The sequence below is a fragment of the Malaclemys terrapin genome, chromosome 13 (assembly GCF_027887155.1).
Source record: "Malaclemys terrapin pileata isolate rMalTer1 chromosome 13, rMalTer1.hap1, whole genome shotgun sequence".
Lineage (NCBI taxonomy): Eukaryota > Metazoa > Chordata > Testudines > Emydidae > Malaclemys > Malaclemys terrapin.
The window spans coordinates 31,172,939-31,277,718 of record NC_071517.1 but is presented as its reverse complement, the minus strand read 5'-3'; the positions used below and the strand labels follow the sequence as shown (position 1 = coordinate 31,277,718).

The window sequence follows — 104,780 nt, the reverse complement described above, 5'->3', positions numbered from 1 at the left end:
TCTCCCCAGGGACAGAGGCCAGTGGGAAAGTGAAGATCGGGACCTTGTCACCAGCATCAATAAATGTCACCTGCCCCCGCTCACAGTCCAGACAAACCTGGATCCTGCTGGGGACCCGGCTCAGGGGCAGGAGGGTCGCAGGGGAGGTGAGAGCCTGAAACTGACCCCTGCAGCACTGCACAGCCCAGATCCCCCCCCCTCAGGGTTACGGCTGATCCATCTCTTCCTCCTCACAGACTCTCTGGCTACCCCCACAACCCAGTATCCCCCAACCCCCACCTCCCAGTAATGTCTCCCCAAGGTGAATCCCTCACAGCCCAGCACACAGGGCTGTGTCAAATCTCTCAGGGGTGTCAGGCAGATCCTGCTGTGTGTGTCTGCCCATCTCACACTTTTGATCCTCAGACAGGATGAGGATGGGCTGAGCCGTGTCTGGATCCAGAATCACATTCTTGGGGAGAGAGAGAGAATCAGAGCGTTAAGGGCAGATCTCATGCCTGGGGGAGCCTGGAACCATTTATCACGCTTCCAAACACCCCTGTTCTTCTGGCTGGGATAGTCCTGGATCCCAGAGAGCTGCCTCTGTCCCGGGCACCTAAGACTCAGCAGGGATGTCACTGCAGTTCCTCCGTCTGTGTCATGGGACCCACTTCATTAGTTTCTCCTTCATTGCAGAGGCTTCCGCTCAGCTCCTCCTGTTATTGACCTCATAGTCCTCCAGCAGTTGTCCCAGAATGCCCCATTCCCTGTGACAGTGACAGATCAGGTCAGTTGTAAACTCTACTGCCCAAGGGTCACAGAGACTGGAAGCCACCACCCCTTTCAAAACCTCCCACGTGTTTTTGAAATGCCTTTTCCTGATTGCCCTCCTTGGCAAGGACAAGGAGCTTGCCATTGTGTGCAGCTGACCATGCAAACGCCATGCACTAAATGTGCTCCCACCACGAGTAGACTGGAGGTATTTGATCTCCTGGGCTTGTGGGGGAGAAGAGGCTGTGCAAGCGTAGGTATGGACCAGTTGTAGAAACATGGATAGCTATGAACAGATTGCATGAGGGATGCAGGTGAAGGGATATGACAAGGATCAGCAGGAATGCCGCATGGAATCAAAGGCACTGCATCAGCTGTACCACAAGGCAAGTGAGAGCAACAACCAATCTGGTGCTGAGCTGTTACACCAAGCTGCATGCCATCCTTGGAAAAGCCCCCACGAAACCACTGTGGATACCTCAGATGAGCCCAAGACAGAGACCCCTGCTATGAACAGTGAGGAGGAGGAAGTGCGGGGAGGGGGAGGAAACGCAGCAGGAGCCAGGACCTGTTGAAGACACCACCAGCAGTCTAGTCAGTCTGCCAGGCAAGCATGGATGGGCCCAAGGAATGGGAAGGTATCTTGAGAAAGTGTGACCATGCATTTTTCCTTACAATGTTTAAATTTAAAGATGGTGCCTGGCCCATCCCCAAGATAACAAGCCACAGGTACTGACTTTTCATTTATACAAGAAGTAGAGGTACAACAAGCAGAGGTAGAAATGACACATGCTTTTTATTCCCCTGCTAGGTTAAGCATAGGGGAAAGGGGCACTTTATGTACATAGGGATGTCCTGAGACATCTTGATTAAACTTTTATGGGGATGCTCTGAAATCCTCTCCCAAAAGCTTCTAGGGAGGGCTGCCTTATTTCTTCCTCCGTGGTAGGACACTTTGCCACGTCAGTCCATGATGAGTTCAGCTGGCACCATTGCAGTAAACAGGCTAGTGGCATACAGGCCCAGGCAGCTTCAGGACATCAGTAGGGGCTATGCTTTCTGTTCCTTTGTTACCCTCAGGAGTGAGAGATCAGCTAAAACCACCACCACCTGTGGAACGTCGTGCCAGTCTTCAGTGGCATTGCCCTGCACTTGTTCCCATGGAATGGGGACTGAAATGTTATTGCTTTATGCAACCAAAATTCCTCCTCCCCCCATCTCCTCACTCACCACTCGTGGGGCCATACGCACCGTGACTGGGGCTGGAGTGCGGTGCAGTGTGGAGGCACTCCACAGCTGTAGTGTCAATAAACTTTTCTTCTTAAAAGCGTTTCTGGGAATAAGGGATGAGAGTTTTGAGCCTTGTCTCTCCCTTTCCATTGTGACTGTAAATCCAATGACATGTCTGTGTTTAATCAGCAGTTCTGCCATTGCAGCCTTAAGGGGTGCCCTCTCTACACCCACAGAATGCCTGACCCTGATGAGGAGAAAGCAGAGGACTAGGAAGGGCATAGTCAGCAAGGTCCTGCAAGCCAGTGCTGCACGGGCCTGTGAGCAAAAGGCCCAGAGGGCCAATATGACTAAGACTAGGGAGAAGTAAAGAGAGGAGAGGAGAGAGAAGTCCTATCAGGACAAGGAGAGGGAGATGCACCAGGACATCATAGATCTTCTCAAGCAGCAAACCCAAATGCTGCAGACACCGGTTGACCTACAGGTCCAAAAATCCCAGACTCCCCACCCTTTGCAGTCCTTGGAGAACTCCCTGCTAGCAGCTCCCTACATCCCCAATGTTCCAAGTGGCATCTCAGGCCACATCCTAACCCCTACCACTCCATGCTGGGGGACAGCAAGGAAAACCACAGCTTCACATACACTGACCTGTGCAAAGCATGGGTTGCCCATGTGTAGCCACAATAGCCTGCATTTGTCTGCTGAAATGGACAGAAATATTTGCTGCCTTTCCAATTTTAAAGTTCCACTCTGTTAATTGACGTTAAAGCTTTGTTTACATTGCCTGCACTTTTCTGCACATTGTTTTTCTGCACTGCTTTTTGCCACTTAATACATTTCTATGTTTGGAGAATAAAATTATCTTTATTAGTTCACAATATATATTGCAGAATGCATAGAGGTACTAGGAATTGTGTAGCAATACCCACTTGATGTGGTCTCTCTTGTAGAAATTGTTTCCGTTTCATTAAATAACTGAATATTAACCAGACCTGATAAAGCATAAGAATAACTCTATAATCCAGTGGTTGGTGTAGTCACCGGAGAGGTGAGAGACCCCTATACGGATCCCTTCACCTCCCCAGAGGGGAGAATTGAACCAGGTTCTCTTACATGCCAGATGTGCAACCTAACCCCTGGGTGAAAGTTCTCCTCCCACTTTGTGGGGAGTTAGGCATCCTCAGAGAACACCTCCTGGATCAGGCAGCAGATGCAGAGGAGCACCCATCTTCCCTCAATTTGAGGATCGGCTTGGCGCTTCAGCACGAGATAAGCGTCTGAGCAGCTAGAGCTAGGCAGCAGGGCACCTGCTCTTAGGCATCGAAGGAACTTTTACAGCAGTAACGTAGGAGCCCAGGCAGTTTTGTGGATCGCAGAGGAATCAAAAAGTCCCCTGGTGTGGGTGGGACGAGCGAGGCCATGATCATGTTTAAGTGTCTTTAATGCCAACACAGGACACTGTGGTAGATGGGGAGGGGGAGGGTTCCCTGCTGGGCTACGAGGGTCTTCCCCTTCCTGTAGCCTTGGTGACTAGGTGGCCTGACTTCAGGGCTACATAGGCCTGTTGAAAATCCCCATTTCCTTCCCACCTCTGCCCAGCCTCATCCCGGGAATTGGTAACCCCCCTGGCCACCCTGCCCACCCCCCACTCACTCTTGCTCACCCCTCTTCTCATGTTATTTACACTCTTTACATTTCAGTGATGGCTTCACCCGACAAGGATATTTCCTGTCTCTCTGTCCCCTGTGTAATGAGTTCCAAGTTCTCCACATCAGCTGTACAAATGCTGCACTTTCCCAGAGCTGCATCTCCGACACTCTCCTCCACCTGGCTCTATCTCATGTCACTGCAGGGGGAGGGATAGCTCAGTGGTTTGATCATTGGCCTGCTAAACCCAGGGTTGTGAGTTCAATTCTTGAGGGGGGCCTCTTAGGGATCTGGGGCAAAAATCAGTACTTGGTCCTGCTAGTGAAGGCAGGGGGCTGGACTTGATGACCTTTCAAGGTCCCTTCCAATTCTATGAGATAGAAGGTGTATATGACACAGTCATCTCCTGCTCTGTTTCATTCTCCGCCTTTTGGATGGTGACTCTGATATTTGCCCATCAGTGTATGTGCCAATGATTATTTATCATTCCCATGGCTCAAAAAACACTAAAATCTCACAGCAAAGGGCTGGGGAAAGGAAAAAAATAGAAGAAATGACTATTCTCACCCATGGTCATTTGTCTCAAGAAGACCATAATAAATATCAGCTATAGCCTGTCAAACAAAACTAATATCCACTTATGTGACCAAATGGCCTTCAGGAAAGAGAGAGAAACCCATGTTACATGGGGAAGGGTATGAAGTTCATATAAAATTTAATCCCAGAGCATGTTACATCTGATGACTCTAAATCAAAATAGATTTTCACATCATGTTCTCTTCTAAGCCACCACTCAGCAATCCCTCACTATTAGGTCATGTTATTTACAAAAGTTTTAGCATCATTGTAATGAAAAAAAAATCCCACCAAAAAAATAAACAAAACCTTTCCACGGGCAAATAAGCGAGTTTGGCAAATAAAAGCCCAGAAGCCACTTGTGTTGATGGACACCGTGATTTAAACTCAGATTGGTCACACTGCATTCGGGATTAATTTAAATCCCCCCTCTGGGTTAGTGACACATTCATCTCCAGCTTTAATTCTAATTTAGAATCAGAGAAATCCAAGTGTGATTCCTAAGCATGGAAAGCTGAGGACACTGGGGAATGTGACCCTTTCGGAGGTGAAGGGGTAGCACTGAGAGAAAATAGCTTCTGTCTGAGCCATAGAGTTTAATGCTGCTGGGGAAAAAGGGGAATCACAATGCCACTGGGGGAAGAATTGAATCTCTTTGACTCACCCCATCGCCTTCAGGTATCACAGATTCTGAAACAACACATTTATGGAGCTCTGCTCCTGCTCTGTGTTATATTTAAACATCTTGGAAATAGAAGAAAGGGTACAAAAAGTAATGATCTTCAGTACAATTCAGATCAATGTGAGAATAACTGGAAATGAGTCACTCTGTCCTGAAAGAGCATACTTAATCTTAAGAGCAACTCAATCACTCTGCTAATGAGGCAACAATATACAGGAGATGCTCAGGGATGATCTAGGATAGAGAAAGTGCTGGAGATTCGGTCAGAATCAGAGGGAAACATGCCAGCTAACCCCGCACCACTTTTCTTACTCTACACAAACCTTTGGAGGCTAAAGCTGAGGTGGGCCTGGCCCATGCGTCCCTTTGGAAATCATATAAGAACGGCCATAATGGATCAGACCAAAGGTCCATCTAGCCCAGTATCCTGTTTTCCAACAGTGGCCAATGCCAGGTGCCCCAGAGGGAATGAACAGAACAGGTAAACATCAAGTGATTCATCCCCTGTTGCCCATTCCCAGCTTCTGGCAAACAGAGGCTAGGGACACCATCCCAGCGCATCCTGGCAAATAGCCATTGATGGACCTGTCCTCCATGAATTCACCTAGTTCTTTTTTGAACCCTGTTATAGTCTTGGCCTTCACAACATCCGCTGGCAAAGAGTTCCACAGGCTGACTGTGCTTTGTGTGAAAAAATACTTCCTTTTGTTTGTTTTAAACCTACTGCCTATTAATTTCATTTGGTGACCCCTAGTTCTTGTGTCCCTCTCAGTGATGCTTTCTTAATACTAAGAGAACAGAGAAAGGGGCAGAGGGGCTGAAGTATAGGAGAAGTACCTTCCTAATCTCATCCCTTTCCACCCTTGTTATTTCATGATCCCCACACTGGATACCTCAACACCCTACATCTGACTGCTTCTGGTTCCCATCTCCATCAGCCCCAAACATTAAATTCCTCCATTACCTGCCCATCATCCATCCCTCCTGGTCTGTTAACATCTGATCCCCTGAGAACCAAGCACCCTGGGGGATCTGGGGAGAGAAGGAGTTACCAGCCCTCAGGGGCACCCCACTGCAGGGAACAACTCCAGTTAAGTGCGAGAGCCCAGCCCATGGGCTGGTGGAAGAAGAGAGATGGAAACAGGTCTCTAGAATGAATATGGGGCCCAACTTTTCTTCTGCTAATCTCCATGAAAGGGCAGGGAAGGGGAGAGGGAATTTCCAGAGGAGTTCTTTTCTCTTCCTTTGCCCAACAGGTAGAAGGCGGAGAGGCACATCACCTCAGCAGCCGGGCCTGCAGCAATGAGGCAGAGTGGATCAGGTATTCTGCTCTGCCTGGGGTGTTCTAGACAGGCAGAACCAGAGTCACTCATCAGTTCAGGTTTGTCTGCTGCTGTATCCTCACCCCAGAGAGGGGCAGCCAGATATTTGGGAACCAAATGTCACTGGTGTAGGAGGGAAATCAGGAAATGGTTTATTTTTACTATGGCTACTGACTGGGGCATTTATAGGAGCCTCTGCCATATGGATTCTCTGATGTTTAATAAGGTATGAGCTCCGAGTGAAGCTTTTCCCACAGTTGGTGCATTTATAGGGTCTCTCTTCTGTGTGTGTTCTCTGATGTTTAATCAGGGATGAGCTAATATTAAAGCTTTTCCCACAGCTGGAGCACTTATAGGGTCTCTCTTCTGTATGGATTCTTTGATGTGTGATAAGGGACGAACTAATATTGAAGCTTTTCCCACAGTCGGAGCATTTATATGGTTTCTCTCCTGCGTGAATTTTCCGATGTGTACAAAGGGATGAAATCACATTGAAGCTTTTCCCACATTCAAGGCATTTATATGGTTTCTCGCCTGTGTGAATTCTCCGATGTCTAATGAGGGCTGAGCTCACACAGAAGTTTTTCCCACAATCGGGGCATTTATAGGGTCTCTCTTCTGTGTGGAGTCTCTGATGTAGAAGAAGGGCTGAGATCTGGTTGAAGCTTTTCCCACAGTCAGGGCATTTAAAGGGTCTCTCTCCTGTGTGGATTCTCTCATGGTTAATAAGGCTTGATCTCTCCTTGAAGCTTTTCCCACAGTCGGGGCATCTATAGGGTCTCTCGCCCGTATGGATTCTCTGATGTGTTTTAAGGGATGAACTCACATTGAAGCTTTTCTCACAGTCAGGGCATTTATAAGGCTTCTCTCCTGTGTGCACTCTCTGATGTCTAATGAGGGCTGAATTCACACTGAAACTTTTCCCGCAGTTGAGGCATTTATAGGGTTTCTCTCCTGTGTGGACTCTCTGATGTTCAATGAGGCGTGAGCTGCGAGTGAAGTTTTTCCCACAGTTGAGGCACTTATACGGTCTCTCTCCTGTGTGGGTTTTCAGATGTAAAGTAAGGGCTGAGCTATTGTTGAAGCTTTTCCCACAGTTGGGACAGCTATAGGGTCTCTCTCCTGTGTGGATTCTCTCATGTCTGGTTAGGTCTGAGCTCCGTTTGAAGCTTTTCCCACACTTGGTACATGTGGCTTTTCTCTCTCCCATGGAGATTCTCTGCTGGACTGTTGTTCTCTCAAGGTCCTTGCAATCTCCCCTATAATGAACAGATTTACCTACTTCTTGCACTGGGAGGTTATCCTGATGGTTCTCTGGCATGTGCTCATTCTCACAAGCTGCTTCCTGTTCAGGACTCGAGGACACGTTCCCTTGAGATCTTCCCAGTAATGTCCAGTGTTGTTCCACTTGCTCAGTACCTTCTTGCTGGGGATTCTCCTCCTCGTACTTTCTCATCATCCCATCACCTGCTGGGATAGAAAGAGAATCCAGACGCGAGTCATTCCCTGTGCCAGGAGAGTGGGGAAAGGGAGGGAGGGAGGGAAATCTCAGAAAGGGAAAGAGTAAATGGGGTGGTGGATGTGTGGGGGGAGACACAAATGAAATGAACTGTTGGGAGATCAAAAAAAAAATCAGAATCTCCATAATTTTTTCCCAGAGAATAGAGAAGATCCTATCTCGGGTGGCAAGGAGGTGCTGCCAGGTGTCAGTGATGGTGGGTGTGAAGACATGAGTGACGTCTGCAATGAGGATACAACACCTGCTGGGTACAATCCAGAAGTGGGGCAGCTAAAGCGGCGTTTTGGGGAATCCAAGCTGTTTCTGTCATTCAAGAATTGTCTCTGAGTCGGTTTAAAGGACTCCTCATCTGCACAGGTACCTCTCAAGATCTCCCTCTCCTTGGAGCCCTGGAGATCTGGGACCCACAGCATTTCCCCTTGTTCCACCTTGGAGATCATGTCAGGTTTGGGAAGAAGAAATCCTGTTCCAGGAGAAAGTAAACAAGTGAGATGAGGGTGAATTATGAATGCAAAGAATATTCCACAGGTTAAGGTTGGTTCCTTATTCCCAATTTCTTATTTAAAGGGCCAAGATTTAAAAAAAACAAACAAACAAAATCCTCATCAGTGCAAGTTTAATTTTTTAAATATTTCAACAAAATAAGTGGGATTGAATTTTCTAACAATTTATAGTAAACAAAACCCACTCTCACAAGGTGTATCTGCCTCTTAATTTGAATAAATTATTGATAGGGCCCTACCAAATTGGTAAATTTCACGTTTTCAGATGTTTAAATCTGAAATTTCATGGTGTTGTAACCGTGGGGGCCCTGACCCAAAAGGGGATTGTAGGGGGATTGCAAACTTGTTGTAGGGGGTTCACAGGATTGCCACCCTCAGCTGAACTCTGAAGGCAGAAACAGTGGAGCTTCCTGCAGCTGCAGGAGGTTCCCAGAGGTGGAGGTGGGTATGAGCTCCCTCCGAGAGCGGCTGTGCAGGGGACGAACAAGTCCTGTCCCTCCCCAGCCCAGCTGGAGCAAGGACCCCCTGGCTGGAGTGCTCCAAGCAGCAGGGAGAGATCGAATTTCACAGGGAAGGGCTTATTTCACAGTCTGTGTGACTCGTTTTTCACGGCCGTGAAATTGGTAGGGCCCTAGTTATTGATATTTGAAAATGTGTATGTAGTCACAGGTCTTGTTACTGTGACTCTTGGACGGTTCTGAAGCAGCTGGGACATGCCACTGTCCAACGCAAAAGTTTATTCCTGTGCAATGTGCTGGCACATGTCATCCCCTGTTGTGATAATTTACCCTAATTGTGAGCTTAACCGTGCAAAGTGAGTGAAAGTTCATAAAATGTCACAGTAACCTATAATAACAAACATTGATGGGAAAAGATGCAAAAGAGAGACAGGAAGACTGAATTAGTCCAAACAAAAAAGGCTACTGATATAACTCAAGGACTGTGTTGAAATCATGCCCAGCAAACAACAGCAGTGTGAGACCAGAAATCAATGAACCAAAATCAGCGCATCAGAAATTAGGTCTAATATAAATCTAGCCTTCATTTATAATGTTAATTCTAGCAATTTTTCCTGTGTGCTGCTTTGTTTGGATGGTGAGAAAGCATTCAACTGGCTGGAGGGGAATACATCAGACATATTTTGGTAAGGTTTGGTTTTGGAAAGGAGTCTTCTACGGGCATATTGGCCCTGTATACTCATCCTCGTGCATCTGCCTTGGCTAATGATCATCAATCCGCAACTTTTAATTTGTCTAGGGGTAAGGGACAGAATTGTCCCTTATTCACCCTGTTTGCTCTGGCCATGGAGCCATGTAAGAAACAGCCTCTTGGTAAAGAGCATCAAAATGTCTTCTGGATTAGAACACAAAAATAGCTTTGTATTCTGATAATATCTTGTTATATTTGCAGAATCCAGAAGCATCATTAAAAATGATAGAACAGAATTGACTTTGGAATTTGGGCAGGTATCAGGCTTCAAAATACACTATGATAAAACTGAAATTTTAGGAATTAATATTCCTGAAAGGGACAAAACAAACTGTTGTCAGTGACATAAATTTAAATGGGTAAAGACATATTTAAAATATTTAGGAATAAATATTGTATAGGAATAAATATTGTAAAATCTTTTTTTAAGGCAAACAACCCTCCACTGTAGGGAAAAAACAACAACATAAAAGAGTTGGAGAAATTGAACAAATATTAAATTTCTTGGCTAGGTGGGGTAGCCTTGTAAAAGATGAATGTCCTCTCAAAGTTGTTATTTTTGTTTCAGTACATCCCAGTTGGTATCCGTGACATGCTTTAAAAACATGGCAGGATGCACTATTAAAATTCATATGAAAACATACAAATCAAAGGGGGAGTTCTAAAGTACTGAATAAACCTACACAGTTGGGTGGACTAGCTTTCCCTAATTTGGCTTATTATTATTATGCATCAAAATTGAAAGACATGATCAATTGCATTAGCAATAGACCATTCATACGCTGGGTAAAACTCGAACAAGACAAGAGCCCAAATATAGCTATAGATAGTAACAGTTAGGTTACAAAGAAATGTAGGTCACCAAACATAAAAAATCACCCATTCATCCAGGCCAACTTAGCAGCTTTGGGCAACTTTTTAAAAATTCCTTTACCTGAGGCCCTCTCCCTTAGCTACTTTTATTACTAGTCACGAATTTATCACTAGGAAATATCAAAGTGACTACGCATTGTGGGTAACAGCTGAGATTACTTAGTTTGGACAGCTGTTCCTGGGTCCCGATTTGAAATCATACCAAGAGATAGCTAATAATAATTAAGATCCCATATTTTCAATATTTACAAATCAAACATTCTATTGTGAAATCTGGATACAAGATGTCTCTATCTAGACCTTTGACCACATTTGAGGAGTTAATCCAGGAGGAACCTGGAACAAAAGGTTTAATTTCTAAGATATATACAATTTTGATTGAAAAAGATGTTGATAGGAAAACAACCCAGATAAAAAGATGGGAGAGGGATATTAATTGAGTGGGAAAGGGAATATACATATACATCTTCAATTTGTGTAGCTCACAAAGATTTTTATAAATTACTGTATAGATGGCATTTGACTCAAGTTAAGATAAATCATATTTTTACTGCTAGGGATGCACTGTGGTGGGGAAAAGGGAACATACTTGCACATATGGTGGTTGTGTCCAGGAACTAGCCAGTTTGGGGAGGCAATTATTAAAGAGATTCATCTTATAACAAAATGACAGCTTCCCAGAGATCTCCTGACCTGCTTCCTTACAGTCCAGTAAAGGATGTACATTTTAAAAAGAATGACAAATGAATTTCTTTTTTTTAAGGTTAGCAGCAAGGCTAAGTGTTGCTTATTATTGGAAAAATGTGACTTCTCGTCCTATGGAATTGTGGTATTGTAAAATATGGACTCTTCTTGTAATGGAACAGCTTTCACACCAAGTACGTACACAAGAGAAGTGCCAAAAAGAGGATAGGTGTTTAGAAATGGGTCATCCTTTGTAGCGTACTCAGAGGAGGAAGGCTTGCCAGTGGACGAGTCAGAATCTTTAGCCAGGTTCTTTGAATATGAACATGATGCTGAATAAGTCATGTATGATATAGGAAGTTAATATTTTATTGTATCTTTGCCTTCATAAAAAGTTTCGGAAAAGAAATACTGTGTATTATCATTACAGTGGCACAGTCTCACCTGTACGGATTGGCTCAGCGGCTCCTATCCATTCTCTCCTCCCATTTCACTGAGCAGGGAAATCTCCAGGCACAGTTCAGAGATCCTCTCATCCCCTCTCTTGACAATTGCTCTGTCTAGCTCTTCCAGCTAGGACAGCAGTAAGCTGCTCCTGCAGAAACCCACATAGCTTCTTCCACTCCCGGATAATTTTCTGCCTCTTGGCTTCTGTCTGTTTCTGCAATTACAGGGAGAGGGTGGCAAGGTAACCAGGGGAATATCCTACATGTGCCTCCCAGCAGATCGGGGAGATATTGGCTAGAACCCAGGGTCCCTAGTGGTGCATGATGGGAAGTTCACTTAGAACAGGAAGGATGGAGGGCCCAGAACAGGGACAAAGGGCAACAGCACAAAAACCTCAACAACTTGCACTGAGCCAAAAATCTCCATCCATTCAGCCCACATTTTCTCTCCTCTCTCCACATCTTCCCTAGGCACTCCAGAGAAATCCCAGCCACTATAATATCTGAGCAGCCTCTGGGCAGGGTCTCTCTGGGCCAGTTCACAGACAAGTCCCATACACTGGCAAATGTTCCCCAAGAGCATCATGGTACCCTCCACGTGCTTGACCCCACCCTCCTCCCTGGATTCCAGTGGGGATGGTTTCCTGGCTGAGGCCGGCAGGAGAGTCCTTGTGGTTGCCACATCACTCCAGGCACTCTAATCCCAGGCAAACCTCGGTGCCGGGATGGGGAGAATGACTCTGAGCACCCACCAGCCATTCCGCTCTTTGCCTCTCCTTGTCATCTTTGGCTTCTCTTTGCTCGTTTCTCGCACAGCACAGATGCTCTTGCAGCCCCTCCTGGAAGAATCAGGGAGGGGGGAGATTTTATATATATATTTACAAATGACTACAAACACTCTCACAGCTGGCAGATTCCCTGTGTTGCAGCTGCCCGTGCAGCGTCCCTGGGATTCACACCCAGAGCAGGATGTGGCCCTTAGACTTTGTCTCCACTGCAGTCCAACCTCAGCAAGGCAGGTGTGAAAAGGGAAACGAATAAAAACAGAACCCACCTTGTTGTCAGAGGCCCAACCCCCAGCTGCAAATATCCCCCACACTATAGGGCAGTGGTTCTCAACCAGGGGTACACATACCCCTGGGGGTATGCAGAGGACTTCCAGGGGGTACATCAACTTATCTAGATATTTGCCTACCGGTAGTTTCACAACAGACTATATAATAAGCCCTAGTAAAGTCAGTACAAATTAAAATGTCATACAGACAGTGACTTGTTTATACTGCTCTATGTACTATACATGGAAAAGTAAATACAATATTTATATTCCAAATTGATTTATTTTATAATTATATGGTAAAAATGAGAAAGGAAGCAACTTTTCAGTAACTGTGTGCTGTGTGACACTTCCATATTTTTACATCTGATTTTGTAAGCAAGTCGTTTTTAAGTGAGGTGAAACTTGGGGATACACAAATCAGACTCCTGAAAGGGGTACAGTAGCCTGGAAAGGTTGAGAACCATTTCTATAGATGTACACAAAATATTAAAATTCAGACATTGCCCCCAGCTTCCCCAGCTCCAGTGACTCAACATACCCAGAGTGCCAGCTCTGAACCTCCCCTCCCCCACAAAACCCCGCCATTAGTTTTAGTCATTGCTCCCAATGCTGAGAACACCCCCCAGAGGCTAACTGCATGGACTAACTACATGAGGAGGGCATTGTTATAGCAGATTGACCCTAGGGATTGTTAATTTATATTCATTCCACTTTAAAAAAAAATCCTTCCCTTCCATCGGAATCCCAGCCGTGAGATTAAGCATAGCGCATGTTGGGTACCGTAACCCTTACAATGCCATGTCTGTGTCATAGCTAGAGAAACTGGTCCCCCCAACCCTCCCAAAGACTAGAGGCAGAAAGTTTGGATCCAAATAAGGTGTCCAGATGTCTTGATTTTATAGGGACGGTCCCGATACTTGGAGCTTTGTCTTATATAGGTGACTACTGAACCCCCCCACCCCCAGCCCACCTCCTCCGCCATCCCAATTTTCCTCCTCCGCCATCCCAATTTTTCACACTTGCTATCTGGTCACACTAGATCCAAATGGCATTTGTTACCAATACCAAGAGCAGAAACCAATCCAGCTATGGGAAAGGAAACACTCCCAGGAATGGGACAATAGGTCTCCCAGCCAGAAGGGGAGAGTAGAGGGGAAAGGAGGAGGACAGAGAGACTGGAAGTGGCAGCAGACGCAATCGGGAAGGGGGGAAGGGGGGGGGAAACGGGACGTTCCCGACTCACAGCCCTGCCCAGCTCTATTCCCTGCAGCACCCCGGGACAGATTGACTTTCCTGGGGAGAAGGTGAGGAGCAGGGAGAGGAAAAGCCAGTTCCTGCCTCTGCCTGGTCCCCGCGCTGCTGGGGGGACACGCTACCCTTCCTCCTTTGGCTCCTGCTATCACAGACTGCCCCCTTGCCCCACATGTGTTCTCCTGGTGCGTCCCCCCCAGATGCTCTCCCTCTGGGCAGAATGTGTGTGTGGGCGGGCGAATGTTCTGGGTCGTGCTGCTGGTTGCCTCTCTTGTGGTGCTGGGGTGATTTCAGCCAGTCCTCCCTAGAGACCCCCCACTAGTCACCCTGAGGCCCCTAATCCTGCATAGAAGCCTGCAGCCCTGTGCAATGGGGCAAGCCCTTCTGCTGCTTCCTTACAGCAGCTAAGCCAGGGCAGACACATGGGGAGCAGAGACGGGCCAAGGTGCAGAGCCACTTTCCTGCCTGGCCCCAGCCTTTTCCCCCGGGTCTCTCCCCTCTCCTCCAGGCTCTGGCTCAGGGGCCGGTGTTCCAGCCACCGCAGAAAGTCCCCCCGGCTAGGCACAAAGGGGGGGTTAATGCAGGTCTCTCCCTGCACAGATCCCGCTGGGGAGCAGTAGTGGCTCAGGCCGGGCTCCTGGATGACCAGGAATGGAGCAGGAGCCAGCAGCAGCATCTCAGTATCTGACCCAGGAAATAAAGACCCCAAGAAACCTGCGTCTCTCCCCCCTGTATAATAACCAGAGCCTCCAGTGGCAAAAGCAAATGAAATAGCCTCCTTCCTCTTCCCCACCTCAGGACAGACACAGATCTCATCTCCTCCAGATCTGGAGTCAGCCTCTGTCCTTCCTTGCCATGAATCTGGACTGACACCAGAATTTAACTGAGACCAGAATGTGACCTGGACGTGTGGCCCAGGAGGAATGAGGCCAAGACCCTTTTTAATGTTGCCCACCCCGGATATTCAGCATTCAGGAGTCAGTCCTCAAAATCACGAATTTGGCTTAAACCATAATCATTTGGAGGAGAGGCCGGGGGAGGAAGTGGCAATTTGCCTTCTAGTTTTTGAGACTTTGGAGGGAAGCTGTCCACCCGCAAAGCATGTTTGAGCATGTCAGGTTCTAAATTTCCCAATGGTTGTTTGCAGGGGACATCCCTTAGCTCACAGGTCCCCAAACTGTGGGGTGCGCCCCATGAGGGGAGCATGGAGGAATATTCAGGGGGATGCAGCAGGGCCTGAGCCAGCCTACACAGGGGGTGGGGCAGGAGCGCCACCCAGCCCCACTCCACCACCAGCTCTGCTCCGGTGGCCCAGCTAAGGTTTCCGCTCCTCCTGGCCCCAATCCCACCCCCAGCCTCGGCTCTGCTCCCAGCCCCGGCCCCAGTCCCACCCCCAGCATTGGCCCCCAGCCACGGCTCTGCTCCCAGCTCCGGCCCCAGTTCCACCCCCAGCCTCGGCCCCTGGTCCTGGTTCTGTTCCCAGCCCCAGACCTGCTCACAGCTGTGGCCTCAGCCTCTGTGTTCTTACCCCTGTCTGTGCACCCCACCCCCAGACATGTCCCAGCTCCCCCCCGGGGGGGGGTTGCAGACGGGGTAAGGGGAGGTGCAATTGTGAAAAGTGTGGGGACCACCGCCTTAGCTTCTATCCCCTGGGGTGGGGAAGCTGCCATCGTATCCCTCCCCACTTTCTTCACTTATCACTACCCTATCTCTCTACCTTCCCCATCTGGTCTCCTTCCACACTCAGTCTCCTCTCCCCTCATTTCCCTTCACAGTATCCTACCCTTCATTTTCCCTTTCTGCCAACCTGATTTCTGTGGCCACCTCATCGTCCCCCGCACATTCATGTTTCCCTGCCTTATCCTCCTGCACAATGATTCCCTTTATTCTGTCAGTGTCCCTTCCGTATCCCCTACTTCCCCAGGCCTCTCTCAGCCTCTTCCTGCCTGACATCTTTATATGCCCCCTCAGCATCCTGCAGCTCTTCAATTTTCTTTCTGCTGCCCATCCTTACGCATAGAAATGCCACCACCTCTCCTTGGGGTAAGCTTGGCTTCAGCTTTCATAACAGGAATGGGAACTGAGGGTCATGTTGAATAGGGGGAAATTTACAAGTTAGTTTCCAGGCAATGTGAGATCCTGGGGTGCTCACAGCCGCCAGAAATAAGAACATAAGAACGGCCATACTGGGTCAGACCAACAATCCATCTAGCCCAATATCCTGTCTTCCAACAGTGGCCAATGCCAGGTGCCCCAGAGGGAATGAACACAACAGGTAATCGTCAAGTGATCCATCCCCTGTCGCCCATTCCCAGCTTCTGGCAAACAGAGATTAGGGACACCATCCCTGCCCATCCTGGCTGATAAGCCATTGATGGACCTATCCTCCATGAATTTATCTAGTTCTTTTTTGAACCCTGTTATAGTCCTGGCCTTCATAATATCCGCTGGCAAAGAGTTCCACAGTCTGACTTTTGTCTGTTTTAACCCTGCTGCCTATTCATTTCATTCTGTAATTTTCACTCCACGCATCTGAAGAAGTGAGGTTTTTTACCCACAAAAACTTATGCCCAAATAAATCTGTTAGTCTTTAAGATGCCACCGAACTCCTTGTAGTTTTCAAATGGTTATTTATTGGAGTCTGTGGCCTTTTGTACTTATCTGGGGTCTAGAGTGGAGGCCGAGTTGCACTTCACAATCTTTAATGTAGTTATCCTCACAATTCTTTCTTTCCTAAAAAACACAAATTCTGCTTGCTTTCTCCATCAAATACGTATGGTTTCCCTGGAACCCTTCTGCCATCTCCTCTCCGGTTTAGTTCCTGGAGCAGACAACACTGCCAACCTCAAACTTTGAAAAATCACTAGTTGGGACAAAAATAATAATAAAATAAATAATAACAAATAATGAGATAGGCTTATAAACATGGGGGGAGGGGTGTTTAATAATAAATGTGTTTTGCTTTCTGGCTTCTGACCCCTAAGGTTACACTCAGGTCATGTTTTCAAACCTGAGGGCTAGAAACTTTTTTGGGGGTGAAAGCTGAGATGCTCACCAAATCAATGGCTTTAAGAAAAAGCACCAATTACCTAAAGACTCTCAATAAAATCACAAGAGCTGGCAGCAACAAGAAGCAGATTCTGAGAGGAGCGGAGGAAATTGGCTCCCTTGCTGTTAAGGCAGATCATATTCCTCCCCCGGGTGCATTCACAACCAGGGAGCAAGTTCCCAGGGGCTGCAAGGTCTGAGGTTCCCCGGGATCCTTTGTACAGAGAATCACTTCCCAACCCATCCCCAGCCCTGTCCCCATCACCTGCAGTCTCCAGCTCAGGATGTCGGCAGAGCCCGGGGCTGCCCGCAGAGGGACTAGTTCCAGCCACTGGAGAAAGTCCCCATCTCTGCTGGGCACAGAGGGGGCTGTAATGCAGGTCTCTCCCGGGCCCAGACCCCGTGTGGGAGCAGTAGCTGCTCAGTCCCGGCTTCCAAGAGCCCTGATTGCTGACCACTCAAATCCAGGGACAGCAGCTGCCGCACAAGATCTCTGACTCCGCTTTTCCCATCTCCCACTTCCTTCCTCCCAGCACCACCTGTCAGCTGATACAGCCCCTTCCCGTGTCCCTCAACACCAGCCCCGCCTGCAACACCACTCTCTGTGGGACCCGGGACTTTCCCAAGCTGGAGCTCGCCTTTGGCTAGAAGAACCCAGGCGTCCTGACTCCCAGCTCCTCCCCCAACACCTCCGGCGCCCCACTCCCACCCCGACCCTGCTGGGTGTACCCCTCTCACAGCCAGGGATCTGCATTTCTTTTCTTCCATCCAAGCCGAGGAGGGCTTTTTTTCCTCCCCATCCAGAGTCGCATTCACCGAGTGTCACAAACACCCTAGGAGGGGCCCTGGCACAACCATGGAGAAGCTCCTCCGTGTTCCCCCCACTCATCCTGGTTGCAGAGGAGCCATGGGGTAACTTACAAACTGCCCCCTTCTGACCCAGTGTGTTACTTCTAGCAGTTACTGACAACTAGCTATTTTCTTTTGCTGCGCCCTTGCTGCCACTGTCTTCTGTCCCATCGTGTAGTGCAGGGGAAGCAAATTGAGACGGATATTCCTGTCGAAATTTGCTACTCCACCATCCCATCTCCTAGCCCAGGAGTAGCAAATTGTGACTAATGGGGAGAGTTATACATGCCATAATTTGCTACCTCTGCCGTTCCCCACCTTCTGGTCCATGGGTATCAAATTGTGAAGGGCGGCCCCCTCTTGTCACATTTTGCTACCAATGTGAACTCTCTATTTTTAATTTGGACACAAATAAAGGTTGGGGGGGGGGGGTTGGAAAAGCATTCTAGAGCATGAAACCTCAGGGCTGTTGTATGTAAACCCCTGAGGGAAGACATAGTTATTTCTTGATTAGTCTCTTTCGATTGTAGATTTGGCCATACAGTTTCTATAGCAAACAAACATGTAATGCACACAAAACTCCAAAAATGGTGCAAAGCATTGTAAACAGTATTTGAAATATGAACACCTTCGAAAGACAAGCTGTCCAGGCAGAAAATCGACCATTGTTCCTTGTGCAGACTTCCCCACATTGTCTCTGTTACATATAGTGAACAAGTTTTCAACACAGAATTTGTAGTTCTATACAAAATAAAACAAAACAAAACAATTACCTTTCTTAGCAGTGAGGAAAAGACCTAAGGGCTAGATTCACCAAGGGACTTAGAAATTGTGATGCTGAGTGTTGCAATACCAAATTTTTTGATGCCTAGAAAGTCACAGAACAGTGGTGAGACCCACAAAGCCTGACTCAAGTGCCTAGGACCTAGTCTATACAATGAATGAGGAGAGAGAGGAGCCTTAGAATTCAGTCCTCAAAAGCCAGTGAGCTAAGTGGGGAGAAGCCTAAGTTTGCCAATGGGAAATCCTGATGAGAAGGGTCTGTCCTAAGCACATGGGCGGCCTGTCATCCTGCCATTGGGGGAGGCTAGTCCCTGGCCCCGCCCCCGCCCCTCCTGCCCAAGGCCCCTCCCCTCCCTATCTGCCCCCTCTCCCCCGCAGGAGCTGATAGTACATCCCCACTGCGGACCCCGGCCCCAGCCCCAGTGCTCTAGGCAAAGCAGCCAGCCCCGGTGCGCCGGGCGGCGCAGCCCCAGCCCCAGCCATCCTGACTCCCTGCCGGAGGTAGGCCAGCCAAGGCTGAGCGCTGGACCGCAGCGGAACCTGGCCTGGGCGCAGGGCCGGCTCCAGGTTTTTTGCTGCCCCAAGCAAAAAAAAAAAAAAAAAAAGCCAGAGTGCCACCAGGGCCCGCTCCAGGCACCAGTGCAGCAACAAGCAAGTGCTTGGGGCGGCCAATGGAGAGGGGCAGCATGTCTGGCTCTTCGGCGGCAGGTCCCTCACTCCCTCTCGGAGGGAAGGACCGGCCACCAAATTGCCGCTGAAGAATGAAGCGGTGGCGGTAGAGCTGCCGCCAAAGTGCCGCCGATCGCAATCGTGGCTTTTTTTTTTTTGCTGCTCGGGGCGGCAAAAACGCTGGAGCCAGCCCTGAGTGCCGCCGCCGAAGGAAAAAAAAAAAAAAGCCGGAGTGCCGCCGCTGAAGCAAAAGCCTGAATGCCGCCCCTTGAGAAGTGCCGCCCCAAGCACATACTTGGAATGCTGGTGCCTAGAGCCGGCCCTGCCTGGGGCAGAGCGTGGGCGGGGGCATGCTAGGCTGTTTGGGAAGGCACAGCCTACTGCCTATGATACCTGCCATCCATGCCTAAGCCCCATAGATAACTCATGCCTCCTGATACTGAGGGGGCACAATGTAAAGGGGAGAGACGTGACCACCCCATGCATCGCCTCCAGGAGGAACTTCCAGCCCCACCTCCAGCCACAAGATCAGGGAGCACGTGACTCTGGGCCCAGCTGGGGCCAGCCCTGGCTCAGGGAGACTGACAGCACCAGTGTTTCCCTGCAGCTCCCGGACACCTCAACAAGGGAGGGGCAGGGCACAGGCAATGCCCCTACCTTCGGCTGAGCAGAGACCAGGGAACCAGCTCCCGGCACCTTCCCCAGTGATGCCCTGCCCTGCACCCAGCCTGGGGACTGCCATGCTCTCCCCACCCCATCAGAGTAACCTGTGGGGGAGAGGGACTCTGTCCTTCTCCTGCTGTGCTTGCCCCCAGCACATTTCCAGCTCGCTTGGCTGTTCTCCCTGGCAGCTGGCCCCGGGCCCAGGCGGGCTGAGGGTGGCTGCTCCAGGAGCCCAGCTGGGGAGGCAGCAGCGGCCCACCCCCTCTGCTCCCCACCTGGGCCCGGCTACCTGGGACAGGGGCCGAGCGAGCCGGAAACATGCTGAGGGGATGGGAAGCTTAGGCTTGCTTGGTCCCTGTCCCTGGCTGCTGGGCCTGGGGGGGGAGCAGAGGGGGCAGGCCCCCAGCCTCCTCAGCTGGGTTCTCACAGGCAGCCTTCACACTACACAGAGCAGTGACCCAGAGCAGCCTCCCATCCTTAGCCTGCATGAGAAGTGGCTCCATCCCACCCCTTCTGCTCTCTGCCCGGGCCCGTCTGCCAGGGAGAGGGGCCGAACATGCCAGGAGGCAGGCACAGCAGGAGAAGGACAGAGCCCCTCTCTCCCCACCCCACCCCTGGCAGGCCGAGCAGAAACCTGGGGGGGCACTTGGCCCTGCATTGCCCCCCCCCAACATGTCGCCTACGCTAAGCCCCACCTGCCTGATACAGTTCAGCACCTAAGGCCATGTCTACTCTCCAAGTTTTGCTGATGCAATTTACACCAGCATAAAGCTGCTGCAGTTAGTACAGGAACTCCTCACTTAACGTTGTAGTTCTGTTCCTGAAAAATGCAACTTTAAGTGAAATGATGTTAAATGAATCCAATTTCCCCATAAGATTTAATGTAAATGCGGGGGGTTAGGTTCCAAGGAAAGTTTTGGGGGGCAGACAAAAGGCATTATATACTGTACAGTACTGTACTGTACTGTGGTGGGAAGGTGCCACTGGCTTACCCCTGGGGCTCAGGGCTGGGGGTGCAGGGTCTGGGAAGGAGTTAGGCTGTGGGAGGGCGCTCAGGGTGAGGGTGCAGGAAGAGGCTCAGGGCTGGGGCAGGCAGAAGGTGCAGAGCACTTACCGGGGCAGCTCCTGTTTGGTGCAGGGGGTGTGCAGGTGGCTCTGCGCAGCGCGGCACTGCCCCCATGGCCGCAATTCTGGGAGCCGCGATTCTCGGAGCTGCCTCCCCCCGCAGGCAGGGCCACCCGAAACACAGGGGATTTTGGGGCTGCAGGGCCCTGGGCTAAGGGGGCCCCGGGGCCATGGCCTGCAGCTCTAAAGGCCCTTTCGGAATGCAGCCCTGCGAGCATGGGCCGGAGGACTCAGGAAGAGCAGGGGCAGCTGCGCAGCCAGCGGCTGGAGAGAAGCGGCGCTTTCCCCTTCAAAGTGGTGCTTTTTCCCTGCCGGGGGAGGGGGCAGCTTCCCCGCTCGCTCCCTCCCTCCCAGAAAGGCCTAAGCACTGCCAAACAGCTATTTGGTGGCAGGGGAAGCGCTGGGAGGGAGGGAGGAAGGGAGGGGGAGGAGGCGGAGAAGAGGAATGTTACCTTGTAAAGTCAGCCAAACAACATTATAAGGGAGCATTGCACAACTTTAAATGAGTATGTTCCCTAATGGAGCAGCGACGTAACTTCGAAACAATGTTAAGCGGGAGGACGGTAAGTGAGGAGTTCCTGTATGCCGCTCATGCATGTGCATACTTGGCTGCTTGGGTCAGCACTGCACATGCTCAGCAGGAGTGCTTGTCTTGGTGCACATGGCCAGGTCTGGCTCCAGGCACCAGCGCAGCAAACAGGTGCTTGGAGTGGCCAATGGAAAGGGGCAGCACGTCCAGCTCTTCGGCGGGAATTTGGTGGCGGGACCCTCAGTCCCTCTGGGAGGGAAGGACCACCCGCGGAATTGCTGCCGAAGAATGAAGCGGCGGCGGTAGAGCTGCGGCTGAAGTGCCACCGATCTTGGCTTTTTTTTTTTTCTGCCACTTGGGGCGGCAAAAACGTTGGAGCCAGCCCTGCACATGGCGTATCAGGGATAAGTATCCCGGTGTGCTGTCTGGCACATTGTCTACTGGGAAATTATGGCAAAGCCTGATGGGACAGAATTGAGTCATGCAAGGGTAACAGGCAGTAAGGGGTCAAATTCCCATCATATAGCTTTCTCCATTCCATAAATGTCACCCATATCCCATAATTTTCACGCCTTTTATAAAAATCCCACGAACCTGCGAGGGACTTCACACTATCCATCATCTTTGACAGAAGCATGGAGCCCGCACAGCTCTGCACTATTGTTCAGGGCATGGCAAACGCAGGCTGAACCTTCCTCTGGTATTTGCAAAACCACAGAAAGAACCACTGCAATACTGCCTTCCGTTACCTCTCCCTAAGCCCCAGAGACCACTGTCATGAAAGTTTTTTTCTGATTTTTTTTATCTAAGTTTTTTTGTGTCTACGTACAAAATTATTTTTTTCCAAATATGTGGCATTTCATTCCACATTAAGCATAAGAACAGCCATACTGGGTCAGACCAATAGTCCATCTAGCCCAGTATCCAGTCTTCCAACAGTGGCCAATGCCAGGTGCCCCAGAGGGAATGAACAGAACAGGTAATCATCAAATGATCCATCCCGTTGCCCATTCCCAGCTTCTGGCAAACAGAGGCTAGGGACACCATCCCTGCCCATCCTGGCTAATAGCCATTGATGACCTATCCTCCATGAACTTATCTAGTTCTTTTTTGAACCCTGTTATAGTCTTGGCCTTCACAACACCCTTTGGCAAAGAGTTCCACAGGTTGACTGTGCATTGTGTGAAGAAATACTTCCTTTTGTTTGTTTTAAACCTGCTGCCTAGTAATTTCATTTGGTGACTCCTAGTTCTTGTGTTATGAGTAAATAACACTTCCTTATTTACTTTCTCCACACCAGTCATGATTTTATAGACCTCTATCATTTCCCCCCTTAGTCGTCTCTTTTCCAAGCTGAAAAGTCCCAGTCTTATTAATCTCTCCTCATACGGCAGCCGTTCCATACCCCTCATCATTTTTGTTGCCCTTTTCCAAATCCAATATATCTTTTTTGAGATGGGGCGACCACATCTCCATGCAGTAGTTAAGATGTGGGCAAACCATGGATTTATATAGAGACTTTGGAAGCAGACTAACTGTATTGTGGAATGAATTATCCTGGAATAAGGTTTGTGTGGACACATCTCCATTTCAAATGAACTACAGTGAAACCCCGCTATAACGTGATGATTGGGGTCCAAAAAATTCGATCGCGATAAAATGCGGGGTCGCGGTATAGCAGGGTTATGAAAATGTTACCATTTAAAGCCGGTCAGTTTCAAGCCAGTCAATTTCTCTTGGGCAGAGAGCAGGAGAGAGGTGCAAGGGGCAGAGGAAGAGTGAGGAGCAGCTGGGGAGGAGAATGGCTCTTCCCACCAAAAGGAGAAGCAGGGGTAGGGAGGAAGAGGCAGTGGGGAAGGCACGTTCCTTTTTTTGTTTTTTTGTTTTTCTTTGGTGGCGCTGCGGCAGGTTTTTGTTTGTTTGTTTATTTTGTGCTTTGGCGGCGCTCCGGCCGCTTTTTTTGGTTTTGTACTTCAGTGGCGCTCTGGCTGCTTTTTGTGTGTGTGTGTGTGTGTGTGTGTGCTTTGGCGGTGCTCTGGCCGCTTTTTTGTGTGTGTTTGTTTTGTGCTTCGGCGGTGCTCCGGCCACTTTTTTTGTTTGTTTGTTTGTTTTGTGCATCAGTGGTGCTCCGGCTGCTTTTTTTTTTTTGCGCGCTTGGGGCGGTGGGAGCCACCTTATGATCGCGTTATATTGGAATTCGTGTTATCGCAGGGCGCGTTATAGCGGGGTTTCCCTGTATTCTGCTTCTAGCAGGCCTGCCACTGCTATTTCACAGTGCATTGCTGTACACTTGGATCAGTCTGTCTGTTTATGTACTGCTCTTGGTTCATCTTGACTGGATGTCATTTAAATGCTGGTGTGCAGCCACGTCTGCCCCTCTGCAATTGCTACTCAGGAGAGTTCGCACACCTGGAATCACCAACTAGTTATAGCAACCATTCCCTGTGCCTCTGGGATGGGGGGTGGCAAACTTTTTGGCCCAAGGGCCACACCTGGGTATGGAAATTGTATGGCAGGCCATGAATGCTCATTAAATTGGGGGTTGGGGTGTGGGAGGGGGTGAGGGCTCTGGGGTGGGGCCAGAAATTAGGAGTTCAGAGTGTGGGAAGGGGCTCTGGACTGGGGAAGGGGGTTGGGGTGTGTTACTATTCTGCCAAGGTCAGGTCTACTCTGGTTCACAGCCTTTCGTTCACACTGCTAGTTATGCCTCGGGCTCTGGCAAGGCCTACACCACACTACTCAAAACTGCATCCTCACCAGAAAATTTAAGCACCAAAGCATTTATTGCTCTGAAATATCAAATTCCACTATCATCAGTTAAATGTGCCATCCGTCCACCCCTCTTCCCAGGCTGCTTAATGTTCCTTCTCCCTCTTGGAGCCCGCCCTGTACTCAAGATGTTTTAACCTGTGGTTAAAAACAAAACAAAACAAAACAAAAATCTCATTGCATGGCAGGCATGTTTATTGTAGTGGCAGATATAGAACGAGAAAAGGCAACAGAAAAAAGTACTTTAGCTCCCAGTTGGACCAATGCCTTGAGCTTCTCGCTACCGTTACATAGTATTAGGTAAATTGCCCAAATTAGGCTACAGAGTGATTTAAAAATGCATAGAGATTTTAAGGCATTTGTGGCTATTTCGACTCATACCCTCAGCATGGTTAACCCCTTGGGGCACAGAGCAATTACTGCAAAAAGTGTATTTTGCAGCACACTTTGTGCTGATCTGCAATTGCTATACAAGAGATTTTAAGGCAAAGAGAGGATTCTATTTTTGCATGCACGTTGTGAAGCAATGCAGCTTTCTCAGGGCTACCCATATAAGTGGTGGTTCCTTTCCACTTCTGCTCCAGGTGTGGGGGCACCATCCTGGCAAACTGCAGGGCAGCAGAACTTCACAGTTTATCCATTGCCTTTTTGAACAACAACCTCCTCTGCCTCTAGGGGGGACACACCTTAGGGGATCGTCCTCCAACGTAAGGATCTCCTACAGAGTTGCACATGCAATTACAAACCCACCCTCTGCCATCTCCCCCCCCCAAACACCCACCCAGCCAGCTCCCCTCCCCAGCCCACAACCAGGATTGATATAGGGGTCCTATAGAGCAGCAGTTCTCAACCAGGGGTCCAAGGGTCCCTAGGGGGCCGCAATCAGGTTTCAGAGGGTCCGCCAAGCAGGGCCACTGTTAGACTCACTGAGGCCTAGGGCAGAAAGCTGAAGCGCTGCCGCCTCAAGCCCCGTCATCCGGGGCTGAAGGTGAAGCCTAAGCAGCTTAGCTTTGCGGGGCCCCCTGTAGCATGGAGCCACGTGGAACTTCCCTGCTTGCTACCCCCTAACACTGGCCCTGGCTTTTATATGCAGAAAAACAGTTGTTGTGGCACAGGGGGGCCATGCAGTTTTGAAGCATGTTCAGGGGGCCTCAGAAAGAAAAAGGTTGAGAACCCCTGCTATAGAAGGTGGAAAACGTCTCACCATCCCTATGGTCACCCCCGACTGTGAGGAGCCCACGGAAATGGAATTCCGAAATGGAGTAAAAAGCAACATCTGATCTTTGTTGCCATGGAAACTATAACTGGGTAGGGCCGCCCGGCGGGGGTGGGGGGGCGGAGGGGGCAAGTGGGGCAATTTGCCCCAGGCCCTGCAGGTCCCTTCCCTGGCTACTCACCCGGCGGCGGTCCGGGTCTTCGGCGGCACTTCGGTGGCAGGGCCTTCAGTCGCTCCAGGTCTTCAGTGGCATTTCGGTGGTGGGTCCTTCAGTGCTGCCGAAGACGCAGAGCGACTGAAGGAACCGACGACGACGACGACTCGGAGCGCCGCCTGGTGAGTACAAGCGCCGTAGTGGGTGGCGCCTTGTTTTATGTCTGCTCCCCCGCTTTGTCCCAGGCCCCCTGAATCCTCTGGGCGGCCCTGTAACTGGGACAATACTTGTGCAGTTGATCAGCCTCCTCTCCCCCCCACACCCCGCCTTACACCTTGACACACCACAGATGCCACGGACAAGAGCGTGGTCAGTTGCTGAAGTTCTGGGAAATCTCTGAGCAAAGGGGAAGAGACAGAGGACAAGCTCAGTGACTTTGTGGCTACATCCCAGCACAGGCAGCAGACTGAAAAGCGGAGGGATAGTTGCCTTCACAATGGTATCGAGGACTGGAAGAGGTAGAGGGACCTGCTGAGAGAACACACTGACAAAGACAACCCACCCATGCTGTGTCCCCTCGAGAACTCAGCAGTGGGAACACTCCTTTGCTTCCCCAACTACACAGGACAGGACTTTCCTTTGCCATCTCACATCACGAGACATGTAGAGCGGTCCCCCCCTCCAAACATATTTATGACTCCATTGGCACAAAGTTGTGCACTCAGCACTTTCAGCATGTCTGCCACAGTTTTATTGTTTCAAAGTTTGTGCCGGGCTGTTTGAAACAAAGGTTTTTATTTACAGCTATTTGTTATTTATTTACAACTGAAAAGTTTCATAAAATCCTTGCAGAAAGTACAATAAAATCCCACACAAAGCACAATAAAATCCTACATAAAGTAAAGTTAAAATCCTACCACAAAGTTACATACATTTTCCCCCACTACCCCTTCGCTTCAAAGGAGAACAACACATCCCTGACCATGTGTGTCCCTGACCAGTTGTGGCATTTAGCAGAGGCAGCCTCTCTGGCTGTTCTTAACATTCACAGAGTTTCTTCACTTCCACCTCTCGCCAACATCAGATGTTGTGGGAAATGCAGCAAGCACCTGTCACAAGAGGCAGATATTGCTCAGCAGCCTTGTCAACCTTCGCTTCAGTCTTCCAGATGCCCACTCCCCTGTCATTCTGCGGCTACTCAGGGTGTAAGTTAAAGAGCTCCTTTCTCCTCTCCAAGTGGTCAGGAAAAGGATTAATCAGCCAGGGAAGCAGAGGACAAGCTGGGTCTCCCAGAGTGACAGGAGGAATCACAAGATGAATGTCCGTAGCAACACATGGCACCAGTTCTGGCTTCGTCGCTGAAAAGGCCTGAGTGTCGAACAACGCTGGCATCGTGGAACTTTCCAGACCACCCCACATTAATACTGGTCGAACTTTCCCACAGTGATCAACCAGGCCTTGCACCACCGTGCCCAAATATCCTTTCCTGTTGACAAACTCTGAGATCTGGTACAGGGAGGCAAACAATAGGCATATGGGTACCATTAGTGGCCCCAATACAATTCAGGAGCCCCAGCCTTTCAAATTATTCAATAACTTCCTGTGTACTGCCAAACCTTAGGACCTGGCCTAGCAGCACTCTCTGAATAGTAGCACATGGCAATGCCGTCACTGGAGGTTTTTAAGAGCAGGTTGGACAAACACCAACAAACAGGAATGGGCTAGATAATACTTAGTCCTGCCGTGAGTGCAGCAGACTGGACTAGACGACCTCTTGAGGTCCCTTCCAGTCCTACAATTCTGATTCTATGACAGCCCCAACAGTTGATTTACCAACACCAAACTGGTTAGCTGTTGCCCAGAAGCCATTGGGAGAGTAGCAAGCTTCCAGATAGTGAAGACCACAATACTTTATGCTGAAGGGAACTCTCCAGTTGGTGCGCTGCCACTTCCGCTCATGGGCCAGCTCTGCACAGTTTTCGAGGTACGTGGGCTTTGTCATTCTGAAGTTCTGCCACCATTGCTAGTCATCCATGACTATCCTGTCCCACAAGTCACTGCTCGCTGGTCAAGCCCAGAAGAGAAAGTCCACTGAGGAAATGCTCCAGAAAATGGTCTTGCAGAAGTAACTGCTTGCTTTTGTCCTCCTCCTCTTCTATTTGCATCACCCATATTGGCGCAGCATCACCATGGCTGTCTCTCAAGGCATCCAAAGCCACCCAGCTGCTTGACTGCCAATACCTGTGCATCGGCCTGTTCATGTTAATGATTGTCAGTGTCACATGTTCCCTTCATGCTGTCTGCCAGAGGCTTGAAAATGGTGCTGGCTCACAAAAGCCAAAGGAACGATGGGACGACAAGAGAGTAATCCTGAAATGTGTTAGTTTGACCCCAAGTCCCAGAATTCCAGTGGCTTTGGGTTGCTATCCCACAATGCACCAGGAGAAAATCACAGAATACACAGAGCTAAGCGGCAGAACATAGTAGCATGGTACATCTGCCCAGAATGCAGCGCTGTGTGGATTCAATTATTCAAAAGGGGAGGATCTTAAACCGGCATAACAAAGCAATGTGGTAGTACTGCTTTCAGAATAGTTATTTCGGATTAAAGTGGACAAACATAATCCAAAATATATTTCAGGTGTCGACAGGTTCTTAGCTAGCCTTAGTCAGGGCAATTATTCAGTTCTCCTCCTAATGCATAATAAGGGGTGAGCTTTCTGTGCAGCTTTTCCCACACTCAGGGTTTTTACAAGGCATTTCTCTCTTGTGGATTCTCTGATGAGAATTAAGATGTGAACGGCTGCTGAAGGTCTTCCCACAGTTGGGGCACTTATAGGGTCTCTCTCCTGTGTGGATTCTCTGGTGTATAATAAGGGCTGATTTTACACGACACCTTTGCCTACAGTAAGGACATTTATATGGTTTTTCTCCCGTATGGGTTCTCTGATGCGTTATCAGGTGTGAAGAGCAAGTGAAGCCTTTTCCACAGACAGGGCATCGATAGGGTCTCTCTCCTGTGTGGATTCTCTGATGTACAATAAGGGCTGAGCTGTCACTGGATCTTTTCCCACAGTCGGGGCAGCTAAAGGGCTTCTCCCCCGTATGGAGTCTCTGATGTCTAATAAGGTCTGAGCTCTGATTGAAGCTTCTCCCGCAGTCGGGGCATTTATAGGGTTTTTCTCCTGTGTGGATTCTCTGGTGTTTAATAAAGGTGGAGTTTGCAGTGAAGCTTTTCCCACATTCCTGGCATTTATAGGGTCGCTCTCCAGTGTGGATTCTTAGATGTGTAACAAGGTTTGGGCTCTGGTTGAAGCTCTTCCCGCACTGGGGGCATTTATAGGGCTTTTCTCCTGTGTGGATTCTTTGATGTATAAGAAGGTGTGAATGACTACTGAAGCTTTTCCCACACTCACTGCATGTGCTTGGTCTCTCTCCCATGTGGATCCTCTGGACTCTGGTTTTCTTGAGGTGCTTCAAACCTCTCCCACAATTAGTGGATTTATCCACTTTCTTCACCGGCTGGTTTCCCAGCGGCCTTTCTGTGCTACACTGACTCTCACAGGTTTTTCCTTGCCCAACTCTCCAACAGATGTTTTCTTTGAATCTTTCTAATAGTGTCCCATGCTGTTCCACTTGCTCAGGACCTCCCAGCTGAGGATTCACCTCTTCATGCTCATTCTTGATCCCATCAGCTGTTGGGATAAAGAGAAAATCCAGAGATGAATCATTCTCTGTGCTGAGAAGTAAGGAAAACTCAGAATGGAGAAATGCAAAGGTGGGGGTGGGAATAAACCAAATTAATTGTTGGGCAAATGAAAAAATTCAGGAGTTGAATTCCCCCAAATCCTTTCCCAGAGTTGAGAGAAAGGAGGAAACCAATTGAGCCACCACATCCCACCTGAACATGCAAAGGAAAGGGTGGTCAGCAGGGAGGAAGTTAATGTCAGGTGTGAGTCAGGGTGCATGGGAAGTCATGAATAACATATTTTGTGGATATGACACCTACTGGAGACAATCCAGAATTAGAAGCATACATGAGGACTTTGTGAGAATCCCAGCTGTTCCTTCATTCAGCAATGTTAACTGACACCTTTACCTGCATGGCTATATCTCAGGATTCCCCTTTCCTCTGAGCCCTGGAGATCCGTGAGCCACGGCTCTTCTCCCCGTTCCAGCTGGGAGATCACTTCAGGTTTGGGAATCGGAAATCCTGCTCAAGGGGAAAGTAAACAGGTGAGAAGTCCTATGGCTTGTGTTATACTGGAGGTCAGATTATACAATTACAGTATCCCTTCCAGTCTTATCCTCTACGATTCTATGAGATCAAGGTGAATAACGTGTGTGGAGAATGGTTCCACATAAAAAGTTTAATAATTTTGACCCAGTCACTGTTTGTGCTGGTGGAACACACATGGGAACATGGTCACAGAGATCCTTTGGGAGTCACATGTATGTGTGTGGGGGTGAGAGGGGTGTTGCACCTTTAGGACTTCCAGACACTGGGGAATTGGATTGCTAAGACATAGCCTTTGCTTGCTTCTAAATCTCCAAAGACCTCTCTCTGGATAGAGCCAGTGCCAAGAAGGGAGGGGAAACAGAGCGTTTGTATACACATGGGGGTGTGACTACGTGTAACCCACACACCTTCTGGGTGTGGTGTTCTGTCCCCTCTAGTGGCACCGTGACCACGTAGAGAGATTAATGAGTTTGTTATAGCCTTAGCTGAGAGCTTTTAGCTCATGCAGTAGAGGCTTATGCATTTAGATTCAGAGGTCCCAGGTTCGATCCCGCCCGCTGACAACTGGGATCTGTCGGTGTTATATACGGACTGGCAAATTCTGCCTTTCTGACCTTTGAAAGCTCTGGGGTTGGAGGAATTAGCATCTCCTATATGTATCTTGCTCCCCTAACCCTGGAGAGTAGGTGCGGAGGAAGCCAGTCTCTCTCATTGAATTCTGGGCACCCGGAGAATGTGCCATCCCCTCAGCCCAAAGGGAAAACAGACCAGTACCAGCCACGTGAGAGAGATTCAGCCAGCAGCGGAGAGTTGCAAAACAGGCTAAGGCTTGGTTGTTTCTGGTAAATTTAAAAGGGTCAGCCTCAGGAAAGCATGCTGGGAAAAAATAAAAGTTTCTCACATGAGGGTGTAACCCTGTACTGGGGCAAGTTAGCAGGAAGCAGACAGTCACCAAAGAAGTTGCCCTGGTAAGAGTTCCTCTGTGCTGTGCCTGGCACTGCTATCACATAGGCAGGCTGGGTGGGGGTGTAGCCTGATCCCCTTTAAATCTAAGGGACCAGGAAAGAACCTTGACCAGAAGCCAACCAGGGACTTCAGAGACAGCCTCCAGCTTCTACTTCCCAAGGGGACAGGGATCCTTACCCAGCGAGGTCACATTCTCATAATTCTCCTGCATGACATCCCGGTACAGGGCTCTCTGACCCGGGTCCAGCAGAGCCCACTCCTCCTCGGTGAAATACACAGCCACCTCTTCGAAGGTCACCGGTTCCTGAAAATGACAATTGTCCTCCATTCGGTAAGTGCTGCCCCAGCCCCAATCCCACTATTGATGGGGAAAGATGGCCAAAAAAAAGTAAAAGCTCTGGGAGGAGCACAGTAAAACAATCCCATCGCATGCAGAACAACCCAGAAGTTTCCGGGTGTGAGGAGAAAGAGAGTCCTTTTCACTCCTAGCACAGGGGGAGAGGGTCATTCGCATTTATCACACACCTACTGATAAAGATGGAGACCCACAGCAGGGTCCAGGGATAGAGCCCTAGTAGGAACCCAAACACCTCCCCCATTCCCAGCAGCTGGATGTGAGGAGACGGGGGGAGGATTAGGAACAAAGGATGCAGGCCATACTTACAGGATGGGGGACTCTGCCCCGGGAAACAGTGATTCTGAAAAAGATTTCGGGGTCATGATGGATAATCAGCTGAACACAAGCTCCATATGCGACACTGTGGCCAAAAGAGCTAATGTGATCCTTGGATGCATAAACAGGGGGATCTCGAGTAGGATCAGAGAGGTTATCTTACCTCTGTATTTGACACTAGTGCACCACTACTAGAATCCTGTGTCCAGTTCTGATGTCCACAATTCAAGAAAGCTGATAAATTGGAGGGGGTTCAGAGAAGAGCCATAAGAATGATTGAAGGATTAGAAAACCTGCCTTATAGTGAAAGACTCAAGGAGCTCAATCTATTTATCTTGACAAAGAGAAGGTTAAGAGGTGACTTGATTACGGTCTGTACATACCTACATGGGGAATAGAAATGTGATAATCAGCTCTTCATTCTGGCAGACAAAGGTATAACATGATCCAATGGCTGGAAGTTGGAACTAAACAAATTTAGACTGGAAATATGGCATACATTTTTAACAGTCAGAGTAAATAACCATTGGAATTATTTACGGAGGGTCATGGTGGATTCTCCATCACTGGCAATTTTAAAATCAAGATTGGATGTTTTTTCCAAAAGATCATCTCTAGGAATTATTTTGGGGAAATTTGGCCTGAGTTATACAGGAGGTCAGAGTGGATGATCACAATAGTCTCTTCTGACCCTGGAATCTATGAATTTTGACTAACAGGGGGAAATTGGTTGCAAATCTGAAGTTTTGAAGGCAATTTGTGGGAAAGTGATCATGAAATGGTAGATTTCATGATTCTAAGGACAATGGACTTCAAACGAGCTGACTTTTACAATCTCAGAGAACAGGTAGATAAGGTCCCCTGGAAAAAAATATGAAGGAAAAAAGAGTTCAGGAGAGCTGGCAGACTCGCAAAGAGACAATATCTAAGGTACAACAGCAAACTTATTCCTATGTGAAGGAAAGATAGGAAGAACAGTAAGAGGCCAATATAGTTCCACTAGGAACTCTTTAATGATCTGAAAATCAAAAAGGAATCTGACAAAAAGTGGAACCATGGACAAATCGCTAAGGATGAGTACAAAAGAATAGCACAACCATGAAGGGACAACGATCAGAAAGACTAAGGCACAAAATGAATGACACTAAGCAAGGGGCATGAAAAACAATAAGAAAAAGTTCTATAAATACATCAGGAGCAAGAGAAAAATAAAGGAAAGTGTAGGTCCTCTGCTTAGCTGGGAAGGAGTGCTAATAACAGATGACACCAAGAAGGCTGATGCATTTAAGGCATATTTTGTTTCAGTCTTCACTAAAAAGGTTAATTGTGACCAGATACTAACACAATTAATATTAACAACAAGGGGGAAGGAATGTTAGCCAAAATAGGGGAAGAACAGGTTAAAAAATATTTAGATAAATTAGATGTGTTCAAATTGGTAAGGCCTGATAAAATTAATTGTAGTGTACTTAAGGAACTAGCTGAAGCAATTCCTGAACCATTAGTGATTATCTTCAAGCACTCATGGAGGACAGATGAGGTCCCAGAGGACTGGAGAAAGGTAACCATTGTATCTATCTTTAAAAAGGGGGAAAAGCTGGGCCTGGAAAATTATTGACCAGTCATCCTAACTTCAATGCCTGGAAAGATACTGGAACAAATAATTAAACAATTATTTTGTAAGCACCAAGAAGATAATAGGGTTATAAGCCAACATGGATTCTTCAAGAACAAATTATGCCAAACCAACCTAAATTTCTTCTTTGACAGGGACATTGGCCTAGTGGATATGGGGAAAGCTGTAAACATGATATATCTAGACTTTAATAAGGCTTTTGACACAGTCCCACATGACATTGTCATAAGCAGATTAGGGAAATGTGGTCTAGTTGAAATTACTATAAGGTGAGTGCAAAATTGGTGAAAGACCATACTCAAAGAGTAGTTCTCAATGGCTCACTGTCAAACTGGGAGGGGGGAGAGGGATGACACATGTATCTACTGCGGTTCCATAGAGGTCCATCCTTATTCAGTGTTTTCATTAATGACTAGGATAATAGAGTAGATAGTATGCTTATAAAATCTGCAGATGACACCAAGATGGGAGGAGTTGTTATCACTTTGGAAAACAGGATTAGAATTCAAAATGACCTTGACAAATTAGACTGAAATCAACAAGATGAGATTCAATAAAGACAAGTGCAAAGTACTACACTCAGGAAGGAAAAATCAAATGCACAGCTACAAAATGGGGAATAACTGGGCATGCATTGTACTGCTGAAAAGGATGTGGGGGTTACAGAGGATCATAAACTGAATATGAATCAGCAATGTGATGCAGTTGCAAAAATGGCTAATATCATTCTGGGGTATATTAACAGGAGTGTTCTGTGTAAGACAGGTGAGGTAACTGTCCCACTCTACTTGGTACTGATGAGCCCTCAGGTGGAGTGCTATGTCCAGTTTTGGGTGCTGCGCTTTTGGAAAAACGGGGACAAACTGGAGAGAGTCCAGAGGAAAGCAACAAAAATGATGAAAGCTTTAGAAAACCGGATCTCTACAGAAAAGTTAATAAAAACTGGGTATGTTTAGTCCAGAGAAAAGAAGACTAAAGGGGGACCTGATAACAGTCTTCAGATATGTGAAGGACTGTTTATAAAGAGGATGGAGATCAATTGTTCTCCATGGCCACTGAAGGTAGGACAAGAAGTAATGGGCTAATCTGCAGCAAGGGAGATTTAGGTCAGATATTAGGAAAAACATTCTAATAATAAGGGTAGATAAGCTCTGGAAAAGGCTTCCAAGGAAGGTTGGGGAATCCACATCACTGGAGGTTTTGAAGAACAGGTTGGACAAACACCTGCCAGGGATGGTCTAGGTTGACTCGGTCCTGCCTCAGTGCAGGAGGCTGGACTAAATGACTTGTCACAGTCCCTTCCAGCCCAACATTTCTGTGATTCTCTGATCTCTCCTGGGGCGGCAGGTGTGGGTGCCCCTTTCACATTCCTCACCCTTGTGTATTTACTGCCTTGGTCTCCTTCCCAGCACATACCCCCTCCGCTGTGCACTGAAAAACCCCTACCTGAGCCGCTGCTACTGCAGTCATTTCCCTTTCCCGTCCCCCAAGAGGATGGGACGATCTGGAGTGAAACACGGACATTATTCTGCAGCCTGTCAGGGCGAGAAGGGAGGTTTCAGAAGGGCTCTAGTCCATTTCACTCCCCTAGTCTACACAGGGTCTTTCCCTGCAGACAGACACTCTAGACTGTGATTCAGGAAAAACCCTGGGTCACTTTAGTACTGCACACACCTGGACCCTCTCACCAGGACTAAACCCACCAAGACATTTTTAAACCAACCCCCCTCCCTCCCCAGGAATAGAGTCTCTGAAGCAAATGCTAGAAAAGAGCAGAATCAAAGAGGGATCCCCCCCGACATTGTCCTTGAGGGGATTTTATATCAATATTCAATAATTTGAGAGAAAAGTGCAAAATCTGAGATTTTATATAAATATTTGGTAAATAAACAGCAAGTGCTTATTCCCAATTGACACGGGCAACAGGGAGCGCTGGCCCCCACCACTTTACTAGAGGCTGAGGGGAGAAGGGTGGAGACGGAAGGTTCGGTGATGGTTGGAGGGGGCAGCAGTGGGGCAGGGGCAGGTGACTGACTGGCAGCTCAAAGTTGGGAGGAGGTGAGTTGGGTTGGCAGGAGCTGGGAGAAAGAAAACTGGGGCTGGACAATCTCAGTTGAGGACACTTTCCCCACCCACTTGCCCTGTTTGGCTCTCCAATCTGGGTTACTGACTCAGGGCAAGTTTCCCTCAAAAACGAAGAGAAGGTGCTGAAGTTAAAAAAGCCTGGGAAAAGTACCCAATCTGAGAAGATGTTTAAATTAGTGTTCCATAAATGGAGAAAAAGAACAGCAAAATTAGAACGGATTTTATGTCAACTTCAATCATTAGAGAGAAAATGGCAAAATTTGATGAGATTTGATATTCACGTTTAACAGTTAAAGAGCAATGAGAGGTGTTAGAACGATATTCAATAATTAGATGAGAGAGTGGGGAAATTTGAGAGATTTTATATCACTATTTGATAATAGGTGATAGGTCAAAATCAGAGTGTATTTTTATCAATATTCAATAATTGGAGAGAAAGGTGCAAAATCTGAAGAGATTTAATATTAATATCAGGTAACTAGAGAGACAAAGCAAAATCAGAGGGATGTTAAATCATTATTATTAATTATTAATAGCAAACTATAAAATGGGGCATAATTTTAGAGGATAATAAGTTAATATTTGATCACTCGGGAGAAAATTGGCTAAAATCTAAATATTCAATAATATGAGAAAAAAAGCAGCAGCAATCTCCAATTGTGTGAGAGAAAAGGAGAAAATCGGAGGGGATTTTACATGAATATTCAATAAAGAGAATGGCCACCACGTTCCCACAGTCAAACACATCCCAGTGCTCTCCCAAACTCCAACCCCTTGCCACACACTGACACCCCTCATCCCACCTGGGGAATGACTCAGGGCAACAGTTTTCCTTCAAATTAAAATCAGGGGAACTTGCTGCATTTCAAAAAAGCAAAGACCCCCCCCCCCCCAAATCTGAGTGAGGGGGTTATATCAGGATTTGAGAATTAAAGGAGAAATAGCAAAATTGGAGGGGATTTGACATTAATCTTCATAATGAGAGAGGAAAAAAAGGCAAAACCTGGGAGATTTCATGTCATTTTTTTTTTTTTTTGGTAATCAGAGAAAGAAAAAGGGGAAAACTGAATCGCTTTTTTCTACCAATATCAACAATTATCTGGATAATGGCAAAATCTAAAGGCAATTTTATATCAGTATTTGATAATTAAAGATTAAAAAGCGCAAAATGAGGAGCGTTTGTGTCCATACTGAATAATTAAGAGAGGGGAAGAGGGAAATCTGTGGAGATTTCTCATCCATATTTGATAGTGAGAGAGATAGGGACAAAATCTGAGGGGATTTTATATGAGTAGTCAATAAGTAATTAGAAAGTGCTGGTTCTCTTCACTTTCTGCACCCTTCTGCCATTCACATGGACAGCCAGGAGTCCTGGATGATGATGCTTTCGCAGGAGAAGCAGGCGCAAAGGGTGGGAGAATGGAGCTGGAAGGTCCCAGGCAATTTGGAGTGGGGAAGTTAACCAGAAGGTGGCATTGCAGTGGGAGGTGGCGGTAGCAGGGTAGGGGCAGTTGGAGTGTTAATAATATTCAATAAGTTTGTGAAAATGGAGAAAAATCTGTAGAGGATTTTTATATCCGTGCAGTAGAACTTAGATTCTATCAACCCCCCGTCTTAAGAACGTCCAGTTACATGAAATCATTTTTCTGATAGAAAATAAATTTATATAATGAAAGTGATATTCATGAAGAACACGTTGACATCTCTTCCCATTCTGATGCCTTGGAAATTGCCTTGCAGAAAGACAAGAACAAAGCAATGTAATATTAAGACATTCGCTTCTATGAACTCCTCAATAAAAATTACTTCATAGCCAGGCTACTCAAACTTAACACCCAGCACCAGAACTGCTCCACCTCCCCCTGGCGGGGGGGCAAAGGGGACCAGAGCTGATGAGCAAAAGAGGTTAATATCAAATTTTAAAGCCAACAGCTTCTTTTAGGTGCCGCTTGTGAGCCCCAGAGTTATTTGGAATGTTTACAATGGTTGCTACAAAAAAGGTAGTTACAAAATGTGTACATCTCACACGTTCTCCAGACAGTATTGCATTGTTTGTATTTCCCTTAATGATGCTGTTTAACACACGGCTGTTACTCTGAAACCTTTCATGAAACAGGAGTTCTATTGTATTTAATATAATTAGTTGGAAGTTTAACCCCAGTCAGCCGGGATCCAGCCAACTGCCCCGTAAGCAGCTGGGTGGTGCCACTCCCCCATGTTCTGTCCTCTTCTATTCAGTCCTTACAGTGCCCTCATCCCCACAGGGTCCCAGCACTGTCTATCCAGGCCCCAGCCTCACAACTTGCATTTGTTAGGAGTGATTCTCTCTTTCTCCCCAATGAGATGAGTGTGAGTGGGGGGGAGGAGGTTAAATTTAATGTTTTATTTATTTATTTGGGCCCGGATCCACCCAAGTCTCAATTTTAGGTACCATTGCAATCCACAAAACCTCTGCTCAGCTGCTGCCACACCCTGTAGGTGCCTAAACTCACTCTCAACCTAAGATTTTGCAGTAAAAAGTCCCCTAGGCACCTACCGTATGTTTCTGTCTCTGAGCGTGCGCACTGCTGCCTCACTCTAGGTGTCTAGACCCTTATCTCCCACCCTGAGTGATCCATGAATTGGGGGAAAAGAGACTTTTGGCTGCCTAAGTCATAAGCAGGTCCTGTATGCAGAGGTCGCCTATATCTACACAAAAGAGCTTGGTAGGGACAAGGGAGGACACTCTCACTTATAATATTTAGCCTACTGGTGAGCGTACTCATCTGGGATGTAGGAGACCAGCAGTTCAAGCCTACTGTCTACCTGATGAGAAGGAGGTTGAACAAGGGTCTTCTGTGTCTTAGGAGAGTATGCTAACTTCTGATTCTCACTCTCTCTCTCTGGGCCAATTAATATTAATTATTTAATTAAAGTGGAACAACTTCATTAGGAGAGCTGGAGGGAGGGCCCACATCAGAATGTCCCCTAGCCCAGTCATTACAGCACTCTCCGTAGGGGTAGTAGACTCAAACCTGGGACTCCCAAGTACCCTAACCAGAGGGATAAAGATTATTAGGGTACGTCTACACTACCCGTGGATCGGCAGGTAGTGATAGATCTATTGGGGATCGATTTATCGTGTCTAGTGTAGACGTGATAAATCGATCTCTGATCGCTCTGCCGTCGACTCCTGTACTCCACCGCGGTGAAAGGAGGAAGCGGAGTTGACAAGGGAGCGGCGGCAGTTGACCCCACACCGTGTGGACACAAGGTAAGTTGACCTAAGATACGTCGACTTCAGCTATGTTATTCTCGTAGCTGAAGTTGTGTATCTTAGGTCGATCCCCCCAGTGTAGACCAGGCCTAAGAGAGGCACAATCCTCCTCTCCTGGCTGTTCTGGGAGGTGTTTGTTTGCCTCTGTGCACACTACCAGATCTGGTCTCTGCAAATGGAGAAGCCCTGATTTCTCCCCAGTTTGTGGATCACAAGCAGGTTGGTGCCTCCATGCAGCTGGGACTTAGGTGCTAAATTTAAAATTAATGGAGATATCCTCTCTCCTAGAACTGGAAGGGATCTTGAAAGGTCATTGAGTCCAGCCCCCTGCCTTCACTAGCAGGACCAAGTACTAATTTTGTCCCAGATCCCTAAGTGGCCCCCTCAAGGATTGAACTCACAACCCTGGGTTTAGGAGGCCAATACTCAAACCACTGAGCTATCCCTCCCCCCAGAATGCCAAGTGAGGTGTGGTGTTTAGGACACATCCCTCTCATCAGCTTCTCCCATGGGCTAACTTAGGTGGCTCCAGTCTGGCTTTTGTGGAGCCCATTCGAAGCACCTATTGCTCCCCATTCATTGGATAGGGAGCCTAGGGGACTAACACAGGCTTTGTGGATCACAGTGTTGTTATCTAAGCCCTTTTGTGGATCCAGGCCTCAGATGCCAGCTGCAGTTTGTGGGCTGGTTACTGAAAGCAGGTCTAAGAAGCCAACTGGCACTGGGAATGCAGATGGGGGATGTTTGTGGTGGTTTTGAGCTCCTGTGGGCGTTTGTCCCATGGCCGGAGAAAGCGGTCTCCTGCACAGAAGAGCTTTTCCTCTGCCACAGACAGACTCCTTTTGCCTGAGGAGCCGAGCTGGTCATTATCCCAGAGTGTCAGGCAATCTTTAGGATTCCTGGTTCTAGACTGAGTGCCTTGAAGATAAAAGGCAGACTATGAATAGGGGGAAGCTCCTGGCTTTTATGTTCATTAAATATGGGCAAGACAGCATATATGTCAATTTTAATGTACATAAATGGGAAAACAGTTTCCTGTTGAAACAAGGGTACGTGACTATAGCTAAAAAGGGTAGAACCTCCTCTCCCATCTGAGATTTTATATTGAGAATTGAAAATTATTAGTGAGAAAATAGAGCAAAATCTGAGAAGGATAATTGGCCAAGCAAAGCCAGGCCCACACTCAACATGATGGTATCTCTCTGTTTGGATGTACTAATAGCTTTTGAACACTGCAGCTGCTCAATTCCAAAATGGCAGGAAATATTCTAGCCATCAGTGGATAGGAAGATCAGAAAATAGGAAGGGGGAAAGAGGAGATACATAATTGGAGCCCATGGCATCTGGTTAGCACACACATCACCTTTAACCAAGACTGTAATTGTCTATAGATCTGGTTGATGGCAGCCATTGATGCCTTCCACTAAAGCAACAGTCCCAACTCAGCTCTGCCCTTTGCCCAAATAGAGTTTAAAATGTTGCAGGGAGTCCTTGAAATAGAGGGGGACAGGGGAGGGGAATTGAGGTATGCAGGGAGCTCTAGATATGTGCAATCAGTTCCTACTACAGAAGCAAGATAGCATGTGTCCCCTTTTTTAAACTGAATTAATTTTTTTAGCACCCATCATTGCAGTATCTTGGGGCTGTATTTTCAGAGGTGCTGCGCAGCACCCACCACTCCAGCTGAAGTCAATGTGAGCTGTGGAGGCTCAGCACCTCTGAAAAATCAGACCCCACGTGACTTGATTGAAAAGGGAAGTGATTTTTATTGGGACAGTTTTGCATTAGTTTATTTCTGTAACATTTAGGCCCAACCACTTTGAGGAAAAAATCTGTTTGTCCGAAAGCTCCCACTACACTTGGGAATCATCCAACAGGCCCCCACTTAGCCGCCATTATATGTCTCTGGAGGAAAATAAACAAACAGAATTATTTTTCTGTTTTCATTTTTAAATAAAGACTCCCTCCTCACCTGCAACTGACCATTTATCTACCAGAGGGTTACACACTTTGGTGCTTCTTTAGACCAAGTTCATTGCACACCAGCGTTTCCTTGCTCTTATCCATTCTCCCCCACAAGTACCCTGCGGTCTACACTCCCATCCCCTTCAATTTCAAAGACTCCCTAGAACCCCAATGCCAGGGGTTCTGTGTGTCACAGAGAGGAGAATGGGGACATGCCAGGAACTCCTTGTGTCCCCAGTTTCACTCTTTTGGTTTTCCAGATTTCACCCAAATCAATAGGGTTCTGTCCTTTGAGTCCTAGAACATTCTCTGAAATCCTGGAATCAATCAGATGCGGCATTTAAAAGTTAACGTGTTACAGACAGACTGGAAAATGATATCGAGCTGAATGCAGGCCCTCACAAGCTCAGCCAAAAATCCTGGGAAAGAATCAGGTGTAATTTGCCATAAAAAATAAAAAAATCTTGAATGTTATAAACTTACTAATGCTCCAATCCTCCACAGAGTCTTTTAGGCTTAAGACTCTTTTGTAATACTAAGAAAAGAAGAAGAAAATCCCATCCAGGTCTTTTTTAATGTACACAAGGAAGAGAAAACCAATTTTTTGTTTTGTTTTATAAAGTCATTCTTAAAAACCTGGGTGCATCTTCTCACCAGCTCATCTAAGTTGCAATTGAGTAGCTATAAGGATTAGGCTGAAGGCAGCAGGATCTGGCTAAAGATCTCTTTCCCACAATGTTCTAATCACACCTTTTTGCCACTAGTTTATTATAGTAATGAACAACATGCTGATGGGAACATAATATGCTAACACTGGGGACTGAAATGTAGCCCTTTGGGAATGAACTTTGGCAGCCCTTTTCTCCCTGGCAAAGCATCCTTATTTGTAGAGCTGTGGTGAAGTCCTGGGAGTGTCAAACAGAGATTTATTATTGGAAATTACAGGCTTTTTTTGAAACACAATATATTCCCTGAAGAGTTGGCTATTTAGAATCCCCTCACTCTGCCTTTGGCCATCGGAAAGGAATAGCCAGTTTCCTCCAATTAGCAAAACCATTGCCTGGCCCTGGCAAGACCTGATCCTTCCAAGAAAACCATATGCATCATTTTAGAAAATGTCACATGATTTGCAGGAAGGAACCCTCAGTCCAAGCCAGGTTACACATGATGTGTCGGATGGAGAAAACATATCCCGCTCAGCACTTTAACACTGGGGAGGTTTACTGGCTTCTGCGGAATCGGAATGAACCCCATGGTTATTTCTCAGGGGCTTGATAATGTGGAGAGAGTTTTAAAACTATGAATAATCCCTCTCCTCTCTTCTCTGTGCCACCCACTCTTCTCTCCCTGTTACTTCCCTAAATGTGCAAAGATGGTTAAAATCTGACACATTTCTTGTTGTCCACCCCCCATTCCCTCCCTTCTTTTTTCTATCCATCCCTGTCTGATTTTTCACCCCTTTCCTTCCTGACATCTCTGCCTGCCACACAGAGACACAAAAGAGAATTCCCCAGTGGAGCCCATTCATGACCCCAATGCAGCCCCTCTGAACCACTGTGCTCCCCTTTCCTCCCCTGGTTTTGCTCCTGGAGCAGACCCCAGGCAGAGGAGCGCAGTGACTTCATTGTTAAGGCAGGTGAGATCCCAGGCCGGCTGCATTAACAAACAGGATTCGGAGGAGGGGGGGGGGGCGGGAGCACCCCCGTCTTGAAGTGGTGTCCATCACATGCAGCGTTTACAGTTTGGTTCAATAGTTCTCAGCACCCCCACAGCACAGATCGTGACTCCCAGCATCCCTGGCAGGGTTGTCTTGTGCAGAGAGTCATTTTCCTGCCCAGTCCCCGCCACTTCCCCCAGTTCTCTCCCAGTCACCTGGCATCTCCCCTGCAGGGGCTGGTGTCGGCAGGCGCAGCAAGAGCAGCAGAAACATCTTGCAACAAGCTACAGGGCCTTTGATTGCTGCTCTGTCGTCTTCCTGTGCCCTCAGATACCAACCCGGGCTGCAGCACGTCCCAGGCAGGGACTGGAGTTATCTTTTCCAGAGCTGGGAAGAACCCAGGCATGCTGACCTCCCCCCTCCCCCCGCCACACACAGGGCCCTCCCCTCCTTCTTCCCCCACTCCCCAGCCCTACTCTCCTCGCCCAGTGGGTCTGTCCCCCTCCCCTCCCTGTCTGGGATCAGGGGCTCTTGTCTGGGGCGGGTTTTCCCAGCCAGAGCTTAATTCACCGAGTGTCACAAACACCCTGTGAGCGGCCCCACAGCTCTAGCTGATTTCTCCTCTCCTCCCGCACACACCCACGGATCTGGCCAAGTGCTGGCCTTTGTGTTTGCAGAGGAGCCGTGACCCAGCCAGGAGCCTGCAGGATGCGCTCAGCTGTCCTGGGGGCCCTCACCCCCCTTCCCCGGACTGCTGGGATGAATGCCTTTGCTGCCCGAATCTAGTGTCAGAAACTGCTTCCTCGGCACACTTTGCTACATATCAGAAACGGACACAGACGATGCCTTTTTTTGCATCTCCATTAAAAAAAGGAGAGAAACAAGCATCAAGGTAGCAAATTCTGCCAGAAGAGGAAAGTCTCTCAGAATTTGCCACCTCTCACCTTTCTCTGCACGGTTCTGACCCCCCACCCCTGCAATGTTCTGAGAATTTCTCCTTTCCCCTAGAAGTAGCAGCATGGGGGGGAAGGGTGAGCCTGCAGAACCTTCCCCACTTCTGCAAGCAGCCTAATATAATCCACTGTGGTTCCCAACCTATTTTCCATTGTGGGCCACATATGCAGCTCTCTGTGTGTTATGTGGGCTGGATCCATGCAATATATATGCTACCTCTGTGGCCCTGAGGATGTCACATGGGTTGTAGCCGTGGCACCATTGATTTAACCCATGATGTAAGCCCATGTGACATCCTTGGTATTTAAATGGTCAAACACATAGGAAATAGTTAAAATTTTTATCTGTAAGGCTATGCAATTTTGGCTAAAGGTGGATAAGTTGCTATCATTTTAAATCATTGCGTGAAAACTCATTCACCATAATGACTCAACTTAATTTTTCCACACTGTCCACTTTGCTGTGGTGTGACTATGTTGTTGCAGCTCCAGTAAAGTATTTAACTTGTCTACTCATCAGAATAAACTAGTTAGTAGGCCTGTGTTTCTGGATGTATGTTTGGTATACCAGTGGAAAGCCATAAGAAATGTAAATCTTGAATTGCTCTAGTTCAGCCTGTCTGTTGATAGAGGTCACAATGATTATCAATATGGCAGCACAAAGAAACTGAAAGTTTGCAGTGATGCTGTGACAGGCATGTAAACATCTGTACAGGGAAAAAAGTGGGACTGAAACTAAGAGAATGTGATAGGCTTGGATGGATTCGATTTTTATTGATAAATGTTGGTAAATAATTTCACAGCACACACACAAACCAATTCAAATATTTCTATCAATAATTATTTAAATGTACAGGTAGGCAAAGTAAGAAAAATGCTTCTTGATAACTTATAGAGTGTGATTTAAGGATATTTACTTTGTATATTTCAACATGTGATGTATTTTAATGGTTAGTAAAGATTTAACTTTGTAATCACAATATCTACTGTCATTTAATAATTATTGTCTGACCGCCCCATAATTCTGAACTGTGAAAATTTAAATCTATAAAAATCTAAAAATATGTTTAAAAAAATCTATATTATCATCAGTTGAAATTTAAAAAAAAGAATCTAATTCTGCCAAGCCTATATATAATTTAAATACTATAGGATTACTCTGATTTTATAGAATTCAATTTTTGGAAACAGATTGTATAAAGTCGAGTGCATGCGGCCACACTAAGCACATTAATTCAGCGGTGTGCGTCCATAGTACCGAGGCTAGCGTCGACTTCCGGATTGTTGCACTGTGGGTAGCTATCCCATAGCTATCCCATAGTTCCCGCAGTCTCCCGCGCCCATTGGAATTCTGGGTTGAGATCCCAATGCCTGATGGGGCAAAAAACATTGTCGCGGGTGGTTCTGGGTACATGTCATCAGGCCCCTCTCTCCTTCCCTCCTTCCCTTCCTCCCTCCGTGAAAGCAATGTCAGACAACCGTTTCGCACCTTTTTTCCTGGGTTACCTGTGCAGATGCCATACCATGGCAAGCATGGAGCCCACTCAGCTCAAGGCAGCAGTCATGAACATTGTAAACACCTCACGCATTATCGTGCAGTTTATGCTGAACCAGAACCTGAAAAACCAGGCAAGGAGGCGGTGGCGACAGCAGCGCGGCTACGAGAGTGATGAGGACATGGACACAAAATTCTCTCAAAACGCCGGCCCCGGCGCTTTGGAGATCATGGTGTTAATGGGGCAGGTTCATGCCGTGGAATGCCGATTCTGGGCCCGGGAAACAAACACAGACTGGTGGGACCACATAGTATTGCAGGTGTGGGATGATTCCCAGTGGCTGCGAAACTTTCGCATGCATAAGGGCACATTCATGGAACTTTGTGACTTGCTTTCCTCTGCCCTGAAGCACCAGAATACCAAGATGAGAGCAGCCCTCACAGTTGAGAAGCGAGTGGTGATAGCCCTGTGGAAGCTTGCAACACCAGACAGCTACCGGTCAGTCGGGAATCAATTTGGAGTGGGCAAATCTACTGTGGGGGCTGCTGTGATGCAAGTAGCCAAAGCAATCACTGAGCTGCTGCTACCAAAGGTAGTGACTCTGGGAAATGTGCAGGTTATAGTGGATGGCTTTGCTGCAATGGGATTCCCTAACTGTGGTGGGGCGATAGATGGAACCCATATCCCTATCTTGGCACTGAACCACCAGGGCAGCCAGTACATAAACCGCAAGGGGTACTTTTCAGTGGTGCTGCAAGCACTGGTGGATCACAAGGGATGTTTCACCAACATCAACGTGGGATGGCCGTGAAGGGTTCATGACGCTCGCGTCTTCAGGAACACTAGTCTGGTTAAATGGCTGCAGCAAGGGATTTACTTCCCAGACCAGAAAATAACTGTTGGGGATGTTGACATGCCTATAATTATCCTTGGGGACCCAGCCTACCCCTTAATGCCATGGCTCATGAAGCCATACACAGGCAGCCTGGACAGTAGTCAGGAGCTGTTCAACTATAGGATGAGCAAGTGCAGAATGGTGGTAGAATGTGCATTTGGACATTTAAAGGGTCGCTGGCGCACTTTACTGACTCACTCAGACCTCAGCAAAACCAATATTCCCATTGTTATTGCTGCTTGCTGTGTGCTCCACAATCTCTGTGAGAGTAAGGGGGAGACGTTTATGGCGGGGTGGGATGTTGAGGTAAATTGCCTGGCCGCTGATTACGTGCAGCCAGACACCAGGGCGATTAGAAGAGCACATCAGGAAACGCTGCGCATCAGAGAAGCTTTGAAAACCAGTTTCATGACTGGCTAGGCTACGGTGTGAAAGTTCTGTTTGTTTCTCCTTGATGAAAACCCGCCCCCTTGATTGACTCATTCCCTGTAAGCCACCCACCCTACCCCCTTTAATCACAGCTTGCTGTCAAAGGAAATAAAGTCACTATCATTTAAAAACCATGTATTCTTTATGAATTGAATATAAAAATAGGGAGAGAACTGACAAGGTAGCCTGGGTGGGGTGTAGGAGGAGGGGAGGAGGGAAGGAAAAGGCCACTTCAAAACGTGTTGAATGACAGCCTTTTGCTTGGGCTGTCCACTGGGGTGGAGTGGCAGGGTGCACGGAGCCTTTCCCCGCCCCCCCCCCCCCCCATGTTCTCGGACATCTGGGTGAGGAGGCTATGGAACTTGGGGATGGGGAGGGCGGTTATACAAGGGCTGAAGCAGCACTCTGTGATCCTGCTGCTGTTCCTGAAGCTCCACCAGATGCCGGAGCATGTCCGTTTTATCCCGCAGTAACCCCAGCATTGCATCCTGCCTCCTCTGATCTTCCTGCCGCCACCTCTCATCTTGAGCGTCCCTCCTGTCCTCATGTTCATCCCTCCTGTCCTCACGTTCATCCCTCCTGTATTCACATTCATTGGCCGCTTTCCTGTACTGTGATACTGTGTCCTTCCACTCATTCATATGAGCTCTTTCATTGCAGATCGACTGCATGATCTCAGAGAACATTTCATCTTGTGTGTGTTTTTTTGCCGCCTTATCTGAGATAGCCTTTGGGACGGAGGAGGGAGACTTGAAAAATTTGCAGCTGCGGGAGGGAAAAAAGGGAGAGAAGTATTTAAAAAGATACATTTTACAGAACAATGGGTATACTCTTTCATGGTGAACTACACTATTCACATTACATAGCACATGTGATTTCGGTACAAGGTCGCATTTTGCATCTTAATATTGAGTGCCCGCGGCTTTGGTGTTAGAGATCACAGACGCAGGACCGGGCAACAGAATTCGGCTTGCATGTGGCCATAGTAAGCCATTGTCTTTTGGCTTCTGCAACCTTCATAAAAGCAGCCCCCTCCTTTCCCATACCAAGCAAAGTCCGTTGAGTGCTGTGGTTTTGTGGTTTTCGGGTTAACGTGCAGTAGCAGAAACTAAACTAACCCCCCCCCATCCAATTCTCTGGGATGATCGCTTTACCCCTCCCCCCACCACGTGGCTGGTATCAGGGAAGATCCCTGCTAGCCAAATGCAAACAGCTCAGCGCCAATGCCCCCCCCCCACCAACCGCTTGGCTAACTGCAGGGAAGAATTTATTTTCAGCCACAGGCAAACAACCCAGTAGGAATGGCCACCTCTGTCCCCTTAATTAAATTCCCGTATTTCAACCAGGTTACCATGAACGATATCACTCTCCTGAGGATAACATAGCGAGATAAAGAACGGATGTTGCTTGAATGCCAGCAAACACCGGGACGATACGCTGCCAGGTTTTGTCATGCAGTGATACCAGATTACTTGCTACTAGCATGGCGTGGTAAAGTGTCCTACCATGGAGGACGGAATAAGGCTGCCCTCCCCAGAAACCTTCTGCAAAGGCTTTTGAAGTACCTCCAGGAGAGCTTCATGGAGATGTCCCTGGAGGATTTCCGCTCCATCCCCAGACACGTTAACAGACTTTTCCAGTAGCTGTACTGGCTGCGAATGCATCCCAAGTCCTCAGAGCAAATTAATCATTAAAAAAATGTTTGCTTTTAAGCCATGTTTTATATTTACAAAGGTACACTCACCAGAGGTCCCTTCTATAGCTTCATGGTCCGGGATACCGCCTTGGGAGGGTTGGGAGGCTACTTCAGTCAGGCTGAGAAAAAGATCCTGGCTGTTGGGGCGAACGGTGTGCTGTGTGCTCTCCGCAAGCTCATCCTCCTCCTCATCATCATTTTCCCCATCCACAAAATCCTCAGGCATGGCTGAGAGTAACCCCTCATTGGAATCCATGGTCAGGGGTGGGGTAGTGGTGGCGTCCCCCCACCCCTTGAATTGCATGCAGCTCAGCGTAGAAGCGGCATGTCTGCAGTGCTGCCCCAGACTTCTTTGGTTTTCTGGTACACTTGTCTGAGCTCCTTAACTTTCACGCGGCACTGTAGTGAGTCCCTATTGTGGCCTCTCTCCATCATGCCCTTGGAGATTTTTTCAAATGTTTTGGCATTTCGTCTTTTGGAACGTAGTTCTGCTAGCACGGAATTGTCTCCCCATACAGCGATCAGATCCAGTACCTCCCATGTGGTCAATGCTGGAGCTCTTTTTCGATTCTCGGACTGCATGGTTACCTGTGCTGATGAGCTCTGCGTGGTCACCTGTGCTCTCCACGCTGGGCAAACAGGAAATGAAATTCAAAAGTTCGCGGAGCTTTTCCTGTCTACCTGGCCAGTGCATCTGAGTTCAGATTGCTGTCCAGAGCGGTCACAATGGTGCACTGTGGGATAGCTCCCGGAGGCCAATACCGTCCAATTGCGTCCACACTAACCCTAATTCGAACCGGCAATGTCGATTTCAGCGCTACTCCCCTCATCGGGGAGGAGTAAGTACAGAAATCGATTTTAACAGCCCTTTATGTCCAAGTAAATGGCTTCGTTGTGTGGACGGGTGCAGGGTTAATTTGATTTAACACTGCTAAATTCAACTTAAACTCGTAGTGTAGACCAGGCCTAAGTGTTAAATTCTGAAAAGCTCAGAAGTGACTTAGTAGTCAAAGTGCCACTGAAAGTCGATAACACATGATCCAAAATCATTTAGGCATTTATGGAAATTTCATAAAAGTATATGCGAAACAATTCCACTGATAATAAAGCTTAATGCTCTTTTGTTGTTAGGTTTTGTTTTCTGTTTTTTTGTTTTGTTACTCATTTAAATGTGAGTGCCACACACAGAGGAAATTTCATTGTCACCAACTATTCTGCCCATGGTCCAGGGTTAGATTGCTAACTTGGGATGCAGGAGACCTGGGGTTACTTTCCTTGCTGTGCCACAGACTGTGTGACTGTGGGCTATTGACTTAGGCCCAGACCTACAAAGTGAGTTAGGCACTGACACCCCAGATTTAGAAGCCTAAATCCCAGTGTTAGATGGCATCCCACAAAACCCAGTAGGTAACTAAATTCACTCAGCACCTAAGTTTTTGCAGTAAAAGTTCCCTTGGCACTTAAGTCACTGCCTCTGAGCGTGCATGCTCCTGCCTCACTCCAGGGCCTGGTCTATACTACAAAGTTAGGTTGACATACACCACCTTGCATTGACCTGATTGTGCAGGTGTCTACACTTGGTCTCCCACCAATGTAAGCTGAGCTCTACTTTACACTGACATAGTAACACCACCTCCCTGAGCGGCGTTGAGCCATGGTTGATGTCCAGAGGCCAATGCAACGGGAATGTGGACACTGTGTTACCTATGTCAAGCCATACGCTCCTCCAGCAGCTGTCCCACAATGCCCAATGCTGACCTCTCTGGTCACAATTGTGAACTCCACTGCCTAGGGGTCACAGAGACAGGAAGCCACCCGCCCCTTTAAAGCCCAGCAAATTTTTGAAATACCTTTTCCTGATTGTCCATCGTGATGAGCACACCTAGGAGCTCTCAGTTGTTGTGTGCAACTGCCCAGCTGACCATGCCAGCTACGTGTTCCAGGCGCACTCCAGCCTGGAGTCGACAGGAGAGACTGGATCTCCCGGGCCTACAGGGAGAAGAGGCTTTGCAAGCACAGCTATGGACCAGCCAGAGAAACGTTGGCATCTCTGAGAAGACTGCATGGGGCATACAGGAAAATGGGCATGACAGGAACCAGCAGCAGTGCTGCATGAAAGCAAAGGAGCTGCGGCAGGCATATCAGAAAGCCAGAGAGGCCAATAATCGATTCAGTGCCAAGCCACAGACCTGCTCCTTTTACAATGAGCTGCATGCCATACTTGGCAGACATCCCACCACTACCTCACACACCACTGTGGATACTTCTGAGCATCCTGAGTCCCAGGTCCCAGCTATGAACAGCAAGGAGGAGGAAGAGGAGGAGGATAAGGGGACATGCTACAGGGAGGTCCAGCTATGCCACAAGCCAGGATCTATTTGAGACTCCACTGAAGTCCAGTGAGTCCCAGCAGTCGAGCAGAGTCGAGCCTGATGCAGGGGAAGGAACTTCAGGTGTGTAAATTTATTTTCCAATACGGTGATGGCACCCCCAATTTGGCAGGATACAGCTATTGACTTTTCATTAACTTACTCGTGCCAGAAGAGGTAGCTGGGTACAGGAGTGGCAGAAGCGCCCTAAAAATGGGGGGGCCACAAGCACCCGAACTGTGCCCCCGCCCTGTGCACCACGCTGTCCCTGAGGCTCCGCCCTTCTGCTGCTCATTCCCCCAAGCCCCTGCCCTCAAAATGCCCCTTCCCCCAAGATCCCACCCCCGCACCATATGTTCCCCCGAAGCTCCGCCCCTGCCCTGTCTCTTCCCCCAAGGCCCCATTCCTGCAACACCTTTTCCCCTCAAGACCCCACCTCCCGCTCACTCCTCTCTCCACCTCCTGCCCCCATCACTCACCCTTACCACCGGTAAAAAGTGGGAGGGTCATGGCCCCCTAACCCCGCCCTGTACTGGCACACCTGGGTGGGTAAGTGGAGCCGTTTGTTTATGTACACGGAGATATCCCTTGAATCCTCCTGAGAGATCTCGACTAAACTTTCACAGAGGTGCTCTGCAGTCTTCTCCCCAAGGTTTCTAGAGATGTCAATCTTATCTCTTCCTCCACGGTAGGACACTTTCACCCGACTGTGGTAAACTGGCTAGTGGCCTACAGGCCCGGGTGGTTTTGTTACCCTCAGGAGTGAGATACCAGCTAAAATCACACCCATCTATGGGAAACGGTGCCAGTATACTCAGTTTCATGCCACCAAGCAATTCCCTCCTTGTTTCCCCCTCCCCAGGTGAGCCATACGCACCATGGCTGGTGCTGTGAGAAGCGCGGTGCACAAGCACTCCCAAGCGGAAGTGTCAATAAGCATGTCTTGTTTAAAATGTCAGGGGAGCGAAGGAAGGGAGTTCTGAATCTCAACTTCCACTTTCTGTTGGAGGCCAAAGGACACAGCCCAGCATACTTTGGGGTGGGTGTTTGGCTCATGGTTTTGTTTATGAATCCTGCTTGCAGCGTTCTCCCAAATTAATGCCGGGGACATCCCTCCTTTTATTAAAAGTTTCTTTTCTACACACAGACTCAGTGCTTTATTTGCAAATTAAAAGTAAATACATTAAAACCTTAGTACATGTCTAGAACAGAGCTTAAAGAAGGGGAAGGAACATTCATGTCCAGTTTAGCTACACATACACTGACCTGTTGAGAGCTACGGTTGATGTATGTGATGCTGTGGTTGTCCTTAATGTCCCCCGGAGTGGTAGGGCTATGGATGCAGCCCCTGATGTCATGTGGAATGTTGAGGAGGGGTGTAGGGAGGTGCTATCCCGGAGTTCTCCATGGGCTGCAAAGGGAGGCGAGCCTGTGTTTGTTGAAGTTGTAGGTCCACAAGAGTCTGCAGCATCTGTGCTTGTTGCCAGAGAAGCCCAAGTATGTCCTAGTGCATCTCCCTCTGCTTTTCCTGCGCCTTTCTCCTGTCCACTCTTTCCTTCGCCACACAGTCTACAATATTCATCCTACAGGCCCTCTGTTCACCATCGGATGCAGCACTGGCTTGCAGGATCTCACTGAACATGTCATCCTGAGTTCTCTTCTTTCTCCTGTGTGGATTCTCCGATGCTTAGTAAGGGCTGAGCTCTGACTGAACCTTTTCCCGCAATCAGAGCAGTTATAGGGTCTCTCTCCCATGTGCAGTCTCTGATGCGTAATAAGGGTTAAGCTACCCGTGAAGCTTTTCCCACAGTCAGGGCATTTATAAGGATTCTCTCCCCTGTGGATCCTCCTGTGGGCAGCAAGGTTGGTGCTCCAACAGAAGCTTTTCCCACAGTCTTTGCAATTGTAGAGTTTCTCTCCCGTGTGGATTCTCTGATGCTTGAGAAGGTCAGCACTCACAATGAAGCTTTCCCCACAGTCGCATTTATAGGGTCTTTCTCCTGTGTGGATGCTCCTGTGTGCAGATAGGGCTGAGCGCTGGCTGAAACTCCTCCCGCAGTCGGGGCATTTATAGGGTTTCTCTCCTGTGTGGATCCTCTGGTGGGTCATAAGGGATGAGCTGTTCCTGAAGCTTTTCCCACAGCCTTTGCATCTGTAAGGTTTCTCTCCTGTGTGGATCCTCCGATGAACAGTCAGGGCTGAGCTGACACAGAAGCTTTGCCTGCACTCAGGGCATTTATAGGGCCTCTCTTGCAAGTGTAGTCTCTGATGTTTAAGAAGGGTGGAGCTCTGCCGGAAGCTTTGCTCACATTTAGGGCATTTATAGGGTCTCTCTCCGGTGTGGATCCTCCGATGTGCCATGAGGTTTGAGCGCACTCTGAAGCTCTTCCCGCAGTCAGGGCATGTATAGGGTCTCTCTCCCGTGTGCACTCTTCTATGTTTACTAAGATCCGAGCTCATGCAGAAGCTTTTCCCACAGTCTTTACATCGATAGGGTTCCCCTTCCGTGTGGCTTCTCCTCTGTACAGCGAGGGCTGAGCTCCAGGCAAATCTTTCCCCGCAATAGTCGCATTTGTAAGGTGTCTCTCCCATGTGTATTCTCTTGTGTTCAGTAAGGCTGGAGCTCCGCATGAAAGTCCTCGCATTCCTGCAGTCCTCGCATGTAAAGGGTTTCTCTCCCGTGTGGCATCTCCGATGTGTGATAAGCTGTGCCCGCCAATTGAAGCCTTTCCCACAGTCGGCACACTTATGTGGCTTCTCTCCTGTGTGGATTTGCCGATGAATCGCAAGGCGTGAGCTCCAGTGGAAGCTTTTCCCACAGTCGGGGCATTTATAAGACTGACTCTCACTGGCTTTTTCCTTTTCACGATTCTGGGAAAGTTCCCCTTTGGCGCTTCCTGATAACATCCCATGCAGTTCCATTCACTCGGGACATTCCTGCTGAGGTCTGTCATCTTTATTCTCCCTTCTGAACCCATCAGCTCCCTTCTGAATCCAGACGTGAGTCATTCATTCCCTGTGCTGCAAAGGTGAATGGCAAATACTGGTAAACCAAACCAAACCAAACCAGGTGATAAGCTCAATACCCAGCCAGCGAAGGAGAAGGTGCAGAGGGACCAATTCTGCCTTCTCAGCCCATCTGAACATGGAGGAGAGGTCATTACTGGCTGGTCCCAGTCAGGATGGATGAGAGGCCATGAGTGACATCTGCCATGAGGATATGACACCTGCTGGCTATTTTTCTGACTGAGCTGAGAAGAGGCAGGGGCCGGAGAGCTTACAGGGGCATTGGAAGTTTTGGAGTTTGGTCTGACTTATTCCTCACCTGGGTGGGAGTCGCTCAGTGTCTCCTTTTCTGAAGAATCTTGAGGGTCTGGGGCACTGGGTTCTTCCCTGTGGTCCATGTGGTAAATGAGGTCTAGTGAGGTGTTCGGGAGAGCGGGGGTCCTGCTCATAGGATGGAAAGGGGTGATTATCAGAGCTTGTTATAATTCCATTGACCATTTCCCAGAGAGAACATCCCACCTGGTCCCATCCAGCCTCTTTCTTTGCAGGAGGGACATTTCATCCTCAAAGATGGGAAAATGTTCATGAAGACCCCATGGGAAAGCCTAGTGACTGGAGGGAAACGTGCTGTGTGTCTCCTGGAATAAAAGTAGGGATCCCCAAACATGGGGAATTGATTACTTGGTCAGAGAGCAGATAATAAGCCACTTGTCACAACACTGCAGAAGGCCAGAGAACCTCAGGGGAGGGAACCAGCCCAAGGCAGGGGACACAAGGAGTCTGTGACTATTGAAGCCCTGTGGATATTCAGATACTCAAATGTGTAGGACAGATAGGAAGTATGGCAAGAGACCACCCTGGCTTCACCAGGAGATCTTCAATTTTCCGAAACCCAAAAAAGAGTCCTACAAAAAGTGGAAACTAGGTCAAATTACAAAGCATGAATATAAACAAATAACACAAGCATGTAAGGACAAAATTAGGAAGGCAAGATTAAACTAACTAGAGACAAAGGTTGACAGAAAAACATTCTACAAATACATAAGAAGCAAGAGGAAGATGAAGGACAGGATAGGCCCATTACTCAATGAGGGGAGCAAAACAATAACTATAAATGGGGAAATGGCAGAAATGCTAAATTACTTTTTTGTATTAGTTTTCATCAAAAAGGTTAGTAGCGATTGGATGCCTAACATAATGGATGCCAGTGGAAATGAAGTAGGATCAGAGGCTAAAACAGGGAAAGAACAAGTTAAAAATTACTTAGACAAGTTAGATGTCTTCAAGTCACCAGGGCCTGATTAAATACATCCTAGAATACTCAAGCAGCTGACTGAGGAGATATCTGAGCCATTAGCGATTATCTTTGAAAAGTCATGGAAGACAGGAGAGATTCCAGAGGACTGGAAAAGGGCAATTATAGTGCCAATCTATAAAAGGGGAAATTAGGACAACCCGAGGAATTACAGACCAGTCAGCTTAACTTCAGTACCGGGAAAGATAATGGAGCAAATAATTAAGCAATCAATTTGCAAACACCTAGAATATAATGTGATAAGTAACAGTCAGCATGGGTTTATCAAGAACCAACCTGATAGCTTTCTTTGACAGGGTAACAAGCCTTGTGGATGGGGGGAAGCAGTTGATGTGGTATATCTTGACAGTAATACAGCTTTTGATATTGTCTTGCATGACCTTTTCCTAAACAAACTAGGGAAATACAACGTAGATGGAGCTACTATAAGGTGACTGCATAACTGATTGGAAAACCATCACCAGAGAGTAGTTATCAGTGGTTCACTGTAAAGCTGGAAGGGCATATCAAGTAGGGTCCCACAGGGATCATATCTGGGTACAGTTCTCTTCAATATCTTCATCAATGATTTAGATAATGGCATAGAGAGTACAGTTATAAAGTTTGTGGATGATACTAAGCTGGAAGGGGTTGCAAGTTCTTTGGAGGATAGGATTAAAATTCAAAATGATCTGGACAAACTGGAGAAATGGTCTGAAGTAAATAGGATGAAATTCAATAAGGACAAATGCAAAGTACTCCACTTAAGAAGGAACAATCACTTGCACACATTCAAAATGGGAAATGACTGCCTAGGAAGGAGTACTGCGGAAGGGGATCTGGGGGTCATAGTGGACTACAAGCTAAATATGAATCAATGGTGTAACACTATTGCAAAAAAAGCAAACATCATTCTGGTATGTATTAGCATGGTGTTGAAAACAAAACATGAGAACTACTTCTTCCGCTCTACTCCACGCTGATTGGGCCTCAACTGGAATATTGTGTCCAGTCACGGGAAATACCAAGTTTTGACATTTCTTTCTGATTTGGAACAAATTTAAAAATCACAGAATTTTCCATAAAATTCCAGTTTCACACAGCTTTAACTACAGTGACTGATACTTAAAAAAAAATTCATGGGATAAAATCATGTTCCCTGCATTTTGTAAATCTAATAGTTCTTCAGTTGTCCATAGAGTCTTTTAGAAAATATTAGAATACTTGTGTACTTCTAATATTTGATAAAAAAGAAGAAAACCAAAGTCTCTTTCAGGTCTTTTTTCATTCAGCACAAGTGGGGGAAATTGGTCACAAACCCAATTGTTTTTTTAGGTAACCTTTAAAAATTGTGGGTACATAGAATCATAGAACTGGAAGGGACCTTGAGAGGTCATCTAGTCCAGTCCCCTGCACTCATGGCAGGACTAAGTATTATCTAGACCATCCCTGACAGGTATTTGTCTAACCTGCTCTAAAAAATTCTCCAATTATGGAGATTCAATAACCTCCCTAGGCAATTTATTCCAGTGCTTAACCACCCTGACAGTCAGGAAGTTTTTCCTAATGTCCAACTTAATGTCCATCTCATTGCCTTGTCTGAATTATAGTTCAGCAACTGTCAGGCAGGATTTGGTCACAACTATGTGCCTGATAAAGCTCTAATTACATCCCACTAGTTGGTGACACTAATAAATAAAATGCTGACGAGAAAGGGAATTTATGCACATTATGGTCTGAAATTTACATTTTGGGGGATAAAATCTGACTGGCCTATTCTCTCCAGTGAGACATTGCTATTTTTCAGGCAGTTATGAAAGCATGGGTGTGTCCAACAGAAATATTATTTAGAGAAACACAGACTTTTCCGAAGCGTGAGAGTCTGAAATGTGATAGGCTTTTTCTCCCCCGTCAAACATGATTTTTGAAGCTATTATGAAGTGAAGTGAGTGATAAAGATTTAAAAAAAAAATACAGACTATCTGGCAGCAGAAATATTCCTTTAACAGCTGAACAGGATCCTCCTACTCTGATGTGCCCTTGATAAGGAATGACCACTGAAGGCCCCCATCCTCCCGAGGGAGCTGTGCAGATCATTTCAGTGGGGATGGGTGGGTAACATTTTTACAAGGTAGGAAGAAAGTAACACAGTCCAAGTCCTTTTACTCCTGATGCGTATGATAGAGCAAACATTTCCCTGTTGGCACTTCACAACCAGGGAGGTTTATCTATCAAAGCAAAATTTGAGGGGACCCCACAGCTTCTCTTAGAGAGGTTGGCAATGGGGTTATATTTGTAAATGAAGAATAAGAACATAAGAACGGCCATACTAGGTCAGACCAAAGGTCCATCTAGCCCAGTATCCTGTGTTCCAGTCATGGCCAATGCCAGGTGCCCCAGAGGGAATGAACAGAACAGATAAGTTAAGTGATCCATTCCGTCTCCCATTCCCAGCTTCTGGCAAACAGAGGCTAGGGACACCATCCCTGTTCATCCTGGCTAATAGCCATTGATGAGATCAATCCTCCATTACCTTATCTAGTTCTGTTTTGAACCCTGTTATAGTCTTGTCCTTTACAACATCCTCTGGCAAAGAGTTCCACAGGTTGACTGTGCATTGTGTGAAGAAATACTTCCTTTTTTTTTGTTTTAAACCTGCTGCCTATTAATTTTATTTGGTAACCCCTACTTGTGTTATGAGGAGTAAATAACACTTCCTTATTTACTTTCTCCACACCAGTCATGATTTTATATACCTCAATCATATCCTCCGTTAGTCGTCTCTTTTCCAAGCTGAAAAATCCCAGTCTCATTAGTCTCTCCTTGTATGGAAGCTGTTCCATATCCCTAAACATTTTTTGTTACCCTTTTCTGAACCTTTTCCAATTCCAATACATCATTTTTGAGATGGGGCGACCACATCTGCACGCAGTATTCAAGATGTGGGCATACCATGGATTTATATAAAGGCAATATGATATTTTCTGTCTTATTATCTATCCTTTTCTTAATGATTCCCAACATTCTGTTTGCTTTTTTGACTTCAGATACATATTGAGTAGATGTTTTCAGAGAACTATCCACAATAACTCCAAGATCTTTCTCTTGAGTGGTAATGGCTAATTTAGACCCCATCATTTTGTATGTATAGTTAGGATTATGTTTTCCAATGTGCATTACTTTGCATTTATCAACATTGAACTTCATCTTCCATTTTGTTGCCCAGTCACCCAGTTTTGTGAGATCCCCTTCCTAATGATTCCCAACATACTGGTTGCTTTTTTGACAGCCGCTGCATATTTAACCCCCCTCCCACCCATCACTACCGCACACACACTCTTCCCTCTCCTGTGTCACCCCTTCACCTCTCCCCTGTTGTTCACCTAACAGCAGAGATGGTTAAACTGACCACATTTCACACTGTCTCTCTACTTCTCTGTCATATTGTTCACTCTTAAGCTTCCTGACAACTCTACCCTTCCTCAGACAAAAATGGGACACCCCCTTTGGGGGGGGGGATCTGTTGATAGTGCCCCTTAAGTCCCTCATCTTCCTCCCCAATTTCCCCATCTGAAGTCACCATCCCCCAGCTTTGCCCCTGGGATAGATCCTGATCAGTGCTCAGGGCAGACTGAGACCAGCAACAGCAGTCATGCTGTTAAGGCAGCTCCCAGGGGTCCTTTGTGCAGAGTCACTTTCCTGCCCGGCCCCAGCCCTTTCCCCCGGGTCTCTCCCCTCACCTGCAGGCTCCGGCTCAGGGGCTGGTGGCGGCAGAGCCCGGGGCTGCCCCAGGGGCTGGTTCCAGCCCCCGCAGAAAGTCCCCCCCGGGCTGGGCACAGAGGGGGGTTAGTGCAGGTCTCTCCCCAGCACAGACAGAGATGGGAGGGGAGCAGCAGCGGCTCAGCCCCGGCTCCCAAGGGAGGCAGCAGCAGCTTCTTCTAAGAGCCCTGCTGATGAGCAGCACCCAGGCAAGGGGATGCTGCCCAGTCTCTGATCCCTCTCTTCTTTCCTCTCCTCGCCCCTTCCTCCCACACCAGTCCCTTCCTGTGCGTCCCTCCATATCAACTCGGGCTGCAACCGCCCCCTGGGGCTTTCCCGGGTTGGACCCGAACCTCCGCAGACCCTGGGGTTAGAACCCAGGCGTCCGGTCTCCCCAGCCCTGCTGCTCCCCTTCCAGTCTCCCCAGCCTGGCTCTCTCCTCCCCCACCCCCAATGGATCTGCAGACCCGGCTGCCTGGGATCTGGGTGTTTTCTCTCCCATCCAGGCTGAATTTTGTCTCAATGCTCCCGTGTCACAAAGACCCTGGCGGGGGCTCCCAGGACATGAGCCAATCCCGGGCGAGGAGACGCCTCTCCATTTCCCACCACAACCTCGCCTCCACCCCCTCCCTCCCCCAACCCAAGCAGAGACTAGAGCCCTTTGTATGTGCGGAGCGGCCATGGCCGGTAACGGGAGCCCAGTGCCGAGCCTGGAAGATACGCTCTCCTCCTGCCCCGTGTGCCTGGAATATTTCATAGATGCCAGCTGCGGGCACAACATCTGCCCGCGGGCCTGCAACTCAGACCCCCTGGAGGAGCCGGAGTGGAGCCCTTCCTGTCCTAGATGCCAGAAGCCCGTCCTGCATGTTTCATGTGCCACATACTGGGTAATAATAACGTGAGCTGGACTCCAGGCTTGTAAAACCGAGCTAGCGCTTTGGCAGAGAAGTATTTACAGAAGTGCTGCAACTGTAGCTGGCATGCTAGCCATGTGCACACAGACTGACTGCTGCCATAGGCTTCCTTCCTGTGGAGCCCTGGCTCCTCCTCCAAAGTTCCCTGCAGAATGCTCCGTGGAGCATGGTGGGGATGACGCTATTGCCCACTGAAGCATTCGAGAATCAGGAGATTGGTTTAAGAATCATGAGATTAAAAAAAAAAACCCAACAACACATGTGGAAATCTCTTTATTTTAGGGTGACCATATTTCCCAAAGGGAAAATGGGAGATGGCACGGTGCTGACTCCAGCTACCCGCCTGAGCCCTGCCTCCCCCCACCCCCCGTCCCCGCTCGAGGCTGGCTTCGCTGCTCGCCTGCCCCCTGCCTGAGCCTTGCCTCCCCATCACATGTTCCGCCGCATCCCACTTTTTTGACAAAAGTGAGCATTTGTCCCATTTGCTCTTTCCATCTGATCAAGCAGGCAAGAGCAAACGGGACAAATGCCCATTTTTGCCAAAAAGGTTGGGATGGGCGGGACACGGCTTAAAAAAGGGGACTGTTCTGGCCAAAACAGAATGTATGGTCACCCTTTTTTATTTTCTTTCTGGCTTTTGAGCCTTGAGGGTTCACCATATTGATGCTTTTTAATTGCAACCATAAAGATGAGAAACTTAATTTTTGTAGAAAGTGAAAGTTGAGAGTCTGGTGTACTCACACGACTCCAGGTTCTGGGGCCTTAGGGGAAAAATCACAATATATCATGAGACTTGAATAAATCAGAAGAGCTGGCCATACGGGAATCATCAGGCAGCTCAGTGCATGGGGTGGGGGAGAGGAGCGAGAAGAAGTGGGACATGAGGTAGACCCAGGGAAGTGCTGACACTGTCCTGCCAAGGGGATCAGGAACCCATCTCCGTGGTTTGCCCCAGGGACCCTGAGTTCCCCCCATGGGGCCCAGAAGGGGGAATGACCCAAGGCACTAAGGTGAGACGTGATGGGCGATGGGCGCAGGTCACAAACTAGAAAGAACAGCCCTTGCTGCAGGGTGAGTGTGACTGAACCAGGAAGAGACTGAGCCTGGGGTTGGGAGATGCAGGCGGGGAGCTATAGCCCAATGACTACTGCAGAGCATGGTGCTAAGTCTCAGCCCCTCCCACCACCTCTGAAAGTAAGCAGATATTCACAGTGGATCATCTTTATGTGGGGGTGTTTGCCTGGAGCCAGGATGTGAGTACAGGTGGTGGGGGGGGGGGGGGGGAATTGAACATGTGGGGGTTTTAAGAGCTGGGATTTTGGTTGGGGGGGTATTTGGCTTCGGGGTGATGGGGATGTGGGATACATTGATGGTGTGCACCCAGGGTCTCTGGAGAATATTTGGGGTGTGTGGCAATATTTGGAGCTGGTCTTGGGGGCATGTCAGGGAGTTGGGAAGGATGGAACTGGGGTGGGGGAATGTTGAGGAGGGGAGGGTTGGCGGGTTTTGGAGCTGTGCTTTTGTGCTGTATCATTACTACTTCCAGTTCTCTCTGTTTCTGTATGGACAATCCAGCCCCCTGATTGCCATCCCCTCTCCCATCTGCTGTAGCTTTAAAGCAGTGATAGTCAATGGTTTAGGAGCCAAATTAGTGATCACTATTAACCAAAAGAGCCACAGTTGTGTGAATTCATTGTTTCATTTACTAGAGTACTATATAGTCATATTTAAACAGCATGACAGGGGAAATATTATATATATATCCCTACTTAATTTATGATTTTACGGAAATTGTGGATCCCACAATATTAGACTTCCACTACAATTTTAATGCTGAATTCAGGTGTATGTATGTTACCTTTTAACAGTCAGCCTCACTGACAGTCCTGGGCGGCCGGGGCTCCGGGTGTCATCCCCACGCATGGCAGGGCTCCAGCTGTCAGCCCCAGGCAGCCAAGACTCCCTCTATCAGCTATGGGTGGCCAGGGCTTCTGCTGTCAGCCGGCTTTTCCAAGTTACTGCAATTAATAAAGGTCCATTATTACTTTTCTGCAATTTTCCATGTCTTGTCTGCAACACAGCCGCAATTATATGACAATCATCCTGCGATTCAAGGATAGTCTTATATATATATATAATTCTCAAAGCAAATAAGTTAATAACTTAGTGCAAGTTAATAATATCATTGGTTAATAACAGAATAAAAGCATCCTGATTGGTTAATAACTTAGATTGGTTAATAATGAAATCACACAGTGTTTTACTATCATGTGCTGCAAAGAGCCACAGGAGATACATTGAAGAGCCGCTTGCGGTTCTCGAGCCTCAGTCTGAGTATCAGTGCTTTAAAGCAAGAAAGCTAAGGGCCAAATACTTACCTAGGATCTGTGTGAGTGTGTGCCAGGGATACTGTGGGGCAGAGAGGTCCCTGAAATCTGGCAACTGTGACACTGTCTGTAAAATCAAACCCTCTTACACCTGGCTCCCACCCCCGCTTCTTCCAGGATATGTCACAAGAGCGGCTGGCCTGTCTGATAAAAGAGAGAGAAGAAACCAAAGCTGATGAGGAGATGCAAAGTGAGAAGCTGCTGGTAGGTGACCAGAAACCCTTCCCTAAGGCTTGCCTGGTATCAGAGTACCCTGAGTGACATGGCAACACACGGCTTGTCCTGCCAGCCCAGTCAGGGAACCATCCCCATTGCAGCCCAGGGAGCAGGGCAGGATTGGGCAGGTGTTGGGTAATGTGATGCCCTCAGAGTGGCTGACATGCAGGAAAGCGTCTGTCTGCGTCTTGGCCCAGAAAGACCCCAGCCCAAGCTGTTCAGATGTGACAGGCTCAGTGCCTCCACAGGAAGAAAATACTGGATCCTGAAGGGCTCATTCATCTGTCAGAGAAAAGCATAACAAGAACCATGGCTGGAAGCTGAAGCCAGACAAATTCAAATTAGAAATAAGACACTTTTATAAAAATGTGAGCGTGATTAACCAGTAGGACAAACTACCAAGGGAAACGGTGGATTCTCCATCTTTTGATTCCTTCCAATCCAGAGCGGATGCCTTCTGGAAGACCTGCTTTAGTCAGATACCGGTTGTTGGGTTCAATACAGGAGTCACTGGTTTGAAATTGGACAATGTGTGATATACCGGAGATCAGCTAGATCTGTGGTTTTCAACCTATTTACCATTGTGGGCTGCACTTGCTGCTCTCTATGTGTTATGTGGGCCGCATCCACTATATATATATATATATATATATATATATATATATATATATATATATATATATACTACCTATATGTCCCTGAGGCCAGGGCTGGATTAATCTTTTGTGGGCCCTGGTGCCCGGACTGTGGCCCTGCCCCCAATTCCACCTGTGCTCTGCCCTGAGGCCCTCCCCACTGCTCACACGGGGCGGAGGAGGCAGAGAGGAGGGAGCAGGCGGTGAGGATGGGAGGTGGTGGAGAGGAGCGAGTGATGGGCTGGGCCTCGGGGGGGAAGAGGCCGAGCAGGGGCGGGGCCTCAGAATGAAGTGTGGGCAGAGTATGGGTTGGGGCTACAGTCTGGGTGCCGGGGCCCTTTCTGAATATGGGCACAGCTCCATTGTAAACCCTGCGTGACTGGCCGCAGCTGTGTGCTGATTGGGCCTTAAGCAGCCCACGGGCTGCGGGTTGAGAACCACTGGTCTAGATCTTAGAATCATAGAATATCAGGGTTGGAAGGGACCTCAGGAGGTCATCTAGTCCAACCCCCTGCTCAAAGCAGGACCTAATCCCAACTAAATCATCCCAGCCAGGGCTTTGTCAAGCCTGACCTTAAAAACCTCTAAGGAAGGAGATTCCACCACCTCCCTAGGTAACTCATACCAGTGCTTCACCACCCTCCTAGTGAAATTTTTTTTCCTAATATCCAACCTAAACCACCCCCACTGCAACTTGAGACCATTACTCCTTGTTCTGTCATCTGGTACCACTGAGAACAGTCTAGATCCATCCTCTTTGGAACCCGCTTTCAGGTAGTTGAAAGCAGCTATCAAATCCTCCCTCATTCTTCTCTTCTGGAGACTAAACAATCCCAGTTCCCTCAGCCTCTCCTCATAACTCATGTGCTCCAGCCCCCATCATTTTTCTTGCTCTCCACTGCACTCTTTCCAATTTTTCCACATCCTTCTTGTAGTGTGGGGCCCAAAACTGGACACAGTTCTCCAGATGAGGCCTCACCAATGTCGAATAGAGGGGAAGGATCATATCCCTCGATCTGCTGGTAATGCCCCTATTTATACAGCCCAAAATGCCGTTAACCTTTTTAGCAACAAGGGCACACTGTTGACTCAGATCCAGCTTCTCATCCACTGTAACACCTAGGTCCTTTTCTGCAGAACTGCTGCCTAGCCACTTGGTCCCTAGTTTGTAACAGTGCCAGGGATTTTTCCGTCCTAAGTGCAGGATTCTGCACTTGTCCTTGTTGAACCTCATCAGGTTTCTTTTGGCCCAATCCTCTAATTTGTCTAGGTCCCTCTGTATCCTATCCCTACCCTCCAGCATTTCTACCACTCCTCCCAGTTTAGTGTCATCTGCAAACTTGCTGAGAGTGCAATCCACGCCATCCTCCAGATCATTAATGACGATATTGAACAAAACCGGCCCCAGGACCGACCCTTGGGGCACTCCGCTTGAAACCGGCTGCCAACTAGACATGGAGCCGTTGATCACTACCCATTGAGCCCGACAATCTAGCCAGCTTTCTATCCACCTTATAGTCCATTCATCCAGCCCATACTTCTTTAACTGGCTGGCAAAAATACTGTGGGAGACCATATCAAAAGCTTTGCTAAAGTCAAGGAATAACACATCCACTGCTTTCCCTTCATCTACAGAGCCAGTTATCTCATCATAGAAGGCAATTAGGTTGGTCAGGCATGACTTCCCCTTGGTGAATCCATGCTGACTGTTCCTGATCACTTTCCTCTCCTGTAAGTGTTTCAGAATTGATTCCTTGAGGACCTGCTCCATGATTTTTCCAGGGACTGAGGTGAGGCTGATTAGACTGTAGTTCCCTGGATCCTCCTTCTTCCCTTTTTTAAAGAAGGGCACTACATTAGCCTTTTTCGAGTCATCCGGGACCTCCCTCGATCGCCATGGGTTTTCAAAGATAATGGCCAATGGCTCTGCAATCACATCCGCCAACTCCTTTAGCACCCTCGGATGCAGCACATCCAGCCCCATGGACTTGTGCTCGTCCAGTTTTTCTAAATAGTCCCGAACCACTTCTTTCTCCACAGAGGGCTGGTCACCTTCTCCCCATATTGTGCTGCCCAGTGCAGCAGTCTGGGAGCTGACCTTGTTCGTGAAGACAGAGGCAAAAAAATCATTGAGTACATTAGCTTTTTCCACATCCTCTGTCACTAGGTTGCCTCCCTCGTTCAGGAAGGGGCCCACACTTTCCTTGACTTTCTTCTTGTTGCTAACATACCTGAAGAAACCCTTCTTGTTACTCTGAACATCTCTTGCTAGCTGCAACTCCAAGTGTGATTTGGCCTTCCTGATTTCACTCCTGCATGCCTGAGCAATATTTTTATACTCCTCTCTGGTCATTTGTCCAATCTTCCACTTCTTGTAAGCTTCTTTTTTGCATTTAAGATCAGCAAGGATTTCACTGTTTAGCCAAGCTGGTTGCCTGCCATATTTATTATTCTTTCTACACATCGGGATGGTTTTTTCCTGCAACCTCAATAAGGATTCTTTAAAAAAAACCAAGCTCTCCTGGACTCCTTTCCCCCTCATGTTAATCTCCCATGGGATCCTGCCCATCAGTTCCCTGAGGGAGTCAAAGTCTGCTTTTCTGAAGTCCAGGGTCCTTATTCCGCTGCTCTCCTTTCTTCCTTGTGTCAGGATCCTGAACCCGACCATCTCATGGTCACTGCCTCCCAGGTTCCCATCCACTTTTGCTTCCCCTAATAATTCTTCCCGGTTTGTGAGCAGCAGGTCTAGAAGAGCTCTGCACCTAGTTGGTTCCTCAAGCACTTGCACCAGGAAATTGTCCCCTACACTTTCCAAAAACTTCCTGGATTGTCTGTGCACCGCTGTATTGCTCTCCCAGCAGATATCAGGGTGATTAAAGTCTCCCATGAGAACCAGGGCCTGCGATCTAGTAACTTGTGCTAGTTGCCGGAAGAAAGCCTGTCCACCTCATCCCCCTGGTCTGGTGGTCTATAGCAGACTCCAACCACGACATCACCCTTGTTGCTCACACTTCTAAACTTAATCCAGAGACTCTCAGGTTTTTCTGCAGTTTCATACCGGAGCTCTGAGCTGTCATACTCCTCTCTTACATACAACACAACTCCCCCACCTTTTCTGCCCTGCCTGTCCTTCCTGAACAGTTTATATCCATCCATGACAGTACTCCAGTCATGTGAGTTATCCCACCAAGTCTCTGTTATTTCAGTGACATCATAGTTCCTTGACTGTGCCAGGACTTCCAGTTTTCCTTGCTTGTTTCCCAGGCTTCTTGCATTTGTGTATAGGCACTTAAGATAACTCGCTGATTGTCCCGCTTTCTCAGTCTGAGACAGGAGTCCTCCCCTCTTGCACTCTCCTGCTCGTGCTTCCTCCTGGTATCCCATTTCCCCACTTACCTCAGGGCTTTGGTCTCCTTTCCCCGGTTAACCTAGTTTAAAGCCCTCCTCACTAGGTTAGCCAGCCTGCTTGCGAAGATGTTCTTCTCTCTCTTCGTTAGGTGGAGCCCGTCTCTGCCTAGCACTTCTCCTTCTTGCAACACCATCCCATGGTCGAAGAATCCAAAGCTTTCTCTCCGACACCACCTGCGTAGCCATTCGTTGACTTCCACAATTCGACGGTCTCTACCCAGGCCTTTTCCCTGCACAGGGAGGATGGACGAGAACACCACTTGCACCTCAAACTCCTTTATCCTTCTTCCCAGAGCCACGTAGTCTGCAGTGATTCGCTCAAGGTCATTCTTGGCAGTATCATTGGTGCCCACGTGGAGAAGCAGGAAGGGGTAGCGATCCGAGAGCTTGATGAGTCTCGGCAGTCTCTCCGTCACATCGTGACTCCTAGCTCCTGGCAAGCAGCACACCTTTCAGTTTTCTCAGTCGGGGCAGCAGATAGATGACTCAGTCCCCCTGAGGAGGGAGTCCCCGACCACCACCACCCTCCTCCTTCTCTTAGGAGCGGTGGTCTTGGAACCCCCATCCCTAGGACAGTGCATCTCATGCCTTCCAATCAGTGGAGTCTCCTTCTGCTCCCTTCCCTCAGATGTATCATCTACTCCACTCTCCACACTAGTACTTGTGGAGAGAACATGAAACCGTTAGATGATCTAATGGTCCCTCCTGACCTTAAAATCTTGAAGGTAGAGCACCGAAAAGAGATAAAACATGGGCTGACTGGATGGAGATTTTGGCTCAGTGCAAGTTGATGAGGTTGTGGAAAGAAAAGTCCATCCCATTGTCATTAGCGACATGCGGCTCTCCCCTGCCCTGAGCCCTCCATCCTTCCAGTTCTAAGTGAACTTCCCATCATGCACCACAAGGGATCCTGGCTCTGGCCAATATCTCCCCCATCTTGCTGGGAGACAAATGTATGATATTCCCCTGGTTACCATGCCGCCCTTACCCTGTAATTGCAGAAACAGACGGAAGCCGAGAAACAGAGGATCCTCTGCGAATGGAAGGATCTATGTGGGTTTCTGGAGAAGCAGGAGCAGCTGCTGCTGTCCCAGCTGGAAAAGCTGGACAGAGCCATTGTCAAGAGAAGGGACAAGAGCATCTCTGAGCTGTCCCAGGAGATTTCTCTGCTCAGTGAACTGTTCAATCAGAGGGGAGGAGAGAACAGGCGGGAGCCACTGAGCCAATCCGTACAGGTGAGATTGTGCTATTGCAATGACAATGCACAGCAATTCTATGGCAGCATCTCAGCCTTAGATCCCAAAACAGGTGGGGTTGGGATCATATCCCCATTTTACACAGGGGGGAAACAGATGCCAAGAGAGGCAGGGACTTGCCCAAGGTCACACAGTGAGTCTTTGTCAGAGCCAGGAATGGAGTCCAGGGCTCCTGGGCACTGTAACCCCAAGACTGTCTGTCCCGCCCTGTAAACGTGTATATGCCCTTATTCTTTGAGAGTGAAATTCCTCCCAGTGCAGAGGGCCGGTGTCAGCCCAGATCAGCCCCTGGGTTGAGTGGGGAAGAGGGGCTTGTGTGGGCTCTTAGCACCAAGTGAAGCTCACGCTGAATGTCACAAATGTTTTCTTCTTGTGAAGTGCCTGGGCTGCCAGTGAGGACCTCTCAGCAGGGGTTCCCCGGGGGCTGCTGAGAGTAAATATCCCACCTGGAGGGGATGGCCACTGCTCTCTGAGTGTCTGAAATTCCCCAAATATCTGAAACTCCAATAGCGACTTGCCTGCAGGAGCAGAGACCTCCCCCAGCCTGGGACACATCCTCTGACTGCCTCTTTTTTCTCTCTCTCTCTCTCTAGGGTGTGGGCAGCTCTGAGAGCAGGTGAGTTCTGGGCTCTGTCTCCCTCATGGTCAGTTAGGCTTGGAAACCACACTGAATACACAGCTGCCCCCGGTCCGTGGAGTGTGACACACTCCTTGGTGCGCATGGTCATGTCTTTCCCCGAGTGGCTGCCAGTGGCGTACCTAGGAGTGGAAATATGGGTGGGCCCTGACTTGCGGGTGGATGGGCAGTGATAGACGGTGCTAGCTCGCTTCTCCCCCGACGCCACGCCCTCTTCCTATCCCTTGTGCCCCCAGACACAGGGTTTCACATGCCAAGCTGGGCATGTGCATGGGGCGGCTCAGAAAACGGCAAGGCAGAGCTGCCGGAGCGTAGATTTCTGAAGGGCGAGCGCATAGCTCCAGCCTGGATTTCAGGTGCCCAAGTGACACTCTGGGCCGCTGTGGCAGCACTACACCCCTGCTCAGATTTGGGTGGGCCTGGATGCTAAGTGGGTGGGCCTCGGCCCACCCATGTCTACGCCTCTGGCAGCTGCCTCTGTAAGGAGAGAAGCCAGCTACTATCTGACTGCCAATGGGGTTCCTCCTTTAGCTTAAGTATTAGGGGCTTTGTGTGAAAGGACCAAGTTCAAAGAAAACTCCCAAACTGGCCACCGTTCCTTGCCTCGGTGTCTCCCACGTCCCATTTTGCTCTGGGCACAGGGCTCAAGGCAGGTGACACCATCTCAGTCTACAAAGCTTATAACCCCAGAGTTCGGGGGCTGCCGGGCTCGGGCTGTGGACCAGGCCCCTTTGCCACCCCTCTGCCTTCCTCCAGCAGGGAGGACAGGACGCTGCAGAAGCCAGAGTCTGGGTTTGTGAAGCTGGAGAAGAGACTTGAGGATTTCTCTCAGAGAAGTGCCATCCTGCTGGAGCTGCTGCAGGGATTCAAAGGTAAATGGGAGTCTCGTGGTGGCATCTCCTCTGGTTAGAGTAATAGTCGCCCGGGAGAGGAGTTGGCGGCTCTCGTGACATCACTGACCCCGGGCACCATCTTGTGTTCCCCAGCTTGGGTGAACTGGCCTTTGCCATGGCAATAGCCCTCTGGGGCTTGCCCTGTCTGCAGCGGCTGCATTGCTGGCCTTGGGCTGCCTTGCTAGTTCATAATTAAAAGTGCAGTTACATTAACGTCCAATTGGAACATCCCCATGAATGCCGGGGTCTGAATTCTTACCTCTCTCGTGCTCTCCTTCCCCTAGAGACTATGCGACTGGAGCTGGACAGCGACATAGGTATGTGCCTTTCTCTGATGGACTGTGGGGGCTGACATCAGAGATTTAACCCCAGGGACATTATTGGAGGCCTGAAGGGAGGCCGTTTCTATGGGCATGGCTGGTGGGGTTGAGCAGGCCCCTTGCACCTCTATCTCAAACCTTCCTGCTTTAATAACCTACACCTGGGACCCCCCGTTAATGTCAACGTTTCACACATCAAACCAGACAAGCAAAACATTCTCAAATGTTAGCGAATCGGGAACGTTCCTCCCTGGGTGCAAACTCTGAGGGGGAGGCATTTTCTGACATTCCCGCCCCATAGCCCCCAGAACCCTTGTGAGAAAGATTGTCTCCCCCACACTCTCTCCCATGGGAGAGGAGATTCAGAGACAATGCAGAGAATAATCCATCCCCATTGCTTCCGAGGGAGAGGCTGGGTGGTAGATGCCTCTCTGTGTTATTAAACATGGGTACACACTCACATAAATCGAGACTTCATGTCTCCCTCCCTTCCCAGGAGTAGCTCTCTGGCTGGCAAGAGTTCTGTCGTCAGCACTGTTAGGAACGGGGAAGAGGTTGCACAGCTGTGCTCTGCCAGAGTTATAAAATTACCTGATTTGTGGAGATCCCTAGATCTTCTGCTGGAGCAACAGCACATCATCCAGGAAACATCTGACTTCCCCCAAAAGATTTCCAGGAACATTTGCCCATCTGTTTGGTTTATACAAGTGTGCCCACCCAGCCAGCACATCTGGAAACAACTCTGTAAAACCCTAGACTCACATGTTTTCTTTCCCTGGAACAGGTTTTCTAATTCCAAAACCTGACATGATTGCCCGGGTGGAATGGGGCAAAGAACCCTGGGTACCAGATCTCCAGTGCTCCAAGGAAAGAGAGATCCTGAGAAACATCTGCACAGGTGAGGAATGAGTCACACAGATTGGCAAAACCATCTGTCATTGCTGTAAACAGCTGGAATTCCCACAAAGGCCCGGAATGCTCATCCAGTTCTGCCTCACCTCACCTAGATGAAGAGGGCCCTAACAAATTCACAGCCATGAAAAACACGTCACGGACCATGAAATCTGGTCTTTTGTGTGCTTTTACCCTATACTACACAGATTTCATGGGGGGAGACCAGTGTTTCTCAAATTGGGTGTCCTGATCCAAAAGGGAGTTTCAGGAGGGTCACAAGGTTATTTTAGGGGGTCACGGTATTGCCACCCTTACTTCTGTGCTGACTTCAGAGTTGGGCAGGATACCATACTATGCTACCCTTACTTCTGCGCTGCTGCTGGCAGCGGCTCTGCCTTCAGAGCTGGGCTCCCAGCCAGCAGCCTCCCATTCTCCAGCTGCTCAGCTCTGAAGGCAGCACCGCTGCCAGCAGCAGCACAGAAGTAGGAGTAGTAGTACTGCAACCCCTCCCCTACAATAACTTTGCAAACCCCCCTGCCCACACACACACACGCAACTCCTTTTTGGGTAGGGTGACCAGATAGCAAGTGTGAAAAATCAGGATGGGTGGGGGGTAATAGAAAAAGAAAGAAAAAGCTCCAAAAATCGAGACTGTCCCTATAAAATCAGGACATCTGGTCATCCTATTTTTGGGTCAGGACCCCTACAATTACAATGCCGTGAAATTTCAGATTTAAATAGCTGAAATAATGAAATTTACCATTTTTAAAATCCTCTAACAGTGAAATTGACCAAAATGGACAGTGAATTTGGTAGGGCCCTACAGATGAAGATTGGTGACATAGCTTCCTGGTAGATATCATTCATGGCTTCCCACCCATCATGACTGAAACCTGGCCCACTGAGTGTTCTCATGGAATGTGGAAGCATAACTGGTCCCCTCCTCTCTCTGTCTTCTGGGAAAGGTAGGGATGGGGTGGAATTCAGCTCCTGGTTTTTAAATTTCCCCAGCAGATATTTGGGTTTGTTCCTCCCTTTCCTGTTCCCCTTTCTGAGGTTCCCTGTCCTCCAGCACAGGGACTGACTCCTGTCTGGATTCTCTCTGTCCCAGCAGGTGATGGAACGGTGAGTGGGAATGATGAGGAGAATCCACAGCAGGAAGGTCCCAAGCGAGTGGAACCTCATGGGACGGTATCAGGAATATCCAAAGCGAATGTTTCCCAGAGTCCTGATCTGGAAGAAGCCCATGAGAGTTGGCGCAGGTCAGAAAGGCAGCAGGAAAACTGCCAAGGGAAGATGCAGGGTAAATCCACTCCCCGAGGGGAAGGCTCGGAGGATCTCAATGAAACAGTGATCCAGCTGAGAATCGGCACTAAAAAGAAACAGCATGAATGTGTTGAGTGCGGGAAAAAGTTCAATCACAAATCAAACCTTACTAGACATCTGAAACTGCACACAGGAGAGAAACCATTTATGTGCAGTGACTGTGGGAAAACCTTCACTCGGAGGTCACACCTCATTTCGCACCAGACAACGCACTCGGGTCAGAAACCTTATCCCTGCTGTGAGTGTGGGGACAGATTCACGCGGTGCTCAAACCTTATTTCACATCAGAGAATCCACTTGGGAGAGAGACCCTATAAATGCCCCGACTGTGGGAAAAGCTTCAGTTCAAAATCAAACCGCACTGTTCATCAGAGAATCCACACCGGAGTAAAACCTTATAACTGTGCTGATTGTGGGGAAAGTTTCATTCAGAGCTCACACCTGGTTGTTCATCAGAGAACACACACGGGAGAGAGACCCTACACATGTCCTGATTGTGAGAAAAGCTACAAAGCGAAGGTTGCTCTAATTTCCCATCAAAAAGTCCACAGAAGATGGGAGCTCTCAGTGTGGGGCAATGGGTCTGTGCCCACCTGCAACAAATTATAATTTGCTTCATTTGAGGGTGGATCTGGGTGGGACAGTAGGTGGCTACATGGTTTGGGTTCCAGTGGATGGTGATGGAGGCCAGAATAGGAGGGAGCACTAGGTACTACTGGGGAGATGGGTCATATCAGGGTCTGGGAGGAGCAGGTGATGGAATCAAGGGGGAGACATTTCTGTGGGTTCCACACACACTTTCCAATTTAGAGAAGAGGTAAACTAAAACTCCCTTGCAGTTTGTCTCGGAGACATGTCGGCAGCTCCTAAGGCCTCTTGGGCAGGGGCAGAGGCACATTATTCAGGGAAGCAGTGACGGGCCTGGTGGGTCTGTAGTTACCAGGTGGTAAGAGATGCTGATCAGAAGTTGCTGAATTTTAGCATCATGTTCAGTGTATTGTACATCTCTCCAGACACAGGCAGTTGCTGGAGATTGGGGGGATTTGAGGTGGAGATTCCCTGGAGAGGTGGGGCTCTTTGGGGGATTGTGCAGTTCCGGTGAGGGCAGTATTGTGTAATAGTGAGAGCAGGGGGAATTGCAACTCTGGACTCCTAGGTTCAGATCCCAGCTCTGAGAAGGGTGTGAGGTCTAGATTAGAGTGGAGGGTGGAAGTGGGAGGCTGGAATGCTAGGTTCCATAACCAGCTCAGTTCCTCCCCTCCTCTTTGTGCATCTGTTCCTCCCATTCCCGCTATTAGTCTCCCATCTCCCAGGGAACCATGCAACCGCACTAATTATTGGGTGTTAAGAAGGATGCAGGTACCAGAACAGGGAAAGGTCCTTAATTGGCTGAGGAAAGAGAGGCCCGACAGTCAATTTGATGGCATTTCTCTGTTTATATGGATGTAATGCGATAACTTTTGAACACCACATCCAATTGGGCCGAACCCTACCGAGTCTCCAAATGTCTGTAGATCAAAGAACTGGTTGATCATGGCAAATCCCAAAGGAATGTGGCCTTCTTGGAAATTGAGAGCCACTCGGATTGATCTCTGGCTAGGTGCTGAAGGTGGTCTATTCAGTTTATATCCACCGCTGGCCATCTTATTTGTGCCACCAAAGATTTTGGTGCCCATGTGATCCTTGTCTGTGTAGTGGCATTCTTTCATACACACACTTTGGAACTCATTGGTCTTCCTTTCTAATAATATGTCCACACCAAGAAAGCCACTAAAACCAAACCTGTTGGAGGTGGTTGCTGGGTTTGGCTTCAAATAGCCTCATCTCTGATCTTGTCCTGCCACTGGATCGGAAGCAGTTGATGCAGATGACGAGAATGTGATGTTCTTCAGTCTTCCTCAGCGCCCACTTCCATACAATAGAATTAATAGAGCCATGCTTTTTTAGAGCCACAGTTTCGTAGCAAGCTTGATGACACAACCTCCACACAAAGGCTGCTGAAAGGCCCGAAACACGGCGACCACCACTACTGTATAAGTGCCATCTTTTGAGCATCCTGCAGCCCTGTCCATGACACTGGCCAAATATTTGACAGTTGCCACTTGCTCAGTCTCCTGTCTGGACAGGTTAATACTGAGCTGGTTGCAATCTGGAGCTGGAGGCCACTGGGGATTAATAACCATACCAATGTGCAGTTGAGACCGAGCCAGCAAGACAATGGCATTGATGTATTTGAGATCTCAAAGAGGAGTGGTATTCAGCTCAATTCCACCCACTTCTGCCTCCTCAAGCTTATTTGTCAACCGATCAGTTGTTGACACTGAACAATGATGGTGTCAGAACTCAGCCTTGTTGAACTTGCATAGATATAGGACACCATGCTCTGTATCTGCTATTGACTCCAACTCAGCTTTCCCTTCCATGACGGAGCTCTTCTGTCAAGGATACCCAGGGATGCCGAGTCACCTCATCAGATCCTACAGCCTCGCTCAGTGCACTGAATCAAAATGCTGGCGGAAATCTGCACATGGCTGTGCATGGCTTATTAAGTTCAGCCGTCTTCTCACAAAGCTGTCTCACAGTAAAGATCTGGTCAATCACGGAACAATGAGGTCTCAAGTCACACTGTGAATATCGCAACCTTCGCAAAAGTGCTTCGTTAATTCAAGACATTAACACAGAAGTGAAGATTTTCCTCAGGACTGACAACAGCATGATGCATCTGTAATTGCTGCATTCCCACCTCCCAGGGAATCATGCAACATCGCTACTGTGTGTTAAGAAGGATGCAGATACCTGAGCAGGGAAAGGTCCTTATCTGGCTGAGGAAAGAGAGGACCAACAATCAATTTGATGGTATTTCTCCATTTATCTGGATGTAATGCGATAACTTTTGAACACTGCATCCAATTGGGCCAAACCCTACTGAGTCTCCAATTGTCTGTAGTTCAAAGAACTGGTTGATCATGGCAAATCCCAAAGGAATGTGGCCTTCTTGGAAATTGAGAGCCACTCAGATTGATCTCTGGCTAGATGCTTAAGGTGGTCTAGCTGTATATTCAGTTTATATCCATCTCTGGCCATCTTATTTGTGCCACCAAAGTTTGAGCCAGAACAACACCCTTCTTCCAGTCATGGGGGATAGTATTAGTGCACTGGAGGGTCTGGAAGAGTCAGTGCAGCCACAGGACAACAATACTCTCACCTGCCTTCCGCAACTCAGGAGTGATGTTACAATCTCATTGATGGCAACCATTGATACCTTCCAGCTAGCAACACCCCGCATCTCAGCCCCATAGTCCTAGCAGAGATTAAAATGTTGAGGGGAAAATGGGAGCCCCTGGAGCCCTTGGCATGGGGGTGGGAGGAATGGGGGAACCTGAAATAGAGGCGATGGGAGGGAGGCACACATGGAACTTGCAGGGGGAATAGAATGATGCAAGGATCCCCTAGTGCAGAGGTCCCCAAACTGTGGGGTGGGCCCCGCCCGGGGGGCATGGAGGAATGTTCGGGCGGGTGCAGTGGGCCAGTCCAGCTCCCATGGAGGATGGAGAGGGAGCATCACCCAGCCCCATCCCGCCCCCAGCTCTGCTCTGGCTGCGGCCCTGGCTCCCGGCCCTGCACCTGACCTCGGCCCCAGTCTCGCTGCTGCTCCACGTCCGGCAGGGGTCCCGGCTGCGGTTCTGCTCCCAGCCACAGACCCATCCGCAGCTGCGGCCCCAGCCTCAGCCCCCTTGCCCCGTCCGCATTCCCCTCTTTCCCCCCCCCGAGAGCTGCGGCCCCGCTCCTGGCCCTGGCTGTGGGGGGGACATGGACAGGGGGAAGAGAGGGGTCTGACCCTCAAAAGCTTGGGGACCACTGCCCTACTGTGTGCAGTTAGCTCAGCCGACAAGCAATGAAGTGTGCAACTCTCTGGTTACAACTGTATTTTTTTATTATCTGACACTGTCCAGTTCTTTCCCTGCTCTCTTTGTCTGAGTGAGAGGTTATTGTGCAGACAGGAAGGACTGTAGCTGGATTCCCTTGTCCCAGTTTTCAGGGAGGGGCTCCAGCTCATGTTGTCACATACTAGGATGATTCCTTAACTGCCCTGGGAGGGATTTTTCTCCATATTTCTGGATGGGGGCTGGGCGAGGTCTTGTTCTTCTGGAAGTGCAGATTTTGTGGAGTCTATTATGGCTACGTCCACACTACCCGCCTGAATCGGTGGGTAGAAATCGATCTCTCGGGGATTGAATTATCGCATCTCGTAGGGACGCAACATTCGATCCCCGAATCGACGCTTGTACTCCACCAGGGGAGGTAGAAGTAAGCGCCGTCGACGGGGGAGCCGCGGAGGTCGATTTGCCGCCGTCCTCACAGCGGGGTAAGTCGGCTCCGATACGTCGAATTCAGCTACGCAAATTTGCGTATCTTAAATCGACCCTCCCTCCCCGTAGTGAGTACGTAGCCTCTGTCTCATGGAAGTCTTTCCCTCTATTGGTTTCTCTTTTTCAAAGTAAATTCATAATAAAATATTTGTTGCACATCCTCATCTCCACAGGCATATTCATGTGCCCTGGTTCCCAAAGCGCTAGGGCAGAATGCTAGTGTGTTAGTGGTGCGTTGGGACATCACTCAAGGAGATGGCGCTGCTGGGGTGGCATGTACCTTCGCTTTGTATTGCCTGATTTTTAGAGGTTTCAGTTTAGCCACTCTCCACATTCTGGAAGTTCACCAGGCACCACACTGAGCAATCTTAACTCTGCACTAATTAAGTTTTGGGGCAATTAATTATAAAAAATATTTTTTCAGCACCCCCACATACCAGAGTCCACCTCTCCCCCTCCCCAGGCTCTAGCACCTTAGCAATGATTATCCTGGCCACAGAATTCCCTGGCTGCATGTTAGTCATTACACCGCCCCTGCATCGTCTTTTTGTCTCCCGTCCCTTTGCCTGTCCAGTCTGGTTGTCCATCCCCAACTGGCCTCCCCTTGGAGAAAAGAGCATCATTGTGAGTGCTGCAAGTGAAGGAGCTGGGGTGAGGATGCAGGAACGGTGCCAGGAGCAGCATGGAGCTGGTGGGGCCATTTCTTGATGGGGATGGCAGATGTGGGGGACAGTCATGGATGTGCGGGTTTGGAGAAGACAGAGACGAAGCCCCCAGTACCCTCCATTGCACAACTGTGGCCCCACACCCCTCTCTTCCCTGCACTGTACCAACCCCTTCCACATTTCCCCTCACTCCTCTGACTCCCAGCAGCACAAACATCCCAACCAATACTCCTCTGAAACTCCCTGCAATGTCTGCTGAGAAGGGGATTTTTTTTATACTACCGTCAGAGAACAATCCCAATATACTGGCTAGCTCCCCACTGGTAGATAAAACAAGTGCCCTCAGAGGATTTAAGTCTAATTTTTCTACCAACAGGATCATAGTTAATAACCACCTCAGGCGGTAACAGTTGCCTAGCCACAGTTTTGTTCATGTGATCCAGTAATTTGGGTATGGATGCATAATAGTGTCTAGGAAGAAACTCCATTTCTTAGCTCCACGGGTGACTTCAAAGGGATGGCTTCAGTGATGCTGTTCCAGCAGTGCGGGTATTGTATTTCCATGCACCCCACATAGGCACTGACTCCGTGGGTGCTCCAGGGCTGGAAAAAAATGATGGGTGCTCAGCAGCCGCCCTATCAGTGCCTCCCCCTCCCCCCACCACCTCCCACATGCTGCAGCCCTGCTGGTCAGCACCTCCCCCCCCCCAGTGCATCCCGCCCATAGGCACCAACTTTTCCCGATGCCAGTGGGTGTTTGCGCCCCCGCCCCAACTCCATCCTTTCCCCACCCCTGCCCCACCCCCATTCCAACCCCTGCCCCAACTCTGCCCCCTCCCTGCCCCATTGAACCCCTTCCCCAAATCCCCGTCCCCGCCTCTTCCCCAATCACACCACGTTCCCCCTCTTCCCCCCTCCCTCCCAGCCATGCAAAACAGCTGTTTCACGGCGCAAGCGCTGGGAGCTAGGGGGAAAAAGCAGGCATGTGGCGTGCTCAGGGAAGGAGGCAGAGGCGGAGGTGAGCTGGATGGGGGGTGGTGAGCTGCAGCACCCACCAATTTTTCCCTGTAGGTCTTCCAGCCACAGAGCACCCACAGCGTTGGTGCCTATGCTCCCGCCGGCCGTGGATCAGCTGTTCCACAGTGTGCAAGAGGCACTGGGGGAGGAGAAGCAGGGATGGGCCATGCTCAGGGGAGGGCGCAGAACAGGGCGGGAAGAGGTGGGGTGGAGGCACAGCGGGGGTTGGAAGAGGCAGGTTGGGGGCGGGGTCTTGGGGGAAGGGGTGGAATGGGGCAGAGCCAGGGGGAGCACGCCCTGGCACATTAGAAACTCAACCTACCTCCCAGGCCCCTGGGAGATCCAGGAATTTAACTAGCTTATTGTAAAGGTCAAGCTGATGTTTTGGGGGGGAAACCTCCGAGCAAGCATTGCTAGATAAAGTGATGTAAAAGCTGTTGTGACTCTTTTCCCCCCACTCCTTTTTGCAGGTGTAATTGTTTTATTTTACGTCTAAATGTCATAGAATTGAGACTTCCACCCAACTGTTAAATTCATTGGGCCAGCCCAACCATTTCACCAGCAACCCCTTTTTTCCTCCCCTTTCCTTTCTCAGCTAGAAGTATTTCAGCCCTCTAAAGCCTGTCCTGTTTGGGATTAACTTTTTGTAAGTCTTCAGAGTAAGAACCAATGACTGCCTCATCCCTGTTATCTTTTAACTTGTATGCAGGCCCCTGTCTCTTGGTTAAGAACATGAGAACGGCCATACTGGGTCAGACCAATAGTCCATCTAGCCCAGTATCCTGTCTTCCAACAGTGGCCAGTGCCAGTGCCCCAGAGGGAATGAACAGAACAGGTAATCATCATGTGATCCATCCCCTGTCGCCCATTCCCAGCTTCTGGCAAACAGAGGGCTAAAGACACCATACCTGCCCATCCTGGCTAATAGCCATTGATGGACCCATCCTCCATGCAGGGCTGGCTCTAGGCACCAGCTAAGGAAGCAGGTGCCTGGGACAGCAAATCTGAAGGGGCGGCACTCCGTCCGTTCTTGGGGCGGCAGTCCGACATCCCACCCCCCCGCCCCGGGCTTCTTCGGCAGCAGTTCAGCGGCAGCTTCTTCATTTTTCCTTCTTCGGCGGCACTTCCACGGCACCTTTTTCTTTTTTTCTTCCTCGGTGGCAGCTTTTTCATTTCTTCTTATTTGGCGGCAGTTCGGCGGCCGCTTTTTTTTTTTCTTTGCTTCACCGCTTGGGGCGGCAAAAAAGGTAGAGCCGGCCCTTCCTCCATGAACTTATCTAGTTCTTTTTTGAACCCTGTTATAGCCTTGGCCTTTACAACATCCTCTGGCAAAGAGTTCCACAGGTTAACTGGGCGTTGTGGGAAGAAATATTTCCTTTTGTTTGGTTGGTTGGTTAAGGCTTCATCCACAATGAATATTTCATCAGTAAATGCTTATTCGTAAAATCTTTGTCAACAACTTCTTCGTTTTAGATCCTTTTCTAAAGTGATTTAATTTAAAACTCTCTCCATAAGCCAAGTATCAGGGGGTAGCCGTGTTAGTCTGTATCCACAAAAACAACAAGCAGTCCAATGGCACCTTAAAGATTAACAGATTTATTTGGGCATACGCTTTCGTGGGTAAAAACCCTCACTTCTTCAGATGCATTTCCCACATCTTCAGAGAATTTGAGGTGTTAACATAAACAGGTCTGGTACAAATAGTTTGGTGAAAGTTTTGGCTGAAACTCTTTATAAACTCTGGTAACACACTGATGTAGCAAAAGATGGTGTGGATCATAAAATACCATCACATCTTTGATTTTAAAGTTCTATTAAATCACTTCATAATCCCTGCTTTGACTTCTCTATTAGTAACAAAATGATGATTCTCATGCTGTTTTGACTATCTTGCTTGTTTAAAAATTCTTTCCCCCGATCAGTCTAATTTTAGGGGTATACGCCTTTCATCAAAAATAGATTCAAAGGCTTTAGATACTATGTCTCCAGTCTTGTCTTTTAGGCCTAAGGCCCAATCATGTTTAGACAGAATGTCTTATCACCGTTAAGATCGGCTTAAAACCACCGTTGGGTTTGGAGATCTGATGCATATCCACCAAATCTGCCTGCCGTTATGCATCCACATCTGAATCAATAGCCTTATTTCTTTGAAAACAGAGTTGTGCTGGTTTGTTTAAAGGGTAAGCATCCTGGTCTGAAAGCCATATTGTGACTTGCCTTCTAGTCAAAGCTTGAGCTGAGGGGTGAAAACATTATTTACTGCTTTTTGGCTGCTTGAAAAACAGGGTTCAAAGCTCCCACCCTTCTCAGGGAGTAATACATTTTCTTTAACAGAGCAGCCTGTGTAGCTGTGATGTCTTTTGCTAATATGAGTATGGAGGGGTCGTGTTCACAACAAAAAATTTGAAGAGAAAGCAACATTTAAACACAACATTTTCCAGACGCCCCTGGAAAATGACCATCATGAGCCATACTATTACAGATTCAGAGCTGCAGTTTGTTCTTGAGCTCCGTGTCTCATCTTGAGCAAAAACAGCTGATATGAGATAAACTCATCTGCACCGGGTTACCAATGTGTAGGTTCTCAAAGGCCACTAGAAAAGCATCATCCTGCTGTTGAGAGATTTTCAGAAAAGAAACAACTGGTAGGCATCCGTTTTAGATTTCAACAGCTGCGTTCTGTTCCTAGCCCCCAACATCCTCAGCCCCTCAATATTTTATATTTTATTTACCTGCAACATGGCTCTGTCGTTCAAAGCACCAAATGAAATTAATAGGCAGCAGATTTAAAACAAACACAAGGAAATATTTCTTCACACAATGCACAGTCAACCTGTGAAACTCCTTACCAGAGGATGTTGGGAAGGCCAAGACTATAACAGGGTTCAAAAAGGAACTAGACAAGTTCCTGGAGGATAGGTTGATCAATGGCTACTGGCAGGGATGGTGACCCTAGCTTCTGTTTGCCAGAAGCAGGGAATGGGCGACAGGGGATGGATCACTTGGTGATTACCTGTTCTGTTTATTCCCTCTGGGGCACCTGGCATTGGCCACTGTCGTAAGACAGGATACTGGGCTAGATGGACCTTTGGTCTGACCCAGTAAGGCTATTATGTTCAAGGGAGACCCTCCCCCCAATATCAAAAGAGGTCTCCCCTTCCACGAGCTCAGACAACGGGCAGGCAACATGCTTGTCAGACAACACGATAGCTTGGTTCTCCCAGTCAGATTCCAGCGACTTCAACAGCGACTTCACCAAACAGCTCTCCTGAACCTCTCCTTCCTTTTTCTCAGAGCAGTCGCTGCGGTAGCGTTTTCTCTGCAGCTGTCCAAGCACTGTGGGAGCTAAAACAAATTCCATAATTCTCACTGGGGTGGTGAAGGAGTCCATGTTTCCTCTCTGTCTTTCCACAATTTCTGAAATAGTGCTCTTGGAACAAGATGGCCGCTTTCATACTTGAAGGGCTTGAGGGCTTCCGGGGTGGTGTTGCCAACCATCAGCTCAGTGCTAGAGGCCAGATTTCTGGCTTAGATATCCTCTCTGGTTGGCCTGGGAGTTGGAGGTCCCACCGCCCACAAGGCACCACTGATTGTCTCACACTCCTGGTTGGGCCTAAGTAGAGATCTAGATTGAGATTGATTGGCAGAGGCGAGCACGGGGAAGCTGCAAAATGGGTCATGAGGGCTGGCTCATCCCAGGAATAAAAATGAATACACATGGCAATTTTGGGGGACATCAGGGGCTGTGATTTATAGACCCATCTGAGCACTGACTGAGAGGAGGTGCTACCACCAGAAATCATGCCTGTGCCCCACAGCCCATGATTGGGGACTGGACCTATGTCACGCCCCTCTTAGTGTCCCCCCCCCCGACCAATCTTCACTAATGGGTGTGAACAGAGGTTTACAGGGGTGTGTGAAAATTTGCCAGGTGGGTGTGAAAAGTTTGGAAGGGGTGTGAAAAAAATGCACAGGAATGTGAAAGATTTTGACAGTGTGGGTCCTCCTAAATGACTTGTGGAGATCTGTCAGCTGCAGCTCTTCAGGGCAGCATATAGTTCCTAGCAGCCTAGCTATCCGGCCCCTGTTTAGGAGGAGATCCTTTTGCTGAGACCAGGCCTACTTGAATGCCGAGTATCTCCAAGGATTCCTGCTCTGGTGAGCTCCTCTTCTCAGAAGCTTCTCTTCTGCTTGGGAGTCCCTCCCTGATTAAGCTCAGGGAACCTTTTTATTAGGGCCAGGTGCTCTTGTACCACGTAACCATGACAAGTAGCTTTGGAATTTTTTTTATCATTAATGTTCATTTGGGGGGCGTTATTCTACATAACTGAAAGTTTAGGTTTCCTCAGAGGTTGGTAGATAATGTTCTCCCCCAGAGAATGCCATCTCTTATATGGCAGCCTCTATCTCCTACTGTTCTCAGTGGGAGTGTGGCTGTGGGATCCTCTTAGCAAAGCCTGCTGTCTCCAAACCACCAGCACCTCCTCTTATTGCCAAGGGGCATGAAGACAAGCTGCCCTTGGGGAAGATGGTGGCTCCTTATAGGCTGTTTGCAGTATTAAGGAGGCTTATAAGGAGTGGAAGATTGGACAAATGACCAGGGAGGAGTATAAAAATATTGCTCAGGCGTGCAGGAGTGAAATCAGGAAGGCCAAATCACACTTGGAGTTGCAGTTAGCAAGAGATGTTAAGAGTAACAAGAAGGGTTTCTTCAGGTATGTTAGCAACAAGAAGAAAATCAAGGAAAGTGTGGGCCCCTTACTGAATGAGGGAGGCAACCTAGTGACCGAGGATGTGGAAAAAGCTAATGTACTCAATGATTTTTTTGCCTCTGTCTTCACGCACAAGGTCAGCTCCCAGATTGCTGCACTGGGCAGTACAGCATGGGGAGAAGGTGACCAACCCTCTGTGGAGAAAGAAGTGGTTCGGGACTATTTAGAAAAACTGGACGTGCACAAGTCCATGGGGCCGGATGCGCTGCATCCGAGGGTGCTAAAGGAGTTGGCGGGTGAGATTGCAGAGCCATTAGCCATTATTTTTGAAAACTCATGGCGATCGGGGGAGGTCCCAGATGACTGGAAAAAGGCTAATGTAGTGCCCATCTTTAAAAAAGGGAAGAAGGAGGATCCGGGGAACTACAGGCCAGTCAGCCTCACCTCAGTACCTGGAAAAATCATGGAGCAGGTCCTCAAGGAATCAATTATGAAACATTTAGAGGAGAGGAAAGTGATCAGGAACAGTCAGCATGGATTCACGAAGGGGAAGTCGTGCCTGACTAACCTAATTGCCTTCTATGATGAGATAACTGGCTCTGTGGATGAGGGGAAAGCAGTGGATGTGTTATTTCTTGACTTTAGCAAAGCTTTTGATACTGTCTCCCACAGTATTCTTGCCACCAAGTTAAAGAAGTATGGGCTGGATGAATGGACTGTAAGGTGGATAGAAAGCTGGCTAGATCGTCGGGCTCAACGGGTAGTGATCAATGGCTCCATGTCTAGTTGGCAGCCGGTTTCAAGTGGAGTGCCCCAAGGGTCGGTCCTGGGGCCGGTTTTGTTTAATATCTTTATTAATGATCTGGAGGATGGTGTGGACTGCACTCTCAGCAAGTTTGCAGATGACACTAAACTAGGAGGCGTGGTAGATACACTAGAGGGTAGGGATCGGATACAGAGGGACCTAGACAAATTAGAGGATTGGGCAGAAAAAAACCTGATGAGGTTCAACAAGGACAAGTGCAGAGTCCTGCACTTAGGACGGAAGAATCCCATGCACTGCTACAGACTAGGGACCGAATGGCTAGGTAGCAGTTCTGCTGAAAAGGACCTAGGGGTCACAGTGGACGAGAAGCTGGATATGAGTCAACAGTGTGCTCTTGTTGCCAAGAAGGCTAACGGCATTTTGGGCTGTATAAGTAGGGGCATTGCCAGCAGATCGAGGAACGTGATCGTTCCCCTTTATTCGACATTGGTGAGGCCTCATCTGGAATACTGTGTCCAGTTTTGGTCCCCACACTACAAGAAGGATGTGGAAAAATTGGAAAGAGTCCAGCGGAGGGCAACAAAAATGATTAGGGGTCTGGAGCACATGACTTATGAGGAGAGGCTGAGAGAACTGGGATTGTTTAGTCTCCAGAAGAGAAGAATGAGGGGGGATTTGATAGCAGCCTTCAACTACCTGAAGGGGGGTTCCAAAGAGGATGGAGCTCGGCTGTTCTCAGTGGTGGCAGATGACAGAACAAGGAGCAATGGTCTCAAGTTGCAGTGGGGGAGGTCCAGGTTGGATATCAGGAAAAACTATTTCACTAGGAGGGTGGTGAAACACTGGAATGCGTTACCTAGGGAGGTGGTGGAGTCTCCTTCCTTGGAGGTTTTTAAGGCCCGGCTTGACAAAGCCCTGGCTGGGATGATTTAGCTGGGAATTGGTCCTGCTTTGAGCAGGGGGTTGGACTAGATGACCTCTTGAGGTCCCTTCCAACTCTGATATTCTATGATTCTATGATTCTATGATTAACCATCCCAAGTGTTTGACATTCATAAGTTAGAACCCAAAATCAAGAAACTGCCTTTAAGATAGTATAAATTGTGTATGAGTCTCTGTGTGTGTGTATGCACCTTGTGATTTACGAGCTTTCAGGGTGAAGCTGCTGGCACCCAATCGGTGTGACAGCATCCCTTGTGCAAAATTTAAATGCACATGGAAACTTGTAAACTTCCCTGTAGGGTGGGGAAAGGGGACTTACTTCTCCTAACTCCAGAGGCATGGCTACACTTGCAGATGTAGAGCGCTTTGAGTTAAACCAGCCGTCGGAGAGCGCAGTAGGGAAAGTGCTGCAGTCTGTCCACACTGACAGCTGCAAGTGCACTGGCATGGCCACCTTTGCAGCACTTGCAGCGGCATTGGGAGCGGTGCATTATGGGCAGCTATCCCACAGAGCACCTCTTCCCATTCTGGCACTGGGGCTTGTGGGAAGAGAGTGGGGGGTGAAGGGCATTCTGCGTCCTGTCCCAATGCCCCATGATGCATCGGTTCGCATTCCAGCAATCCCTCTGCTTCCATCCACATTTGGTGCCATCTTTCAACGTTTTTTGTGCTGCGCGCTCTGTCTTCCCTTTCGGTCTGTGGGAATGGAGCCCGAACTGCTGAGGAATATGCTGACGAGTCTCGCCAGCACGTCACATTTGGCAGTTGAGTTACTCCTTAAGATCCAAACTGACAGTGAGGAGTCCGACGATGATATTGACTCAAGTAATGCATACGACATGAGATTGCTTGTGGCATTCACGGACATGCTCAGCACCGTGGATCGCCACTTTTGGGCTCGGGAAACAAGCACTGAGTGGTGGGATCACATCGTCATGCAAGTCTGGGATGACGAGCAGTGGCTGCAGAATTTTCAGATGAGAAAAGCCACTTTCATGGGACTGTGTGCTGAGCTTGCCCTCACCCTGCGGCACAAGGACACGAGATTGAGAGCTGCCCTGACAGTGCAGAAGCAGGTGGCTATTGCAATCTGGAAGCTGGCAACTCCAGACAGCTACCGATCGGTCGCTAACCAGTTTGGAGTGGGAAAGTCGACCGTAGGAATCCTGTTGATGCAAGTTTGTAGGGCCATTAATCGCATCCTGCTCAGAAGAACCGTGACTCTTGGTAACGTGCAAGACATTGTGGCTGGCTTTGCACAAATGGGTTTCCCTAACTGCGGAGGGGCAATAGATAGGACGCATATTCCAATTCTGGCACCAGACCACCTAGCCTCCGAGTACATTAATCGGAAGGGGTATTTCTCTATGGTTCTCCAGGCGCTTGTGGATCACTGTGGGCATTTCATTGACATTAACACAGGCTGGCCTGGAAAGGTGCATGACACAAGCATCTTTTGGAACACTGGCCTGTTCAGGAAACTGCAAGCTGGGGCTTTTTTCCTAGACCAGAAGCTCACCTTAGGGGAAATGCCCATTGTGATCCTTGGAGACCCCACTTACCCTTTAATGCCGTGGCTCATGAAACCCTACACAGGGTTGGCTTTAGGCCGATTCAGGCGATTACCCTGAATTGGGCCCCACGCCTAAGAGGGCCCAGCGCCCTTGCCACCACCGGTACGCCATACTGGGGCGGCTGGCTTCCCCAGGGGGCAATTTAAAGGGCCTGGGGCTCCCAGCAGGGGCTGGAGCCCCAGGCCCTTTAAATTGCCACCAGAGCCCCACTTCTGGAGCCCTGGGGTAGGGCTGCAGGGCTCTGGGGGCTATTTAAAAAGTCCAGGGCTCCCCTTGCTTCTACCGCCCCAGCCCTTTAAATAGCCGCTAGAGCCCCACCAGTTCCCCAGCATTCCCTCGGCTATTTAAAGGGCCGGGGTGGTAGAAGCAGGGGAGCCCCGGGCCCTTTAAATAGCCCCCAGAGCCCTGGGGTAGCGGAGGGCTCCGGTGGCTATTTAAAGGGCCGGGGCTCCAGCTGCCTCTGCCGCCCCGGTCCTTTAAATAGCTGCCAGAGCCCCACCACTCAGTGGCGTAGCCAGCTTCTCAGTGCAGGGGGAGCAAACATAAAAAAGGTGCCCCCCTTGGCTCCTCCTCTGGCCATGCCCCCCCTTGGCTCCTCCTCTGGCCGCTCCGCACCCCCCCGCTGGCTCCTCTGGCCTTGCCGCGTCCCAACCCCTTGGCTCCTCCAGCCACGCTGCGGCCATGCTGCGCCCCCCCTCGGAGGGGCTCGGTGGTGGAGGCCGGGCACGGGGGAAGGGGTGGCGGGCGGGTGCTGCTCGCTTCTTCTGGGGGCTGGGGGGAGCGGAGCAGTGGGGTGGGCAGCAGCTGGCGGGCAGATCCCCTCTCCCCGGCAGCTTCCTGGTTCCCTTGGCCCGGAAGCAGGAAGCTGCCGGGGAGAGGGGATCTGCCCGCCAGCTGTGGAGTGCTGCCTCAGGAGGCGGCCGCTATGTTGGGGCCCTGCTGAACGTGGGGCACGATGGCCGAGGAGCCGGCCCCTTCGCTCCTCTGGCCGCGCCCGCTGCCCCCCCCCCCACCAATGGCTTCTCCGGAGTCTGACCGTGCTGCCCCCACCACTTGCCTGCAGGACCCCAGCGGCAGCCCAGCAGGTGCCGCTTTTGAAAAATGTACTGAGGGGAAGCGGTTGCTTCCCCTGAACCCCCCTAGCTATGCTACTGCCACTGCTTCCCCAGGGCTCCCTCGGCTATTTAAAGAGCCAGGGCAGTAGAAGCAGGGGACCCCCAGCCCTTTAAATAGCTGCCGGAACCCCGCTGCTTCCCCAGGACTCCAGCAGCTATTTAAAGGGCCAGAGCAGTAGAAGCAGGGGAGCCCCTGCCCTGCCCGCAGCCAGCCCCTGCTGCACCCCCTGCCCGCACCAGCCCCGCACCCCGCACCTCCTGCCCTACCTGCAGCGGCAGCCAGCCCCTGCTGCACCCCCTCCCCGCAGCCAGCCCCTGTCTCCAGCCAGCCCTGCTGCAGCCCCTGCACTGCTTCCAGCCCCGCACCCCCTGCCCTGCCCGCACCAGCCCCTGTCTCCAGCCAGCCCTGCACCCCCTGCCCTGCCTGCAGCCAGCCCATCTCCAGCCAGCCCCACACCCCCTGCCCTGCCCGCAGCCAGCCCCTGTCTCCAGCCAGCCCCGCATCCCCTGCCCTGCCCGCAGCCAGCCCTTGTCTCCAGCCAGCCCTGCACCCCCTGCCCTGCCTGCAGCCAGCCCCGTACCCCCTGCCCTGCTCGCAGACAGCCCTGCACCCCTTGCCCTGCCTCCAGCCAGACCCTACCTCCAGTCAGCCCCTGCCCTGCCTCCAGCCAGCAATGTATGTAATACATAATTTTGTTATTATTTATATAGTTATGGAAATTAAATAATACATGGAAAAAATGAAAGGGTTTTTTTATGTGGTTTTTTTTTTTTTTTTAGTCATCCCTGCTGGGGCCCCGCCGAAAATGTTCAACAACAGGACTGTGGAGTGTGCTTTTCACTGTTTAAAGGGCCGCAGGCGCTTTCTGTATGGGAAGCTGGACCTGGTCGATGACAGCATCCCCGCGGTTATATCCGTGTGCTGTACCCTCCATAACATTTGTGAAGGGAAGGGTGAAAGCCTCACTCAGGCATGGACCTCATGGACCATCAACCCGTGGAGGCTGAATTTGAACAGCCAGAGAGCAGGGCTATTACAGGGGCCCAGCATGGGGCTGCAAGGATTAGGGTTGCTTTGAGGGAGCAATTTGAAGCTGTAATGTCTGGTGCCCTGCACGGGAGTGAAGTGCAGTGGTTACAATGTTAGTAGGAATCTGTGTTTGCTACGCTGACTTGCAGTGCCTGTTGCTTTCCTGGGGTAAGGTATCTTTTCCTTTATGCAATAATAAAGAATGTTTTCAAAGCCAAAAAATCCATTTGTTGAAAAGAAAATTCATTTATTGAAAAGAAACACAACTGCTTGGGAAACAGAAAGGGCAAGGGGTTGGGGTGGGGATCGGTACAATCACAGATTTGCATATGTCCTGTTATCATACTCAGCCTTCCTGTCTGGAGTGCTGTGCAATGAGTGCTGCACTTCAGGATGGCTATACTGCATGGTGATGGGGGCTGAGTGCAGTGGGTAAGGGTCATAGTTTTCAGGGCTGGGTGGTGAAGCTACAGGTGTTGGAGGCAGCTGGTGGCAATAAGAACCCAGATGTTGGGGAAAGTGGGTTGGAGGTGACATGGGGGCACAAGGGAAAGAGTTTTGGGACAAGGGCTGCGGGGGGGGGGAGGTGCGGTAGTGCTCCGCCTGCATAGCTACAAGCACCTGGATCGAGTCCACTTGGAGCTCCATGATGCTTATCAGCTGATCCGTGCTTTGCTGCCAGAGCTCCACGCTTTTGTGCCAGCGATCTGCATTCTGCTGGCAGATCCTCCTTTCACTCTCCCGCTACTCCTGCGCTTTTAGATTCTCATTAAGTGACTGCTGCATTACTTCATGCAGCATGTCCTCTTTGCTTCTATGTGGCCTCTTCCTGATTCTTTGCAATCTCTCGGCTAGTGATAACATGGACGGCTGAGATCTTAAGGTTGCATCTGTAAAGGCAAAATGCAACACTTAACAGAGGCAGCAGTGTTCACACCAGATAGAGCAATGATTCCCCTGTACTTAAGGAGGGCAAGCACAGTCTACACAGTAGCATAATTTGCCCATCCCATAGCAAGCGCACATAACCCACAGGAGCCCCAAAATGGTGAGTAAGCACAGGGTCAAGGGGGACTGATTGTTTCATGGCTGTACTGTCCTCTGGGTTTCTGTGCCTTGGGGAGAGCCAACAGCTGCAGGGGCCCCTATACTGAATACTCTCCCCACATTTTCCACGGGAATCCGTCCTGGAAGATATCTCGCTGCTGAGGGTGACCTGGGAAGCAAGGGAGGGTCTTCTACTGCAATGCAGCTTCCGCCCTGGCCCATATGCAGCTTGTCTGTGTGCAGCAATGGTCCCCCCACCCCTCACGGCCCAGTGGCGTGGACATGTTAGCCTGACTGGGACAAGGACCACGATGGCTCTCCCAAGAAACCTGCACAAGCTCATTGCCCAAGTTCTGGCTGAGACCTTTGAAGAGATCACTGATGCTGAGTACCGCAATGTGAGAGAGCACATCAGTGCCCTATTCCGCATCTAGGCATGCATGCAGCCCTAACCCTCCTCGCCCCAAGAGCCCACACAGAGTAACTTCCTTCCCAAAATAAAAGCCGCTTACCGGGAACCTCCTCTGGTGTTTGTCCTTCCCCAAGCACCAGCCACCATGACTGGCTACCTTCCTCCTGGCTTGAGAACAGCTCCTGGCTGCATGCATCTAGGGATGCCGGGGTGTCTTCCTCCTCCTCAGCACCCTCACTCCCACTTTGCTCCTCCTCCTGCCTTGTTGAACTGGGCTCTGAAGTGTCCAGTGGTGGTACTCAGAATGGAGGTGGGGTCGTCCCCAAGTATCGCATCCAGCTCTTTGTAGAAACAGCACATCATGGGGGCAGCACCGGAGCAGTGGTTTGCCTCGCGGGCTTTGCGGTAGGCATTCTGAAGCTTCTTCACTTTAACCCTGCACTGCAGTATGGCCCAGTCATGGCCCCTTTCCATCATGTCCCTTGATATCTACCTGAAGGTATCGTAATTCCTACGGCTGGAGTGCAGCTGGGACTGGACAGCTTCCTCCCCCAAACACTGATGAGGTCCAGCACCTCACCATTGCTCCATACTGGGGATCGCCTGGCCAGGGCCGGATTAACCTTTTGTGGGCCTGGCGCCAAACATATTTGTGGGCCCCCATGGAGGCAATGGAGCATGGCGTGGGGAGGTCAGTCCCCGGAGCAAGGGGCCAGCCAGAGACAATGGGGCATGGCATGGCAGGGGCGGCCCTACTCCGCCCAATGCGAGGGCACTATTTACAAACCGGCAGCTGCCAGACGCACAGTGGCCTGCCTGGCCTTGTGCTGCTAGCGTGCCCCTTCCCCTTGGGGGCAGGCCCGTCCCACACCACACAGCCCCCCCCAACTCCCTATGGCCAGAGGCCCCCAGATCCACTATGCCCAGCGCCCCCCAGACCCACCCACAAATGCACAATGCCCTGCACAACACCACCCCTGCCCACAGCCCCACCACAAGTGCCCAGCACCCCACACAGAACCCCCACTCCCTAGTGCCCAACACACACAAATCCTCCCCACCCCTTCACAGCCCAGCACCCCCACACACACCTCACAGACCCATTCTCCCAAGCCCTGCCTCCCGGCTGCACTCACCAGCCCTGCTGGGAGGCGACTGTGTCTGCCGGGCTGAACCAGCAGCGCACCCAAGGCTGGTCCCAGGGCCAGGAATCGCTCCATTCCCTCGGGAGTGGTGCGATCAGCCAGGCCAGGACCTGCCCCAGCCGGGCTCTCTCAAGATGCACTTGCCTGGAGGGGCCCTGCCAAGTCCTTCTCCACACTGTACCCCCCCTCCACACACCTGGCTGAGACTGGCCAGGCTTCTGCACCAGTCCCAGGTGGCTCAGCTCCCAGGAGACAGGCAGGGCCCCACATGTGGTGACTGTGGAGCTGCCCGGAGCTGGAGGTGCACTGGGGTCTGGCCAGGGGGCTGAGAGGAGCAGGGGGTGGGGCCAGGGGGTGGAGAGGAGCCCTCGGCCAGCCGGCAGGCAGGCTGAGAGAAGCAAGTGGTGGGCAGGGGGAGCCAGCAGGCTCTTAGGGCATAGTGCAAGCGGAGAAGGCCAGGGCCCCTTCTGACCATGGGCCCAGCCCCATGGAGCCACTGGAGTCATTGTAAATCCGGCACTGCGCCTTGCGCATGGAGACATGGTCACCTGGAAAGATTCACTGAGAGCGCTCCACACCTGGCTGAGCAAACAGGAAGGGGATTTTCAAAATTGCCAGAGAATGTAAAGGGCGGGGCGGGTCTGACGCTTGGTCACCTAGAGCAGTAGAATTCAAACTGATGACCAGAGTGGCTAGAACAGGCATTGTGGGACACTTCTGGAGGCCGATCAGAGCGCATTAACAGACCAGGGTATCCACACTGGCACCGCGGCGCTCCAGCAGGGGTGCATCAAACGTTATTCCACTCGCCGAGGTGGACTACCAGGAGCACTCTAGCCGTGGAGTCTGGGCGCTGTACATGCCTTGCCAGTGTGGCCGTGTCGTGAGTTAGAGCGCATTGGGTTGCTCTAACTCGCAAGTGTAGCCATGCCCCAGGGGTTGAGGAGCTGCCTTCCTACCCCTTCCATCTCATAAGAACATAAAAACGGCCACACTGGGTCAGACCAAAGGTCCACCTAGCCCAGTGTCCTGTCTTCTGACAGTGTCCAATGACAGGTGCCCCCGAGGGAATGAACAGAACAGGTGACCACCAGGTGATCCATTCCCTGTCGCATATTCCCAGCTTCTGACAAACATCTCCCTCTGCTATCATTGTTGTGTCATTCCTCCCTTTCCTGTATGGCATCCTACCCCACTCCATCTCCTCCACTCACATTCTCCCTCTCCACTTCCCCAGCCTCCTGTCCACGTATTAACCCCTCTCTTTCCTTCACACACTCTTTCTCCTCACCTTTTTTCTCTCCCACCTCTACTCCTGCACTCAGTTTCCTCCTGCTCCCCACATCCCTGTCTCATAGATCTCTGTGCTGACCCCTAACCATAGACCGACCATTGTCTTCACTGATCAACAGCCTGGGTTCAGACTCATTGACTGAACAACAGGAGTCGGCCAAACTATTTATTGGGGGGCAGCTTCCTAGGGACTGGCAGGCATTTTCTGAGAGAGCAGCATGGATTCAGGCCCACAGAAAGTAACAGGGGGATGGGGACTGCTTTGGCTGAGGGAGAATTTGCAAGGCAGATGCTGGTGATCACAGGACAACGAGAAAATTTTAACAGGACAACGAGAAAATTTTAAAGAAACCCAAATATCATGAGTTTTGCAATAAAATCCCCAGAGCTGCCAACTCCTCAGCTGCTTTCCCCCTCCCAACTTCTGGCACCTCCCCCAGCACCCACCCTGATGACCTAGACACAAAACCATCTTGCCTAGAGGGGGATGTGCAAGGTGGGTTCCTCCCACCAACACTTTCCAGGGAGTGGATGGGTGGGGGCCCCACCCACACCTGCTGGGAGCACAATGATGGGCGGGGGCACCGGGAGGGCTGTGGCTATTGCTAAGGGGGGGGGCAACTTGTGTGTTCTCTGTCTGTATTTGTTCATGCATGGGGGGGAGGTGGGGTCTCTGGGATTCCTGGGGCAGATGCTGCTGTTGCTGATGCTGCTGCCTCCATTGTGATCTGGGAGCCTGATGTGCAGCTGCTGCTCCCCCAGTGGGCTCTGTGCTGGGAGATGGGAACTTTCTGCAGTGGCTGGAATCAGCTCCTGGGGCAGCCCCGGGCTCTGCCGACACCAGCCCCTGAGCCTGAGCCTGCAGGTGAGGGGAGAGACCCGGGGGAAAGGGCTGGGGCCGGGCAGGAAAGTGACTCTGCACCAACGGCCCCTCCCCGCCCCAGCTCTGCTCCCGGGCGGGGTCTGCGAGTCCCAGAGCTGCTGCCCTCCCTGACCCCCCCGGCTCTGCTCCCCTGAGCGCCTGCAGGAGCCGAGCCAGCTCCGGGAGAGCGAACGCCCCGGGCCGGGCCAGGGACCGAGTCTCCCAGCCCCAGAGGAGGGGAGAGGGGGCAGGAGGGAGACAGAGATAGAGGCTGGCAGGAGCAGCAGGAGCAATCAGTGGGGCGGGAGGTCCCGGCTCCCAGCCCTGCCCAGCCCCATTCCCTGCAGCCCCCCGGCGCAGGTTGACTTTCCTGGGACAAAGTGAGGAGCAGGGAGAGGAAAAGCCAGTTCCTGCCTCTGCCTGGTCCCCGCGCTGCTGGGGGGATGCGCTGCCCTGGGGCAGGAGGGATCCCCCAGAGCGGCTCCTTTCGTTCTGTGCTTGGCTAAGAGGCTCTGTGACTGGGAAGGGGGGTACCAATGTCTGGGTGGGTTTGGTCCCGGTGGGAGGGGCGGATCTGCACTGAAATAAAGTGCCCCGGGGTTTTCCCAGCATCACAGCGTTTAGAACTAGTCTCTCTGCGCGAGGGAAATCGGGGTGTGAAATGGACCAAACTCTTCTGAAACCTCCATCACCTTTCTTGCCCTGACAGGCAGCAGAATAAGGACCACGTTTCACTCCAGATCGTCCCATCCTCCCAGGGGACAGGCCAGGGAAATGGCTGTGATGGAGCCAGCTCAGGTGGGGATTTTCAGAGAGCTGCTGGTGGGTTTGTGTGTGTGAGAGAATTCCTGCACCCTGTGCCTGGGGGTGAGGCTGTTCTCATGACTGAGCTGGGGGCGTACTGCTGCCGGGGCTGGTCCTGAGTGGAGGATGCTGTTTCAGGTGCCAGAGGCTTTCGAGGAGGTGACCGTCTGTGCCACGGAGGAGCAGTGGGCTGTGCTGGACCCTGCTCAGAGAACCCTCTTCAGGGATGCCATGCCAAAGCATTGCAGGACAGTGCTCACAACGGGTAAGGATTCCTTGCCACTTGGTTAGTCGAACTGGCGGGGGTCTCTGAAGGGCCCTGGGTGCTCTACTGGTGTAGTAGATATCAGAGGGATCAGACATTTTCAGAGCCCATGTTTGCCAGAAGCTGGGAATGGGCGACACGGTTTGGATCACCTATGATTGTCCAGATTCCCTCTGAGGCACCTGGCATTGGCCACAGTTGGGATACTGAGCTAGGTGTACCTTTGATCTGACCCAGTATGGCCGCTCTTATGTTCTTAATAGAGACCATCCCCTGCTCACTCACTCCCATGCGATAAATAAGGGGTAGGGAAGAAAATCCCCATCCCATCCGTCTCCCTGAGCCAAGGCAGGGCTGTTCCCTGTGGTGCATGTCCTAGTGCTTTGGCCAGTCCTTGTTTCAAAGATTCTGAGTGATGGGGCTACCGCCCCTACCTTGGGGAGACCGTTCCCGCTCCCACACTGGCGCACTGCCAGATTTCTCCAGGTAACTGTGCACACTCCCTTTCTATTCCTATACAAAACCCTGGAGCTAAGTTTGAGAGGTCAGACCAGTAATTTAGGGTCAGATAAGTCACAGGGATGCTGTAATTCTGCCAGAGCTGAGTGTTACAAGCCCAGGAAATTCAGAATTAGTGTGACACTCAAAAGAATTATAAATGCTTTAAGCTCTGAAACACACAATTAGGACACCCAGATGGCTTTAACACCACCCTGCAGTGAGACCGCACAATAACCATACCTCTTTTCATCAGTAGAGCACAAAGGGCTTTACAAAGGAGGGCAGTATCATTATATCCACTACACAGGTGGGGAAACCGAGGCACGGAACCATGACGTGACTTGGCCACAATCACCCAGCAGCAAAGCTCTATCTTGAGCGTGACAGGCTAGTGCTCTACCCACTAGATCACACTTAAAGCATTTTTAGGTTTGTTGTCCCAGATCAGATTCAATTGATTTTGAAAGACACATTTGATTTTGCTCCTCCTTCCCCTCATGGCATCATCACAGGGATGAGTTAAGGTGGTTTGGGGACATAAGAACGGCCACACTGGGTCAGACCAAAGGTCCATGTAGCCCAGTATCCTGTCTTCTGACAGTGGCCAATGCCAGGTACCCCAGAGGGAATGAACAGAACAGGAAATCACCAAGTGATTCATCCCCTGTTGCCCATTCCCAGCTTCTGGAAAACAGAGGCTAGGGACACCATCCTTGCCAATAGACATTGATGGACCTATCCTCCAGGAACTTGTCTCATTCTTTTTTGAACCTTGTTATAGTCTTGGTCTTCACAACATCCTCTGGCAAGGAGTTCCACAGGTTGACTATGCGTTGTGTGAAGAAATACTTCCTTTTGTTTGTTTTAAACCTGCTGCTTATTAATTTCATTTGGTGACCCCGAGTTCTTGTATTATGAGAAGGAGTAAATAAAACTTCCTTATTTACTTTCTCCACACCAGTCATGATTTTATAGACCTCTATCATATCCCCACTTAGTTGTCTCTTTTCCAACCTTGAAAGTCCCAATCTTATTAATCTCTAATCATATGGCAGCTGTTCCATACCCTACTCATTTTTGTTGCTCTTTTCTGAACCTTTTCCAATTCCAATATATCTTTTTTGAGATTGGGCAACCACATCTGCAGGCAGTAATCAAGATGTGGGTGTGCCGTGGAATTATATACAGGCAATATGATATTTTCTGTCTTATTATCAATGCCTTTCTTAATGATTCCCAACATCCTGTTAGCTATTTCATGCCTTAACATGTTAGGATTTTTGTTGGGTTTTTTTAGGTTATTTAACTCTGAATGTCCTGGTCTTAAAATACTTGATTTGAGATCATTACAGTCTCCATGTAATGTATAATTACCCTATATTATTGATGTGTAATCTCAATTTCTATCCCAGTTCTTAACATTAGAAATTCCCAAGCAAAACATGTATTTGTTTATTTAAATTAAAAATGGCATGCATGAACAGTAAGCAAGAAGCCAAAAGAGAATGTTACCATGGACTATTTCTCATTGCTTGAAGAAACATGGGATCAACAGCAAATCTTTTATTTTTATTTTAACATTTAGAGCTAGACATAGCTGCCAAGTTTGTACCACTCCATGTGTGACATTTTATGCAAATTAGATGATTCATTTGCATAATTTATATGTGCCCTTAAGCTTCGGCTTAAGAACATAACAGCCATACTGGGTCAGCCCAAAGGTCCATCTAGCCCAGTATCCTGTCTTCCAACAATGGCCAATGCCAAGTGCCCCAGAGGGAATGAACAGAACAGGTAATCATCGAGTGATCCATCCCCTGTCGCCCAAGGCTTGAGGTCAATACACCTGCCCCAAATCATGAAGGGACAGGAAATGAAGTTGCACGAAACTTGGCAGGTGGCCGGGCGCTGAAGGTGTCTGGGGAGTAGGTGGGGACTGTCTGTGTGTGGAGGGGGAAGCCAGGGCAGGTGGGCTTGTGGGGTGTCTAGTAATGGGGGGAGATGGGGGCAGCTCAGTGCCTGGGGGGGTAGAGATTTGGGGACAGCTGGCTTTGTGGGGGTGTCTGGGTCAGCTGGGTGATGGCTAGTGTAGGTAGATTTGCATACAAATCAAGGGGGGGAAGATAGGAATAGCTCGGGAGCTTCAAGGGTCAAGGGTAGATGGCGGCAGCTGGCAGGGATGGCTGATGTCTGGGTGTGGGAGTAGTTGGCTGGGAATGTTCATGGGGAGCTGGCTGCTTGCTGGGTGGGGGAGCCTGAGACCTGCTGTCTCTGGTGCCACTGCTTACTGCTTCTCACTGCTGGATATGGGCAGGGAAACAGTGAGATGGAAGCCACATGGTTGCCCACTCAGCAGGTTCCCCCAGAGCCTCTGGCAGCCATGAGGCAAAATTGCAGCCCATGCCCCAGCTGGGCATCCAGACTGCAGACAAGCCTGGCAAGATGCCTGGGTGCCATGCAAGATGAGCGACGCTTGGCAGCGCTGGCCAGATTCAGCCGTAGGCTGTGGCTGCTTGACACCACTCCGGAGCAGCACATAGCAAGCAGAGCATACCATCCAGTTGGGTTGACAGGTGCTTTGCATCCCAGTTTCCCACAGTGCACATGCTCCCCAAATCCCCCAGTCCCCTGAAAACACCCCTAACTTCCCTGTGCCTCTCTGCAACTCCCTGCACCCACTCCCTCCCTCCTCCACCTCACATTCCCCAGCGCATGAGTGCACGCACACACATAAAAACACGTGTGAGTGCATGCACCCCCCCAAGTTTTCCCCTCCTACCTGAAATGAGGGTCTACTATCACCCCCACATCTATCTATCCTCAGACCCTGCCATTAATTCTGGCCCCCAGCCCCCATCTGTTCTGCTCCCACATCTCTTCTGCCCGCCCCCCCACCCCGTACCAACTCTGCCCCTCCTGCAGCTCTTGGGACTCTTCAAGCCCTGTCCCAGGCTGGGGCGGGAGGGGCTACACTAAGGTCCCCGCCACTATCCCTGCTCCCAGGCCAGGTGTTGCAGGGAGGGAGGGGAGAAGCAGAGGAGTTGTCATGTTGCTCATGGTGTGGGACAAGGGAGCAGAGCCATCCTGAGCTACTGTGAGAACAGTGCTGGTTCCTCAGGGGATGGAGGAAAGCTCGCCTGCCTCCTGCAGCAGCCCTGATTGGCTGCCCATACCCAAGAGGTGGGGCAGTAGGGAAGTCAGCCAATAAGAGAGGTTTCTCTCCCAAATGCAGTACTAAAAATATGTCTGACCCTTTTGGAACCAGTGCACGTTAAACCCTGGTTGAATCGGTCTGGTGCAATGTGCAGCTTTTGAAAATAAAGCTTTAGGACTAAGGGTCACTGTTTGCTGTTATTTGTCATGATAGAAAGTTTTAGCCTTCTACAGAGGCTGTAAAATCTTCTCCTTCAGAGAAACTCACACAAAATTATCCTCTTTCAAAATAGCTGCCCTCTCTCATTGTTCTCAAGGGGGAATTCAGCCAAGCTGCCCTTTATGGGTATGTCTACACTGCAGTCAAAGACCTGCAGCATGGCTGCAGCTGGCTCAGGTCAGCTGACTCAGGCTGGGGCTATATAATTGCAGTGTAGAGATTCAGGCTTAGGCTGGAGCCCAAGCTCTGAGACTCGATGCCACAGGTTTTTTATTGCAGTGTAGACACACCGTAGGTTGTCAGGAGTCAGAGAGTAGTAATGAATGGAGACTGTGGCCAGCTTTGCTAAGGGCAGCCTGCGGACAGCGGTTCTCAAACTGTGGATCAGGACCCCAAAGTGGGTTGAAACCATGTTTTAATGGGGTTGCCCAGGGCTGCTGTTAGACTTGCTGGAGTCTGGGGCTGAAACTGAAGCCCGAGCCCCACCTCCTGGGGCCAAAGCCGAAGCCCAAGGGCTTCAGGGTGGTGGGGCTCAGGTCACAGGCCCCGGCCACCCAGGGCTGAAGACCATGGGCTTCAGCTTTGGCCCCCTGCCTGGGGAGGTGGGGCTCTGGCTTTGGCCCTCCTGGCCAGGGTGGCGAGGCTCAGGTGGGCTCAGGCTTCGGTCCGTCCCCGTCCCCCCCCTGAGGTCATGTAGCATTTTTTGTTGTCCGAAGGGGGTCATGGTGCAATGAAGTTTGAGAATTGCTGGATTAGTCCCAGTGAGAACAAAAGGAGATGGCAGCCATTCTGAAATAGAGCAGGGCTTCATGGAACTCTCTGAAAATTATTCTGTTGGAGAAATTTTCATATGAACAATGACGGCAATAAATGACCATGAATCTTAAAAACAAACACACACACAAAAGCCCTTAAAATTTAACTTATATAGAAGATGCCAGTGAGTTTTAACTATAAGGGAAGTTTAAAGAGTCTGCATTATTATGTTACTAAGATCACTTGAATTGAAAAAAGTGAGACACCAAGTGGTAAAATTTCTTAAATGACCCATTATTTAATTAATTTTGACTTGTAAACTAATGAATGGATTTACTAGCAAATTCTCAAAAAAATGATTCCATATTCAAAACGTAAGTGCTGCAGTTTTGGGGAGGATACACTGTGTTCTTCAGACATGACAATGAGGCTGAATCCTGCTTTAAGTGCAAAATTAGCCTTAATGTCAATCTTAACTATGGGTCCACAACTTGCATCTCCATATTTTACTTGCTGGAGAGGGCTTTATAAAGTAGTTTAGTGCCTGGTCATCTCTGAGTCATCATTCATTTCCTTACCCTCCATTTGTTAATGGATCTACCTTTTCCAATGCTCCTTTTTTCCCTGGTAGCTTTGTAAAATCTCACATTATTCTCCTTAGTCTCTCTGGGTACATTAGTTCATGCTTCTTTTCTGCTACCTTCCTCTTTTCCCTGCAGCCGTAACTGACTCTGGGTATCCTTGTTCAGCTTCTTCTGTCTTTCCTGAACAGATTGATTTTAGACTTAGACCTTTGAGTGACATGGTCCCATTTTTATTTTCCTGAGGCATTTCCATTGTCCTTTTCCCGAGGAATTAGAGTCTGAGATTTTCCTATCAAAATAATAGAAATAGGCTGAGGTTAAGAAAGAAAGAAAAAAAGAAAGAAAAATATTATTTTAAAAATGGACACATATTTTCATGGATATTAAGACCACAAGGGACCATTATGATCATATAGTCTGACCTCCTGCATAATACAGGCCAGAGAATTTCATCCAGTTAAGTCCATAACTACTGATTGGGCTGGAGCAGATCATTTTTAAAGAGACATCCAATCTGGATCTAAAGATTCTAGAAAATGGAGAATCTTCCTCATCCCTTGGCCAGTTGTTCCAATGGTTAATCGTCCTCACTGTAAAAAAAAGATTGTATCTGATTTCTAGTACAAATTTCTCTAGTGCAGCTTCCAGCCATTGGATCTTGTTCTGCCTTTGTTTGCTAGCTTGAAAACTATTAGAAATCTCCTCTTTCGGTTGGTGCTTTTAGGCTATGACCAAGTCACCACTTAACCTTCTCTTGGGTAAAATAAAATTTGAGCTTCTTAATTCTCTCAGTGTGAGAGGTTTTCCAGACCCTGAATCATTCTCATGGCTCTTTTCTGAACGGTTTCTAATTTTTTCATCACCCAGCTTCAAGGGGGGATGCCAGAACTGAACACAGCGTCCAGTAATGGTTGTGTCAATGCTGTATGCATCCTCCATCCTCCTTGATATCCCTCTGTTTATACATCCAAGGATCATGTTAACCCTTTTAGCCATAGCATTGTACTGGGAGATCATATTCAGCTGATTATCCGCCGTGACTCCTAAGTCCTTTTCAAAGTCACTGCTTCCTGTGATACAGTCCCCCATCCTACCAGTGTAACCTACATACTTTGTTCCTAAACAGAGAGGGAGGCAGAAATGCACAGAGGTTGGTTTTGTTTAAAAATGTAACCATTTTCATTTAGGCCGTGGGTGTTGCTAGGGTGGGTCACTGCCTGTTCTAATCATTGTTATCCTCCCTCAGCCTCCCCTCTCCCTTGCTGTTTGTTACATTCACTCACTGATCCCCGTCTTAAACTAGATTGCAAAGTTTTCAGGGCAAGGACTGTGTTCACTGGCCCTGAGCCTCCTTACTATTCTCTCACAGTCACCGGGCCCCTCTCTGTTTTCAAGGAGCAGATCCAGGGAAATGGAGCTGTTTTCTATGTAACTTAGGAACCCCTTTGATGACGGGCATCTGGCTGTGTGTGTTCCTAGCAGAGACGTAAAGAGTTAAATCCCCACCCTTAGCAGAGAGTCCTGTGGCTTTGAGCAGCCAGGTGGGTGGCCAGAGGATTTTATTTTTTTAAGAAGAGGTTAGGTTTGAAAAAATCACAGCACATTCTCTCTATCAAACACGCCGAAAATCTGTGCTTCACGCTGTTGTCACCTGTTTCTCTCCCCCGAGCAGGATCTCCGATTTACCAACCTGAGTTGCTTGCTCGGCTAGAACGAGGGGAAGAGGCCTGGATCCCAGATATCCAGAGCTCCGAGGAAAGCTCAGAGGAAGAACCCGTTAGACCCATTCTGAAACAATGGCTGAGGAAAGGAAAATGGTGGGATTACGACAAAGGCCCCATGAGCTCCTCCTCTTCTTCCTCATCTCACTCAGGTCAGGCTTGTGCCCATCAGGTACCGTATCCTCATGGCAGAGTCACTCATGGCTTCCCACCCCTCCTGACTGAGACTTGGCTGTAGTTCCCTCCACCTGAGTATTCAGATGGGATGTGAAGGCAGAATTGGTGCCCTCCTCTCTCTCCTGTGGTGAAAAAGTTGGGAGTGGGGAAAATTGGCTCCTAATTTTTCAATCTTCCCAGCGGTTATTTTGTTTGTTCCCCTCTTTCTGAAGTTCCCTTTCCTCCCTTCCCCTCAGCACCGGGACTGACTCCTGTCTGGATTCTCTCTAAAAAAGAACAGAAGTACTTGTACTTTTTGCGGATACAGACTAACACGGCTGCTACTCTGAAACGTGGATTCTCTCTCTGTCCCAGCAGGTGATGGGATGGTGAGTGAGAAGGAGGAGGAGGATCCTCAACGGGAAGGTGGTGAGATATCATCAGGAAGATCAGAAGGGGATGTCTCTCTAGCCTGTGAGAGTCAGGGCAGGCCAGAGAGGCTGCAAGGAAACCACCCAGAGAAGAGATGGGTTCAATCCACTCACAGCGCGGAAGGTCACAAAAACCTCAACATTAAAAGCCAGCAAGGAATACAGATGGCACAGAGAAAACATGTATGTATCGAGTGTGAGAAAAGCTTCTGTAGTAGCTCGTCCCTCCTTAGACACCGGAGAACCCACACAGGAGAGAGACCCTATAGATGTCCCGACTGCGGGAAAGGCTTCATCTCCAACTCAAGCCTCATTAGCCATAGGAGAATGCACACAGGGGAGAGACCCTATAAATGCCCTGACTGTGAGAAAGCCTTCATTGCAAACAAGTCCCTCAATAAGCATCGCAAAATCCACAGCAGGGAAAGAGCCTACCAATACCCTGACAGCGTGAAAACCTTCATCACGAGTGAATCCCTCCAAAAGCATCAAAAGAAACACATGTCAGTGAAACCCCATCAAAGCCCTGAGTGTGGGAAAAGCTACACTGTTCATTCAGCCCTTGTCGTCCATCAGAGAACCCACATGGGACATGAAGCTCATGTATGCCCCAACTGCGGAAGAAGCTTCAGAGACAGCAGGACCCTCATTAGACATCAGAGAATCCATACGGGAGAGAAACCTTATAAATGCTTTGAGTGTGGGAAGTGCTTCCGGGCCAGCTCAACTCTCACTATCCATCAGAGACTCCACACAGGAGAGAAACCTTATAAATGCCCTGAGTGTGGGAAAAGCTTCAGATCAAGCACAGGCCTCACGAAACACCAGAGAACACATGCGCGAGAGAAATTGTCCATGGGCCCTCAATCAGGTTGGCCAAAATGAGTAATGCATTTGCTCAATCCCACAAATATGGGCAGGATACAGTCAAATATCTGTCCAGGAGCCAGCCAGCAGCAGCCAACCCCATGCTGACCAGTGACCTCTGACTCTGCCTGGCCTACAAACCCCAAACAAAGAAGGAAATGACTAATCAGCTCCTTGCTGCCAAGTTGCTGGTTCTTCTGCCTCCTGCCAATGTCTGAGAGAACAGGAGAGAAAGAAGTATCAGAGGGGTAGCCATGTTAGTCTGAATCTGTAAAAAGCAACAGAGGGTCCTGTGGCGCCTTTAAGACTAACAGAAGTATTGGGAGCATAAGCTTTCGTGGGTAAGAACCTCACTTCTTCAGATGCTTCAGAGGTTCTTACCCACGAAAGCTTATGCTCCCAATACTTCTGTTAGTCTTAAAGGTGCCACAGGACCCTCTGTTGCTTTTTAGGACAGAAAGAGTCTCCTTAGACTTGGGTGCGCTCCCTTCCCATGTCCCATTCCTCATCCATGAAGCCAGAGAGACAGAGGGAAGACCACTTAGTTCAGGCCTTTCACTCACTCTATAGTCTTGTCCCTGCCTCTCCATACACCGCGACATCTGGCTGGGCTCCATGACTTACATGGATCCATGTCCTGTGAGAGGGATGTCCCAAAAACGTTGATGCCTTCCCCGCTCCTTTAATTCCCCAGGCAACAGGGTGACTGGAAGAAGACTCTAACTCTAGGAGATGCTGTGCAGAAGCTGGTGTTGTTAGTTGCTCAACGAAGGTGACAGGGAACCAAAGTCCAGCCTGACGGGTTATGAAATGAGAAGAAGTTGGAAACAGACAGACTGGTACTGAACCGGATGTGTTTGGACTAGGAGAACTTTGATTGGGGGGAGGGGTACTCGGGGTGAGGCCCCCGGTTGGCACAGCAACAAGCTGATGGATTTCAGGAATGGAAGGAAGTGCCCATAATTGGAATCACTGGATGTGTGCCAAGAGTGGGTAACTCTGAAGGGGTGAAGTTGCCTCCTTTCTAGGGGTCACTTAAGGCCTGAGACACAAAAATATTTAGGCACCTAAAAGCCTCGTTAGGCACCACTGACATTTTCAAAACCACTGCTGAGCTGCCACCTAACCCCACAGGCACCTCGATTTCTGCTGGGGGGAATGAACGAAGTTGGCTATGCACTGATGCTCAAAGCTCATGCCAAAGCTAAAGCCCCAGTGGCCACGAACTGGGATTCTTAGATGAGATGTTCCCCCCATCTATCTTGCCAGCATGACCCAATTCCACTGGGATTCTCAGAGCAAACACCAGGACCCGATACCAAAAGACAGCCAGGTTGTGACTTTTGTGTGTCTCCCCTAGCAATTAGGGCACTCATGTAGGAGGTAGGAGACCCAAATGCAAAGCCCGGCTGTGATCTGGAGCAGGGACTTGAACCCATGTTTCCCACATGTGTCCCCTAACCAGGGGGTTATGGCTTTCTCCATCACTCCTGTTAGAGTTGTGCCTCTGTGAATAAATCATTACATATTCATTGGGGGGCTGAGAAAGAACCATCTGGGATACGGGTTCAAGATCCTACTCTAAATGAGACGGAGCAAGGACTTGAACCCAGGGAGTGCTGTAACCACTGGACTATTGGATGTACTGAAGTTGTGTCTCTCTTCCTCCCCCTTCCCCGCCAGTGCATGGGCTGCTTAGGCAGCTGACCTAGCTCAGGTGCTTAACTCCCGGAGAGGGTTTCATGGCTGAGAATCCAGAGTGGAGTGAGTTCCCTCTCAGATGCACAAGACCCAGATCAATCAGAGTTAGTGAACTTTCCTCTTCATCTCACTCTTGCCTAGCTTAGGTGGCTCTCTGCTCAGCCTGTCTGATTTCTGATGATTCCTTCCTTAGGCCTCTACCTCTTCCTGTTCAACACCTGGGGGAGCCTGGGAACCAGGGCTGAGCATGTCACTGGGTGGTGGGGCACCCAGGGGTTAGGCATTGCAACACCTAAGTACCTTTGCAGAGCTGGCCCGCTGACACCTGCTTGAGCTCAGCCTGTAGATGGAAGAGTTTGAAGAAACCAACATGCTGGAGAAGGAGGGGCTTCTCTATCACGGATCCCAGTATCTGCTGTCACCCACAGGTCCTTCATTTTCCTGTCAGGAGTCCCAACCGGACTGGGTGAGAATTGAGAAAGCACCATTCAGAAAGGCTGATCTCAATGGTACCGTACGTGGGAGACACTGGGTACATCTTCACTACCCGCCAGATCGGCGGGTAGAAATCGATCTATCGGGGATCAATTTATCGCGTCTCATCTAGACACGATAAATTGATCCCCGAACGCACTCCCCGTCGACTCCGGAACTCCACCAGGGTGACAGGCGGAAGCAGAGTCAACGGGGGAGCCGCGGCATCGATCCCGCGCCGTGAGGACGGGAGGTAAGTCGATCTAAGATACGTCAACTTCAGCTACGCTATTCTTGTAGCTGAAGTTACGTATCTTAGATCGACCTCCCCCCCCCCAGTGTAGACCAGCCCCCAGAGAAACCTTTGTGGGCAGTGGGAATCCCACCTGACGCCCAGCATCATTAGCTTCTGAATGTCATTGAATGCTGTTCCCCAGCTCGGGTAGTCTCTGAGCATCTCATTTATATTGGTCACCCACTTAGAGCTGCTAAATAACCTGTCTCCTTCCAAGTTATTCTGACAGTGCTCTGCGTTGTTCTTAAGAACTTTTGTTGTGGTTTGTTTTTGTTTTTTTGTACCTTCTCATTTAAAATGTGCCAATCACCAAAGAGACACATATAAAAGCTTAAACCCACCCAGTGCAATGCTGGCCAAAAGGGCGAATGTGATCTGTGAAGGTGTAAACAAGGGAATCTTGAGGAGGAGTAGGAAGGTTTTATTACCTCTCTATTTGGCAACTGCTACTGGAATACCGCATCCTGTTCTGATATCCACAATTCAAGAAGAATGTTGATAAAATGAAGGGTGTTCAGAGAAAAGCCGCAAGATTGAGTAAAGGGTTATCTATTATCAAAGATACAACAAGATCCAATGGCTGGAAGTTGAAGCTAGACAAATTCAGACTGGAAATGAGGCACACATTTTTAACAGTGAGGGTGATCAACTGTTGGAACAATTTACCAAGGTTTGTGATGGATTCTCCATCACTTGAAATGTTTAAATCAAGATTGGTTGTTTTTCTAAAAGATCTGTTTTAGTTCAAACAGGAATTAATTCAGGAAAGGCTTCTGGCCTGTGTTAGGCAGGTCAGTCTAGATGATCACAATGGTTCCTTCTGGCCTTGGAAATTATTAATCAAGGTTTTTCTATTTCCTGAAGGTTGTTTGGTCAGATACTCTGATTTTTATTTATTTGTTATTATTTTTTTTACTTTGTCTGGATATAGCACCAGCGAATTTGGATTTTAGCCGTACAAATTGTCATTTGTCCCATAATAATTTCTTTTCATAATTCTTTTCCTCTCATTTAGTCCTTATAATTTTTCAGTTCAAAATGCAATGTTCTGAACTGGCTTCTGGGCAATACTTTATTTGTGATTTTC

The 104,780-nt window shown here is 49.1% G+C and overlaps 3 protein-coding genes across 5 annotated transcripts; 1 reads left to right on the top strand and 2 right to left on the bottom strand.

Moving 5' to 3' along the window:
• Positions 1 to 4,325: 4,325 nt before the first annotated feature.
• LOC128848359 (zinc finger protein 420-like) lies at positions 4,326 to 42,356 on the bottom strand. The gene is made up of 6 exons (XM_054048339.1): positions 42,248 to 42,356; positions 34,516 to 34,604; positions 30,938 to 31,064; positions 29,654 to 29,767; positions 28,308 to 29,249; positions 4,326 to 7,401 (listed from the first exon to the last, which is right to left on the bottom strand). The coding sequence occupies exons 1-6, from the start codon at positions 42,303 to 42,305 to the stop codon at positions 6,287 to 6,289; spliced, it is 2,445 nt and encodes an 814-aa protein (XP_053904314.1). The 5' UTR covers positions 42,306 to 42,356; the 3' UTR covers positions 4,326 to 6,286.
• A 4,125-nt stretch (positions 42,357 to 46,481) lies between these two features.
• On the bottom strand, positions 46,482 to 58,173 carry LOC128848304 (zinc finger protein 501-like). 3 transcript variants are annotated; one of them, XR_008447003.1, is made up of 2 exons: positions 54,468 to 55,283; positions 46,482 to 46,570 (listed from the first exon to the last, which is right to left on the bottom strand). XR_008447003.1 is itself a non-coding variant. In XM_054048221.1 (2 exons), exon 1 carries the CDS (start codon positions 52,790 to 52,792, stop codon positions 51,449 to 51,451), a length of 1,344 nt encoding a protein of 447 aa, XP_053904196.1. In that variant the 5' UTR covers positions 52,793 to 53,032; the 3' UTR covers positions 46,490 to 46,570; positions 51,137 to 51,448. The 3 variants fall into 3 exon arrangements, 1 of the variants encoding a protein (XP_053904196.1); XR_008447004.1 differs by lacking the exon at positions 54,468 to 55,283 and adding an exon at positions 57,911 to 58,173 and having other exon boundaries at positions 46,490 to 46,570; XM_054048221.1 differs by lacking the exon at positions 54,468 to 55,283 and adding an exon at positions 51,137 to 53,032 and having other exon boundaries at positions 46,490 to 46,570.
• Positions 58,174 to 58,609: 436 nt separating this feature from the next.
• On the top strand, positions 58,610 to 75,325 carry LOC128847916 (zinc finger protein 3-like). Its single transcript, XM_054047647.1, has 8 exons — positions 58,610 to 58,816; positions 61,348 to 61,434; positions 66,491 to 66,724; positions 67,339 to 67,361; positions 68,139 to 68,254; positions 68,560 to 68,592; positions 69,380 to 69,493; positions 70,604 to 75,325. The coding sequence occupies exons 1-8, from the start codon at positions 58,610 to 58,612 to the stop codon at positions 71,422 to 71,424; spliced, it is 1,635 nt and encodes a 544-aa protein (XP_053903622.1). The 3' UTR covers positions 71,425 to 75,325.
• Positions 75,326 to 104,780: the final 29,455 nt, after the last annotated feature.

Coding starts and splice junctions, on each gene's coding strand:
- LOC128848359 (XM_054048339.1), bottom strand. CDS start 42,305: ATGTTTCTGCTGCTCTTGCTGCGCCTGCCGACACCAGCCCCTGCAGGG. Junction 34,605..42,247: donor CCCTGCAGGGGAGATGCCAG/GTGACTGGGAGA, acceptor TCGCCCTGACAG/GCTGCAGAATAATGTCCGTG. Junction 7,402..28,307: donor CCACAAGAGAGAAATGCCTT/GTAAAAACCCTG, acceptor GAGAGAGAAAAG/CCACATGTACCAAGTGTGGG.
- LOC128848304 (XM_054048221.1), bottom strand. CDS start 52,792: ATGGAACTGCATGGGATGTTATCAGGAAGCGCCAAAGGGGAACTTTCC.
- LOC128847916 (XM_054047647.1), top strand. CDS start 58,610: ATGGCCGGTAACGGGAGCCCAGTGCCGAGCCTGGAAGATACGCTCTCC. Junction 68,593..69,379: donor GGAGCTGGACAGCGACATAG/GTATGTGCCTTT, acceptor TCCCTGGAACAG/GTTTTCTAATTCCAAAACCT. Junction 69,494..70,603: donor CCTGAGAAACATCTGCACAG/GTGAGGAATGAG, acceptor CTGTCCCAGCAG/GTGATGGAACGGTGAGTGGG.